Below are 129424 nucleotides of genomic sequence, written 5' to 3' on the forward strand. Positions count from 1 at the left end.
GATGAAGCAAAAGCATGATGCTGTTTGACGGTTTGACTGGCTGTATACTGTATCAAATTCTAAACTATTTAAAAGGACATGTGATCGAGTCTGTTGTGTGAAACAGTTAGTGTAACACGGCGCCATTTTGTCAGAGCGTTCTTCCTTTACTGGAAATTTAGAAAGATCTTTTGACTGTGCATGGAATATATGTAGCTGCAATAAAAGTTGCAGAACTGGGGAAAAAAAAAAAAAAAAACAGAAAAAGAGGACAAGGAAAAAAAGACATAGACATACATGAAGAAAGCTTACGTACAGCAGCATAGAAACGATACGTAAACTTTGTACTTTCCGCCAGTTACTATGCTCTAAATCGTTCGATAAATATGCAACGAAAGTTTTGACGAAGGCTTGATTACCAAAAAACCGAGAATAACAGAGGAGTTTTTCTCCAACATACGTATCATAAGAATTATGTAGCGGAGATAGCATTGAGTGGAACATTACTGTGCAGCAGTCTCCAGTTAACATTCGATCGAAGCCAAAGACTTGAATACTGAAATTCGTAATCTATCTTTTATAATTCTGACAGCGCTCCAAGGAGAGGGCTTTCTCGGGTTCTATTTTATTCTCGTCTATTAAAGAGTGCGTTATCAGGAGAAACAGCATTCTGAATGCATCGAAGGTGAGAAGGTTCGTCGTGGATTGGCATTCATTATGAACACTGCAATGTAAGCAGGCATTAACTAAGGATCGTCCCGGCTCGTCTTCTAACATCCCGTGGAATGGAAATGTATTAAATCGAAATTAAAACTGCCATTGAAATCGACATATTCTCAATCACAGACAAGCTCCACAATCGATGGTGGGCAAAGTCGACATATTCTCAATCATAGACCAGCTCCACAATCGATGGTGGGCAAAGTCGACATATTCTCAATCATAGACCAGCTCCACAATCGATGGTGGGCAAAGTCGACATATTCTCAATCATAGACCAGCTCCACAATCGATGGTGGGCAAAGTCGACATATTCTCAATCACAGACCAGCTCCACAATCGATGGTGGGCAAAGTCGACATATTCTCAATCACAGACCAGCTCCACAATCGATGGTGGGCAAAGTCGACATATTCTCAATCACAGACCAGCTCCACAATCGATGGTGGGCAAAGTCGACATATTCTCAATCACAGACCAGCTCCACAATCGATGGTGGGCAAAGTCGACATATTCTCAATCACAGACCAGCTCCACAATCGATGGTGGGCAAAGTCGACATATTCTCAATCACAGACCAGCTCCACAATCGATGGTGGGCGAAAGAAAATGATAAGAACACAAAACCAAAAAAAAAAAAAAAAGAAAAAAATCGAATGAATTTGATGACAAAGTCTAAAATCGTCACGATTGTTTTATATAACACTGTTACAATGATCATATAGTGATATGTTAAAAGGATTATATATTATTTATCTGTGTTTTAGTCGGTAGAACTTTTACATAATTTGTATTTAATCTTAGCATGGCGTATCATAGTATGACTTGCAAATAAGTATCAAAGGATCACATCGGTATGAGCTCGAAAACGGATCCTATGTGTTGAAAACAACAGAGAGTACACATGTTGTATATTAGTTGTGGCACTCCTTACACAGAAGTACCACCTGACTCTAACTGGTTCAACACACGTAATAGCCAATTGCTTACATCGTGCTTGTTGAAGAAAATAATAACCATTCCTATTTTTAAAATGGATCGTTTTAATCAACATCAAATTTCGACATGTTTTCAATAAAATAGTGTATTTATGAAATTAGGAATATTATAGAGGCATTCAAATCAGATAAAAGAGTACAAAAGGACATAACACGAATAAAAACCAAGTCTGATGAAGTGCACAAGGGTGCAGTACAGACAGTGTAGAACTAAATGGCCGTTATAGGCAGTGTAGTAAAGATTACTGCTACATAATGTAGGATGAGGTGACATATATTGTAGGATGAGGTAACCGTTATAGACAGTATAAGAAAGGTTGACAATGCCTAAGGTGTAGGAAGACATGGCCGTTATAGACAGGGTAGATAATGTAGGTCGGGATGGCCGTTATAGACAGTGTATGGGAGGTTATTAACGTTACATTAGTGTAGGATGAGATGACCGTTATAGACAGATTAAGTGAGGTTATTAACTTTTAATCAGTGTAGGATAAGATAATCATTGTAGACAATGTTAAAAATATTAATGTTGCATATAGAATTAGATGACAAGACCGCCATACAGATATTAAGTGTGATATGAAATGACCGTTATAGACAATGCATGAAGTAATGGCCATTTGTAGATAGTGCTGGTCGATATGTGCATTATAGACAATGTTGGGCTAGATAACCTTTATAAACTATGTTGGGAACTATGTACATAGCGTAGGACGAAATGACGCTTTAAGTAAAGTAGAACAATATGACCTTTACACATTGTAAACATTGGAGGACGAGATGGTCGTTAGAGACTGGTTCAGGCCGAAATGACGTTTTAACAGCGAAGGACGAGATTTGCCTGTAGGTCCTGTGTACTTGTTGTGAAAACATCACACATTATCAGCACGACTGGTGGCTTCCAACTAAATACTCTTCACTGGTACCAAAATAGATCCACGGGACTGTTCGGTTATATAACTGGAAACATGATTGTAATTCAAACCAGAAGGTGGTTCTGATAGCAACTCGTTGTAAACAAACCTGTAGCGGTTATCAAGTACTGAATATACTCACACGGCGAGACGGACGGATGGACGGACAATGTCCCGACTCTTTCATAGGAAGTGTTTTCTTATTCTCTCTTTAAAAAAAACCAAAAGTAAAGCTTTTTTTCCAAAATTATAATAATCGGTAAGATTAGATATTTAGTGAAGTAGATATAGCGACAACAGAGGTGGTCCTCCCGGTATCACAACACTCTATCAGTCCATCATACTTAGCCTCACACCACAGTCATTCCTCGCCATCAAATTGGGCGTGTCATTCAAGTGTTCTGTGGGCCAAGGTTTAGCCGCCAATCACATAGATGATCTGCGATCACGCGCGGCGCGGTGCTTGGTTACGGAGACTGGCTCCAGTCGCTGAATCAAGACGTGGCGGAAAAAACGAGGCTGGCGTCACAGCTTGTGTAAATCACTACTCAAACCCACAAATCCACATTTGCATATTCAAATGTTTTATAAATGCAGTTAGCGGGGGTAAAATTACACCCCGAGGCGAATCATGGTAAAAGGTACCGTCGCGCTGAACAATGGGGGATATGAGATGGGGGAGGGGGGGAGGGAATGGAGAGCAGGGATGTTATGATTTGATAAAGAGACTCCTCATTAATATTATAGAGCTTGTTATCTCTTAACTTACAATTGAGCACATGATAATGGCCATGTTATCAGTCCCGTTTTGTTCCGCTGGGTAGGCCGAGGAGAGTTAGCCGGTCCCGTACACAGGGAAAGTCTAGTAAGGACACTGTTAAGCAATGACGAAGGTTAACTAATAGCGATTTTGTAACATCAATAACTAATTTTTCTGTTTTGTTCGGAAGGATTGCACGTTTATTTAAGCCGAAAGTGCGGGTCGAACATATGCGAAATTATTTATAATCTTAATCTATTTCACAATTAAAGCCTATATTGAAAATTGATAAATCCTTTATTGAGAAAGGAAGAATTCATCTAATTAAAAATTAGTAGGTGTTTTATTCAAGTAAGTTTAAAAAAAATTAAGTCAACGCTTTGATGATGAACACCATCATCATGTCAGGAGATTGCATTCTCCTGGGTAAGTGGTACTTTCTTTTTTACATATTCAACTTTACGGTAAATGTCCATTATTGTTATCGCCGCTACCTTGGACTTGGGATATGTGATATTAGGTATTGACCAGAGGCCTTGCACTAGACTAGTGTTCTGCATTAGCACTGCACGACCTTCTTTATTAGAAAGGCATTGTCGATATCTCTGATTCTCTTCACTTAGCAGTCGGCAGACCGGCGATGATGTAGGCAGCGATGATGGAGGAATGCAACGAGACAATAAAACAGTAAGCTGTCAAAGGTAGAACAGGAAATTAGAACCGTGTCTGCGGTATGGGGCTCCCAGTCTCACTCAGATGTGTGTACGCTACCAGAAACTTCAATTGTTTCGGCTTCACCAAAAGAAAACACTGGCTTCACACCGTCTCACACACCATTGATCAAATTCTACACATTCATTACCTGTTCCGGCATTATATATACACCATTGTTTAACATGTCGTTGAGTATGATAGTATCCCTTACGTAATAAACATTTTTACACACACCAGGAACATTGACAAATTGATCTACAGGTGGGCAGAAAGCTCTACCAAAACCAGACTTTATTATGGTATTGGGAAACTCTGTAAGGCTTTACACAAAAAATTACCTCGTGGACTGTTCGAATATATGATATTTCTAACTGGGTTGTAGACAGAGAACACAATCTCATCAAACCGGATTACGATAATCCGGAAATTTCACTATTCGAACGGACGCAGCACTTGTACTAAAGATGATACTTCTACTGTATGCAAATAATTTAAGAGTAGATTCAAACAGTCCGGACAAATAAAACTCCATTTTTAACAAACATACAAAATTGATGGATGACTTATGGTTCTGGCCAACTGGTCAGTTGAAATAACTTTGTGTAAAATTCAGACCTACAGTATCGGTGTCAGGTAAGACAGTGTTGCACGTGCTCTGTTACAACGGGTATTCTGTGACCTAGATCGGGGACATTGATCGGGTCTACCGCACGTAGAATAAGTATATTATGTCTACAAATATACGCCCAAACCTAAAATCCCTGGAGAAGCATCTCTGTAACGTTTCCATAGAGCTGTCTTTATGGTAGTTCCCTTGTTATCTATGGTAAAATCCAATAAACGTGCACATACATCACCATAGGATTGGAAGTATTATGAAAATAAATCCTCTCAAATTAAAATTTATTTAGTTTTTCTATGGCTTCGTTAGAAGTATTTTTTAAATATCGTTATGTATTTATAAATAGCTGATGACCTACTTCACTCACGTACTAAAACTATCCCTATCACCTACTCACGCACGACCTCGCGCGCCCTGCATCCCGTCTGGGGTGTATTCACAAGGGCAGTTCCCTTTGCCAACAAAGACATGGGTCACAGCCGATGCCAAATGGAATTTTTTGTTTGAGACAAACATCACAGGTTGTTAGCGTAGACGCCACTTCATTCTCACCAGTGTAGTAATGACGGGATCGTGTAATACTGAGTCAGTTAAAACGAATACATGTACACGCATTCAAAGGTAATTCTAGAATCAAACAAAAAGCTCGGCCAACCGGAGAGACTTTTACATGCTATATGATAGATGTTTATAAGTTGATCCGCAGTATTTACGATAAGAAGGCTACCTGTTTTTGAAGAATGTGAGGAATTGTGTTACCTGATGATATAGATTAAGATATTAACTCTTGAAATATGATTCCGAGCTACCTAATAAACAAATACAGATATCTAATTTTATACTTTTAACTGTTTTAAAACAGACGTTAGTTTGTCTGGTGGTTACGCCATATTGATCGAATTTCTTTTTAGGAACCTGACATAGATTGGATGGGCTTCGTTTAGCATGGCGGATGGCGTCGCAGAAACAGAAGACGCCTATGAGGGACCCCCGGTACTCCTCGTTCTTTGTTGATGGTCCCTGTGTCCTTTTACCATATATTATTCTTTTTTATGGCAGTGTCGGTATTCTCGTCGCTTTTATAAATAAGTGTGATTTCCGAAATTCTATCATAGATTTATTTTCACGTTGTAGTCTTGATCACATGACAGTATCATGACGTCTCTCTGTCTTCATATTGACCCGCACCACGTCAACGAAATTATAATACTGATGATGAAAAAATACGGGATTGATCTCTGATCTTTTGATATAAAGGACTTAAATCGATTATCTGCCACCAAGATTGCGTTCATGCTGAGAATGAATACAACATGACATCCCTTCAATGAACAACGAGAGTTGTAACAGTCCAACTTTCCTTTTATTTTCATTTTTAAATTTATTTAAACTTGTGCCGTGGACGTTTATTCAGTATCAAAATCATGGCAAAAATCCGTTATTACTTCAATAATTGTCTGTACAACTGCTTAACTCACGTGCTCTTCCTTGCTGAGACTGTATAATGTTCATTTTTTTTTAAATTCCAGAAATTCGGATATTTGTGATGAATTACTGCAGTGACTCTTTTCCCTGTCACGACCTCTAGTGCTGTGATCAGGGCAACAAACAGCGACACTTCAGCTATCAGAAAATGATGTGCCCGATTGAAGTACCGTGCTGTCGTATCCAAGCTAATAACATTTCTTTGAGAAAGAACATGGAAGTGGTCCTCAAGTATCTTTGTCGTCTTTGGACACTGCCTTCATATAGCTTTAGCTATTCCGAGACCACATAATCCCGAACAAACAAACCTGTCGCTATGATGACATACAAATGCGTGCCAAGATCAAATCGTTTCGAGTTGATTGTACGTTGCACCATAAATCTTGATGAAATATATTATCGTTATAGACGTCATTTTCAATATGTTCAAGCTCGATGTCTGTAGGATTAAGACAGATTAATTTCAGTATGAATATGATGTCTTTCGACATCGATTTCTGTACGGACCATGTGTCTTTTGAGTGTAATGTTATATTCAACATATTCAAAACGTTTTCCTCTCATGTGTACATTGTTTTACTAGAAACGTCTGTCTTTCCTGTGTACGCCAATTTTGTTGTTCTTGTCCGTATATCGTTGTTCCTCTGGACGTTTGTATATACCGTGTATAACTGTTCCGTGGAACGTTTGTATATACCGTGTATAACTGTTCCTCGGGACGTTTGTATATACCGTGTATACCGCGGAACGTTTGTATATACCGTGTATAACTGTTCCTCGGGACGTTTGTATATACCGTGTATAACTGTTCATCAGAACGTTTGTATATACCGTGTATAACTGTTCCTCGGGACGTTTGTATATACCGTGTATAACTGTTCATCAGAACGTTTGTATATACCGTGTATAACTGTTCCTCGGGACGTTTGTATGTACCGTGTATACCGCGGAACGTTTGTATATACCGTGTATAACTGTTCCGTGGAACGTTTGTATATACCGTGTATAACTGTTCCTCGGGACGTTTGTATATACCGTGTATACCGCGGAACGTTTGTATATACCGTGTATAACTGTTCCGTGGAACGTTTGTATATACCGTGTATAACTGTTCCTCGGGACGTTTGTATATACCGTGTATACCGCGGAACGTTTGTATATACCGTGTATAACTGTTCCTCGGGACGTTTGTATATACCGTGTATACCGCGGAACGTTTGTATATACCGTGTATAACTGTTCCTCGGGACGTTTGTATATACCGTGTATACCGCGGAACGTTTGTATATACCTCGTATAAGTGTTCCGCGGAACGTTTTATTTGTTCCACAGAATTTCTGTACCTCATGTACCTTCGTTACCAAGAACGTTTGTCTTTCTCGTGAATCGTTCCTCTAAGACCATTTTACTTATCGTTTAAATGTCGTGATATACAGAAGTGCTGTTGAACATTTTTCTTTGTTTCTATGTCTTTAATTTTCCCTGCATATCGTATTACGCTTTATATCGTCCTTTCGTGTGCCTCATTGTTCCACATATAACAAATGTCTTCCGTGCATCGGCTTGACAGAACGTTGGCCTATTTGTTGTAACGGGCAAGATATCTATATTTCTGACACCGTCGAGTTTTTCACGACAGTTTACGACCAGGAACTGATGTCCTGCGCTAGACCATCAGAGACGTATACGTTACAAGGTCTGATCTATATCAATACCAATGATAACCTATTTGCAAGTTGGCCTTCCGCATCTATGGATTTCGAGATGCCGAGCTACACGCGAGCGTTCTGCCAAAACGTGCTAATTTCTGAATCGATGCCAAACTGACAGACGTTTCAAGTTTGCGTGGCCTATATGACACTTGGCGAGAATGTAGCATGCTCTTTGTCATCTATTTTATCGTTTTCTTTATCATTAATCCAATTAAGCGTTTATCATCATCTGTTGTCTTCATCATCTCCTAGCAAGGAGCGAGAGTTACTGGCAACTGTAGACGGTTTACTTTGGAGTTAATCGATGGTCGCCCGTGTTTACGACTATTGGGACAGGCGTATTCAGATTTTAACGCTGACGGAACCGATCAACTATACAAAGTCTGGTGATAAATCAAATCATCCATAACACACGATTTAACATGCACGTCCATAACATGTCAGGGCACGGGAAACAGTGTGCATCCCGAGTGACGTAACGGGATTGAATTTTCCTAAAAACAGGAGTAATATGCACTTTGAACTTGGATTCCAAACAAGGAATTTTGGTGGATACTTGACGCTAATTAAATTCAGACAGATGGCAATTAAAATATCATATAGTTTTGTTTGTGTATTTAAGTTTGGTTGTCTGTATACAATGCGTATACACCTACTGAACGAGAGAGAGGGGGGGAGGGGGGAGTAGGAGAGAGAGAGAGAGAGAGAGAGAGAGAGAGAGAGAGAGAGAGAGAGAGAGAGAGAGAGAGAGAGAGAGGGGGGGAGGGGGAAGTAGGAGAGAGAGTAGGAAATTGAGAGAGAGTAGGGGGAGAGAGGGGGAGAGTATGAGAGAGAGAGTAGGGTGTGGAGAGAAAGAAAGAGAGAAAGAGAGTAGCGGGGGGTAGGGGGGTGGGAGAGGGGGAGGGAGAGAGAGAGAGAGTAGGGGGGGGGGGGGGGGGGGGGGTGAGAGGGGGAGGGAGAGAGAGAGAGCCGTAACACAGCGACCACAAGAAATGTAAATCGGTCATAAAAAGTACATTGAACCTTGAAATCATTACAGCATCAAAACGGAGTCGTACTACAAAGTTTTAGTTTTGTGGTGTGTGGGACCAGCAGGCATCTCCTACACCAAATTAAGCGGAGAGATGACTTCGAGGGAGGTATTGTGAGAAGTCATACGTTATCAGATAAAACGAGGAAGGGTTACATCAGACACAGCCGTGTGTACAGGTAGAGAGCACGTCCATTACACGAGCGCCCAAAGTCAACAGCGGGAGCGGTAAACATCGTTATAGGTACAAAAACATGTAATGAAGATAAAAACACTTTCAGGTTTACGTTTATCTGGCAGATGAGCAAGAAAAAACGACCTGGCGATGGTTTGAATTATGGAGATATTAAATTCATATATTACTAACATTTTTATTATGCAAAAAAATATCGATAAAATTTTTTCGTGATTTTTTTAACAATTTAAAATATTTTCGAGTTACTGTCCTCAGCATCATTGTAGTACAAAAAGGTTTGATAATTTAAACGGCAATTCGCAGGTGAAACTAGCGATAGTAAAACTGTAAGTGTTGTGCCCTGGACAAATATCGTGTTTTCAGGCCAACTAAAAACGACGTTACGTTTCCCGTCCGTAACCTGATGAATTTAGTTAGACAAGTACCCAGAATCTCTATATACTTGGTAGTGTTCAACTGTGGACATAACTTCTTAAAAATGTTTTCGATGATTCTGAATTGCATGAAGACAATTCATGGATTTGTCGATCACAATAAATATAGCGAAATCACTTATACCTATCACGCACAAAGATTTCATGACTCGAGAATCGAACCCATAACATGTCGATCAACAACCGAAAACCCGATAATTTGTCAATCTTGTTACAATGGGTGTTGGGTACAATTTCAAATATCAATTTGCTAAAATATTTAAACTTTTCCTCACAATTACAATATTTTTTTCCATCACAAATATAAAGAAATATCACAATGATCTACACTAAGCGGAAACGGCAGTTGACCTCTTCAGGTCAACTGGAGAGAATAGCCCTGCTGTATCTCCCTACATGTCGTAAGAGATGACATATTGTGGAGCACTCCTTGCAGATCGCGTGTGATCTTTTGTACCCTTTCATGACGGTCTAAGGGTACATCGGAAATCCCAAGAATTCGTAGAGGGAGACTACATTGTACATGTAAGAGTGCCCCCCTCTCCCTTGCAGAACCGCAGGGATTTTGCTGGTTTATTCTATTAAGGAAACATTTAAGAGACCAAAATACATTATACTACTACTCAACAGCAACACTTGTGATCTTGATATTTTTTTACTCTTTCTGATACTGCTCTGTCGGTTATGTTTTCCCACACGTGATGCGTTGGTGTCCCTTTTTACATCCTCCTAATCTGACCCTAGAAATTGCCAGACCTTTAAAAATGGTAGTATACCTACTTTTTCAAAATTAATTATCACAATAGTAATGCAGAAGGATATATCCAAGTGTTCATAAAATATGTTCTAAATTTGGATACGATATATATGCCATAAGTGTTGACAAATCAGGTCATTCAAGGGCATTAACTCCCATAAAAAACCCTTTCATTTAAGAAAATAACATAGCATCAGTTTTGCTTCCAGTTTGGTGAAAAAACTTTTTTGAAAATAGTTCCTCGTAAGATATTGGCTTGAACAGACCGAGGAATTTATCAGTTATCATACGAAATCGAAATCCCTTTGTTTATTTACTGTAACTTTCATTAGGAGAAACTACGTACATGTATATGGCATTACTGAGAAGGAAAAAAAAATTGAAAATCTGGATGCGTCATTAAGCAAATAAAGATTAACATCACCAGATTGTGATCGTCAAAATAAAAATAAATAAAAAAAAAAAAAATCAAGTTGACAATACCACGCTCGAGATTTTTTTATGCTCTAACTCCTGTCCTGGGAAACACAAATGATCACCTCCCTCAAGACTTGCCAACGAATGCTTGCTGTGACAAACTCATTTCTCAAATTGCTTTTGCACAAGTGCTAAGCAGTGATCCTGGGAACGGTGGTAAATGAATATTTACATAATTACAACACCACGAAGCACATGGACCCCACTCCTTCCTGCTTGTCGTTGTCTCCTGGGTATTGAGTAATACTGACTGTTCATTGCCTATAATGCTAAGTCACCACTCAAATGAAGACATGTCAGGCTTCCTCTATACTAAATCATGATTGGCTCTCGTGTTCTGTCATGCCAAACCTAAATTACGAAAAAAGGACAAAAACAGAATATCTTCTGTATCCATTTTTTATTTGTTTTGATCACAACACTTTTTTTTCCTCTTTAAAAATCAACAAAAACAAATTGTTTTATAACCGGTGATTGTAATCTGATCTGTTTGCTTCACTCACCAAACAATCATATGTTTTGTGTCCCCGTTTTTCACGGTACTTCTCCCCTCCCTGAGGTGTTGTAACCATGAATACCTACTCAACAACAAAATCAAGCATCTGTATTTTTGTTTATAACAAATCCATTCAGCACAGCCATGCTGAAAACCTCACCAGAAATACTGACATTTAAGCATCAACAGAAGGCTGAAGTCAGTGGAGGACAATAACATGACCGAGAGTGACCAATGTCTTAAGACTTCTAGGACCTTACAATTAAGGGTAGAACAGTTACAGGTAGAACCCAGTCATCAGTACTAATTGTTCTCACTTAAATGACAATCACATTGCCGTCAGACAATTCAAATTTTCTAATTTTGTTTAATTAAAAAAAAATGATCAGATTAACGGAAGGATGAATTTTATTTTTATTGCAGTTGTAAAATCAATAGAAAGCTAATTGTCTGCTGTGTAGAACTGTGAAGCTAACAGGCTGGAATATCAGAGTCATAGAGAAACACCAATACCGGGGTTTATCATACACAGCCTCTACTTACTCCGCAGCAATCCCCATATCTGTTGTCTCTCGGATCTGTAATTAATTCCTAAACTGATAAACAATGTAACCATTATGATTACTCATTACCTCAAATATTTCCCTAAATAAATACGGGTTAAACAGTTGTTAGATAAAACATTACCTCAAATGATATATCAGTGCAGACAGCATTACATATTAACAAGGTGAAATAACATAATGAACAAAGTAACATTATCAAACAGGTAATATAACAAAGCCTTAATTATTTGAATGTTTCATCAATATTAATAAGTATTAAAAAGAAATAGGGAAGGGAAATATGAATATTGTAGAGATCTCCGTGACACCTATTGTAACATTCAGGTGTTACAAAGGGTGACAAAGCTTGTTTCATTCTTTTTGTAAAAGGTCATTTGAATCTAACACAACACCGTCATTGTCATATCACATTGTATAATATCATCTGAAGACATTCTTGGGTTGAAGAAAATCATTTATGCATAAATTTGATAAAAACTAAAATCAATTTACATGCATAATCAAAATACCTGTGAATCAGCGGTAGTATAGAATTGAAATCTAATGTCAGAATTATGTGATGAAGCAAAAAGAACAAATTTATCATGCAAGGATTGCTGAAGTCTGCAAGTTTGTCATCTTAACAAAGGCCCTGTGGTAATCCAGTGTCAAATAACTAGGTTCATCTTACTTACAGACCAATGTCAGGTTCACACAGTGTCAATCTTACGGATGATCAATGTCAAGGTTAAACTGACATAAATGTCAATGTAACTCATTGACCAATGTCAAGGTCACACACTGACTTCTGTCGTTGTAACAAACTGACCAATATCAAGGTAAACGACAAATGTCAATATCATCATGACCATTGTCAAGGTGACCAATGACAAGGTGACCAATGTCAAGGTGAAGGTGACCAATGTCAAGGTCACCATTGTCAAGGTCAACATTGAAAAGGTCACCATTGTCAAGATCACCATTATCAAGGTGACCAATGTCAAGGATAACAATGACAAATGGTCAAGGTGATTAATTAATCTCATTAACAACAGGGGGTTTAAGATGAGTGCAATAGGTAAAGCAAATGATATCAACGGTCAACTGAAGACTTTAGACAATGCATAGTTACTGCAGCTCTTAAACTGATATAGCAAGAAAAGATAAAATATAACATAATACACAAAAAATTGCTAATTAATATACAACACACTATAAATTATGCATGAGACCAAAACTGTGGTGATCTATAAGAAAGCGACATTTGTGTCTGTAATTACATTCAATTTAACATCATTAAAAATAATAAATATAACTAAGTATATACATGTAGATAAACGCTGTCAATGACAGATTCTCTGGTGTCAGTAGATAGAATCAAACTTAATATCAATACAGGTTACAAAGCATTGCTGTGTTAGTGATTGAGCACCAAACATTGGCTTTATATCATCGTGACTAGATAGTACATCATCTTAATTTGAAAAGATTCAACAATGAGGACATAGTGATATCTCTTTTATACATGTGTTCAGAAAAAAAAAAAAAAAAAAAGATTTGAATATTTTTTGATGGAAACACTTCATCATTAGATAAACATATTCACTTTAATGTTTATCATGACAAATGAGTACTTGTTATACAGGAGGAATAATTAACATGCATAGCAGATGTAGATGTCATTTTGTAAATGTCAGTTTGAGGGCAAATACTGATAATCAATTACAGACGATGTTTGATTTTACACCCAACAGAATTTGCACAATATTCCAAAACCTCTATGGTAGATGTTTGGCAGATTATCCGTCTGAAAACGCATAAAAAAATGTTTCATATTTACTTTTGTATGACTCAGTTCAGGTACAGGTAACAGGTACTCTGATAACTCCAGAGAAACCTTTGATAAAAGAATGATTGGAAAACATTTTAAATTTATGTTATCATCATTGCAATATACATATCAAAAATGTGATAGAATAAGGAATTTCTTTTGGGTCAATTCTCAGGTACGCATATACAGCTGGTAGCTTGTTCCTGAAAATTCCTTCATAGAAATAGACAAAAATCACTGTAAACCATCAGCAACGGATGTAAATACAACGCTGGTGTGACATCTCGTCATATAAGACTATTTTGCTCTGTTAAATCATCCAAGAGACCCACCCCTGACTGGAACTGATTAAAGAATTTTACATACATGGCCAAAAAAGCAATCAATATTTTTGAGTAGAAATTTTGTTATGATTACACAACTGGATATGACCTAATCACATATGGACGATCCAGACAGGGCGACATAAATCTGCCACCAAGTCATTGTCTATCACAAAAAGAGCAGTCATCAATGCCTTCACAAGCATGCAGGTTTCCAATCAAGATACGGCTTCACATTACCGTTCTGAGAAATCCGTGAGTGAATTATCAGTATCACCCCTACAGAAGTCTTATCCAATCAACAGAAAATGTCTGTGTATTCCCGCGAGTTGTACAGCCTCTTTATTTCCGATTTCTATTGGGAGAAATAGATCCTCAGGGACATGCTGATTGCAGTGAAACGATTCAAATTCCGATATCTGCATGGCTATGGCATGGCAAAACAGATGATAACTAAGGCGTTTTTTTTCCCTTTAAATCGAAGGAATAATTAATGAAATCCACACTATGTATAGGAATGCTAGAGTGTATTTGTAACATTCTTCTTCCTAAAGTACAGGATGACAGTGCTACAGTTACACTTTAGATTAAGTTACCAAAATGTTTGTGAGAATTGGCGACACTTTTTTGTCATATCTGGCTGACTTAGATTGATAATACGCCTGTTTTCCTAGAAAAGCTGTGTCTTGTTGCTGCGGGTGTAAAGGTGTTGTTACAGAGATATTTTTCCAGCACTGATTAATGCCTTTACACAATCATCTCTGACACTAACACACAACATATAGTGGTCACTGCTAAAATGATGTTAATAAATCAAAGTTCTTAAACGGGTAATCTGTAGTAAAGTATTTCTATACTTATAACAGTAACAAACTTCCAAAAAAAAAAAAAAAAAAAATTAAAATACAGAAATCAAATTTTTAAAAAATTCTTTCATTTGAAGGAAGAAAATTAATTGCCTGATCAAACTTCCTGTCAATAATTACAATTACTGTCAGGTCAATTTCAAAAACAAATTTTGAAACAAAAACCTTGCATCTTTAAGAATAAAGAATATGGTGCCAATGGTTTGAAAGCAAGATGAATTGAAAATTAAAATGTCTGTGTCAATTATCACTGATGAAAGTGAGGAGATGAGTTCTGATGAGTCACCACTACCTTAGTAACCTTTGATTAGCCAGGATCACAAAGACAAAAGTCAAATTTCAAACTTAATAACCTTTGACCATTACAACTCAAGATTTGACTGGAACAACATCTGGAAGGTATCACAGAGACACAAGTCAAATTTTGATCCCGACAACCTCTGGTTGTTGTTACAGAGACACAAGTCAAATTTTGATCCTGACAATGTCTGGTTGTTGTTACAGAGGCACAAGTCAAATTCTGACCCTCACAACCTTCTGCTGACATCACAGAGACATAACTCACAAGGAGTATAAACATATCGCAATCCAATTCCCACAGCTGATCGACAAATGGAAGCTACAAGAAGCCACTCCTAGTAAATACATATAAACAGCCAGTCAGACAAGGTCTTCTGGACACATCATCTCCTTATGTATGACATTTAGTATACCCTTCTGTCTTTGGCAATAGAATGAAAAAAAACACAGTAAGATATTGTCAGGATGGATCTGCCCTGCAACTAGGGTTCAGATACTGTATGCATGTCCTCGGAGTCATGGAAGTGCCGTTTTAAGATTAAATACAGCATCTGAAAACACTTCAATTACTCTAGCAATGACATTTGAGAAAATCATTACACAATAATATATCTCAGAATGTGTATTTTGATATGTTTTTGTTGAACGTATAAATGGCCTGATAAGACATTGAACATATATATCAGTAACCTGATAATCCTGTCAAAATGTAATCATTCTGACACAAGACAGATCTTTGTCAATGACTACCTTAACAAGTCTCAATAGGAAAAAAACATATCTAGAGTAAATGGAAATAAAACATCAAAGGCCAATTCTAAACCATTCCAAGAATGTTTTTTATTACCAGTATCAAAGAATGTTTTTTAATTAACTTTGTAGGATGTCAGGAAAGCCTTTTAAATCTAATGAAATTATATTCCCCTGAGAAGAGAGGTCCAAGACGCCTCTTCAGTACCAAGCGAATATCGTTGAGACATAGGACATGCTGGTGACATTTCTCTGTGCCACTGTTGTGTTATACTGCGAGCCAATATTGGATTGCCATTGGCACGGGATATTGACATATCACATTAAACAAGGCAGATATAGAAAGTCATGTAGCTAATATCCAACATTGGATGTTTCAGTTCTCATAAATTGTAATTTCACTATTGACTTGCAGGTCAACACATGCCAGTTAAAGTATGTAATTGACCAATGAGAATTAGCATGGATCTGTAATCCTGTGGTCAGTGTAAGTAGGTATCATAAGTAATTAAAATGGAAAACAAACTTTATTTAGTTTAAAGTTGAAAATAATCCACTAAAACCTCCTTTAGAAACCAGCTATAAAAATATTTCTAACATCTCTTATATGTGTACTAACTGTGAACATACAGTGGCACAAAATACCAGTTTATGAAAAAAAAAAACCCAAAACACCTGATAGTTAATTGTCAAATGACACAAATAGGGAGAGTAAAAATCTCATTTTTGTCTGCGTTTTGATAATATTTTAAGTGCTTATGAGCATTTGTACTCATCATCATTTGTACCATAATTAAATCAGAACTTTGCTCTAAACGGATATTCTCAATTTAAATCCTAGTTTTTTATATAAAGAATTTGATAATAAAGCGGACTAGGAATACCAGTATGAAATGTGTGTTATAATTAAATTAAATCAGTGATGACATATTATTACTCTGCCCAGTTACAAGCTAACAAGATTTCTGTGTTAATGGTCTGATAAAAGTGTGATGATGACAGCAGGGAAACGACACAGAACACAGCTAGTATTCTTTACCACTGAAACAGATCAGGCAGAGCATAACTCAGTATGTCAGGCTCCAACAAATCCAATTCTACAGAGAAATGAAAAAGAAGGAAAACCATATCTTGTCACAAACGCTCAATTGACCAATCCCAAAGGATACTTGCTATCCTGCTCGGCTAGCTTAACTTGCTACTAAGTGAAATTTTAAAATGGGGAATTTTCCTGACTTATCAAAATAAATCTATGAATCTATTTGCTAGTAGAAATTATATGGAAGTTATCATAAATGTGCAAAACTCTAATATTATTCATTGCAATTTAGAACCAATTTCATTTGAAAACTTGACATAATCTGATTTTCTGGCACTCTAAGCTTGCTCCCTTCCCCAGAGATGGAATTAACTATGAAGAAGAGAGTATCATCTAGCTTATAACTTCATGGAGAGCAAGCAAGTGTGATTTCACTGAATACTCAACATAATGAAATTAAGGCAAAGGAGGCGGTTATTGTGGAGAAGTTTCAAGCATGTGGGTGATACGGATCTGAATCTGTCAGTCCATGTGCAATTATGAGTTCCACATGTGCAATACATTTGCGGAGAATTATTCTGCATGCACGCTGTGGCCGTACTTCCTGGCTGCTTTGACAAAACATGTAACGTTCCAACAGAGGATCTTTTTTATTTTGTCAAGATAAAAAAAAATCTATATAGCAAATAATTTAAAGACAATAAACTGAGTAAATGTTGTAATGATTCACCTACAAAATAGAGAAAAAAAAATAAAAGAAAAAAATCTCTGCATCTTTATCTTAATTTTATATTATCAAAGAGAAATCAGAGAGATGTTTTTGGTGTTTGTTCTCATGATAGGACTTTCTGACACTGGCTGAGTCAACATCTTAATGGAACCTATGAAGAAACTGATATTTGTAAAAGCCTGTGTGTTTCACCTTCTTTTATGTTGATAAGTTGAGCTTACAGTCCAATAGTAAAGGGTGCAGGTATACCAAATAACCATGGCAATGACTCAAATCTTTACCACTGTGTCTAGTCTAACTACTTCTGGCTTTCTTGAAACGGACAAAATATTTAAATAATAAACATAAAAGAGACTTTTCAATTAAAATTTTATCACACAAACAGAGCACAATTCCGTTTTCCAATCCTGATAGCTATTAACCCTCCTTATCTACCATTTAAAGTGGTTTAAAAAACCCATATCTTTCAAAAATAATTCAAAGATGAAAAACACTATCATTACTTATTTCATAAAAAAAAAAATGAAATTATTTTTTAAAATACAAATGGGCACTCATCAAAAACCACAAGTAGCTGTATGCCAAATTAACTTTCAAACCCTACAACTTTCCTAATGAGATAAAGTAAATATATGTATTGCCTTCAACAGTTTGTGATTCTGGGGTCTGATACAAGCTTTAATAGGTTTCAGGCGAGTGTTTCACATCTTTATTTTAATGAAGCCTGGTTAGTTTTTTTTTATACCTGGTATTTTATTTTACTTTTGTTGGGAAATCAATTAAAATATTTAATTGTGGAAACAGGTCCAGAACACATTAAACTGAATGAATAATGAAATTCATTTTTCAACAAGAATGTACCATTATCTTACCTTCACCATTTCTAAATTTTTGTTACTTTGTTCATCAAAAAGTTCACCATGAGGAAAATGATAGAAACACAAACTGGATATCTTGTGATATAAATATATTTATAAAAACTAACTAATATCTCATTTTTGGAATTATTGAGTTTAAGCTACCAAAGGCTTGTACTTCTAGGTTGTGAAGAAGATTGACAAGATAATATGACTGTGGAAGGCAAAACCAAGACCTTCAGAAAATTGTGTATCTTCCCTCAGTCTGCTTGTATTATCACTTAGTTAAACTACCTCACTTTAGTGACAAATGTCTTCTTAAACAAACTGTGAAACAAAGATGCCATGCCCAGAACCATCACAAAAACAACCTAACAATGAAAATCTTAAAAAGAGATGTGAAGTTCATTATAGTGGCTTAATCAGGCTTCATCTTCAGAGGTTTGATACTAGAAACAAATGTCTGGAATGGAGTTTCAGAGATACAGAATACAGATCATTTGTGAGGATCTCTCCAAAATAATGGACTTCAGTGACACCCTGTATGTGATTAAACTTTCCTTTTTAACATGGATCTATTGACATGTTCTGACTATATCATAATGTTCATATAAATATAATGAATATACATACTGTGTTAATTCTCCATACTATATTGCACCAAAATCATATTTTAACATAGTCAGTGATGAAATGCAGTTAATGAATGCAGTGTTCTAAATCCTTGCACAGCTGATATTGAAATACAAATTATAATTATGCAGATTAAAAAAAAAAAACAACAAAACATAGCAAAACAATAAAAATATCAATAAATAGAATATTATGCAAAAAAATCTCTTGCTATCACCCAAGTACAGGTATGTGTTTGGACAGAAGTAAAGCAGATGGGGATATGGTGAGAATTTATAAGGCATCGTCATAAAACTCATATGTATTTATAGGAAAACATATCAAGTTCAAATTCTGTAGAACACGGACAGATGGCATGGTTACATGACCGTTATAAATCTAAACGTGTAAAAATCTCAAGTAGAAAGAGAACAGGAGAAAAGCAGTTTACTTGTCATGGTGACGAATAGAATGGAAAGGCTTGATTAATTTCAACAAACATTCTGTCACTTTTTTGTCTTCTTTAAATGAAGGATTTTCACATGTGAATTTGATTCTGCAGTAGCATTCAATTGAAGCCTTTAACATCGAGTCAGTCTTTCTAAGAGAGGGTGGGACCTCTGACTTTGTGCGAGGATGCCATTACCACGGTGTGAGGTTTGGCAGGAAAATATTTCACAATCATCGATTGTTGCAGCAGACTGACGTTAGCATGTGTATTGATAATTTTTCAGTTCCCTGGGCCTGCCCCTTTGTTACACAAACAGCCGCTAGATTTGAATTCCGGTGGCAAGTCTTCGTGTTGGGCAGCATTTCCGAGATGAAGACACAAAGCTGTTGGTAGCGCTTGTCACAATCAACTCCCTGTGATGTCTCCTCCTTCGGTCACATGCCCCGGCATTTGAATATTAGTGGCGTGTCTGTTTGTGCTTTGTGGCATATACCACAGTTAGCAACATCAATAGAAACAGCAAGCTAATGAAAGTAAGACTTGATGTCCAAGGAAAAAAGGCTAGCTACATGCATGGCCAATCACCTGACAATATCCTGGACGGTGGTAGTGAGAAAATCTTGAATCTGATAGCAAAACTTAACAGAGTTAATCTGAATCAAAGGTCTTAGGTCTGCACTGAAAAGCACTGGATTTGTGGTTAAACGTGTGCAAAAAACCAATGTTGGAAATAGTTAAATAAAAATCTGCACTGATAAATACAGTCGACACCATTTTCTAGGTCATAGGTCAGCACTGCTGTCTGGAGAGGGATGTTGGACACGAACATTTTCTAGGTCATAGGTCAGCACTGCTGTCTTGAGAGGGATGTTGGACACGGACATTTATGTAACTGGCCACCAAGAGAGTTGCTTCCAACACCTGTCAAAGACAAAAGTTCATATATCAACAAAATATATCTAGGTACAAAGGTAACAATTGATAAACCTCCGTCAGAGATCATTTAAAATACCACATAAATCTTTTTATAAAAGATCACTGACAAATACAGTTATTAACAAAAAAGATCATATTCATCACCTGTATAAAAGATCACATCTGTATAAATGATAATTTGTGTCGCTTGTAAAAAAGATTGTATGCATCATCTGTAGAGAAGATCATATGAAATAGCTGTAAAAAATGAATCACATGCACCACCTGTATAAAAGATCGCATGCATTACCTGTAGAGAAGATCATATGAAATAGCTGTATAAAAGATCACATCTGTCACCTGTATATAACAAAGGCCAAAAAGTAAGTCACAATGACCTACTTTTGATATGTGACCCTCTGTCTGGCCAAGGTGAACCAATATCCCAAGTATTAAGCTCCAGTGTTTAGTTGTGAGAATGATAGGGCCCTGACAAGACAACAGAAGGATAGATGGACACAACACCAAATCATATTCTACTTTAGATTCTGATAGGGTGATTCTGAAGTACAGATGTGACAGATTGAGTTGTTAGCAGCTGAAGATCTTATGTTCCTTCCTTGTCTAGCCAGTAGGTAGACAGTAAATCAGTATGTGTTCCTGCCTTGTCTAGACAGTAGGTAGACAGTAAATCAGTATGTGTTCCTGCCTTGTCTAGACAGTAGGTAGACAGTAAATCAGTGTGTGTTCCTGCCTTGTCTAGTCAGTAGGTAGACAGTAAGTCGGTTTGTGTTCCTGCCTTGTCTAGTCAGTAGGTAGACAGTAAGTCGGTTTGTGTTCCTGCCTTGTCTAGTCAGTAGGTAGACAGTAAGTCAGTTTGTGTTCCTGCCTTGTCTAGTCAGTAGGTAGACAGTAAATCAGTGTGTGTTCCTGCCTTGTCTAGTCAGTAGGTAGACAGTAAGTCAGTTTGTGTTCCTGCCTTGTCTAAACAGTAGGTAGACAGTAAATCAGTATGTGTTCCTGCCTTGTCTAAACAGTAGGTAGACAGTAAATCAGTATGTGTTCCTGTCTTGTCTAATCAGTAGGTAGACAGTAAATCAGTATGTGTTCCTGTCTTGTCTAGACAGTAGGTAGACAGTAAATCAGTATGTGTTCCTGCCTTGTCTAGTCAGTAGGTAGACAGTAAGTCAGTTTGTGTTCCTGCCTTGTCTAAACAGTAGGTAGACAGTAAATCAGTATGTGTTCCTGCCTTGTCTAGCCAGTAGGTAGACAGTAAATCAGTATGTGTTCCTACCTTGTCTTGACGGTAGGTAGACAGTAAATCAGTATGTGTTCCTGCCTTGTCTAGTCAGTAGGTAGACAGTTAATTAGTATGTGTTCCTTCCTTGTCTAGTCAGTAGGTAGACAGTAAATCAGTATGTGTTCCTGCCTTGTCTTGACGGTAGGTAGACAGTAAATCAGTATTGTTCCTGTCTTTTCCAGCCAGTAGGTAGACAGTAATTCAGTATGTGTTCCTGCCTTGTCCAGACAGTAGGTAGACAGTAAATCAGTATGTGTTCCTGCCTTGTCTAGTCAGTAGGTAGACAGTAAATCAGTATGTGCTCCTTCCTTGTCTAGTCAGTAAATCAGTGTGTGTTCCTGCCTTGTCTAGTCAGTAGGTAGACAGTAATTCAGTATGTGTTCCTGCCTTGTCTAGACAATAAGTCAGTGTGTGTTCCTGCCTTGTCTAGTCAGTAGGTAGAAAGTGAGTCAGTGTGTGTTCCTGCCTTGTCTAGTCAGTAGGTAGACAGTTAATTAGTATGTGTTCCTGCCTTGTCTAGACAGTAGGTAGACAGTAAATCAGTGTGTGTTCCTGCCTTGTCTAGTCAGTAGGTAGACAGTAAATCAGTGTGTGTTCCTGCCTTGTCTAGTCAGTAGGTAGACAATAAATCAGTGTGTGTTCATGCCTTGTCTAGACAGTAGGTAGACAGTTAATTAGTATGTGTTCCTTCCTTGTCTAGACAGTAGGTAGACAGTTAATTAGTATGTGTTCCTTCCTTGTCTAGACAGTAGGTAGACAGTTAATTAGTATGTGTTCCTTCCTTGTCTAGACAGTAGGTAGACAGTTAATTAGTATGTGTTCCTTCCTTGTCTAGACAGTAGGTAGACAGTTAATTAGTATGTGTTCCTTCCTTGTCTAGACAGTAGGTAGACAGTTAATTAGTATGTGTTCCTTCCTTGTCTAGACAGTAGGTAGACAGTTAATTAGTATGTGTTCCTTCCTTGTCTAGACAGTAGGTAGACAGTTAATTAGTATGTGTTCCTTCCTTGTCTAGACAGTAGGTAGACAGTTAATTAGTATGTGTTCCTTCCTTGTCTAGACAGTAGGTAGACAGATAATTAGTATGTGTTCCTTCCTTGTCTAGACAGTAGGTAGACAGATAATTAGTATGTGTTCCTTCCTTGTCTAGACAGTAGGTAGACAGTTAATTAGTATGTGTTCCTTCCTTGTCTAGACAGTAGGTAGACAGTTAATTAGTATGTGTTCCTTCCTTGTCTAGACAGTAGGTAGACAGATAATTAGTATGTGTTCCTTCCTTGTCTAGACAGTAGGTAGACAGTTAATTAGTATGTGTTCCTTCCTTGTCTAGACAGTAGGTAGACAGTTAATTAGTATGTGTTCCTTCCTTGTCTAGACAGTAGGTAGACAGTTAATTAGTATGTGTTCCTTCCTTGTCTAGACAGTAGGTAGACAGTTAATTAGTATGTGTTCCTTCCTTGTCTAGACAGTAGGTAGACAGTTAATTAGTATGTGTTCCTTCCTTGTCTAGACAGTAGGTAGACAGTTAATTAGTATGTGTTCCTTCCTTGTCTAGACAGTAGGTAGACAGTTAATTAGTATGTGTTCCTTCCTTGTCTAGACAGTAGGTAGACAGTTAATTAGTATGTGTTCCTTCCTTGTCTAGACAGTAGGTAGACACAGTTAATTAGTATGTGTTCCTTCCTTGTCTAGACAGTAGGTAGACAGTTAATTAGTATGTGTTCCTTCCTTGTCTAGACAGTAGGTAGACAGTTAATTAGTATGTGTTCCTTCCTTGTCTAGACAGTAGGTAGACAGTTAATTAGTATGTGTTCCTTCCTTGTCTAGACAGTAGGTAGACAGTTAATTAGTACACACCTGGTGTAAAGTTATTACCTCTTTTACACAAGTTGCCATGCTTCTGTAACAACTTCCTTTGAAATAGGATGACCTTTGTTTTCTCTCCTCTTAATATAATGATATTTATGCCCTGGTGTGTTATCTATAAAACTTATTTAGAATGACTCAGTATCCGTTGTTAGTGTTTTGATTTGTCTACACAAGAAAAGGTCTGACAGGACATGGAATGATGAATATAGATTACCTCATGTCATTAACAGTTCACAAAAACAGGAAACATATCTGGTAAACATCCTTATCACATTTTAATAAACTTTCAAAATAAAGTAAAACACCTTCATTGACATTTACAATCTCGTACAAATACACATTTAATGTGTAACAATGTGCTATTATCACTAGTCTACAGATAACAGGTAACATACTACTAAACATATGTTGAGCACTCACTGACACAGGTAAAGTATCAGTCCCTGTAGGGTATAAGTATTGTGAAGGATTTATCCCTGTGGGGTATAAGTACTGTGAAGGATTGATCCCTGTGGGTTATTAGTACTGTGAAGGATTGATCCCTGTGGGTTATAAGTACTGTGAAGGATTGATCCTTGTGGGTTATTAGTACTGTGAAGGATTGATCCCTGTGGGTTACTGGTACTGTGAAGGATTAATCTCTGTGGGTTATTGGTACTGTAAGGAATTGATCCCTGTGGGTTATTAGTACTGTGAAGAATTGATCCCTGTGGGTTATCGGTACTGTGAGGAATTGATCCCTGTGGGTTATAGGTACTGTGAAGGATTGATCCCTGTGGGTTATTGGTAATGTGAAGGATTGATCCCTGTACATTATTAGTACTGTGAAGGATTGATCCCTGTGGGTTATAAGTACTGTGAAGGATTGATCCCTGTACGTTATTAGTACTGTGAAGGATTGATCCCTGTGGGTTATTGGTAATGTGAAGGATTGATCCCTGTACATTATTAGTACTGTGAAGGATTGATCCCTGTAGGGTAGAAGTATTGTGAAGATTAATCCCTGTGGGTTATTAGTACTGTGAAGGATTGATCCCTGTAGGTTATAAGTACTGTGAAGGATTGATCCCTGTACATTATTAGTACTGTGAAGGATTGATCCTTGTGGGTTATTGGTACTGTGAAGGATTGATCCCTGTACGTTATTAGTATTTTAATGGATTGATCCCTGTACGTTATTAGTACTGTGAAGGATTGATCCCTGTGGGTTTTAAGTACTGTGAAGGATTGATCCCTGTAGGGTATAAGTACTGTGAAGGATTGATCCCTGTGGGTTATAAGTACTGTGAAGGATTGATCCCTGTACGTTATTAGTACTGTGAAGGATTGATCCTTGTGGGTTATTGGTACTGTGAAGGATTGATCCCTGTGGGTTATTGGTAATGTGAAGGATTGATCCCTGTACATTATTAGTACTGTGAAGGATTGATCCCTGTAGGGTAGAAGTATTGTGAAGATTAATCCCTGTGGGTTATTAGTACTGTGAAGGATTGATCCCTGTAGGTTATAAGTACTGTGAAGGATTGATCCCTGTAGGTTATAAGTACTGTGAAGGATTGATCCCTGTAGGTTATAAGTACTGTGAAGGATTGATCCCTGTACATTATTAGTACTGTGAAGGATTGATCCCTGTGGGTTTTAAGTACTGTGAAGGATTGATCCCTGTAGGTTATAAGTACTGTGAAGGATTGATCCCTGTACGTTATTAGTACTGTGAAGGATTGATCCCTGTGGGTTATTGGTAATGTGAAGGATTGAAATGTTCAAAATGATTTTATAAATCTCACTATGTTTTATCTAAAATATTTTTGCCCTTGAAAAATTTGACAATTCACTTGTCCATATTGTCATCATTACTTTATTAATCCTATATTTCTATTAACAAATTACAATTTAAAAGATTCTTGGGTAAGTTTGACAAGAAGCCAACTGGACGCCTATGACATTCATTTACAGCTTCTACCTGTTCTCAAATTCAAGAATTTCCTTTACGAATTAGTATCCGAATAATTAATTTATTTTAATATCATCTAATTTCTCTAATTTCTTTTTAATTCAATAATGAAACATTCACTTTTTACCTAAAACATCCAATTAAACAATCAACTTGTAAGCCAAAAGTTAAATGATAAGCTCTTTCTCTCCTACATAAAAACAAACAGAAAAAATAATGCACAATTAATGAACAACCCATGTTATAGCAAACAAGGTGTACAGTAAGTTTTACCAGCCTAATATTAAACATTAACTGGCACAGTATCTATTACTGTTATCTTAACAGAAAATTAGAAAGAATTGTTGTTACTGGTGTGATAAATGAGAAAAGACTGTTGATTTAAGGGAGGTTATACCTACCTTGTGTTTTGGCATGGAGAATAATAGTTTCTCTGTGCGGTGTTCGTAATGGTGCGGTGCAGACTCTATGAGTTGAGTGACCACCAGCATGAAGTCGTCTTTCCAGCCTCCAAAGGTTATCACAGACCGGAAGTCATAGGAACTGATGGGTTGCTATAGAAACAAAGAAAGAAAATTCATGACATCTCAATTAAGTAACATATTTTTTGTATTGTCTGTTTACTCCTTGTCCAGATAAATCATTTCCCAACTGCATGAGCAGCTCTAGAATAATGCAAGAGCTTTAAGACCAAGTGGATTTAACTACACTACAAATCATTCTCTATCAAAAACAGGTAAAAAGAAAATAGGTTAAAACCAAAGCTATAAAGAAAATTGTGAATTCCCAGACACCGATATATAATGCGAGACCAAAAATAAAATGGAAAGATAGCCTCTAGGAGGTGGAGAATTGGCTGTCTGCTCAGACTTCTTGTTCTCTCACACAGAATGGAACAGGAAAAAACCTGTATCCACTGTCTGAAGGATTGTATAGAAGAGACATAAAGGCCAATAATACCTTTAATATGACTAAAGTATTAGCAACCTTTTACTTATTTCACTAAATAATGAATAAAGACATCCTACAGTTATTTTGTCCTCTTTAAGGACACTTCAGTCAGGCTCTGGGGGTTAAATACACAAATTTTTGACCTTCAAATTTTTTGACCTTCATCAATGAATGAAGATAGAGTATTTAGCTTCACCTCAGATCACTTTAAGTCGATCACAGAACTTATACTGATTTGTTTTGTATCCCAAAAATACTGTTCTTGTACATATATATGGATGTTAGCTAAGGATATTGCAGTACAAACACAGTCTAAAATAACATGGATGGATTGGGTGTTTTAGAGTTTGAAGGCCTGGAAGCGGGCAGTGTGAGTAATCTCGTCCTATACATAGATCACATCAGGCTCTGTAGACAGCACAGAGAGCCATTCAATCAGTCTTTATTAGGCAATTACTGTGTTCATTAGACAATTCCGACAAGTATCCTACATACATTCATTTTTTCTCATTGTTTCCATATCCCATTGGACCAAAATAAGTAGGCAAGTCTGTCAGTAAAAGCACAGCCCCTTGACTAATGTCTAGGTCAGATCCTCGCCCTACTGTTTGTCTGTGTGTCCCCGTCGTCTCATCTACATCTTAACCAGAATGCAGTCATTTAACTTTCATGACAAAATGCACACTATGATGGTTGTCCTGAGATTTTTTCAGCATGGTCATCTCTTAACATAAGACTGAGTACTGAGTAATTACGGAGTACATGCATTACAATGTTATGGGGATGTGATCGTTCGTGAAAGATTACACAGCTATTCCAAGGATGGAGTGCTGTGTTGTGGCCAGAAAAGACATACACTAGAATAATTATTATCTTTTTGATGTCTGAGTGAATGAAGGAGATGGTCATTTTCTAATAAAACACCCATATTGGGAATGAAAAAAATCATTAATCTTTTCTTCTTCTGATGCTAGCAGAAGCTACTGTTGGAGTTAGTGACAGGGTCTAGACAGCTTGGCAGTCTTCTGATATTTATATAAATATATTCCAGTAGACAGGCACAAAAATAGACAGTCCAATAAACACACAGACATGCTACATCATTGATATACTCACTATCTATCTCCCAAAGCGAAATGAAAATTGATGATTTGCAATATTTTCAGGCTATAATGATCAACTAACGTATTATTGTGTGTAGTCTATCACACTCACCGTTAATTACCATTGACTCAAGTCAGTCTATCAATTAGTGTTGTATGTATCTATGAGAACATGCAGTGAAGTCTCATACATCCAGTATTCAATATTGTGATGTTATTCAGTCATTTACAATAAACATTTCCATCGTAATTCCAAACATCAGATAACTTAACATATAATCTGGACATATTAGGAAAAATAACTGACATTACACACTGAAAGTGTTCCCTGAAATCTATTCAGACAATCATATGTATGTCAGTCATCTGTCTGATAGTCGAAAAAGGGAATATGGAATTGTATGGTAACAGTGGCATGGTGTCATCAGACTCCGCACTGATGTCAGACTTCATGTGTTCTGGATATGATGTCAGACTCCGAACTGATGTCAGGCTTCATGTGTTCTGGATATGATGTCAGACTCTGAACTGATGTCAGACTTCATGTGTTCTGGATATGATGTCAGACTCCGAACTGATGTCAGGCTTCATGTGTTCTGGATATGATGTCAGACTCTGAACTGATGTCAGACTTCATGTGTTCTGGATATGATGTCAGACTCTGAACTGATGTCAGACTTCATGTGTTCTGGATATGATGTCAGACTCTGAACTGATGTCAGACTTCATGTGTTCTGGATATGATGTCAGACTCCGAATTGATGTCAAGCTTCATGTGTTCCGGATATGATGTCAGACTCTGAACTGATGTCAGACTTCAAGTGTTCCGTATTTGATGTCAGACTCCGAACTGATGTCAGACTTCATGTGTTCTGGATATGATGTCAGACTCCGAATTGATGTCAGACTTCATGTGTTCTGGATATGATGTCAGACTCCGAATTGATGTCAAGCTTCATGTGTTCCGGATATGATGTCAGACTCTGAACTGATGTCAGACTTCAAGTGTTCCGTATTTGATGTCAGAGAGAGAGAGAGAGAGAGAGAGAGAGAGAGAGAGAGAGAGAGAGAGAGAGAGAGAGAGAGAGAGAGAGAGAGAGAGAGAGAGAGAGAGAGAGAGAGAGAGAGAGAGAGAGAGAGAGAGAGAGAGAGAGAGAGAGAGAGAGAGAGAGAGAGAGAGAGAGAGAGAGAGAGAGAGAGAGAGAGAGAGAGAGAGAGAGAGAGAGAGAGAGAGAGAGAGAGAGAGAGAGAGAGAGAGAGAGAGAGAGAGAGAGAGAGAGAGAGAGAGAGAGAGAGAGAGAGAGAGAGAGAGAGACTCCAAACTGATGTCAGACTCCATGTGTTCCGCATATGATGTCAGACTCCGAACAGATGTCAGACTTCATGTGTTCCGGATATGATGTCGAATAAAGTCTAAAAAAATAAAATTCATCAAAGTGTTTTGTCTAATGTGTAATCAATAAATATGTTTTGTCGTGGGATGTGTAATCTATAAATATGTTTTGTCGTGGGATGTGTAATATACAAATATGTTTTGTCGTGGGATGTGTAATCTATAAATATGTTTTGTCGTGGGATGTGTAATCTATAAATATGTTTTGTCGTGGGATGTGTAATCTGTAAATATGTTTTGTCGTGGGATGTGTAATCTATAAATATGTTTTGTCGTGGGATGTGTAATCTATAAATATGTTTTGTCGTGGGATGTGTAATCTGTAAATATGTTTTGTCGTGGGATGTGTAATCTGTAAATATGTTTTGTCGTGGGATGTGTAATCTATAAATATGTTTGGTCACTGGATGTGTAATCTGTAAATATGTTTTGTCGTGGGATGTGTAATCTGTAAATATGTTTTGTCGTGGGATGTGTAATCTATAAATATGTTTGGTCACTGGATGTGTAATCTATAAATATGTTTTGTCGTGGGATGTGTAATCTGTAAATATGTTTTGTCGTGGGATGTGTAATCTATAAATATGTTTTGTCGTGGGATGTGTAATCTGTAAATATGTTTTGTCGTGGGATGTGTAATCTGTAAATATGTTTTGTCGTGGGATGTGTAATCTGTAAATATGTTTTGTCGTGGGATGTGTAATCTATAAATATGTTTTGTCGTGGGATGTGTAATCTGTAGATATGTTTTGTCGTGGGATGTGTAATCTATAAATATGTTTTGTCGTGGGATGTGTAATCTGTAAATATGTTTTGTCGTGGGATGTGTAATCTATAAATATGTTTTGTCGTGGGATGTGTAATCTGTAAATATGTTTTGTCGTGGGATGTGTAATCTATAAATATGTTTTGTCGTGGGATGTGTAATCTATAAATATGTTTTGTCGTGGGATGTGTAATCTGTAAATATGTTTTGTCGTGGGATGTGTAATCTATAAATATGTTTTGTCGTGGGATGTGTAATCTATACATATGTTTTGTCGTGGGATGTGTAATCTATAAATATGTTTTGTCATTAGATGTATAACTTTTAAAATGAGAGGAATTATGCAGTCAATACATCATCTGTTACATGACAAAGTACCTCAGTATATACGATCCCTGTATCATATACGATACAGCTTAACACTCTCACTACACATCAATTATGATGATAACACTTCAGACACAGCAGCATTGTAAGAATTAAGTCCATTTCTCCAGAGAAATGAATAATTAATTACAATCAATAGCACAAACAACTGTGATAAGACAAGTCCTATCATTATCTGGGGCTAGGTGTGATACTAGAAATTCCAATTAGTGTAAAAAAAAATGGCACAGAAACTTAAAATACTTCTGGTCATGTTTAGTGTGAGAGTTGTGAGCTGTAGTTCTATATAGTTAGTGGTAGTTGTGAGAATTTATACTACATTGTGGTAGGTGTTTTGTGATCTTCTGTAAGGGAGTTGTGAGTGATTAAGTTCTGGTTTGTGTTAAATCCATCATCAGACGCAGGTTGTCAGTTCACAGTGAAAGTCTGACATTTTATTTCAATTATACATATTCTGAACGCTGAAAGGCAATACACATCTGAACTTCGACCTTTTACCATGTGCTTTTTTACACTTAACAGATTTTCCTCATGCTATTTCGCAGGTGATTCTTACTGATGGTGTAACCACCCAGCGGCCAGAAATTAAGATACACTTTATCGGTATGTATATTTAGAAAAATTAAACGAAGTCCTGAAGAGTTTACAGTAACTGATGAATTGAGACAATTAGCTAGCAGCTAACCATATCTATACAAGTAAGACAATGAAAAGTCAGCTGTAGATAGAGGAACATTAACTATTTATAGCTGCTTATCATTCACCGAGATCCAGATTACATAACTTCTCTCTATAATCATGTAGGCATCCTCTGTATAAGTCTCAATAGATAGGCTAATACTGTTATCATTTCCTTGTTTCACCCTTATTTTTGTGACACTCTATCTATAGCTTAATTTGGTGTAAAAATCAGTCAATATTTATTGTACATCTCTCTCTTTTTTCCCACGCAAGTTTCCATATGGCCAAAAAGAAAAAAAAAAAAAACTGAATAAAAAAATTACATTCCATGTTCAATGATTTAATCTCTTATCTCAAATATTCTTCATTTAAACAACATTAAAAACTAAAATAAGTGTTTATCTATTCTTCTGGATTTCAAAAGTATAATAAAATTGTACATTCTGAAAGGAAATGGACACAATTCTGTTGTGTAAACATGTTCAAGTTGAACAAAAAGTCCACTTGCCAAAAAGAATTACAAACTTTGAATAAGATTAGCTTCCCCTTTGTCTTGGAGTAGTTATGTGGAGGAAAATGTTTACAAATAACATTCCTCAAATGGTTTAAAAATCACCTTTATTTTGATCGAAACATTTATTGAAGTGTTTGTAAGACCTTCTGAATTGATAAAAAACCCTCGCACGATGAATCTGGCATATATAAATCTATAGCTGTGATCAAGTGTCAAATACTCAATAACTCTGGTAAATATGTCAATCCACTCCACCTAGTCTATCGTCTGACAAAACGATATTTTTATCAGTTAATCATGATTTAAATAAATAGCTACTTGTCGAGAGGAACTGGCTGGTATATCAGTGAATGTTCTTTATTACTGGGATGGTCATTCGTGTCCTGGCAAGCTGAGAGAATTCCACAAATCCTCAAAGATGAACACTTATTATTGAACCAAGTACATAATAACAGTAATTTTTACTTTAGATTTCCTCATCCACTAACTATAATAGGTCACTGTTAAGTATCTAATGAAATCCAGTGTGGATTGCTTGATTTCATGGTTCACTGAGTAGACCCCTGTATAAGTTTAATTGTCTGTTCCAATTACTAAGTAATGACAAAAATCTTGGCAGTCCATAGTCATATGTGAAAGAGAGTGTAGAATGTTACCAGCTCACTCACTTGTCACTGTTGGGGAGTGTAGAAAGTTACCAGCTCACCCTCTTGTCACTGTAGGGGAGTGTGGAATGTTACCAGCTCACCCTCTTGTCACTGTTGGGGAGTGTAGAAAGTTACCAGCTCACTCTCTTGTCACTGTTGGGGAGTGTAGAAAGTTACCAGCTCACCCTCTTGTCACTGTAGGGGAGTGTAGAATGTTACCAGCTCACCCTCTTGTCACTGTAGGGGAGTGTAGAAAGTTACCAGCTCACCCTCTTGTCACTGTAGGGGAGTGTAGAAAGTTACCAGCTCACTCTCTGGTCACTGTAAGAGAGTGTAGAAAGTTACCAGCTTATTCTCTGGTCACTGTAAGAGAGTGTAGAATGTTACCAGCTCACTCTCTGGTCACTGTGGGGGAGTGTAGAAAGTTACCAGCTTATTCTCTGGTCACTGTAAGAGAGTGTAGAATGTTACCAGCTCACCCTCTTGTCACTGTAGGGGAGTGTAGAATGTTACCAGCTCACTCTCTGGTCACTGTAAGAGAGTGTAGAATGTTACCAGCTCACCCTCTTGTCACTGTAGGGGAGTGTAGAATGTTACCAGCTCACTCTCTGGTCACTGTAAGAGAGTGTAGAATGTTACCAGCTCACTCTCTGGTCACCGTAAGAGAGTGTAGAAAGTTACCAGCTCACCCTCTTGTCACTGTAAGAGAGGGGAGCTTATTCTCTGGTCACTGTAAGAGAGTGTAGAATGTTACCAGTCACTTATTCTCTGGTCACTGTAACTGTAGGGGAGTGTAGAATGTTACCAGCTCACCCTCTTGTCACTGTAGGGGAGTGTAGAATGTTACCAGCTCATCCTCTTGTCAGTGTAGGGGAGTGTAGAATTTTACCAGATCACTTTCTACTTACTATGGATGAGTGTAGAATAATGACAGATCTCTAGGCACTATAAGAAAAATCCAAATGATATGTAAGCTCAATAAACATCTTTAGGGATAGCAGTAACAATTACAATCTCAATCATACTAGTTCTCTCCAGATACTCTGGACTACACAAACTGTTTGGATCCTCCCCAAGTCATATGTCACAACAAATATCCAGTCTAATTTAACACTGGCATCTCTTAAGTTCAAGGTTACTGTATTTATGTTGGTATAAAACAATTCAGATTATCATTAGGAATGGCAACACGGTTAAATAAAAGTCATCCAAGAACTATTGTAAAGAAGACAAGTCCATAACATCGTAAAAGAAATAACATCATAAACAAATAGGATCATCTGCAGACAAAGATACTTTAAAGCAATAGTTCACCGACAGAATTACAGTATTATAACTTTTGTCTGCAGATAAAAGGATTATGTAAAAATAAATGTACAGACTGCAGCACAAAAACTTATCTCATGATTGCTTGTTTAGTGTTTTCCATCCAGGCAACAGTCAAGGCGATATAAAAAGTGTCCACATACGAGGCCACTCAAGTAGCACTCGGAGGATGTAAAACATGTCATTATTGTTCTATTATTCTAACTATATCCTAACCTCTAGAGGTGTCTATAGGGAGACAAAGAAAAGATATACTCATAGGTGTGTGACTAATTCATCTGATAAGAAATTGCTGCAAAATTAAGCTGATAGATTTTCTCTGAAGCCTGGTCAATTTATCAGCATCTTACAACAAATACTTAAAAAAATCCATCTAACATCTGTTGATATAATTTAAGTGAACATCAATCTAGATTGCTTTCTAAACACGTCAGAAGTAATAGAGAGAAATAAAATGTTATATTCTTTAACATTTCTTCTTTATTTACGCGAGTGAAAACTCATTTACTTATAGCTATAGTTATGGTTTCTTGGGCTACCGTGTGTGAACAATTACACGACAGGAGCCAAGCAAGTTGCCTTTTATTTTCATCAGCTTTATAGTGCATTTGCGGTTTATTCCTTTTAAATGTTCCCCTATGAATATCTTTTTTTTTCCAGTGCATCAGTCTTTCATTACTGAATTTGTTGAGTCACTTATAACATATTCCCAAAAGGATTAAAGTTGTGCCGTTTGTGACAATGTCAGGGGCTGAAATGACCAGTGTTTTATTATTTAACAATGACCCCTGAGTCAAGTGTAATTGCCCTCCTGTCTTAATAAAATCAGAGTCTTGTAGTCCAAACACCAGTCAATATACCAATGTGTGATAATGTAACAACTCTCTCTCAACTAAATAACAAAGTGAGATTGAGAATTTTCTCATCTAACCACTCAGTGTTAGGTTCTATTTACTTCAAATCAAGAACGCCGTTTTAATTGCCTCCCTCTTTTAATCCCACAACATAAATGTATCACCTTTCCAAAGAAAATAACATCGGACCTGCTAGGAGGGCATTACCCTCCCCTCCCCTTCTCAATCCGCCTTCCACAGGATATGGTCATCTAAAATGAGTCTAATTAATCAAATTCACAGCGATCAATATGATTTCTTGGCTGACCAGTGGTCAACACAATACAATCCCCTATTTTGTTAGCCTGGCCAATCTATCTGTAGTGGACACTTGCCTCTCACAATAAACTAAATCTGCAGATTGAATTGTTACGGTAAATGTTCAAAAATTTGGATTCTTTTATTTTTTTTTCTTATGACAATATGTTGGACATTCATCATAAATGCTGTATTCACATAATTATTCAACAGCTCAGTAAGCTACGGATTTTTACATAATTATTGAAAGTTTTTGCTTATTTATATCTATCTGTATCTATAATGTTTGAAAGGTTGTTTTATGTACAGTGAAGATGTGAAAAACAATGTACTTATGTTCCTTCAAATGCATGCATCACTTTAAATTAATGCAAGATATCTAAATTTAGGACAAAATATAAAAAGAATTGATGACATGGTGAATAAAACGAGGTGTGTTTATTTACAACTTGGCACAACATACAAGAAAAGATTTTTTGAAATCATATCACTGAAGTAATATCTTTTTTCATTCACAAAAACTAAGTTTCAAAAACCAATTACAAACATTGCCAAAAATATCACATGAGCTAAAGAAAGTTTGTCTGTCCCCCACCTCTCCCTCCAGCCTACACAAGAGAAAAAAACATTTCATTTATCAAGCTAAACATATTTCCTAGAGAGTCAGTAGTTTGTTAAACATTCAATTACTAAGGCTATCAATAATTACAGATCTCTACCACAAATGACAAAATGCTACAAATCCCTGGTCCTAATTGTTAAAGGGGCCAGCTGCAATTTATTTTGCTGGACACAGTCCATTCACACACTGATTGGATCTCCTTGTGAAATGACCACAGCACAAATGGACCATAACTATCCACCATCAGGACAGCTGACCACTAGTTAGATGGTGGCATTCAACCAATTAATGGGCAGCTTGCTGGGCTATTTCATCCTCTCATCATTGTCACATGCAAAGCTGATTACAGCATTAAGGGACACTGCATACAGACAATTTGATTTTCTGTACAACTGAATATTTTGTTTAATAAACATTTCCACCATGGCTTTTGACTATTGTTGACTGTTGAAAAATTGTATGATTGTCCAAGCGTTTTTTAATTTTCTTTTAACAAGTTTTACAGCAATAACATCAATAAATTATAAGGTATTTTGATGGCTAATCCTTGACTGTTAATGTTCAGCTCCTCAAACAGCCCAGTAAGTACCCTGGTCCTGATTATGACCTCCTTTAAAGGTTTGGGCTGAGAGAAGAGCAGACTGACAAGTAATACTGACATTATCAAGTCAAATCTATTAAAATAACATGAATGAATGAAAAGTAACTTATATTATTGACAAGTGGTCTTGATAATTAACGGTCATCATTGGAAAAGTGACATATTGTTTCCCAGCTAGTGATTTTCCTTGGGAGCTTGTAAATAAAGTGACCTTTTAAAGGCAGAACTAGACATTAGATATATAGACAAGTGGTAGATCTAGGTAGCATTGAAAGACAGTGAATCATTATAGACAGGCAGGAGTATAATTTAAAATATTAACTGATATTCAAATGGAGAAGTTCAACCCATATTTATGGTGTTATACTAACCTGTGGTGGTTCTGATACATGCACCAAGTAAATCCCTTTGTAAAGTTGTGATATAGCTAGGTGTTGGTTATAGACAGGTGGTCATTATAGACAGGTGTTAGTTATAGACAGGTGTTGGTTATAGACAGGTATTGGTTAAAGACAGGTGTTAGTTACAGACAGGTGTTGATTATAGACAGGTGTTGGTTACAGACAGGTGTTAGTAATAGACAGGTATTGGTTAAAGACAGGTGTCAGTTACAGACAGGTGTTGGTTATAGACAGGTGTTAGTTATAGAGAGGTGTATGTTATAGACAGGTGTTGTTATAGACAGGTGTTAGTTAGAGAGAGGTGTATGTTATAGACAGGTGGTGGTTATTGACAGGTGGTGGTTATAAACAGGTGGTGGTATTAGACAGGTGTTGGTTATAGACATGTATGGGTTATAGACCAGTGTTATTTATAGACAGGTATTGGTTATAGACAGGTGTTAGTTATAGACAGGTGTTGGTTATAGACAGGTGTTAGTTATAGACAGGTGTTAGTTATAGACAGGTATTGGTTAAAGACACGTGTTAGTTACAGACAGGTGTTGGTTATAGACAGGTGTTAGTTATAGACAGGTGTTAGTTATAGACAGGTGTTAGTTACAGACAGGTGTTGGTTATAGACAGGTGTTAGTTATAGACAGGTGTTAGTTACAGACAGGTGTTAGTTACAGACAGGTGTTGGTTATAGACAGGTGTTAGTAATAGACAGGTGTTAGTTATAGACAGGTGTTAGTTATAGACAGGTGTTGGTTATAGACAGGTGTTAGTTATAGACAGGTGTTAGTTACAGACAGGTGTTAGTTATAGACAGGTGTTAGTTATAGACAGGTGTTAGTTATAGACAGGAGTTGGTTATAGACAGGTGTTAGTTATAGACAGGTGTTGGTTATAGACAGGTGTTGGTTATAGACAGGTGTTAGTTATAGACAGGTGTTAGTTATAGACAGGTGTTGGTTATAGACAGGTGTTAGTTATAGACAGGTGTTAGTTATAGACAGGTGTTGGTTATAGACAGGTGTTAGTTATAGACAGGTGTAGGTGTTAGTTACAGACAGGTGTTGGTTATAGACAGGTGTTAGTTATAGACAGGTGTTGGTTATAGACAGGTGTTGGTTAAAGACAGGTGTTAGTTATAGACAGGTGTTAGTTACAGACAGGTGTTGGTTATAGACAGTTGTTGGTTATAGACAGATGTTGGTTATAGACAGGTGTTGGTTATAGACAGGTGTTGGTTATAGACAGGTGTTGGTTACAGACAGGTGTTAGTAACAGACAGGTGTTAGTTATAGAAGTTATAGACAGGTGTTGGTTATAGACAGGTGTTAGTTATAGACAGGTGTTAGTTATAGACAGGTATTGGTTATAGACAGGTGTTAGTTATAGACAGGTGTTAGTTATAGACAGGTGTTAGTTATAGACAGGTGTTCATTGCAGACAAGTTTCCTGTAAGGTTATTATTGTATTAGCTATATAAGGTATGTCTGCTGTGTTAGAATCATCTGCCTGTTAAGCTGCTATCAGGGTAAAAGACACCTATTTTCTGCTTGGACAGCTTCACAGTTGGTTGCCAATATATCGTTTTGTTATTACATGCTAATCACCTCCTCACACACTTAATTATAAATAACACAGCCTGAGGGATCGCCAGTCAATCACAATCAAGTCCATAGCCTAGACTGTGTATTTGTATCAATGTAGCCAGTTCTTATTATTACCATCTTAACCTATGTGTACATAACAAAAAATGATTTGATTATTGACAAATTCACAACACATGTTTACAATCCTAGTAAGATCAATAGATAAACTATATACTGTGAATCTGTTGTTGGTCTCTCTTGATGATGATTAAACCCCGAGACACCTGGCACCACTACCTTCAGTAGTACAGTAAAACGCCATCTCTGTAACCTTTGAACTGGAGATAAACCTGACTCTTTCATTGTACTTTATATCTGAACATGAAGGTCAAGATGTCTCTACCTGTTTATATTCAACCTTCATGATATAGTTAATCTATACTTGTATAATAACTAACCAGTACAATAACTTAATAGATAAGCTGTATAGTTACACGGTTTAATCCTATGTTAACTCTAAACCTATCATCCCTGACCTGTGTAAGATTTATTAAATCTGTGATAGATCAAGTATAAAGCTATACCTGGCTGCATATGTCTAATACAATTGTTTATTTTCTTTGTTTATATTGCCCTTGAACTGCCAGTTATTTTGAGTTAGATTCTCCTTGTAGTAGCTGGTGTCTACCTAACTGAACAATATACAGGAGGCCCGTCACATCCAGAGCTATTAAGGTTAAGTGTCTTTCCCAAGGACACAACCATGATAACACAAACCAAACTGTCACAGGTAGGTAGTGCGAGGCATTCATCACACCTCAGGTCTCTCTAACGGCAACTCCCATGTCTGTCACCTATTATCTTCACCAAACTTGTTTCAATTTCTGTACTGACATCTACATACATTTCTTATGATGTTGAAATGCCATCTTTCTCTATTCATGATGTTCATGATACTTCTGTAGGCCAATAAGACTTACAAAATAAAGAAAGAACTTCCATACCTAAGGCATGCTCTTGTCATGTTTTAATTTCAAAGTGTTTTCTTTCCTACCTCACTTTTTATCAAAAACTGAAATATAGACGATTTAAATTGATAATTAAAGCAAACACAGACTTGTATATACATATACTAAATAAGACAATGATACAATGTAAGAAACCTTAGGGACTACTAGTTGTAAAGTCAAAATGATATGGTTCAATGAAGTTTCCGACTAAAATATTGATGGGTTAAATAGAGAGACAGGTTGTACCAGAAGGATAGTGAGGAATGTTTTGTTTTATATGACTGGTATCTAGTTAAGTTATAGACCATACAGATAAATAATTCAAGCTACTATAGGACAATAAAATTCCATTCTAATAAAGTCTGCTAAGGCTTTTTGATATTTTGGAGTGGGAGATGAATCAAACTGTCGTCTGTTCACTAACAGGTCATCATTTAATATTAGTAGGGAATATCTATTACCATATAAAGCCTTAGGGATTTTCCCCCTAAACCATACCACATAAAGCCTTAGGGATTTTCCCCCTAACCCATACCACATAAAGCCTTAGGGTTTTCCCCCCTAACCCATACCATATAAAGCCTTAGGGTTTTCCCCCCTAACCCATACCACATAAAGCCTTAGGGTTTTCCCCCCTAAACCATACCATATAAAGCCTTAGGGTTTTCCCCCCTAAACCATACCACATAAAGCCTTAGGGAGTCTCCCCCTAAACCATACCACATAAAGCCTTAGGGATTCTCCCCCTTAAACAAGACACACAAATAACACCTTCTTAGATGTTATCTCTCAGCGGAATCCAGTTCCAACTGTTAGTACAAAAAATATGGCTTAAACCAAAAAAAGATGCACACAGAGAGTGGGCTTATTGCAAAACAATGAGAAGCAATTTTTAATACTGAACCCCAATAGATACTGGTATGTTTATTATCAGGCGAGGACTCCTGTTACTTTCTGGTATAAGTGGAGGAGGGATTTGTAATTAACAATACATTTGCAGGAATTTACTATCCCACATCAGCCTATTGTTGGCTACATACTTTGTTAATGTCATAGTTATGTTTAAGTACTGAAACCACATGTGCTATGTTTGGGTAAAATAGTACTGGATCTACATGTAATAAGTTTGGGTAAAATAAGTACTGGAGCTACATGTAATAAGTTTGGGTAAAATAAGTACTGGAGCTACATGTAATAAGTTTGGGTAAAATAAGTACTGGAGCTACATGTAATAAGTTTGGGTAAAATAAGTACTGGAGCTACATGTAATAAGTTTGGGTAAAATAAGTACTGGATCTACATGTAATAAGTTTGGGTAAAATAAGTACTGGAGCTACATGTAATAAGTTTGGGTAAAATAAGTACTGGAGCTACATGTAATAAGTTTGGGTAAAATAAGTACTGGATCTACATGTATTAAGTTTGGGTAAAATAAGTACTGGATCTACATGTAATAAGTTTGGGTAAAATAAGTACTGGAGCTACATGTAATAAGTTTGGGTAAATAAGTACTGGATCTACATGTAATAAGTTTAGGTAAATAAGTACTGGATCTACATGTAATAAGTTTGGGTAAGATAAGTAATGGATCTACATGTAATAAGTTTAGGTAAATAAGTACTGGATCTACATGTAATAAGTTTGGGTAAGATAAGTACTGGATCTACATGTATTAAGTTTGGGTAAAATAAGTACTGGAGCTACATGTAATAAGTTTGGGTAAAATAAGTACTGGAGCTACATGTAATAAGTTTGGGTAAGATAAGTGATGATTTGAACAAACTTGGGTATATATGTTTGAGGTAAACTATACTGTATATCATGGAAAGAACAGCTCTGTGGAGAAGGGATATGAAAGTTACACATGTAATTTTAAGAGAACAGCTCTGTTGGGAAGGGATATAAAAGTTACACATGTAATTTTAAGAGAACAGCTCTGTTGGGAAGTGATATAAAAGTTACACATGTAATTTTAAGAGAACAGCTCTGTTGGGAAGTGATATAAAAGTTACACATGTAATTTTAAGAGAACAGCTCTGTTGAGAAGGGATATAAAAGTTACACATGTAATTTTAAGAGAACAGCTCTGTTGGGAAGGGATATAAAAGTTACACATGTAATTTTAAGAGAACAGCTCTGTTGGGAAGTGATATAAAAGTTACACATGTAATTTTAAGAGAACAGCTCTGTTGGGAAGTGATATAAAAGTTACACATGTAATTTTAAGAGAACAGCTCTGTTGGGAAGTGATATAAAAGTTACACATGTAATTTTAAGAGAACAGCTCTGTTGGGAAGGGATATAAAAGTTACACATGTAATTTTAAGAGAACAGCTCTGTTGAGAAGTGATATAAAAGTTACACATGTAATTTTAAGAGAACAGCTCTGTTGGGAAGTGATATAAAAGTTACACATGTAATTTTAAGAGAACAGCTCTGTTGGGAAGTGATATAAAAAGAGAACAGCTCTGTTGGGAAGTGATATAAAAGTTACACATGTAATTTTAAGAGAACAGCTCTGTTGGGAAGTGATATAAAAGTTACACATGTAATTTTAAGAGAACAGCTCTGTTGGGAAGTGATATAAAAGTTACACATGTAATTTTAAGAGAACAGCTCTGTTGGGAAGTGATATAAAAGTTACACATGTAATTTTAAGAGAACAGCTCTGTTGGGAAGTGATATAAAAGTTACACATGTAATTTTAAGAGAACAGCTCTGTTGGGAAGTGATATAAAAGTTACACATGTAATTTTAAGAGAACAGCTCTGTTGGGAAGTGATATAAAAGTTACACATGTAATTTTAAGAGAACAGCTCTGTTGGGAAGTGATATAAAAGTTACACATGTAATTTTAAGAGAACAGCTCTGTTGGGAAGTGATATAAAAGTTACACATGTAATTTTAAGAGAACAGCTCTGTTGGGAAGAGATATAAAAGTTACACATGTAATTTTAAGAGAACAGCTCTGTTGGGAAGAGATATAAAAGTTACACATGTAATTTTAAGAGAACAGCTCTGTTGGGAAGTGATATAAAAGTTACACATGTAATTTTAAGAGAACAGCTCTGTTGGGAAGTGATATAAAAGTTACACATGTAATTTTAAGAGAACAGCTCTGTTGGGAAGTGATATAAAAGTTACACATGTAATTTTAAGAGAACAGCTCTGTTGGGAAGTGATATAAAAGTTACACATGTAATTTTAAGAGAACAGCTCTGTTGGGAAGTGATATAAAAGTTACACATGTAATTTTAAGAGAACAGCTCTGTTGGGAAGTGATATAAAAGTTACACATGTAATTTTAAGAGAACAGCTCTGTTGGGAAGTGATATAAAAGTTACACATGTAATTTTAAGAGAACAGCTCTGTTGGGAAGAGATATAAAAGTTACACATGTAATTTTAAGAGAACAGCTCTGTTGGGAAGTGATATATATATGATTGGTACATGTGTAATTTGCATCACCATTTCTTACCTTGGAGAAATTCTTATTGTGTTAAACTGAAGCTATGTAATCTAATGATAATCCTATTGGGTACAATGACACATCCATTAATGCTAAAACTCAGAGTCAGAAGACAAATGTGTGCAATCATCATTCGGCAGTATTTTTTACATTTGTTTCCGTTACTTACAATTGGCTGGAGACAATCCATACAAATACTTAACAAATACTACCGTCTTATTGGAAACTCTTTATGAAGTATGCTCACTTAACAAAATATTAAGTGTGCAGCAGAGATATTCTGTATCGTATCATTTAACACCTATCACAATATCATGTGACAATCGCATTACATTTACAAAGATCAGGAGAATCTCCAGCGGATGGCTACAGTTCCTCACTGTAATTGTTATTTATGGTCCTTCGCCGCACTTAAACACTGGCAGACTATATAATTTGATTTTGACATGACTTTATAGAAAATGATTCTCACAGAATTAACTTTGTCGTTTATTGTGTAAATGTGACTATCCTGACACTGTTAATAATGGTGAGCTGACATATGGACCGTGTTGGTCCGTTAGGTACAACATCTATAAGACTAATTAATCTCACGCGACTTTCATAGTATTGACTTTTTTCACAGTATCGACTGAATGAAGCCCACTGTTGGAGCATGCAGTCAGATTTCGGGAGCAAATTACAGTCGGGATCAATAAGTAATTAGGGAGTTGAAAGACAGCAGGGACTTTCTGGCAGTTCAGCACTCAACCTGAAGCCATAATGTATAAATGTTGTGTTTTATGCTACATTTGAAGAAAACTTAAGGTCACTTGGTACTGCTAAATGGAAACAAAATACGCTGTTGTGAAATTTCTTTGTAGAACACATGTGGATCAGTTTTGGCTCATTATGCAGTTTCTGCTGGGGGATAAAAATCTGAAAGTTTGTAATGTGAAGTTAAAATACGTCATTGTAACCTCTCCTTACTAACATATCTTACAATGTATTCTGTATACACCAAATATTGAAACAGATAAAAAGAAATTATTCAAGTGCAAATAGTGCAAAGAATTTCAAACAAAATATCAGCTCCTTCTGATCAAAAACACTAACTCCTACATCAACCAAAAAAACTTCACCGTTTCTACCAACCCCCTCAAGTATAAGTTTACTGTAATACCAGGTACTTCAGAACAGACTTAGGACATGAAAGAACATTGTAAATGTTGTGTAAAATACTACAGACACCTCAGAACTATGTTATTTTTGTGATAATAAGAGAACTGGCTACATAACAACTTGACTACCAAATAACTTTCCTGAAAACACTCTCCTGTAGTGTTATTATTCTGTAAATTAATTTTATTACCCTGTTGTCAAGGCTGACATTTTACTGTTACCAATGTGATCCCAGATCTAAAGATAATTAATTATAGGTCCGATTTCAACCTCATTATCCAGAGTAATGAAATACATAAAAACATAAATACTGGCATTTAGCAGTTGTGTTTCCAATGCCAGTACATTCAGAGCTCTAGTACTGGTTAATGAGTTATTGGATCGGAGTGTGGATAAGGGGAGGTAACTCAGACCAATACCTCCCATACCACAATAACAGCTGGGTTTATTTACATAGAGGAAGGGCAGATGGTGTGGCGAACAGCTATCTCATTGTGCTTGTCTGCACGTGCTGCAAGTGGTGACTGTGCATCTAGCAGGCATTTGTTTGTAAAAAAAAAAGCATTGATTAGGACAACATCGCTGATAACTATCTATAATTGAAAGGCAAACAAGAATTAGAAACAATGACAATACCTTTTTATCACTCAGCTGTTTTTCTAATCAACTGGAAATATATTTGAAATAATCTACAACTACTATGTCATTCAAGATACTTGTTCAAAAAAGAAACACAACATCACTGGTGATTATTGTTTGAAGTGTATACATTTTGGATGAATAGTACATTAGGAAATAATACTGATGATTTATCAAAATCCTATTGTGCTTGAACAACAATTTAAACCTAGTGATTGCACTAGCAAATCAATGATTGACCTAGCCACTATTATACAACTGTTGATACAGTAAGACTTCCTGCCATAGACTCTGATGATACAATAACTGATGGTCTGATATAACAACGCAATAAAATATCAATCTCCTACAATAATTCTTTTTTTTAATTCACACACAAACTGACCATCTCATTTCAGTTGGTCCGATAAAGATGAAACGATCATGATATGTATCATATTTGACAACTTATTCTTAATAACGAAAACTGGAAACAGTTTGTTTGGTGTCTTGTGATTATATAAGTTGATTCTTTTTTTCATAAAGTAAATACGGTATAATATTTTGTCCTGGAAATTGAAAATGTTATTCATGTCGTCTTCCAAACTAGAAACATTGTGTATGTTGTCTTGGAAACTCTCAACGTTTATTAAGTTATCTTGGAAACTGGAAACATTGGTCATGTTGTCTTGGAAATTCGAAACACTTTTTTTTATATTGTCTTAGAAACTGAAATTCTGTTTTCTGTAGTCTTGGAAACAAGTAAGAAATTCTTATCTTTTCTGTATCAAATAAATTCCTTTACTATGAAAGGAGATGAATTGGTTGTAAGTGTGTAGTTTATCTTCGACCCCAGTCAAACCAAAAGCTCTTCAATTACCTATTTGAATTTCTCTTGGGTTGAAATAAATATATATAATTATTTTCATCTTGTTTCTCCTGAAACATAATGCTACATGTTGCCCGGTAAATTAGATAAGACAAAGAACCCCTTATGTTATTACCAGGGTATGCTTCCTAGGAAATAGAAGGACAGTACACTGATAGCCAAACACACATGGCCCCTTGAGTCCCTGCTCATCTATGATCCGACACAAAACAGAATTAATCACTGGTGCTTTTGTTCCAGAGTTAATATCACAAAAAAGGTCACATTGGTTTATTTGACAGTTTAACGGCACTGCCACTCTGACTATAACGGCACTGCCACTCTTGACTATAATGGCTCAGCCACTCTCAACGTAATTATTGATTTCAGAGCCTTTCATTGGTCACATTAACTTTTGAATCTTCCGACTATTGAAGTATTGCCTCAGGAAAACAGGTTTTGCTACACAAGAAAAACAAAGATAATATCTTATGGACAATAAATACACGATTTCAACAACCAGTCATTACCAAATTAAAAAGAAATGATTTTTATTCTGTACATTGTAGTGATTAGATATTGAAGTAATTCAGTTTGATTTCAAGAATATATTTAACAAATTAACAGGGCAAATTCGGATCATCCCCAGAAAGTCAATTTAGACAACAGTATCCACTGCATTCACGTAAAACATCAAATTTTTATTACTTCATTTTTCAAATTGGAAACCACTTAACTACAAGAACCAGTTATCATAAACAATTTTTAAACTGTTTTCATATCTTGACATATCTCACAAATTGAAATCTAAGAATTGGTAGCTTCTAGCACCATAAAAGCTGAAAAATTTGTGTCAAGAATAAAAAAAAAAAAAAAGAAAAAAAGAAAGCTATTTATAACAAACGTATGGACTCTGATAATTCACTTTTCTATTGAGTTCGAAACTAATTTAAAACTCTTTTCCTTCTGGTTTTCTTCCACCATATCTTAGATAATGACAATAGATTATTTCATACCAATGTAAAAGAGATAAATATATCCAAGAAAACATAAACCAATATTTTATTGACTAATAGTATCTTAATCTTTTTTTCTTTTTTTAAAAATTCAAATTCTTGGATCACCATGTAATGATGTACTTTTGATTGTGTTTTTCCTTCAGGAAGATCAAAATACATTTGATAAATGAGCAATCAAAACAACAGTGTATGCCTAATAATGGCCGACACAAGTCAGGGAGAGTAATTCATGATTACAATGTGAGGACAATTATTTAGAGAACGGCCGTATTTCACAATTTTTTTTATGTGACTATCAAATTTTACTGCAATCAAACATCTTTGCATGACCAGTTTCATCCCTGAGGCTACACCAGTGTCTGCTATCTCCCCAATTGATTCTCTGACAAAAAACTTCCATGAATTATTAATAACACCCGAATTAAAACTGGAACTTTGCGGATGTTGTTGAGAAAACTCTTACGGTAATTGGAAAATTAATTTGTCATATAGCCGAGGGCAGGCGGACTAATTCTGATGACGGACGCCTGCAATAAGGGAGCACTGCTACTCGATTGACAATAAATAGCCAAAGTGTCGTGCAACCTTTCAGAACAATACTCTGAGGGACAATGCTGAAGTGCTGTAGGATTGCTTATACACATACCCTGTGGTTGAGAAAGGATGTAGAGTCATAACCATAATGTCACCTACAGTGACACAGTAACAATGTTATCTAAAGTGACACAGTAACAATGTTATCTAAAGAAACACAGTAACAATGTTATCTAAAGTGACACAGTAACAATGTTATCTAAAGTGACACAGTAACAATGTTATCTAAAGTGACACAGTAACAATGTTATCTAAAGTGACACAGTAACAATGTTATCTAGTGACATAGTAACAATGTTATCTAAAGTAACACAATAACAATGTTATTTAAAGTAACACAGTAACAATGTTATCTAAAGTGACACAGTAACAATGTAAAGTGATACAGTAACAATGTTATCTAAAGTGACACAGTAACAATGTTATCTAAAGTGACACAGTAACAATGTTGTCTAAAGTGACACAGTAACAATGTTGTCTAAAGTGACACAGTAACAATGTTGTCTAAAGTAACACAGTAACAACACAATAACAATGTTATAACAATGTGTCTAAAGTGACACAGTAACAATGTTGTCTAAAGTAACACAGTAACAACACAATAACAATGTTATATAAAGTGACACAGTAACAACACAGTAACAATGTTGTCTAAAGTAACACAGTAACAATGTTGTCTAAAGTGACACAGTAACAATGTTATCTAAAGTGACACAGTATCAATGTTGTCTAAAGTGACACAGTAACAATGTAAAGTGATACAGTAACAATGTTGTCTAAAGTAACACAGTAACAACACAATAACAATGTTATCTAAAGTGACTCAGTAACAACACAGTAACAATGTTAGTTTTTACCTCCAGTTATAAATGAGGTTTTTAATAATCAGCTATAAGGATTTACGACATATTTCAAAAGGCCGAAGTTTCTCTGTAATGGAGACTAAAATTACTGTAAAGGTCTTTTGTAAGTTAATTCTAGAATACACTGGTTGAGATTATCATATACGAAATCCTATATTATTGAAATGGTACATATCTCATATATGACTAGATAAAAGCTGCATATTTTTTTTTTAATTGAAGTGACTAATACCTTATTCAATTTCAATAATGGTGCATTTAATTTCTAAGTGCTGTACTGTTTAGCGTTGTCATGTATTGGATAACTAAGGTACAATATCAGTGTTATCAGTGGAGACAGAGACAAGATAAATGACAGAGAGGAGAAAGGGAGACAGATCAACTGCCGACTGTGGGAGCTAACACTGAACAGTCGACATCTCCCAAACAGCAAAACCGAGAGTGATTTGCACCGCCAGAGATCAATAACCTGATCTGTACAGCTAGACAATAAGGCTATTAGCTCGCTTTTAATAAGTCATAATTAATAGTCGATTGTGTCGTGGCAAGGTCAATAAAATTACACAGGAGTATGATAAAGACATGATACTGGATATTAAACTGACAGATCTTACCAACAATTTATGTACTTGAATATATGTAACACTGTATCATTCCATTAACCTTGGATTCTCCAACAATAAAACCTACTTCACACTGCAGCAACAATCATAACTTCTAACAAAAATAAACCCAATTTTTTTATTTTGTGAGAATGACATTTTGAGATAATGACAGTACTGTACTTATGTGAATGGATACCAAACAATCATATTATCAATATAATATCTTTCTGTCCTGATCATGTTATTATAATACAATGACAAACTGTCTACTATATCCACACAAACAGTTTATCTCCCTTAAAGCAAGATGCACACGAGACATTTTAATAAGTGTTTTTGTATTTATTGTGAGCGCCTCACCCAGCTGCTGAGATTAATAAACTACCGGGATACCTTCAATCAGACAACAAAGGTGCTAAAAACTTCAATTATCTTAATTACGTGGGCTACAAAATATGATATTTACTACTGTTATTGGGCAGCAAATGACATGCCCTGATCATACCGTCATAGCAATGAATATTGCAGGCAAGGCTATTCCTGCGGGGAAATGACAAAAGAGTTCAGTAGACGAATGGGCGCCCAGACATAATGTATCTCAGTATGAACTCTAACTGCTCAATCATGCATGTCCTATGACGATAAAATTCAAGCAAAACCAGATCTACAAACCACAAATTAAATATGTTTAAAACGTTAAAAAACAGATATTTACTAAGTTGCCACAAAGATGCCAGACTAATACCACTCATTATACTGATAGATAATACAACATGATAAGACATGATAAATATGATTTATCAGCTACAGAAAATATCCACATGAACGTCATTTGTTAAATTTTCTATTTTACCCTAAATATTTTATACGGGTCATGTCTATAACCATTACATGGGTTTAGGATACAAGGTGGTATACAAAGGCTTCCTAAAAGTTAAGATTGAAAATTAACACTTTACATCTGAAACGTGATATCCAGGATTAAAAATAAATTGGAGATTTAAAAAAAAAATTGTTTTTTTCTGTTTTTAGATTAAGAACACTATCGATTATCTATTAATGTTGAATCTCATTGTTCTTCATTACAGTGATTTGGTAATTCTACCAATCAAATGTAAAAGATGAGAAAAATGTGACAGTGTGTATCTGTTACGGTTAAACACAGCGATGATGACCAGTATAGAGAAATGTCAGAGTAGATAGACACTTCATTTGGCGATGCATCTTTACAGATTATGGGTCGGATCAATATTTACGGCATGCAGACTCCGAAAAGTGATGATATGTGTTTCAGCCACACTGTGGAAATGGCAGTCGCTGGAGTTGGAGCAATTTCAGAGACTTTCTCGTCAGTGTAGATCTAGCGACAACAATTGGCCTGGGCGGCTCGCCCATATCTTTCATTGATCGTTAGAACAGCCTAGCATTACCTCCATCCCGACTAGGTACCATGTACTGTGGCTTAATACTTCACATAAACTACTTCATGAAATATTTATGAAGTACCATGGGGGCTTGTGCCTTCCAAGAAAATAACAAGCTATGTAAAATGTGTATGATTTTTCAAGACAAAAAAAAAAAATTATGAATAAATGATCTGATCAGGCAGACTGATAGCTTTGCGTGAAATTTGTCGTCATATCATGAACAAAACTAGGTAAACTTTCAAACATTGTGACTCTTTTCCGTTTCTAGATTGCATATTTATTACAACATAAATGTAGAGTTACAAAGTCATAAAATCCCTTAATAGCTTTCAAACCCAGCATTTTATCATTTCTAGATACGAGATACACAGTTCTCCATGGAGCTAAATGTCACACTTCTAAAAATGGGCACAAAGTTATAGTCTACAGGACAGTTGGAGGGTTATCAGATTTTGTATGCAGCTCATTTTTATCATTCATGTACAGTTTGAAATACCAGTTAACAATGACATTGAAATGAGTCAAAAGTTCAAGTGCGGTTACCCAAAACAATAAGTATGTAGTTATTAAATATTTGGTAAATCCATACTCTGATTATAAAGTTGTAAAAAGTAGACGAGAAGAAAAAGAAATCCTTAGCTAATAAAAGAAAAAAACATCTGTATTTATCAAATATAAAAAACAAAAACTACAAATGTGATGAAATATTAAACCAGATGGCATATATATTACATTCAAAGTGGTATACAGTCTGAGTTCAATGTAGCAAATCAAATCGTCTGTAAATAATTCACTGTCACAGAATAATACACTAAGTTGAACGCCTTGCATCTAATGTAATTTATATATATATATATATATATCTATAGGATCTTACATCAAGATTTCTTTTGATATGCAAACTAAGAAGATTTTATTAAGCGAACCTTTGACGAGCTAAAAAAAAAAAAATTATGACTGGTTTCACAAATCACATATGAAAAGAAACAAATTGATAAGATCATTTTTAATCACATGATCACTTTTATCAAGCACGATAGAAAACGAGCATTTCTATGTCAAACTTGAATGATTCATTGTCTCCATTGTTACAATGTTGTTATATTATAAAAATTGAGGTCATGATATTACATACATTTGTATGTGTGATATGGAAAAAATATGACATGGGTTTATTCACTGTGTGATAAAGCCTGTTATAGAACTTAATGTCTTGACTTTGCAAGACATAACCATTGATACAGGTGTGTGATAGATATCGCTATCATTGCTGTCTAGTCTACATTTCTCTCTAACTCGGTTACAATGATGCCAAACAAAGATGACAATTAGGTAAGACTGAGAGCCTGATTTTGTCTCAATGTCTACTTACATGACCCAGACTATCTACAAGGTCGTCGCAGTCAATCATTGCTCTGACTCATAAGAACAAAGCTATACAGTAATTATGTCTATATAGCAGAGATACAAGGGAGATTTCTAGCAAAGTCTGCTCTCACTTTCTGTTGTATTTATCTATAGGAACAATTTTCAAATTAGCAATAAATATTGCCTTAATGTGATAATTTTATGATGCCTTTCTGATACAGCATTGGTCTATCTGTTTCCCAGACCTCTGTCATGTAGACACATTAACACACTGATGTTGTGGCGAATGTGTTGGTATCACCAATAACTGCTCTTATATCTGGGTCGGCCATTCAATGTTAATTCAGTTGATCCAGTCTCTTGGTAAATTTAACAGTTCCCCACAGAGCTGGTACTGGCTTATCACAACATCACCACTATTCTTAGATTATGTCCATTTTATTGTCTTTTTGATCTATATTGTTTTGATCAGACGAAACATCAAATCAGGTGAAATTTTCCACCTGTAGAATACACTTAAGGATGCACTGTCATCCCTCTCTCAGACAGCTGAGCGACCAAAACTCTTAGACGATCCCCATACGCCAGGCTAAATGATGGTGTACTTTTAGTATGGTGTGTAAAATAAAATGTCTTGATATATTCCAGCTACCTCACAGTCTAGTTACATATGGATCAAAATTCAAGAATATTTCCGAGATGTCTTTAACATTTACAGAAGTAGAATTATGAACCTCAGCATTCAAATCTCAGGGAAGTAAAGTACACTTACCATGGTGGAATGCTCTAGTACAGAGATGCCTTCCTCCTGGACAGCTAGCCACACCTCATCCTCAGGGGTAGGAGACGTCTTTAACTGTAAAACAGATCATACACAATTTACAGTCACACCTCATTCTCTCTGTGAGGTAAAGGAATTTGGAATATTTGCATGGTTTTTTTTTTTATATTTTTTTATTTGTTTTGGGTTTTTGTTACCATTTTTATAGAAATATGATTTTCTTGTACTTACTTTTGTGAAGAAAAGTTTGGCACCACAGAATGGCCACTTCCTGACCACAGCAAGGTAGACTCGGACACAGTCCTGAGGAGACCGGCCTCTCAGAGACACCCATCTTTCCAACAGTTTGGACACTGTTGATCTGGAACAAAGTTCATATCAAAAGTATATAACGAAGAATGTATAAGGTTGATACCATTAGTAATTTAAGGTCAAGGTCATTACCATGCATAAATATAGCTTGTAGCTGGTGTCATGCTCATTGTCACCAGTAGTAGTTAAGGACTGGTCAAGGTCAGTACTACAATTAGCTAGGGAAAGCAGTTTAAACTTACCGGTAGTTATTAACTAGGCTAAAGGTTATTACTTGTAATACTACCTATGGGTCAAGGTCATTACAAATACAATATTTCACCAGGTATATAAGGCCCTTGATGAAAGAAAACAAGAGGCCCATGGGCCTTAATGGTCATCTGACATAAAATACAAGATTTCAAATTTTGAACTTATTTCACCTGGATTTAAGAATCAAGGGCACTCAGCCACCACCTTGAAAGTGGGTTAAGGTTATTCTTTTTAACAAACTTCATAAACCTTCATCCCAGGATGCTACAGGCCAAATATTATCACCCCGGATGTTCTGGTTATTCAGAAGATGTTTGAAGTAACAAACTTTGGTTAGTGCCATGTCATGATCATTTCATGCAAGTTTTGGCTCAATCGCACTTGAACTTGAGAAGAAGTCGAAAATGTGTTTTCAAGATGGCGGCCATGATGGCCATGTTGGATTTCGGACCAACCCGAAATTAATAAACTTTGGTCAGGGTTATGTCACGATCATTTCAGTTAAGTTTCAGCTCAATGAAACATGAAGAACTTGAGAAGAAGTTGAAAATGTTTATGACAGAAGCCGGACAAAAGGCGATCGCAAAAGGTCATCAGACCCTGCGGGTCAGATGACCTAATTACCCAAACTTCTTATTTTTCACATTTTGAAATACCATAAAAAGATTTATGGATAGGCTTACTCAAACTGATGGGCACAGACTGATCATGGACAGAGTGATCTTAAAAAGTTTTACTAAATATATTATACCACTTTATGAAAAGCTGTCTTATCCAGTTTTCAGCAATAATTGGACTTTGTCAAGGAAGAAGTGAAGTTTCAACTGTGTTATGTACATAATCTTTACATGTGTTAAACAATTTTTTTCTCTATTTTTTTGAGCTTTAGCAGTTGATTGGCATGAAGAGTTGATGAATTTCATTCATAAACAAAAAAACATGAAATGTTGGTGATAACTTTTTACAGTGAAGTATGCTCTTCTTTCTCCATTTCAATTATTACCTGTGTGATGCTGCAGAGGAAGATAATCATTATTGTTTCAGTAATTAAGTAATTATCGTGTAAAAATAGCTTGTCTGACATTTACTCTGTTAGCAGCCAACAGCAAGCATCTCTAAAACTGAAGCAGAAAATAACAGAAAGCATCCCTGAAACTAGGGTAGTCAAAAATATCTACAGGGGATTGCAGTGCCGTGTTTTGTCTTTGCAGTTATTATATATGTGACGATTCAGCATGGTAGAATCATATTTGATAAACAATAATGTTTATGATAATTTCATTTCAAAATTGTGAAAGGAAAAATTCAATTCAGTGCTTTAACTTAAACTACATCCATCATGACAGATAAAGCTTACTGAAAAATTCTAATTGTGATCACAAGAAAACAAGCAGAACTAAATAAAAAGAAAGCCAGACTGAGAAAAATAATATACAATTCATCATGATTTCAGACACAATAGAACTTATGCAGAAGAGAATTGTTCAGACATTTTTCAAGGTCAATATCAGAGCCAGGCATATACCACTGATCTAATTTACAATCACCTCAGGGACAAATGCAATAATTCTGGTTACAAGTCTCGGGGAGGGGGGGTCTTTCTCTGATTTCCCTGGAAATATTGATTGGGAGCAAAAAAAAAAAAAAAAAGGTCAAGGTCATCATCAGCAGTATAGAAAAGAAGGGTCAAGGTGATTGATGAATATCATTGGCTGTAGTTGTAAGGGATAACAAATGATGACACTAAAGTACCAAGGAATTCATATCAGTTACTAGATTTGATTGTGAGATCAATTAAAATGTGACTGAAAAGAGATCATTGGTATATAACATGTTTTATGCATACCATTTACATAGCCTCAGGCAACCCCCTACCTTTGTTCATCCTCAGAGGCTTGGCTGTACTTCCGGGGATAGAACCGGTCAAGGACTGTAGTCAGCTGTTGGGCAAGGTTGGGTTGGTAGGGAGGGGCAGCCCCGCCCACCTGACTAGACTCATTAGACAGCTTTACATCTCCAAACTCTATCTGTAAAATATCAATTCATCAACATCAATTATCTATTCTGACATAACAAAACAGTATTATAAGAATGGTGATGAAACAGTGGACCAGGAAGCAGTGAGCCTTAAATATAACTGTTTGCAATAGTGTTTACTTGTTGACAGCTGTTTCTTTTATACATAATCATCTCCTTAATAGCTCAATGGGTGGTCGTCGCTCTTTAGTGCACATCTGTGTTCTCATTATTTAGAATGTACAAGCTCAATTGTTGTGTTGGTACAAACCACATAACCACCTACTGAAGAACTAGAAAATGTCTGTAGGATGTGAATGCCCTTGCTTCCACAAATAAAATGAACAATGTCTGACAAATTTCTGTAAATAATAATGGTGACCTTGACCTTGTAACCCTGAAACTCATCTTAAGTATGTCAAAGGACCTTTGCATATAGTTTGACAGAAAGCCCCTAAGAACTGAAGTTGCTAGAACAATGACACCAATTCCAACAGTATGGAATGTGATGCAACACATGAGATAAGTTAACATAGGTAACACTACATGCCCCCTGACCAAACTGTTGCTTTCAGCCTCAGACAATAGTTTAGTCCTCTGGTTCAACATAACACATGTTGACCTCAAACCCAATCAATTGATTTATAATATTTTGTACAAATACATGTATTATCCTGTATTGGTACTCCTCTTTCACAAATTGACATTAAATATTTCCAACTCCCAACTTAAATAATTCCAACTAAATGACAAAAAAGGCAAGTGAAGCATTCAGTATAAGCTTTGACTATGTTTATTTTCCCAGAAGTGAAATGTTACTGATAAAGTCATTCATGACCAGAGAATTATGGCAAGGAGCCATATGGGCCTGGTCATAGATACCAATTTAAAGTGAATTAATTTTAACAACAGTTTAATGTTCTCTAAATAGCTAGGATAACATATTACAGTGCTCAGGTGACACAAATTGTTGTATCAAAAGGTTTCCCATTCATATTGACACTCCAGAAGTATGAATGTCATGTCAATATGATGAAACCATGTCATCATTGTAAAGCTTACCATGTCCCATGTCATAGTTATACAACCTACAATGTCCCATGTCATAGTGATAAAGTCTACAATGTCCCATGTCATAGTTATACAACCTACAATGTCCCATGTCATAGTGATAAAGTCTACAATGTCCCATGTCATAGTTATACAACCTACATGTCATAGTTATCCTACAATGTCCTTACAATGTCCTATATCATAGTTATACAACCTACAATGTCCCATGTCATAGTTATAAACCTTACAATGTCCCATGTCATAGTTATACAACCTACAATGTCCCATGTCATAGTTATACAACCTACCATGTCATAGTTATAAAACCTACCATGTCCCATGTCATAGTTATACAACTTACAATGTCCTATATCATAGTTATACAACCTACAATGTCCCATGTCATAGTTATAAACCTTACAATGTCCCATGTCATAGTTATACAACCTACAATGTCCCATGTCATAGTTATATATCCTACAATGTCCCCATGTCATAGTTATACAACCTTACCATGTCCCATGTCATAGTTATAAAGTCTACCATGTCCCATGTCATACTTATACAACCTACCATGTCCCATGTCATAGTTATACAACTTACAATGTCCCTTATCATAGTTATACAACCTACAATGTCCCATGTCATAGTTATTAAGTCTACCATGTTCCATATCATAGTTTTACAACCTACAATGTCCCATATCATAGTTATACAACCTACAATGTCCCATATCATAGTTTTACAACCTAAATGTCCCATGTCATAGTTTTACAAACTACAATGTCCCATGTCATAGTTATACAACCTTCAATGTCTCATGTCATAGTTATAAACCTTACAATGTCCCATATCATAGTTATAAAGTCTACAATGTCCCATATCATAGTTTTACAACCTACAATGTCCCATGTCATAGTTATACAACCTACAATGTCCCATGTCATAGTTATAAAGCCTACAAATGAATTATTCAAAGCCAAGCAAATTTTAAAGACAAACAGATATAGACACTGCCAAACCATGTTTTCAGAATTCAATTTGATGTTGTTTTATCAATATTTACTCTCATCATGATAATATTATACAGTTTACAGTATCTTGCATCATTTATGACCAACTTAGTCAAATCTCATTTTACATGCAATGATATTTATGTTCCAATTTAAATTCTGTTCACATATTCAATATCTTAAGCAATCTTCGAATATGTATCATTTTATGGTTATGAATGTCTTTCATCAAAATCACAACACAATACATTCAAGGTAAATGCCACGATTAACAAAAGGTCAAAATGCAGATTGTCCTTGGTGGAAACCTACATATACTAATATATTACTACATTACAGACATATAAAACTGAATACATCATGACTAGACAAATAAAATTGTCAGAAATATGATCTATAGCATCACTTAAACCATGGCCATAATTAAATTCCTATAGCTTAATCAGACTGCATTTCTAAGTTAATACTGTCAAATTGACACAAATTTTCTATCTTCTTCAATCCTTGTAATCTAATTCAAAATTAAAAAAAAAAACTTCTTGAAAAGAAAGAAATTGATTTTTTTAATTTACAACAAGAAGATTAATCATTTTTATCAATTAATTATCTTTCCCAATTCCATATTGATTTTGAAATTGAGAATTAGAGGCCTTCTTTAAATACCTGATGTGTTTAAAGTCACAAGAAACAAAACCATATTTCAATCCCATTTCCATGTATATATGTAAGATCTACAACACTTGTCAATTTATGATCAGCAGTATTTTTTTTATTAATGCTGTACATTACTGAATAATCATAATATAATTACATTAATGTGATCAAAAAGTTGTACTTGTTCAGTCTGTTTTCAATTTTACAGTAATATACTGTATGATGATAATACATTACAAATAAATTCTTTCTATAATTAACTGTCAGAGAAAACAAAAAAATTTGTTTACGCTCCAAAATCAAATAAGAAACGACAGCAGATGCTTTGAGAGACAAGTATTACTAAAATCTCCCGTAAACACACAGTCCACACTGCATGAAAAAGTGAACATTATGTTAGATCTTTATCATCATGAAACGTCGAAAGCTGATTGTGTGGAAAAACATGTCTACATGTGTATGTAAGACTGCAATATTTACTGCTGCAGTCAAGGGGCTCAGACATCTCAAAGGTACGTATCTAAACACAAAGACAGGTGAGGAGAGTCCAGACACCAACGCAGTGCTGTGGTTGTGTAACATGTAACGCAAAAAAACTACAATCCCACAGACCGTATGAACGCAATGCAATAAACATAGATGTGGTAAATTTATGGTATTACCTTCTATGTTGAGATAGGTGCCCATCTATTATCAAGACTATCACATGATTTTTTTGCCTGTTTTTCAACAACATTCAGCCAAATATACCCAGCAGCTAGCAATCTTAAAATACCAGTTTTGATCAAGCTTGTTTTGATGGTCAAATCTCATATCGCAAACATACTAAATTTTCCTCTTTAGGAAATTTTAAAGCATTATTGTTTTTTGGCAAATAAGTGGATTATTTCCAGTATCAAAGGAATTAATTTGTAAGTAAGTATTCATAAACTACAGGAAGTGTAATAATATTTTAACACAATACTTTCAGTGCAAAAAATGCAGTAATAAGATACCACTAAAATGTGTGTGTTTACAGTATAGCAGTACATTAGTGATGTACTGTAAAACCTTACACCCGGTACAGTTTCATAGATGTAATGGTAGAGCTGCTGTATCACCATTTTGTAGTGTGCTCCCTTCTGATATCTGCCGAAGCAACTTCCTGCTGTGGGTGAAAGTAAGGCACAGTTCCTCGTAGTTAGACATTGCAAGTTAGGCACTGGAGAAACACCATTGTTAGTCGGCTAGCAATCTCTAATCAATGTATCACAAGATCCTTTTATCAACATTGCAACATCAACTACAGTAATTGAAATTCAGAAGTCTGTTTCATCTCCATGATGATCCATATTTCAAAGATGGAGAGTGACTATAAAGTGCTGCAAATAAAGAGCTTGCAAGTCTCTGGATAACAGATATTCCATGTAAAATTAATTAAAATTCAAAAGAATTGAAAGTGAAATGTAAGAAATGCATTTACACTTACAGCCTTACAGACCACTTGGGACCGTGAAAACCGGAGAAGATCCAAAGGCTTACTATGTAAAATTAATTACCATTCAACAGAATTAGGTGGTTCAGACAAGCTAAGGAGTGTAATGTCTTATCTCTGTTAGTCCCCAGATACAGACACCGACACGAATCTCAAAGTTATAACTGAAAATTTTAATTACCAATAAAATAATTTGTACAAAAATTGTGATTAAGTGTTGTTTGACTTTTACATATGTATTCCACCGAGATGAAATAAAGGAGTTTAAATGCTGATAACTGTTAGAAAAATATTCTCACGATTATAGAAAAAAAACCCATTGGAAACTTGCCTGACCAGGTATTATATAATCTGATGGGCTTCATTTAAATCTTTTGGGAAATAAGATTTTGATTAGAATCTAAAATCACAATGAATCAAGAGTATTGATCTGGAAGTAATTGAACTGTGTAACACAACATGAGGGATCAGAAATGGGGTCAAGGTCATTCCAGTAAACTTGAAACTTTCTAAGATATGAGACTGTAAGTGAATTTTTGTGTCAATCCTCAGCAATATTAGCTATGTAGATTTAATGTATATTTGATCAGTAGTAGACTAAATTTCTTTGGATACACAAATGGTGAAGAACACATTTGGGTGGTGACTTTTAATGTGTGGTAATCATTCAAGACCAGACACATTTCAGTTTTAAAACACACCTGGTCTTCAAGGTAGATATTAATGAAGCTATACAAAAGTCTGTTACAAAACTCTCCACATTCTCTGGATTGCCTACAGCAACAATCTACAATGTACTGACGGTGTTTTTGCATGTTTTAATTTTCCTTGTCTGTGCTTGCATGGTTAGATAAGCTATATATTACTTGTCATGTTAAACTCACATCAGATACTTGTTAAGACTGTTCCTGTTAGGACTTGCTAGGCCTACACAGACATATGGACCTCTCATGCTCCTTATCTTTTACTTCCACCACAAATGATGTGTCACAGCTTGTGAAACATAATTTTACATGCAATCAAAATAAAAAAAAAAATTGAAAACAAGTCTGATTTGATTTGCAGTTGGTTGCACAGCTATCTACAAGCTGGCTAAACATAACAATCAGATAGTTTTTAAGTAGACAGTTAGGACCAAGGGATATCTTTTTAATGCCCAAATAAGGACAAATCAATGCAACGTTACAGAAGATGTTGGTGATTGCAGCCAGGTCTGATTTGTCACTGTTAGGACAGAACAATTACACGCCAGTCATGCATGGTTCAGCACACGAACAATACACACATGACAGGCAACATAGCCCCGCATTTTGTAAGATATTTAAATTACAGTGTATCTGTGCTGTGATTGGACAAAGAAGAAAACTTTGGAGCATGCACCTGTTGTGTTGATGGACAAGCATAACAATAATATCATGTATAAAATGGCCCAGCTGTTTTATGTAAAACTGAAAGAAACAATTTTTCATTTGTTTTTATTAAACTTCTATAAATATCACTGAACCAATTACAGGGTATAGCATGGAGATTCCAAGTAATAAATTCAAAAAATTGTCAAATGTTGAAATCACTAAAAAAATTTATAGAATCATTAAACAAAGAAATTATTACAATTTAGAAATTTTGAAAAAGAAGTAATATCTCTTCAGCCTTAACTTTAATTATTGAAGTACCAATAATTTTAACCATAATATTACCCTATGATACTGTGTAAAGTATGATGTAGCATAATGTGCTATTGCAATTAAAAGTAGCATGCACTTTTAAGTATAATGTATATTAGGTACAAGTATAGCCTTTTAAAGTATTATGATTTAGCTAGGAAGCCTATCTATAGCCGTAAGTACAATGTGTTAGGTAGCCTATATCCTTAAGCATAATGCATTAGGCAGCTTAAAGCCTTAAGTAGAATGCACCAGGTAGCCTATAGCCTTAGGTATAATGTGTTAGGTAGCCTAAAGGCTTAAGCATAATGTGTAAGGAAGCCTTTAGTCTTCAGTATAATGTATTTAGGGAATATTATGCTTGTTTCGAATCTTAAACTGTTGTAATTATCATAATATTAATGAAAATCAACAAAAACTAACACCTCCACAATTTTGATCAAAACAGTCCCTTGCATTGCTTTTAAGCCAATCAAAACGCTCCTTTAAGCCACTGATGATGTAAAAGCTCTGCCTACTTTCCAGTCAAGTAAGAGATAGATTCAGGTCAGGATGTAGGTCATGGCATATGAAAAGGCATAAACAATTTATATACATTGATTATCTGTCTAAATTGTTGTTTTATTGACTCCAAGTGTACATACCTAAAATTTGTCATGTCTTTTCCTGAATGGAAAGTGATCGATAAAACAACAGACATCATAAATGGAGAGGCATCAACAAGAGATTATGACAGAAGACTCATCCAAAGGTGTCAGTGTGTTACTTTTATATGGAGATTATAATCATTCTCTGACTAAAGATAGCTGGATAATTCCCTGACCAAAGACAACAGGATATTTCCCTGACCAAAGACAACAGGATAATTCCCTGACCAAAGACAACAGGATATTTCCCTGACCAAAGACAACAGGATAATTCCCTGACCAAAGACAACAGGACGATTCCCTGACCAAAGACAGTTCATTCATCAACTGAAGAAAGCAAAATCAAAGCAAGCTGTGTTTCAACTTAACTCAAAAAAGAAGAAAAATTACTACTTGACCAAAGAATACAGGAACATAACTCCTTGACCAAAGAACACAGGAGCATAACTCATTGACCAAAGAATACAGGAGCATAACTCATTGACCAAAGAATACAGGAGCATAACTCATTGACCAAAGAATACAGGAACATAACTCCTTGACCAAAGAATACAGGAGCATAACTCCTTGACCAAAGAATACAGGAACATAACTCCTTGACCAAAGAAAGCGATAAAATTACTCTATGGTCAAAGATAGCATGAGAATTACTTGTTAGCCAAAGAAAGCGAGAGAATTATTCACTTGTTGACCAAATCAATACTCAGACAACATTAACAATGGACCTCTTAAAATGGATCTCTGACAATGGCTTTCTAACCATGGCCCACTAACCATGGACCTCTAGCAATGGACCTCTGACAATGGACTATGGACCTCTAACAATGGACCTCTGACAACGGACCTCTGACTATGGACCTCTGACAATGGACCTCTGACAATGGACCTCTGACTATCTTTTTACTTTTAGAAACAATTCAGCTGTTCCAAACTGCTTCCTTTTCATAGATTCCAAATAATTTCCATGCATATAAAAAGAAGAAACCTTTTTTTTTTGTTTTTGTTTTGTTTTTTGCATTCACTTGTCCAAAGCTTAATAAAGGAAATAAAATCACTGGTGATGATGAAGGATTTATGTTTTTGTACTGAAAGGTATAGTGATAAATTAATTGCAATTATGTTACAATACAGGTAAGTCATATATGATCACGATTACGTAACACAGGTAGTGAAGAAATAATCATGTTTGTAGCTAGTGGTAGCACCCAGACTTTCTGATATTGACATTCCCATAAAACAAGTGGTGCCGATCCCAGCTATATCAATTATTAATACGGCATATAGGCTGCAGTGAATTGTTCATTGGCGGAGCACCACACTATAACATTTCCGTCACTTAATAATCTCCGACATGACGTGCAAGCTTTGGCTTTCCTTCTGCCAATATCTATCAACAAAATTAAAAACAACAAACAAATTGAGTTCTACGAATATCAATCTGCATTTCCTTCGTTACCAAACAAAATAAAAATCCTTTAGGAAAGATTCTTGATAGCTGATGATACAAATGACAAAGAAAGCAACAACACCTTACAGAAAATGAATGTTTCAATTTTATAGCTTCGACAGCTTCATTTCAAAAGAGAACATAAGTGTGTTCCATAAAAACCTCTATGTATAGGAAACCATATCCAAGATTGTAGCACAACTTGTCCAATCATCATTGGTCAACTAATTCTTCCTGAAACTAAATGCCACTTTATAAATTATAAAGTATCTAAAGCCTCAACACTCATCGTTTAACAAATCAATTCCATTTAAAATACAGTCATGCCAAATTTTCTCTTGTCAGGAGCAATTTATGACTTATTGAAATCCATTCTAGTCAATTATCTCCAAACTCATCAGGAAATTGGTTGTGTACATGGGAGCTCATGGATGCTGTATATGCTGGGCGACTGTATTCAGCGCTAAGTCAGTGCCACTAACGCTGAAAACTAAAATCTTAAACAGATTTTAAATGGTGATAATAGTAATATTGAATATTACAAAGAAGCCGTAAATCTGTTTAACAGATAAAAGTCATGTTTATAGAAAGTTTCAAGGAACAAAATCAATTTCCCTTTAAGAGCAGAACTGTGGTATTGTCTTGTGTTTACGGAGGTTCAAGACTGCCAATTTATTAACGGAAAATATGTATTTTCCTCCAAACCTCGATTGAAATAGTTCTTTTTTGAATATTAACCAAGTTGATAACTTTGTCTTAAACACAGTCTGTTACCGTTGTTCCATCAGAATGGCACTCTTTTCACTCTAATATTTCCCTTAAATCTTGATTTACTTTTTATAACCACATCAATTATTCTGCAGCCTGCGGTGACACGCTAGGCAAGACTTTACGATGTAACGGGGACTGTGTAACCATATCCAATCTTACAATGTTCAGCGTGCATTTCAGATTCTCTGTTTCATCCAAAGCTTTTGTCAGAAATGTGTCTACAATGGCAGACCTATTAAAACCAATGCACAGCATTGGTGTATATACAGACAGGGGCATCTCTCAATCATACGTCATTACAGCTTTCTCTCGCCTCACACAACAGAAACTCAGCTCCTGTTACATATTAGTGAGTAAGATATTCACTTCTGTTTAATGTCATCAAAACCCCAAGGCGCCATCAGTTTTATCTTGCTGATCACAGAGAGCCCAAACACCATCGAAGGCTGTGATGGAAGTTGATTGGTGAACCTGTTGGATTAGTTCCTTTCATAAAATTGCAACATTAAATCGATTTGTGAAAACTTCATTTCACTGGGGAAACCATTTTTCTGAAGATTTATCTGCTAATAACCATCATTTTCATCGTAATAACTTCCAGTATAATGACAGTTGTACAGATTTATGTGAAAGTAACCATGGTAATCAAAGGTACAATGTTGTAGAGAAAACTTGGACACATAACCTCAAAGTGACACATAGGACCTGTAATAAACACATGTAACACACATACATTAAGACAAAAGCTGTGTTAAAATGTTTACTAGCTCATTCAAGTTTGCTTAGTTTTACTTTTAAAGCAAAGCTTTCTTGATTTGTGTTTCATGACATTTTTTGAATCCATACATGTTTAACCTCCAACTAGAAGGTTAGAACATAGTACATAAAAGTTGTCAAACCAAGATCCAAAAAGAAAAAGAGCAAAAAGTTTAAAGAATTTTTCTAGTATATGATGAGGTTTGGCTTGTTTCCCAAAGTCATCATATTTGTTAGATCTACAAGATTACAAGACTATTCTGATATATCACAGGCAGTAAGACCAGCCTTCTTACAGGTAGTGAGAGACCAGCCTTCTTACAGGCAGAGAGAGACTAGCCTTCTTACAGGCAGTGAGAGACCAGCCTTCTTACAGGCAGTGAGAGACTAGCCTTCTTACAGGCAGTGAGACCAGCCTTCCTACAGGTAGTGAGACCAGCCTTCTTACAGGCAGTGAGACCAGCCTTCCTACAGGTAGTGAGACCAGCCTTCTTACAGGCAGTGAGACCAGCCTTCCTACAGGCAGTGAGACCAGCCTTCTTACAAGTCATTTCTTTGTTGATATAAATCAAAGCCCTTATTTTCTTAAACATCACTTAGAAACGCAGTGATAACAAGCATATCTTAGCTAATCAGCAGAGCTGTTTATAAGAGAGAACATGAAATCAATAAATAACATATCTATGGTTAGAGATCTAAAGTTAATTAAAACCATGTTTGCATTACAATGTTTCAACAGCCTATTTAGAGAAGTGTCCAAAAATCGCAGAATGTTCATAGATCTTATAACCATGTCAATATATCGCATCATACCAACATGTCCTTTCACGACGAAAGCCATCATAAAAAAGTGCAGATCGGCTTTTATCTGATATTCCAGCAGAAACATGAGAAACATCTATACGAAGGGAGGTAACTCCTACTCACAGTCACATCAGTTTACTCTTTATTTCACCAATAATAAGACATGATATTACTTTAAAATAGATATGAAAGTGATACAAAGGAGTAATGTTACTCATAGAGTAACACTGAGTCAGACTTTTTCACTGTGTGTGCGTAAATATTCACTGACCCACAAAAAAACCCTGTAGCTTCAAGAGAGAGAATCTAAGAGCAGATTTCTCATGAGGCTATATGTCTTACAGGCATTGTAACAGCTACAGGAGCCTCAAGGGCCAGGAATTCATGTGTTTTCACCAACTTAGTTTACATTCATCAGAAGGTGGTACTACTTTGTACCTCATGAACTGGTTGAGTAGCGATGTGTTTCTTATGTATAACGGCATATTTAACTTTCAATTAAACCCTCAGAAAAATCTCAAAAATGTCCAAAGTTGACTTGGTATAAAATACATATATATAATGATCTAAGTACATGAATAAAGTACACAGAGCAACATCTGATGAATTTAAAGCTACTGATTTTAAGACGGACATGCTAGTGAATGTGGAAAATTTCTTTGAGAAACCAAGAAATCTCAAGTGGTATAATTGAAGAAGTACTGTTATTTTTTATAACACAAACAAGCTGCATCTTTAAATAGCCAAACACAAGTGATTAGCGATGTGAACACTTTACCTGAAGAAGTTTGAATCCATTTTCTGAAGTTCTAAACATTATCTATTAAATTGTCAGCTAGCTTTTTCATTCTTTATCGCAATATTTCAAGTTTTTATACAGAACATTCATCACCCAGTTCTGTCAAGTGTGCACTTATACACAAAATAAAATTTGATATGTTGATCTCTAGCAAGGAAGATGTATCATCATGGGGATGATGAAAAATACACAAAAATGATTTCCTATTCCTTGTCAATGTGACAGATACTTCAAACATCAACACATTTTTGTAGAGAGAACCAATGGATCTTGTTTTAAACATAACAGCTATACATGTACCACTCAGGATAATGATAATGTTCACAATGTGCTGAAACATTTAGTATTTGTACCCATGATCTAGCCTGGAAAACACACCAAGATAATGATGTAACCCATGTAAACACATGTATCTCTATAGACACATGCATCTCTTTAGACACCTGAATCTCTTAAGACACCTGTATCTCTGTAGACACCTGTATGTTTGTAGATGCCTGTTTCTTTGTACAGTTGTCATACAATGCTACACCATATGCGATGTCGGAACAATGTCTTCACAATAAGAAAAGTGGATGAAATAAGCTATCACACAGACGTGTGCACGTTAAGCAGTTCTATCACACAAATCTGAGATTTTATCCTGGTTGATATAAACTTAGCAATGATTTATAGATGTGTGGGATAAGGTTTATTTATTCAACTAAGCATACTTTCTAATAAAGACATAGATTTATAGGTTGAACACATGAAGATCTAACACATACAGACTGAATAACTATACAGTCAAACTTCGGTATTTCGAACTTCAATATTTAGAATTTCTCGGTATTTCGAACTTTTTAAAGAGTCCTGAATTTTTTTACTATATAACTATAGTAATTTTACCATACTTATTTTGAACTTTTACATATCAAATTTCTCGCTATTTCGAACTTTTTTCTAGTCCGATTGCAATAAAAACATAGGAACATACACGTTTTATTTCCAAGTTTTGAAAATTTACCTGTACGAAAACTGACATGTAACACTTCGGCAGTTTTCACACCTTCAGAACATGCCGCGCTACCGGCGTGTATGCTCTGAGTCGGGCAACGTTGTTTACAAGAGTGATTAATTAAAAAAACATAACACGGACCAATCTGTGATGTTTACTTCAGTTTGGACATTGTACAAGATTTCTTATATCAGCATGGAGTCGGTAACGACACCGACAGTGTTAGTGTGAAACTCGGTGATATTAGTGCTACTTTAGAAAAACATTTTGTGCGTGGGGTTGACAGAAGACAAACAACGATGCAAGACTTCTTCATAACACAACTCGAGAAAAGTAGTTATTTAAAACAGACTTCAGCGCTTCGATTCAATCATTTAAATGGTTAACGATATTGCTGGAATACAGTAATCATTATTACCCAAGCTTGTGTCGTTTCGTTATAAAACGGTAAATCCGTAAAATGTAAAAACGTGTTGCAGTTAACCTCATGTAGAGACACCGTGTGAGATTTAAAACATCTAATCGTATGTATTGTTTAATTGTTTGTTGCTATTACTTAATAAATATTTACACTGTATATCTGTCTTTATTCAGTTTGTCAAGGTAGTTAAACCAATCGTTCAAATGAAAGGAGTGTTATCTTCATGATCAGCCGTAATCCTGTTACGTCTGACCACGAAGGTAATAGACGTCCACCCACTGCAGCTTCTCGGACCATGGAAATAAATGAATGGGATGAAGAATAAATATCGCAACTAAAAAGGGATCATATCAAACAATATATTGTAGAGAAATATATGATCGGTACACTTAATAATAATTCAAATACATACATCTCAAAAATCGGTGAAGGACATGGATTTTATACATGTATATGTAATGCGTAATGCACATATACATCCGAGTAAAATTTTCATTCTATGAAATTTAAATCAATATTCACATATCGAAGTCCCGCTATATCGAATTTTTTGACTTGGTCCCTTGAAGTTTGAAATACCGAAGTTTGACTGTATATACAGTCTAACCTGTCATGACGGCCACCTTGGTTAGACGGCCACCTTAGTTAGACGGCCACCTGCTTGTAACGGTCCTTTTCAGACCCTCCCAATCGTTTTTACTCATTAATGATACCTAATTTAACAGCCACCTGTCTAACGTGGCCAGCGTCCACCCTTTTCGTCCCCAAACTCGCGATCGAACCTTGTTTAAAAAGCCATTTTGACTACAAGTCATTTGACAAGCTTTCTTGACTGTGAGTCACGTTTTCTCGCCACATGAACATTCTTACAAACGTGTACATGCCTTCCTTTCAATTTTGTTCTTGTGTACTTATAGTTGTGTCATAAAACAAAGATTGGTCTGTCTTCAAATTACTTGTTAACAAGATAATAAATAATAACAGATGATGTTTTATATCCTATTATTAAACGGTATTCAAATATCAATGTGCAAATTGCCGCAACTTGGGTTTGAAAATAAGGAACCTCAATTAAGAGGCCACCTCTCTATAAAGGCCACTTTCATAATTTCCCAACAGTGGCCGTTTAATATAGGTTAGACTACTTGTAATTTAGAATGTCTTGTTTACAAAGTGTTATACATGACCAGCCGTAGTGTAAAGACATTCATTACATATACATTATATATGTTAACATTAAATGAACACCACATTTTGTCTAGGCAATGAATCATCTAACATCTCATACAATCTCATACCACCAGAAAGGAAATTTTACCTGGGTTTTTCACTGGTGAAAAGACCTATTGTTATTGTTAAGTTTCTAAGTGTTCTTATTATTTTTCTTCTGAAATTTGTGGACTCCAGTTCTTTTAATTGGTAGGAGAGTCTATTTAGTACTTTGAAGGGATGTGCCTAAAATAGTATATGTAACATTTTAAAGTAAGTCATACATCCAATATGGTGGTCATGATGCCATATGTTAAAACTATAAATTAGCCATGTTTCATAAATCGTTGATTGGATAGAGTTTTTGCAATTACTGTATTTTCCAGGTTATAAGCTGCACTGGTATAAAAGCCATAGGGCCAGTTTTTAGCGATTTTGATCCACATTTAAACTGCACTGGAATATAAGCTGCACCCTTTCTTATGATCAGTATTGTTGATGTTTGATATCCCAGTAACTGATAACAGAAGGCAATTTATCAAGATCATCATTATAACATTGAAGAAAGTTTACTGATGAATTTTTCACAAAAAATCCTAATTTTATGGATGTTTTTAAATTATGCTGGGCATTTAAAATACATAAAATATTGAACTTGTTTGAGGCCTCCAATGATTGCCAACCCACAGGTAGGGCCAAACTTACGGACAATATTACAACCTCTCCAACAGTGTCTGTTTTGTCAAATGTTACTTTTGTCTATAACATGTTGATAAAGTTCCAATAATCCTGTAAAATGTTTATGTAAGCTGCATCAAAGCTGCAAACATTGTAAACAAATATTGCGGCTGTCCTGGAATTTGACCTCTTCACCTCATGACCTAGTGATGAATTTTTTGTAATATTGTGTTGAGATATATGTTTAGCAACATGTCCTTCTCTCATTTTCCCTTGATCTTTTGGCAAAACTATAAACATATCATTGCTTATATTTGGTTTGTTAAGGGAAAGGTTTCTCAACACGTTCTCTACCATTGTGTGAATTTTTCACCGTCACTGGAAAAACAAAATTTTATAGCTAATTGCAATTTCTCATTAATAGCTAAATGTATTGAATTCATCTTTGGATATGTTATGTAAGATAAATAGACATTTCTGAGGAAACCTTTTTATTTTAAAATCTCAACTTCCAGTTTTTGGTAGGGGTCAAAGTTTAAATTGGAAATTTTATGAAACCAATTTTTTAAAAATTCTCTAAATCTACAATGCCTTGAGGCTTGATATTCAAAAATGAAGTTTTCTGTTTAATTTTCAGTCTGTGATATTTGCAAGCCATTTTTTACCAAGCTACACAGAAGTTGGCTCATTCATAATGACACTTTTGTGTTTTGATTGTGACACATGATTATGTGCTTACTAGTCTGACGCTCAACCAATGCTAAAGAGAAGTTCTTTAGCCGAGTGGTATATTGGCACATTCATAATGACACTTTTGTGCTGTGATTGTGACATCTGTATGGATATCTATGTAAGAGAGGTCATTATTCATTTTAATGCCTCTGCTTGATTATGTATCAACCAATCCAGTTCTCTTCCGAGTGGTATATTCAATTTACAAGGGTTACATCTATACCTACAGACCTACCTGTGCCATGAGAGGCAGTCATTTACTGACAGAGAATCAATGATTACACTTACCTGTGCCATGAGAGAAGCCAGCTCCAATGCCAAGTCTTTATTGAGAGGAAATCGGCCGTGGATAATCTCATCATTCACCTGATACGTCAGAAGTAATTTCTCTTTTTCCGTTTCTGCAGAACTGGACGACTTGAAATACAACCTGAAAAAACAACAAATAAATCAGGTTGTGGCATCAGATATCACAAATAAATCAGGTTGTGGCATCAGATATCACAAATAAATCAGGTTGTGGCAACAGGTATCACAAATAATTCAGGTTGTAGCTATATAATCAAGTTGTGGCAACATATATCACAAATAAATCAGGTTGTGGCAACAGGTATCACAAATAAATCAGGTTGTGGCAACAGGTATCACAAATAATTCAGGTTGTAGCTATATAATCAAGTTGTGGCAACATATATCACAAATAAATCAGGTTGTGGCAACAGATATCACAAATAAATCAGGTTGTGGCAACAGGTATAACAAATAATTCAGGTTGTGGCTGTATAATCAGGTTGTGGCAACAGATATCACAAATAAATCAGGTTGTGGCATCAGATATCACAAATTAATCAGGTTGTGGCATCAGATATTACAAATAAATCAGGTTGTGACATCAGATATCACAAATAAATCAGGTTGTGGCATCAGATATCACAAATTAATCAGGTTGTGGCATCAGATATCACAAATAAATCAGGTTGTGGCATCAGATATCACAAATAAATCAGGTTGTGGCATCAGATATCGAACATGAAGAAGTGTTGTTAAACCTGTCTCTAGGAAATTGTTATATCAAGTGACTTTACTCAAAACTTAGCCTGAGGTAACTACTGTCACAGAATTACACAGGTCACTAAACTATATCTCTTCAGTCCCATTACCGATAATGTACTATCCCATAATAAGCCCACCCAAGTTTACAAGAGTATACTCTATGGGCTTATTACAGGATGTGAACATTACCGTATTTGACACATTAAGCATCTCTGTTCCTGTATAACAAAACATCCTGAACATTTTGCTATTCACCAGTGTGCACATTCGATATGGTTTTTTCAGTCAGCCATTTGATAAGCAACTTTCTGCTCCTGCCTCCTCCCCAACAACTGAAAAGTGCTGATAATCATTATTGAAAATTACATAAACAGCTTTACAACCATGATTATGAAACAGTTCTCATCTCTTCAAAACAGTCATATCTTATTAAGTGCCCTGCCAAGCTTTTAAAAAATTTCTAGTGTAATCAGTGCTTGATAGGTATAATATGGTAATTATATCTAATATATTATTATTGTTATGGTTCCTACCAATGTGACTTCTCAATCTATTTTTTTTGTTACAGATTTCATTCTCAAAGTGACAGGAATTAAACCAGACAGTCATTTCATATGTTTGATGATAAAGCAAATTTGCTATAGATCAAAATATTGTAAGCTGACTGGAAACACCCAAAACACCAAATTGATAAACTGGCAGTCAAGTAAAGAAGGCGTAGTGGGTACAAACCTTCCATATTTCAAAAATATTTTTAAACGAAAGACATACAGAGCGCTTATGTACAAACTGTCATGGCTTCTAGCATGCTAGCTGAACTGGAAATAAGAATATTATCTCTTATCATTCTGCAGCTTGAAACTAGGCTAAAAATGATTCAACTGAGTCATACACAAATCTAAAGAGAAAGCTGTATCACCATTATATAGTAGTGCAAGCTAAATCTGCACCTATCAATATCACACATTTCTTCGATAACAAGTGAACTATAATCACATTTTTTCATCTCTTTAAATTCTGATTTTGTTATACTGCAAATCTAAAAGAAATAATCAAATAAAATATAGTATTAGGGTTCTGTAGTCTGGAGACATGGTTTTACATCAGCACTGTTGTAATGTTCAGTTGTGCCAACCATTCGGTCTAATATAATAATGTATCTGTATAGATCCAATCTGATAATGCGAGGGTTTTAGTGGTGTATTGAGAAAACGTCTCAGAATAACGTGTAGGGTTTCCTTAAATAAACTTAGAAATCTGAATCATATGACAAACACTTCCCCGGAAAGGAGATCGGCATTAGAAATCTGATAAATACATCAACACAAGCAATATCAACATGGAATTTCCTATTGGAAATTCAAACAGGTTTCTTTAGCACACTGAAGTATGTTATTCAATTTTTTCTCCATTAAGTCTTTTCTAAGCATGCAGATATGATTGCCTAATAGTTGTGAGACTTGAGACGCTAACAGACAAATAATGAACTGAGCTACAGTAACACTTTCCATACACAGTACTCAGATCTAAACACCATATACAGGTTTAAGGTAAGCTTGCCTTTCTTCAATTTCTTCAATTTTTTAGAATTGATCATTTCTAGGAGGCATGTATTTGGTTGAATTTCTTTGTAAACTTTTTCTGTCAAAATAAAGTCAAACCTCGTTAGTCAATTTAAGCAAGTTTGAACGTTTATTGTGAAATTTGGCCAGAAAAGACAGTATACTTCAAATTAAACGGGGTCTTCGAGTTATATAAGTTTGAAATAATGAGGTTCAAAAGTTGTGGAAACAATGCTGAATCATAAGGTAATGAACTGTTAGCTGATATAAAACAACCTTCAGCTGATATATCTTTAAATTGAAAAGTTAAATTGGAGGTAATTATAAGATAAATTACAGCTGCTAATGGTGATATCCTCACAAAACAAGGTATATGTTCTCTGGTGGGAGCTGCCATAGATTATACATATACATAATCACACAACTTCCTGATGCTTAGTTTAACTTAAGAGAGGTCCAATAAAATTGTGAAGAATTGATACCTTGAGAATAGAATGAAATGACAAAACCACATAACTTTTTAGGGCTTTGGTCCAAAGCACCTTCAGTTAGCTTTAAGCACTTTTGGGAAGACTAAAAAATACATTTAAACCTACAAATTATGGTATGATGTGATGAATCTTACAAATGATGATAGTCGACCATTCAGAGCTTATATAATTATGAAAATGTCAAAGCCTAAAAAGATCATAGTATTTGCCAACTAATATTACATATATATATTCATAATTACATCTTCCTGGTACAAGGTACAAACATTTGAGGGCAAAGTGAACAAAAAGTCATGCTGTGTTGAAGTAAATCCAAAGTTTAATTCAATTATTAATTGGCTGATTGGTTACACAGGCTTTTTACCTCCTTTACTGTGTTGTCTCGCAGACAATAGATGATATAATGTTGGTGTGGTGTTATATAGACAACGTTCTGTTGATGTGTATAGTATTATTACATAGACAATTTTTCTGTACAGTTTTAATATTATAACAATACACATTTTACCACAGTAAACTTTAACTCTGGTACCAAGAAAATTACTTGTATAGCCAAATCTTTTTTCAACTTTTAAAACATTTTCTTTTGAAAGTAAGAGACAAAATACCAAGAAAAAGAACCAAATGAAAGTATAAATAGTCCATCCTTACATCAAAAGCCTTTCAGAAACCATTCACACGATTTGCCTTGGTCATGGTATTCCAACAGTTATGAAACCTCACAAGACTAACTGAGATGTTCTGGATAAAACACCCAAAGAGAACTGTGATGCATCACATATCAAAGAAATGGGCAGCAGATTTGTGATAAGACTTCAAGAACACCAGAAAGATGTGGAATCCAAAGAAGGCAAAAAACTTGCCCAGATCAGTAATTAGTAAACATCTGATTTTTCTATAATCTTTTTACCATCTCGTCAAACTATTTTCTACCTTAGTGATCATAGGATTATAGGACAGCTAAAATAATTGGTTGATTCCTTCTCCTACACTATGTACATCAGTGCTAGTATACCCTTCGCACCGGTCATTTGTCCAATGAAAGTGACCATGTAGTCAATGTAATGTCACACTCTAATATTCTACTGATCACGGCATAACAACTTCTATTCTACCAATGTATATCTTGGCAACTACACTCAGTTTCAATGAATGAAAATAAATATTTTGGTATCATCAAATTCAGCCATGAGAAAATCAAATAAAAGTAGGATGCATCATAGCAATGTTTACACCAAGTCTATATATCTATATATAGAAAAAACTTGATTTGACGAAATGCGAGTAAATTATAAATAAAAATGATTTTTGACAAAAGAAGAAAGACGTTACATTTTGCACTAGTGCTTTCACTGTATTAGATCTTCAGGTCTTTCTTCTTTTGTCAAAAATCATTTTTATCTATATATATATATATATATATATAAAATTCAGTCCAGGTTTTTGAATTTCCAAACCCTAGACTTCTGAAAGCTCTGCTCAGAAGCCTGTGGTACCTGACAGCCACACCTTTGTGCCTGTAATATGCTTTCCATCCAAATATTGATGATACATTTAAAGATGAATTTGCTGTAAATAAAACTGTTCTGTACAATTGATATCCATCTTCATCACCTTGTTGATTGCCAATCTATTTGCTAAATATAAAAATCTATTGAGCCCTTAGGATATTAAATACAACCATCAAATGTTACCAATTTGTATACATCCATATCATTTATGACAGTGATGACCATGCTACAACGGAAAAGCTGTTTATAGATGTGGATTTCTACATTCCAACAATCAATCCATGTTTTAGAAATTTGCCGTAATGTCAGTCAACTTCAGTGATGGCCAATTAGTAGCTGACAGAATGAAATTAAAGATAACAGACTGTCTTGTAAAAAATCAGCATTCGCTGCATATGGAAGAATATGAGCAGTGTTTTGACGGGGACTTTCTGACAAGGAAGTAACATAGGAAGCTGTGCTGTTCACTGATGATGCTTAAATCTGCACTGATGACAGAACTCCATAGTTATTGGCTGGCTTGTTGGGACTATCAAATTCACATCATATAAAGCATTACAAAACCTACACATAAACACACTGGATAAATTCAGAATCAAACAATATTCCGGAGGTACATGTTGTAAAAACATACTGACAGAACTTTTAAAGACGTAGAGATGATATAATAATGCAAATATAAAATTGATTAAGAAAAAAAAATCTTTGATTGTCAGGCACTTAATAAGATGATCTCCTGGGAGAGGAAATAGAAAATCCCTTCAACAGGAAATATTTGATCAGATGATACTCATCAGTTATGAATATAGAAATTTTATATCAGATATGTATATATATATGTTAAAACCATTTTCCTGATGACTGAATTGTATTATTACAACCAAATGATGTTTGCTGATTTTCTTCCTTCAGATATTTTCAGATCACTGTATCACATGTGTTTCAGAGCCTGAGTGGTTAAGATTAAGTTTAAGGTTCAGGAGTCAGTGTGTAACACTCCTTCATCCAAAAATGTATCTGCATACAAAATATGTCCAACTCTAAACCTGAGTTTACCCGAAAGGTGATGTTGATGAAGAATTATTGCTTACATGTTAAAAGGCATTAGAACTGAAACTGTGAACTAAGAAAAATGTTTGTGTTGCATGATGGGATGGTCAGCCTCTAACTGAGATTCTTATCTGTTATATCCTCCTGTTGTGTACAGTCTCTTCATTTGATACAAATCAGCTTTGATTTGCTATATCTGAAATCTATAGATATAGAATTTTGTTGAAATTGACATGCAAGTTATCCTTCACTCATTTGTTTCATTTTGATCATCCTCGTTCATAAGGTTAATCTAATTTTCCAATTAACTATGTAATAAATGTGACCTTGATGCCAAACCCTTTGACCTTGACTTTTGAACAGGTACTTTTTTTATATGTTTTGATCAATTTTGCTTCATAGTGTTAAATCACAGATATGTCTACCTGTAAAATATCCAAGTTTGACTTTGATGTTTGAAGTTATTACTTTGACCTTAAGTCAGATAATTTTGATTCTGATCAACATTGCTCTTTAATGTCATATTAAATTACTAACCTGTAAAATACCATGAATTTGACCTTGATCTTTGACTTGGTGACCTTGACTTGAAGTCGAATGACTTTTCATTATTTCTGGTCAACTTTGCTTCATAATGACACAACAAAAATTTTACCAGTGAAGTCAGTAAAAGTTGACCTAATTAAAGCTTTGATGTCTTGACCTTGACCTGTACTTGGGCAAATTCTCATTTGATTTCAGTCAAGTTTGCTTCATACTGCCATAAGAGGATATTTACCTTTAACATTGATATATGTATTTACATGTATATGATACACTTTCTAATGTATATTCATATTTCTGTTTAATCCATGACCTCCACCTATAACCTCTGAACATAACAGCAATATCCAACACAAACGCTTTCAGTCAAGAAACTGTAGATAAGTCTGAATCAGCCAAACAGATGTGGAAATAATGTATCATGATTTTCTGTTTAAAGTAACGGTGAATTTGACCTTTGACCTCTGCACCTGACATGAGATCCTTAAGCCAACACTTTCTTTGAGGAAGCACTGGATGATATTTGAGTGCATTTGGCCAACCAGAACAGGAGATATTGTTAAGAAACAAAAATAAACTGGATGTACAGACACACAACCTGATTACTGCAGGACACCTGCATCTTTGATGTGGGGCCCTTATAAAAACAAATTAAGATATTTTTAAGGTTCTAGCAAAATGATAATTAATGCAACTGAATCACAGTGACCTACTTTTGGTATCTGGCATTATGACATTAGATGTTTGGAGAGAATAAGGATAACAGACAAATGGAATAGATACGGAAGTGAAGACAGAAGCCCAGTAGTATCAATGAAAAATTAACCATTATGTCAAACCAAAGTTGACAAATGTTTTCTTTTTTGCCATTTAATATTCTGAAAGAAACATTTCTATTTCATTTTCTACTTTCCTGGTTCCTTTCAATATTTCTATGGGGAAAAGCAGTATATCAAGGTTTTTCTGTTAACTTATACACAATAGCAGTACATCAAGGTTTTTCTGTTAACTTATACACAATAGCAGTACATCAAGGTTTTTCTGTTAACTTATACACAATAGTAGTATACCAAGGTTTTTCTGCTAATGCACAATAGCTGTATAATTATCAAGGTTACTACATTAGCAGAATTTCAAGGTTTTTTTTACTATCTTCCATACAACAGCAGTACAAATATTTCAAGTTTTTTTCTACTTATTCAAGAATTTCTGCTAACTAACACACAATAGCAGTACATCAAAGTCTGTCTGCTAAAAAATCTATTACAGAGCAGTAAATCAAGGTTTTACTGCTATTTTATAGACAATTAAACTACTATTATATTAAAATCCTGTTAACTACCTACATTACTAATATAACATATATCTTAGCTAAATAGTCTACAACAGCAGTATTCACTTTTGCAGATTACTAAGTTTTACTGATGCTTTTTATAAAGATATAATGCTGAAAAATCAATAGATGGTTTTACTTAACAACCAGCAGCCATTATGACAAGCTTTATTTTACAAAACATGGCAATACAAAGAGATTACATAGCTTTTCTTGAGGTTCTGTGCGGCCAAATAAGAACCTCATCCTGATTGGATGTATTCCATAATATGGCCAAAGTCCCAAAATATATAGTTTATTCCGAAACATCTCTCAACTGATCATTTTTATTCATAAAATGAGATAAAAAAGTATTCCCAAATGAGTGGAAAAAACCCTGGATTATATGAAACAATTTGTGGCAATATCGACTTAATATTTTGATAGAGAAATGTTAGTAATCAAGACATTTCATATGATATGGTTCAACAAATAATGTAATTTTTATAGCCTTTAATGCATATGTTGTATCCATTATGACATTGATTTTCGATAGACAAAAAGAATTGCTGTAAATTAATCTCTTTGTAAGAAAAAGCATAAGCAAACAACATCACACTGTGGCCAAAAAAATAAACTTGAATCAAGAAAGTATTTGCATGACAGATGAACGAACAGATGTCTCCGTCCTGTTGCAGGCATGCAGATAAAATTAGAGAGAATTAAACACGAAAGCAGAAAAAATGAAAAAACACGCGAATGATCTTTTCACAGTGCTATTTCACAGTCATGGAATTACAAACACGGGCCTGGGGTCGTTGCTGGTAAACAAAATCCATGTGCAGCCACATAACGGTAGTCAGATTGCCCTGCATAACGCTTGAAACCAGCACCAGTTCTATCAATAACACACATTTCTTGTTAGACTATAAAAGTCACATATTATATAACACACCAGGCCTGATAATATCACTGTATAACATCAATCTTTTATAATGCAGCAGTGGGCAAAGGGAAGTTACTCTCATCTAAAAGCCAGAATGTGTTCCCAAGCACCTGTCTGTTAGTGTCCAGCTGTTAGGACAATATTTACAAGTGTTTTCTGTTCTTTGGGTAGAGAATTACACCATGAAACTGTAAGGTAAATTTGCCTTAACTCACCTGTTTTTGTAGAGAAGTCGAATGGTACGCCCATTGTCTTGTTTCCCTGAGATAAATTCCTTGTGGCTTTGTTCCCATTTTGATATAACATCACAGATCTGAAAGGAATTATAGAAATATTTCTGCATCAAAATAAAGGAATTTTTCATTTGCCTAAATAATATAAGGTTTATCCATTTGTTTGCATTTCTTGGGGAACTTGTGCAAGAGAGGTAACTCTTAAGGACATTAATATTTGCAGCATCAGAAAGGCTAATAATATATCCCAATTCCATGTAGTACAGTCTGAAGGAAACATGTTAAAACAAAATCAAGGTACTATCATTCACCTTGATGGAGAGCTGGAGACAGTGTTTTTGTAAAAGCAGGTCACTGTCTCTTAACTGACCTAGATAGAGGTCTGAAGAAAGAGTTACCATATAAATGAAGTCAAGGTCACATCAGTGACCATAATTGGGGACTGGTGAGAATTTTTATAAATAAAGTGAAGGTTACAACACTGACCTTGATGGAGGATTGGAGACAGTGTTCTGTGTCAGAGCTGCAGGGGTCGTCTGTACACAAGGAGAATCCGGACTGACACACATCTCGTACACTGATGGCTTTGCTTAGGGTCAGCAGAAACTCTTGGACTGTAGTTGACCCATCAAAGCTGACCACCTATGTAAAACAGAGAGTGAATATTCTTTAGCAGTTAATTCTATGAAGTCTGATTGCTCCGATATATTTTCAATAGTTAATCCATCCTTCAGTATATTGATGTAAATGTAAGAGAAAATCACATATGATCATTAACCTGACACATGATTGGAAAATACCTGTTATTACACAATTCTGGATGAACAGAATATGTATTTCAGTTGGTCATGGAAAAACACTATAAAGTTGTACTATCCTGCTGCATTTGATCAATATTTTAAGCCAAGAGATTTTATTGTTAGTGTTGTCATGGACTACACAGGAGACTGTTCACCCAGTAAATAAATGTTCAATATCTTCTGTCCATTTCATATATATAACACACTTCATTTTTACATACAATCAGATCAGGAGGAACAAGTGGTCCTTAATAACACAGTATGAGGTCATTGTTTGGTTGCATGAACCTCATTCTTACCTGGTATGTGTTGTGGAGGAAGTGAACAGGAATACTGATTGGTTGAGAGTGATGGAAGGGGTGTCGGAGCAGGATGGACATCACTTCCATACGTGATGGACGTACCTCACGAACACCCTTCACAACTGTCCGCTCTAATGCTCGCTGACAGAATATTGCATATTTCCCAATTTCTGACCTGTTCACATAAAGAAGCATTGTTTTTATTACCAAGTGGATTTATAACATAAACATATACAGGAAAGATTTATTTTGACAAAGAAATCCATTTCACAATCGAAGATGAGCTCAACAGTATATGTATCAATTGAACATACCCAGATTTCAATGGTTTCTGTTTTGACAAAAAAAATAAAAAAGCAATCATAGAGTAGGATAAGAGTGTACTCAATAGCAGAAGGGAGTAAAGTAGATGTACTGTTTTTTTTATATGGGGTGGGGAGGGAGTATATAAAAGATACTAACTTTTCATCTGAGGAACAGAAGGCAGGGAGGGAGTACACTAGAGGAGGCAGGGAGGGAGTAAAGAAGATGTAACTCTGATTTGAGGTAGGGTAGGCAGGGAGGGAGTAAAGAAGATGTAACTCTGATTTGAGGTAGGGTAGGCAGGGAGGGAGTAAAGAAGATGTAACTCTGATTTGAGGTAGGGTAGGCAGGGAGGGAGTAAAGAAGATGTAACTCTGATTTGAGGTAGGGTAGGCAGGGAGGGAGTAAAGAAGATGTAACTCTGATTTGAGGTAGGGTAGGCAGGGAGGGAGTAAAGAAGATGTAACTCTGATTTGAGGTAGGGTAGGCAGGGAGGGAGTAAAGAAGATGTAACTCTGATTTGAGGTAGGGTAGGCAGGGAGGGAGTAAAGAAGATGTAACTCTGATTTGAGGTAAGGTAGGCAGGGAGGGAGTAAAGAAGATGTAACTCTGATTTGAGGTAAGGTAGGCAGGGAGGGAGTAAAGAAGATGTAACTCTGATTTGAGGTAAGGTAGGCAGGGAGGGAGTAAAGAAGATGTAACTCTGATTTGAGGTAGGGTAGGCAGGGAGGGAGTAAAGAAGATGTAACGCTGATTTGAGGTAGGGTAGGCAGTGAGGGAGTAAAGAAGATGTAACTCTGATTTGAGGTAGGGTAGGCAGGGAGGGAGGGAGTAAAGAAGATGTAACTCTGATTTGAGGTAGGGTAGGCAGGGAGGGAGTAAAGAAGATGTAACTCTGATTTGAGGTAGGGTAGGCAGGGAGGGAGTAAAGAAGATGTAACTCTGATTTGAGGTAAGGTAGGCAGGGAGGGAGTAAAGAAGATGTAACTCTGATTTGAGGTAAGGTAGGCAGGGAGGGAGTAAAGAAGATGTAACTCTGATTTGAGGTAGGGTAGGCAGGGAGGGAGTAAAGAAGATGTAACTCTGATTTGAGGTAAGGTAGGCAGGGAGGGAGTAAAGAAGATGTAACTCTGATTTGAGGTAAGGTAGGCAGGGAGGGAGTAAAGAAGATGTAACTCTGATTTGAGGTAAGGTAGGCAGGGAGGGAGTAAAGAAGATGTAACTCTGATTTGAGGTAAGGTAGGCAGGGAGGGAGTAAAGAAGATGTAACTCTGATTTGAGGTAAGGTAGGCAGGGAGGGAGTAAAGAAGATGTAACTCTGATTTGAGGTAAGGTAGGCAGGGAGGGAGTAAAGAAGATGTAACTCTGATTTGAGGTAGGGTAGGCAGGGAGGGAGTAAAGAAGATGTAACTCTGATTTGAGGTAAGGTAGGCAGGGAGGGAGTAAAGAAGATGTAACTCTGATTTGAGGTAAGGTAGGCAGGGAGGGAGTAAAGAAGATGTAACTCTGATTTGAGGTAAGGTAGGCAGGGAGGGAGTAAAGAAGATGTAACTCTGATTTGAGGTAAGGTAGGCAGGGAGGGAGTAAAGAAGATGTAACTCTGATTTGAGGTAGGGTAGGCAGGGAGGGAGTAAAGAAGATGTAATCTGATTTGAGGTAGGGTAGGCAGGGAGGGAGTAAAGAAGATGTAACTCTGATTTGAGGTAAGGTAGGCAGGGAGGAGTAAAGAAGATGTAACTCTGATTTGAGGTAAGGTAGGCAGGGAGGGAGTACAGAAGATGTAACTCTGATTTGAGGTAAGGTAGGCAGGGAGGGAGTAAAGAAGATGTAACTCTGATTTGAGGTAAGGTAGGCAGGGAGGGAGTAAAGAAGATGTAACTCTGATTTGAGGTAGGGTAGGCAGGGAGGGAGTAAAGAAGATGTAACGCTGATTTGAGGTAGGGTAGGCAGGGAGGGAGTAAAGAAGATGTAACTCTGATTTGAGGTAGGGTAGGCAGGGAGGGAGGGAGTAAAGAAGATGTAACTCTGATTTGAGGTAGGGTAGGCAGGGAGGGAGTAAAGAAGATGTAACTCTGATTTGAGGTAGGGTAGGCAGGGAGGGAGTAAAGAAGATGTAACTCTGATTTGAGGTAGGGTAGGCAGGGAGGGAGTAAAGAAGATGTAACTCTGATTTGAGGTAGGGTAGGCAGGGAGGGAGTAAAGAAGATTTAACTCTGATTTGAGGTAGGGTAGGCAGGGAGGGAGTAAAGAAGATGTAACTCTGATTTGAGGTAGGGTAGGCAGGGAGGGAGTAAAGAAGATGTAACTCTGATTTGAGGTAGGGTAGGCAGGGAGGGAGTAAAGAAGATGTAACTCTGATTTGAGGTAGGGTAGGCAGGGAGGGAGTAAAGAAGATGTAACTCTGATTTGAGGTAGGGTAGGCAGGGAGGGAGTAAAGAAGATGTAACTCTGATTTGAGGTAGGGTAGGCAGGGAGGGAGTAAAGAAGATGTAACTCTGATTTGAGGTAGGGTAGGCAGGGAGGGAGTAAAGAAGATGTAACTCTGATTTGAGGTAGGGTAGGCAGGGAGGGAGTAAAGAAGATGTAACTCTGATTTGAGGTAGGGTAGGCAGGGAGGGAGTAAAGAAGATGTAACTCTGATTTGAGGTAGGGTAGGCAGGGAGGGAGTAAAGAAGATGTAACTCTGATTTGAGGTAAGGTAGGCAGGGAGGGAGAAAAGAAGATGTAACTCTGATTTGAGGTAGGGTAGGCAGGGAGGGAGTAAAGATGTAACTCTGATTTAAGGTTGGGTAGGCAGGGAGGGAGTTAATGAAAATGACTAACTTTTGGTCTGCGTTACGTTGCAGGTGGACCTTAAGATGCCACATGATGCTCTGTTTAGGCAGGAAGAGTGAGACACACATAGCAAGGAGCTGCCAGCCCTGCAGGAACACATGATGAGCAGGGTTAAGTTTTGAGTCTGAGAGATCCACCACAGAGTTCGTGGGTGAGGTAGGTGTTGCGTGGCACAGGTACCAGGAATGCTTGCCACACAGTAGTAAATTCTGAAACAGACAAATATGGACATTTATTGCATACATGTATAGATTTCATATTGTGTTCCGTCTGTTTATTGCCTCATTTCATTTAATATCAGGAAGTCCAAAACGAAAATCAACTTTGATTATGTCATCAATATTTTTTTACATCTATAACATCTCGATATCTATCACTCTCGGAAACATCATCATGAACCAACTAATCATTATGAACTTTAAGCCTACGTAAACAATGGTATTTTTCTCTTTGTTAATTCAAGGCAAGGAAGAGGTATATCAAGTACATCATCTAAAAGAAAGTTTTTTTACAATGTTTGAAATGTTTTATATAAGATTTTTAAATTCAAATCTGCGGTATCTCCAACATAGAAACATTTGTTTTCTGGTTGTGTCAGTTTCACAGCTAAATGATTTAACTATTTATCATTTAAAGGAATTCCAAGCATTTTCCATTACCATCTTACAGTCATATATCTGCCAGGGAAAAGGTTAAGGATCAAATATTTACCTGGGTATTTCAAATGTACCGAACAATATTCACAATTTAGAAATTAACATCTATTTAAAAAGCAGTATATTTTTTATTAAATTTAAAATAGGAATTTTTATAGGAGGTTCGTAATTGCCAATTGCCACTTTTTACACAATTAAAGAAATGTCAACATGTTCTCATAAACATTTTGTAATCAATATTGATGCTTATTCAATATTGTAATTTTCGAGGTTAATGCGACAGTTAGTCAATGCTCTGCTCCATCATCACCCCGTGTCCCCCTGTGTACCAACCCTGTGTAAGAGGCCTGATGTAGTGGCACACACTCAACATCAATTAGCCTTCATCCTCTGGTGGCTTCTCATGTGTAAGATGTAGTAATTAAAATGAATATGGTAATTCTACAAATGGAAATGTCACATTTGCTCTGCACATTCTGCCTCTCATAGGAAAGAAAAGTGTGAAGATAGCGTGATTTCTCCACGTCCAATAACGGATGAAAATGCATGGTCACAAAGTCTGGCTAGGGCAATGATCTCCTTGTACAAATCAATGTGAAAGTTGACTGATAAGTGTTGACTGCTGACTAGCATGAAAGGCTCTTGCCTAATCTGATACAACTATACTTTATAAACCAGCAGACGATCAGCCTATATGTTGTACACCCACTTAATGTACTGTATAGCATTAGTAGGCTTTTTATCTTCCACTTAACATTAAACAACTCGTTGTGGGAAAAAGAATGCTGCTAACCATAGTGATTGATGTTTGATGTGGCGTTTCATTGGACAAGACATACCATTCAGTCAGAACATTTTCACATTATTGTATAAGTTGTCACAGTGTAATGCCACAGAGCAGACAATCACCTTAGTGTAGAACTGATGGTTACAGCTATCAGACAAATTCTGGGCACACAGTCAAAGTGTTAACTTTTTAAATTATAAGATGTTATCACAACCTCACAATGATGATCACAACTTTCAAACAGGAACACCTTGACTGTCAAAAGATGACCACAATCTGATACTGACCAGACAATCTGATACTGACCAGACAATCTGATACTGACCAGACAATCTGACCTGACAATCTCATGCTGACCAGACAATCTGATACTGACCAGACAATCTGAAACTGACCAAACAATCTGACCAGACAATCTGATACTGACCAGACAATCTGATGCTGACCAGACAATCTGATACTGACCAGACAATCTGATACTGACCAGACAATCTGATACTGACCAGACAATCTGATACTGACCAGACAATCGGATACTGACCAGACAATCTGATACTGACCAGACAATCTGATACTGACCAGACAATCTGATACTGACCAGACAATCTGATACTGACTAGACAATCGGATACTGACCAGACAATCTGATACTGACCAGACAATCTGATACTGACCAGACAATCTGATGCTGACTAGACAATCGGATACTGACTAGACAATCGGATACTGACCAGACAATCTGATACTGACCAGACAATCGGATACTGACCAGACATTAAGGTAATTCAGAAATGGATCATGAGCAGACAGTTGTAACATTGTGACACTGGGCAGACAACCACACCATTCTGACAATGAACAGATGATCACATCATTCTGACAATGAACAGATGATCACACCATTCTGACATTGAACAGATGATCACACCATTCTGACAATGAACAGATGATCACACCATTCTGACAATGAACAGATGATCACACCATTCTGACATTGAACAGATGATCACACCATTCTGACATTGAACAGATGATCACACCATTCTGACAATGAACAGATGATCACACCATTCTGACAATGAGAAGATGATCACACCATTCTGACAATGAACAGATGATCACACCATTCTGACATTGAACAGATGATCATACCATTCTGACATTGAACAGATAATCACACCATTCTGACAATGAACAGATGATCACACCATTCTGACAATGAACAGATGATCACACCATTCTGACATTGAACAGATGATCACACCATTCTGACATTGAACAGATGATCACACCATTCTGACAATGAGCAGATAATCACACCATTCTGACAATGAGAAGATGATCACACCATTCTGACAATGAACAGATGATCACATCATTCTGACAATGAACAGGTGATCATACCTTTCTGACAATGAGAAGATAATCACACCATTCTGACAATGAGCAGATGATCATACCTTTCTGACAATGAACAGATGATCACATCATTCTGACAATGAACAGGTGATCATACCTTTCTGACAATGAGAAGATAATCACACCATTCTGACAATGAGCAGATGATCATACCTTTCTGACAATGAACAGGTGATCATACCTTTCTGACAATGAGCAGATGATCATACCTTTCTGACAATGAGCAGATGATCATACCTTTCTGACAATGAACAGGTGATCATACCTTTCTGACAATGAGCAGGTGATCATACCTTTCTGACAATGAACAGGTGATCATACCTTTCTGACGATGAACAGGTGATCATACCTTTCTGACAATGAGCATATGATCATACCTTTCTGACAATAAGCAGAGGGTGACGTCAGCAGATGATCAAATAATAAGATGAAAGTAAATAAAGTATATTTCAACTTACAAAATACAGTATTTGACAACAACCAAGGGAGTGAGCTGCACAACAACAGACTACAATAGATATAGAAGAACTGTCAGGCATGACCAAATCAACATATACATACCTGCATGGTAGTTTTGTGTTGTACAGGGTGGGGAGTGGTCTGTTTGATGAGCTGGCAGTACAGTTCGTTCTGTAACTGTGGGTGACGAACACAGAGTTCAAGTATACTCTGGGCAAGTTCAACATGGAAATCCAGCTGAGAGGTATCAATCTGGGAGTAAATGAACTGCACTATCCACTGAAATGAATACAAACTTTTTAAAAAAAGGAATGGCATACCATATTTTCTGGGTTCTAAGCCGCAGAGCCAATTTTTAACAATTTTTGTGCTATTTGATCCAAACATTAGCCACACCAGAATATAAGCTGCAGCCTTTCTTAGGATGTGGTAACTGTTTTGTTGACCAGAATTTGTTGATATAACAGACAACGGAAGACAATTTATCAAGATGGTCCGCGAAACATTTTATATAAGTTTGCAAATGAATTATACACAGATAATCCTTTATATTATTGATTTGTTTCAAAAACATAAAATAGCAAATATTGAATTTGTATAGCTTGGGAGCCTGCAAAGATTGTCTATGCACAGATATATGGCCTGTCATTACAGATGCTTTACTTAACAATATCTCCAATAGTGTCTATACTGTTAAATATTAGCAAATCTCTTCCATGCTAACAAAACTCTTCTAGTCTTATATCATTTATTGTAACTAACATGAAGCAAATTTTATTGTCAACAAACATGACGGTCGTATTTGACCTATAACCTGATGACCTATCTATCCCAGGATGCAACAGGCTATTGTAAACTTCCGCTATGACTTCAAAAGCAACCATGAAAATTCAGAAGATATCATTGTGACTCGTATTAAGAGGTATGACTAATTAAATCCACAAGAATCTTAGTTTTATTTCAATTTTAAAACAATCCTGTATATGATTGCAAATGATATTCTAGACCATCTGTTTCAGTCACAATCACACGATGGACAGGTACTCGTAAAAAGACTCTGTACCTTCTCATACTGGAAGGCTTCAATTCTTTTTTCCTATCCACATATATGCCGATTATATGCAATATATTGCAAAATATTCAATTAAAAGATTTCAAGTTTTAAATCTGACATCAAAATCATTTCAAATCTAAGTCAAAATGAAGCTGAAAATCACACTAACAACATCTGAAATAATTTATTCATAAATTTGAAATGTTCCTGGACTAACATAACTTTGAGTAATTCCTGATTCTAAATCTTGTTTGCTTTTAAATGACAAAACAACAATTTACTTTAAACATTTCCGCTGCCTTGCGTTGTAGATCTTCTGAAGGTAGAGTAGTTAGAGGTCTTGTGATTGGTTCCTTGCAATGAAGCATCATGGGATGTTTCCAATATACTGAATCTGTAATTAAAGACAACAAGAAGAGAGTAAATAAGATCAATATTATGCATGCAGGAGTTGTATTTTCAATTTTATTCAATTTCAATATCTTATTTTTAGCAGAAAAACTTTTCATTTAGACTTATGAAACTTAAAAGTTTAATTAATCTAAAACCACTTAATGTATATATTTGTTCAACTGGTTTCCAAAGAATGAAAAATAAATAAATCAACAAATCTTTAATTTTATTTTCTCTCAGTCTAAATTTTTTTTTCTATTTTTTTTTTTCTCGAAAACTTTTCTATGACCTACTAGTTTCGCCTTCGACCTCCATGACTTTTGCAATGAGTTGTTCATACTCTGTGCCCACATTGCCCATTCCCCCTCCTGCCGCCACTGTCAAGTGGTACAGCCACGAATCCTAGAGTACGAAACAAAAAGACATTTTATCATCATATTCATTTCAGGGATTACACAACTTGATAGGTAAAGACTTGACACCCTGCATGTTAACAATGACATTTAACAAAATCAACATGATAAAATATTTAGTAATGATAAAGGTCAGAGTATGTAAAAATAAAGTATTTCTAATAGATGGAGCAAAAACATGTTAACTAAACTTCAGCCATGACATTTATCAGAATGAGACCTAACTGTAATGAAGATTACAACACATAGTATTCTGTGGTGTCACCTTATCGGGCTCTCTGAGCCTTGACATTGTCCACATCAATTAAAGGACTATTTTTACAGGAGAAATCAAAATACATGTATCTATTAGACAATTTTCATAAGAATTGGTTCACTTTGATTTGGCAATAAGTTTATATCCAGATTCTGGTGATGGGCTAAAAAAGTAAACAAACAACAGTTAATGTCACATTCTACATAATATCACATTTAATTTTATATAACAAACGAGACATGACATTTAAATGGTTTTACTCTACCAAAAGAGTTGAGTCAGGTATGACATCGGGAGTACAAGTTTACCTTTTCGTGCTTACTAGGCACTATAAGGTAGGTTGGTCCCTGGTTGGGTGGCCATACAGCCACCACATGTTTGGGTGTCATGGTGACCTCACATTCTTCATCCGAGTCACCAGAATTATCTACATCCTCTATCTTGGCACTTTGTAGGTTGATTTGACCGATAGGTGTCTGCAACATATGATGTGAATAAAAAGCTGTGTATGAATACTTGTTTAAATCTGAAATATAATCTATTTAACATATCAGAATCCAGTATTTCCTGAAAAACTTGTGATAAAAGATGATTATTTTATTCAATCTTTCCGTACTCGTTTAAATTTTGTTGTAACAACTGTAAGGTTAGTCTTTTGTAAGGGACACTTTTGTGAGCACATGGCTGGTAGAGCTCGATTTGGTCAAAGGATGATTTACAACTTCTGACTATATATCATTTCCTATTGGCATAGCAGTGCCTGACATATTTCCATAGACATCGCAATGCTTGATGTCATTTCCTACTGACATATTTCCATAGACATCGCAATGCTTGATGTCATTTCTTACTGACATATTTCCATAGACATCGCAATGCTTGATGTCATTTCCTATTGGCATAGCAGTGCCTGACATATTTCCATAGACATTGCAATGCTTGATGTCATTTCCTATTGGCATAGCAGCACCTGCCATATTTCCATAGACATCGCAATGTTTGATGTCATTTCCTACTGGCATACAACGCCTGACATATTTCCATAGACATCGCAATGTTTGATGTCATTTCCTACTGGCAAAGCAGTGCCTGACATATTTCCATAGACATAGCAATGCTTGATGTCATTTCCTACTGGCATAGCAATGCCTGACATATTTCCATAGAAATTGCAATGTTTGATGTCATTTCCTATTGGCATATTTCCATAGACATCGCAATGCTTGATGTCATTTCCTATTGGCAAAGCAGTGCCAGACATATTTCCATAGACATCACAATGTTTGGTATCATTTCCTACTGGCATATTTCCATAGACATTGCAATGCTTGATGTCATTTCCTATTGGCATATTTCCATAGACATCGCAATGCTTGATGTCATTTCCTATTGGCATATTTCCATAGACATTGCAATGCTTGATGTCATTTCCTATTGGCACAGCAGTGCCAGACATATTTCCATAGACATCGCAATCCTTGATGTCATTTCCTATTGGCACAGCAGTGCCAGACATATTTCCATAGACATCGCAATCCTTGATGTCATTTCCTATTGGCACAGCAGTGCCTGACATATTCCATAGACATTGCAATGTTTGGTATCATTTCCTATTGCATAGCAGTGCCTGACATATTCCATAGACATTGCAATGCTTGATGTCATTTCCTATTGGCATAGCAGTGCCTGACATATTTCCACAGACATTGCAATGCTTGATGTCATTTCCTATTGGCATAGCAGTGCCTGACATATTTCCATAGACATTGCAATGCTTAATGCCACTTCCTGTTGGCATAGCAGTGTCTGACATTCCCCTTTGACATAGCAATGTGACATTTCCTTTTGACAGTCTTTCTGTAGTACAATGTACTGTATTAGTATTTTTCCTAGTAATTCTAGTATTTCCCATACTTATTCTAGTATTTCCCATACTGTTTCCCATACTGATTCTAGTATTTCCCATACTGTTTCCCATACTGATTCTAGTATTTCCCATACTGTTTCCCATACTGATTCTAGTATTTCCAATACTGTTTCCCATACTGATTCTAGTATTTCCCATACTGATTCTAGTATTTCCCATACTTATTCTAGTATTTCCCATACTGTTTCCCATACTGATTCTAGTATTTCCCATACTGTTTCCCATACTGGTTCTAGTATTTCCCATACTGTTTCCCATACATATTCTAGTATTTCCCATACTGTTTCCCATACTTATTCTAGTATTTCCCATACTGTTTCCCATACTGATTCTAGTGTTTCCCATACTGTTTCCCATACTGATTCTAGTGTTTCCCATACTGTTTCCCATACTGATTCTAGTATTTCCCCTACTGTTTCCCATACTGATTCTAGTATTTCCCCTACTGTTTCCCATACTGATTCTACTATTTCCCATACTGTTTCCCATACTGATTCTAGTATTTCCCATACTGCTTCCCATACTGATTCTAGTATTTCCCATACTGTTTCCCATACTGATTCTAGTATTTCCCATACTGTTTCCCATACTGATTCTAGTATTTCCCATACTGATTCTAGTATTTCCCATACTTATTCTAGTATTTCCCATACTGTTTCCCATACTGATTCTAGTATTTCCCATACTGATGTAAGTATTTCCTATACTGATTCTTACTCTTAAGTTTTCACATAGAAAAGGCCACTTAAGTCTGCCTTATAGCTTTATACGTATAAAGATGTACCCACCTTTTCCTTGGCCGTCTTGTAGTAGAGAAAGTAGTGCCCCAGGAGGACACACCAACACTTGCGGGTGGCCCCATGTTTCACCTGATAAGTATAACATTCTTATTTATACTAGTATCACCACAAATTCATTTTAAGAGGTAATGAAATATTCTTGAGTGAAATAAAACTCCAATACGAAGCCTTTCAAATCTCAGTAAGATAAATGTTATTTTCTTTCCTTAGATAACTAGAATGGACATACTTCTCAGGATGCAGGACAATTGATCTTTATCTTATATTTATACAATATGTATTTACAACTCGACATATTTTGATTATAACACAGTGTAACATAAAACATAATGACTGCAGAGTGATCTGTATTGTTATCATACCTTGGTCAGCCAGCCCCTGACCACTGCCTTAGTTTCCATGTGGTCAAGCAGGAAACTGGTAGCCTGACGTTTCAGGAACTTTCGTAAAACTGCCAGGCAACACGAAAAGGAGATAGATGTTATATAAAATCTTAACAAATTAATAGATCATTCCCAGACAAATACTGAAGCCAGTCAGAACTCTCAGAATCATTCAAAATTGTACAAGATATTTGACAAAGAATGGTATACAGCATATCTGATATCAGCCTCACGTCAGTCAATTTTAAAGTGCTTTAATATGATAGCAGACACATTTTTAAACCCCTTTAACAGAGCTCAGACCCATGCTAAAACGTTTTCCTAAAACATACAAGCTATAAAGCCTTGCAGACAGAGTCCAATCTCTAAAGCATTGACAGAGGTCAATATCTGGAGATTGATAATGGACAGAATCAAAACAATCAGAAAACGAGTTTAACGCTACAGATTACATCTGAAAACCTCTGGTGGACTCCTTAGAAATTCTGGGCAACTGAGGTAATTTAATACCCTGAAATTTGAGATAAATAGTGCGCCAACAATTAATTTTCAGCCATTAGGAGAACAGCATTGGATTTTTGTTGTCCTTACTTTTGATCCACTTCTCAGTTTCAGCCTGGGTATCTGCTGTGAAGTAGTGTGTCCTCTTGGAGTTGGTTATCTGGAAGAAAAAAAAAAATCTGAATTCCAGCAGCCAAAAAAAAAAAAAATAAACTTAATTTACTTTTCCTCTAAAAGTATAGCTCTCATCCTTACATATGTCTCAAATTTCTTTAGTGTAAAGATAAAAGTTGGAATCATTTCAAATTCTTTCTGACTATTTTCTAAGATTGAAATTGTCTCCCCTGACTTGAGAAAACTTGACAAAAATGTTGCATATGTTGACTTACTTCGAAAGTGAGTTCTCCCTTGACATGAGAGATGCGGGTCTGCTCATCAAGTTTGAGAGTTCCTTGGGGCTTACGTAACACATCATGCTGTAACACAGGATTGTTCCGAACAATCAATCAGCTACAAAATCGATGCCTGAGTATCTTAGCCTTCACATTATCAAGATCTACACCACGATAAACAGTTAAAATTCCACAGTAATTTTAGCTCTTCCTGCAATGCACTTCATGTTACCAAGCAATCTTTATTTCTTGTGGATTTCCACCACAATGATTATTTTTCAGAAACGGGATCAAAAAAGTCTGATACCATTGACAAAAAAGCCTGATACCATTGACAGAGAAGTCTGATACCATTGACAGAGAAGTCTGATACCATTGACAGAGAAGTCTGATACCATTGACAGAGAAGTCTGATACCATTGACAGAAAAGTCTGATACCATTGACAGAAAGTCTGATACCATTGACAAAAAAGCCTGATACCATTGACAGAAAGTCTGATACCATTGACAAAAAAGCCTGATACCATTGACAGAAAAGCCAGATACCATTGACAGAAAGTCTGATACCATTGACAGAAAGTCTGATACCACTGAATTAGGGCACTAATAAGTAAGCTGTTTTCTTTTAATCAAATTTGATATGGAATACAACTGAGGTTGGTTCTTTTTCAAGACCATTATTTTAAATACAAATATACCTGTGACTTGTAGTAGAAGAGCTCTCCATTCCTCAAGACAAACCACCTTCTCTTCCACATCTTTACTTTACCGCCCAGTTTGGACAGGTAACCAAACTTCTCTAGAGTATCCTGTAAGTCAATAACACACTACTTTACTCTTTTGTTAATCAGCAATTTATGCTTCTAGTGGTAGTTTTTGAAATTTTGTAGATGACGTTATACCGACTATTTCTTGGAAATCATCTTCCAGTCACAGCTAGGATTTTTGTTAAACCACAAATGAATAGAATTTTTTTTCTTGTTTGAAGTCCCTTTGCAAACATATATATAAATGGTATCTAAGTTATCCATTGTTAATGGTAAAGCTGCCAAACGTACATCTTGTTGATTTTACTGGTGTACTTACATGTTTTTGATTGTCTGTGGCATACTTGAGGAGTTTCTGTTCTGGCTCGGAGTTTTCAGAGTCACTTTTACTGGAGGTCTCATCTGGAGGGTCTGCATAGTCACATGATATTTCTGAGGCTGCGGAATGGCAGGACACACCTGGACAGGAAGTAGGTAAACAGGAAGTAGTGAAAAAACAAGTGAGACAGGAAGTAGGTAAACAGGAAGTAGTGAAAAAACAAGTGAGACAGGAAGTAGGTAAACAAGAAGTAGTGAAACAACAAGTGAGACAGGAAGTAGAGAAAAATAAATCTAACTTGAAATCAATTCCACGTGTCACAATGAACAGTGAAATAGATATTATATCTGGTTCTTAATCTGGATGGTATCCAATAAAATCCTGCAAACTTGTTCAAGATATAGCTTATTTAGATTATGAAATTTTCATTGAAAAATGTGAACAAAAAAATACTATTTCTCACAGTGACAAATTTAAAATCACAAACTAACTAACCCAATGAAAAGTCATAATTCATATTTATTCTAGACAGAAAATGCAGGCTAGCGCAATCAGTGATTAAAAAAAACTGTGATATATCAATTTCATACGTATGACTTTGAAATGATATATTTACCCCTCTTAGTGGCCCCTGAGCTACTTTGCTGCTGTTTAGATATGTTTCTGTCAGTGATTGGGCTTGCTGCTGAGGTACTGAGATCTGGTTGTTCAGTGGTTCCCGTGGGGAGTGGTCCCTCTTCATTGTCAGAGGATTCCGAAGATGATTCCCCTGTAAATGGCGTGCTGCGAATCTGAGCTGCTTTCTGGGTACAGATGTAAGAAGAAAACTTGTCAATGCTTCAGTCACCAACAATGAGGATTACTATGACTTACAGAAGTATATAACAAATAGTAACAAGAGTCCAAAGGGGCCTGCATCGCTCACCTCACTTATATAGCTATTCAGCCATTTAATAAAGAAATTTCAATATAACAATTTCTGATATTAACTCCCTATTTGGTCTCACCCTTGTGGTCAAACAGAGGTCAGATTCACTATTCAGGAAAATTGCTTCAGACCAAACTTGTATGGAAGAAGGACTTTTAAGAAATTATCTTTTTCCAACTTGGGCCACCCCTCTCACCCCATGCATGGTTAATACTGTACTTAGTTCCATTCAGCCTAAAACAATTCAGAGCAAATTTGGGCAATATATAATTATTCTTATAGGAGGACTAAGATCTTAATGAGCTTGCAAAACTTCCCCTTTAGGGCCCAGCCCCTAAGGTCCCTGGGAACTGAAAACCAATTCTTACACAAGCTTTGTTCTTTTTCACCCGAAGAATATTCTAACCAAAATTGTGTGATATCTCATCATTTGTAATGGAGACTTTTAATGAATTTGCTTTATTTCCCCATGTAGGCCCCACCCTTTCCACCCAAGATGGCAAAGACCCAAAGTTTAAATAAAATTGATTCCTCTTCATCCAACAATTCTACAAACCATATTTAGGCTAAATCTAATATTTCTTAAGAAAGAATAGGAGTTTACAGAATTTGCTCTATTACCCCTGTTGGGCCCCTCTCTCTCAGGCCCCAGGGACTTGAGACCTACCATATATAAAAAAAAAGTTCCCTTTCCCTAGGAAAACTTCTGACAAAATTTTGTCAAAATCTTGCAAGTCCTTTATGACCAGAAGTGATTTTTTATGAAAAATTTGACAGATGACAGACGATATGGTATGACATAAGCTCACTTAGCTTCGGGCCAGATGAGCTAAAAATTGCTTTCTTTCAAGAAAACATTTTCAACTAGTTATCTTTCACATTCTTCAAGTAAAACAGCAAATAAAACAGTCCTCCACATGTCCCACCCTTTTCTTCTCATCTATCATTTCTCCTATGTTGGCAATGTTTATTATTTTTCTGCTTCTTTGTCTTCACTTTCATTTCTCCAAACTTTAGATTCTATGATATGCAAGTATGCAATGGAGAAAGTTTTTGCCTAATTGAATATCATGAATGTGTTTCTTGTTTGTAAGCATGTATCTATATGAGTACCTCTGTGTGCATGGCAATATTAGATGTGTGTAGTGTGTTTATATGTGAACCACTGGAAAAATGTAAATCACTTTGTGGTTGATATTGTGGATTGATTTGTATCATGTGATACAATGTGAATTCAAAATAAAAAATCAAAGGAAACAAAAAAAAAAAAAAAAAAAATGTAAAGAAGAAAACTTGACAACAAAGCCAGAAATGTATTTTACAACAATGTATATCAGATTTTTTTGTGTAGGACTAATTTTGCCAATTTGAAAAAGAAATGTTTCGTCCTTTTATGTCACCAGTAAATTTGCTACAAATAAAGATTAATTAATAACAATTAAAGGGAACACATTCAGATATCAATATATTAATTTCCAGTTTATATCTGAAAATTTTTTATGAACAGCTGACATTTCAATAAAATAAATACCTTATATATACATAAAAATTATCAATAAATCCTTCACATTAATCTGATATCAAATCTCATTTATAATCTATATATGAACTCAGACTCCATGCGGTATATGGATCCTATGTAACATTAACTGCTATTACATATACAATACCCAGAAATTCAATATATATGACTTATATACTGACCCCTTTCAGTGTGGCAAACACTGGCACACTGAGGTCCTGGTAAAGTTGATCCAACGCAGTTACCTCATGACCTGGACTTCGGGAAGCTGAAAGTCAAACATCCTCAAATAATTCATCTTAGCATTATTAATTGATGGCTGCTTTTTTCTGACTTATTTTAGAAAGATGGAATCAATTGAGTAAATTAAGCAATTAAACAAATAAAAAACAAAGGTTGTTGCAATCTTGTACCTGAAGTCACTTACTGAATGTCACTGTGACCTTGTATCTGAAGTCACTTGTACTGAATGTCACTGTGACCAAGTATCTGTAGTCATTTGTACTGAATGTCACTGTGACCTTGTATCTGTAGTCACTTGTACTGAATGTCACTGTGACCTTGTATCTGTAGTCACTTGTACTGAATGTCACTGTGACCTTGTATCTGTAGTCACTTGTACTGAATGTCACTGTGACCTTGTATCTGTAGTCACTTGTACTGAATGTCACTGTGACCTTGTATCTGTAGTCACTTGTACTGAATGTCACTGTGACCTTGTATCTGTAGTCACTTGTACTGAATGTTATCATGACCTTGTATCTGTAGTCTTGTACTAAAGGTCACTTAGACTATATATCTACAATTACTTGAATTGAATGTCACTGTGACTTTATATCTAATGATGCATTTATGCCCTGGAGTTCACTGTAACCTCGTGTCTGTAGTAACTTCAACTGAGGGACAGTGTTTTATATTTTGTCACTTCTACTGAAGGTAACTGTCCTGATAATTGTTATCATGTGTACAGAACTAGATCTTTCATACTGTATTATTAACATACAATGTTCTTCGCTTTAAAACAATGCTACAAAGAGGTGCTTAAAAACTCACTCTAGAATCAGACTATCAGAAGATTGAAAACTAAACTAAAGACTGGAAATGTTTCAAAGTACACTGCACAAAACATTATTTGTAGACAAAGCAATTTTCTGTGGTATCTATAGAGAACTATAGATTGTATAACTGTCAGCTACATCCTCCAAAATCTCCTACTAATATTGATAATATTGATAAATCATCATTTTTTTAGCATGACTCAAGGCTTTCATCCTGTAATTCATCACAGTTGTGGCTAGGTAAACTGTAATCCTGATACAGCTATCAGAGATGTGTTGGTAGAGCTGTGTTATGTGCAATGTTTTTTCATCTACACATAAATTCAGATAAGTTTTGTCTTAAAATGCAACAATTTGACATGTTCTTAGCCTTAAGTTACAAAATTGTATCAGTAGTACATATATTTTACATACAGTTCACCAAATTATAGGGCTAGTATACTTACCTATTATATTGTGGTCTGGAGGTTGCTGACGAGACTTCTTAGGAACTGCATAGTTTCGTTTTTCCTGAAATAAAGTTATATTGTCTCCAATCATATTGTGATATTCTTAAACATTGTATCATCTACAATACATCGTTGTATTTTAAAAACATTAAATCACTTTCCATTTTGTGATATTTTAAAACATTGTATTATCTACAATTTTTCGTGCTATTTTAAAATATTGAATCACTTATCATATTGTAATATTTGACAATGTTGTATTATCTTTCATGTTGTGAAATTTTAAAGGGACAATTTAGTGGAGTTTGAATTTTTTCTGACAAAATGGAAAAACCCTGCATTCAATTATATCTCTGATCTGCATTATGAACAGAATATGCTGAAATATTGGAAAAATCCTACAGTTTTCGCGGCAATTAAAACCAAATAAATGGAATTTTTTTGTGTGTTAGTCCTACAGGTAGTGTTTTTGTTATGTAACACTACCACCTACTTGAACCAAAGAAACATGTACTGGTGCTGAAGAGAGATGGACGATCACAATCATCTAATTTTGTTCTAGTGCCTGGACAGTACTATAGTACTTGGTAAATATAAAGTCATTGGCACAAGTGAGTGACTCATTTTACACACTTAAATCATAAATTTTTTGTCATCAACCTATCTTCAGATTCTTCCTACTTCACTGTTTACCTGTGGTTTTGAGCTGTGGACCTCACCAAACTATTGCATACACATTATGCTTCTACACAACTGAAAATCTGTTTTTGTTGAAATTCATTGACCCAAAACAAAACAATGTATCATGTAGGATTCTGATAATGACACACATAGAGTAGTTCTGATGCCTGCGATAAAGATTGCATAAGTGAAATCATGCACACCATGTTGTTATGCATTGGGGCCTGATTGATGCTATTTTGGACATAAAAGGTTAAATTTTTCACTTGCTTTCCCTTAAATAAAAACTGGCTACAATGGGCAGTGTTATTTAAACTTTTATGTTAACTTTCATAAGGAGTGATATATTATCAGTACAAGGCCAATTTCAAACTTGTAAGTTGACTAAATTGTCCCTTTAGAATATTGTCCCATATACCACAAGAATAATCTATTTCACTACCGATGAAAGTTGATATTTTTTGTGGCCAGTTTAGATCAAGAATAGCCGAGGTCCTTAAACCATGTCGCAAAACGAGTTTGAATATCCAGACTATACATACTTAGATGAGACAACTACTAGAGATACTTACCCAAAGTGTGTGGGAAGCAGCTCGTCTTGTTGTCACGGGAGACGACCTGGTTTTACTTGAGGTTGTATCCCGAACAGCACCAATCACCTGAGGTTCTAATACAGGAGGAGGTGGAACAAAATGTCCCCTCCCTCTTTGTGTTTCCTGAGCAAGAAAGAACTGTGGTCCCTCCTTTGGAGCTAGAAGTTGAAGAGGAGGTGGTTTGTCACGCTCCTTCCTCACCCGCGGGAATGTTGCAATGGCAGACACATTGGAGGTATGATGGTGGCCAAACACCCCAGTCATGGAGGGAGAAGCTTGTGGAAGGAGTGGAGTTAATGGCGTCAAAGGGGTCATAAGAGTGCTAGGGGTCAAGGTTATAGGAGTAACATCCTCCACAATTATCTTATCTTCAACTTCCTCTTCCTCCTCCTCATCCTCCAGACGAAGGGTATCATCATCCCCATTTAAGATATCACCATTTTGTAAATTCCTGAGACGAGACAACACTTCTTCACTTCCAGTACTAGAACTAACCAAGGAATCAAAGATATGTGGGTCATGAAATTGTTTTCGTTCAATTTTGATCTGTGGAGGTAGAGATTTTTTAGGTTCATATGTACTTTCATGATTCTGATCCACTTCCTGGTAAAGGGGATCATGCTCAATGTCTGCCATACTATCGTCACTATTATTATCGGAGAGATTTTCTGTTAAACCATCTGGACTACTATCAGGTGTGTCAGAAGGTGGACTAATACTAACATCAGTCCTATCCTCCATTAGTTCTTGTTCCATTTTAAAAGCTTCCAGTATTGAAGGTGAAGGTCGTCTGGGAATTTCTGGAGGTAGAACAGCAGGGGAGGCTGATCGTGAACTGAAACTTGATCCTGGCTGTGAACTTACAAAGTCTAAGGTGGGTCTTGAACTGTATGTCTGAGAAAATGGTTGTAAATTCACAACTTCTGAGACAGTTTCTGACCACCCTGTTCCTGAGAATGGACGGATGACCCCTACGACTTCGGACATTGGACGAGAACCAAAGTTGTGAGATGCTGGCCTTGAACTTGTTTCGGAGACTGGCCTTGATCCAAGAAGTCCTGAGAGATTGGTCATCTCTGAGGCTGTCCTTGATCCCATGTCTTGTGATGGGGGTCGGGATGTCTCAACGACTGATGAGGACGGTCTAGAGAAGGAATCCTGAAACACATTATAGATCTACCAATATAATTTACTAAATATATTCATTAAAGCTGAAGATATTCCTAAATTTATGTATTCATATATTCATTTGACCATTTTCAACAGACTGATAATGAAATAACCTTAGCTGAAACCCTGAAATATACATAGACATTAAAAAAAGGTTAAAAAATAAATATAATATGAGTCCTTTCATGATAAGCTAGCTGTTGAGATTTAGATTACTTTTCAATATCTGAAGAACTGACTTCCTGTACAATAACAGACATTTTATTCCAATGTAAAACATCACTTTCAGTGATTGGTATCAAAATGTTTCATTTCAAATGAAAAATGCAAAACCATTCAAGCTGCTATTGGTGAACCTACTGATAGATAAGAACTAGTATCATGTTTATCGTTTATATATGGAAACAAATATTGAAGCATGAGGTGTCTTTTTACCTGACCACTCATTCGATAAATTTCTTTAGCTGCAAAGGCAGGGAGGGCCTGTAGTCGTTCCCGAAGGATCTCTACCTGGTCCTGAAGCATCTCATTTTCTGTCTGGAGGGCCTGGTTCTGTTGTTCCAGCTGTAACAACACAAATCAGAACTAAACATGATCTCATATAATTATAAATGTAGCACTATTTCAATACAATATCGATTAAACAATAAGAACCCACCAAAGTACCAGGTTATACATATAGATATATACATACCAGTTATATATATAGACCTGAGCTAAACTACAAGAGATCTCACAGGGATCTTGGAACCCACCATCATTTGATCTTTCTTTGCTCTTTGAAAGTTGGATCTTTTCCCTAATTTCTCTTCTCTTCTCTGCATTTGCTCTTAATGATAAGAAATTTGAACATTCCTTTGCAGAGATTGCGATGATAATTTCCAAATCTAAAATGGTCGCCTGGAAACCATTTTGTTTTTCTGATAAAGCCTAAAATCAAATGGCACAAGTAGAGACCAAAGGGAATATACGCATGAAATTGGAGAGAGGTCCATCCAGTGCCTCTTCAGAAATAGGGATAGCAATCTTTAATAGGCAAAATCCAAGATAGTTGTCTCACAGAACAGACAGTTTGTTTTTCTGATCAGACCCGAAATCAAATGGACACAACTAGGGTCCAAGGGGAACCTACATAGGAAATTTAAGAAAGATCCATCTGGTGCTTCTCAAGAAAAAGTGATAAAAAACTTTCAAAGTCAAAATCCAAAATGGCCATCTGTCAGCCATTTTGTTTTCCTGATCAGCCCCAAAATCAGATAGGCAAAATTTGAGATCAAGAGGAATATACATATGAAATTTGAGAGAGATCCATCCAGCACTTTTTAAGAAATAGCAATAACAAAGATTGTTTACGGACAGACCACTGACCACAGACATGAGGCAATTTATATAGCCCATCATATATATGGCTAAAAATGAGAAAAAAAGAATTTCTGCTTAGAATTGACAATGACCATTTCAAAATCTTATGAACTGTGAAATAGTATGATCAAAATCCACATATTGTCATTTTTTCCTACATTTCAAACATTTTCTTTTGAGATAGTATATCAGTGTTAGTAGTAATGATACACAGTACCCTTATAATACTGGACACAGTGTATTAGGAATTAAGTATCACCAGCTAGAACTACATATTTGTTTGAAATCTCAATCTCAGTGCAGTATGTAAAACTAATGTCTGTATCTTCTGATATTCTCTCGTTATTTCATACTTCAATCAACCAAAGTGACCTAGACGTCACCTTTCTACAGCAGAGATAATCAAACTCATACAACGGCATACAGAGACTGTGTGTGTATTGGCAGGGTAAAGAATCATTAAGGAGAAGAAAGGGAGTTAATAAGGGTATGATATCAATCTTTTGTATACATGGAAGCATACCTAAACCCTAAGTGGCAGTAAAACATGAGTTAGAGCATTATACTGTAACTCAATCCACTCCATTTTGTAGATTTTGGTGATAATTTCAGGTCATTTGGTAGAACTTCAAGTTCCAGAATTAATTTTAAAGAGATTTATCAACGTCTGTCAATTCTTAGGTCAATCAATATCACACATTTTAGACAGAGTAATTATGACTAAGCGATTTTGAGAGAATCATTGATCACAGTGGACATAAAAGAACCATTGGGGACACATCCTCACTAGAGTAACAGTGGCATGGAAAATCAGAATCTACAAACCGTATTTGATCTAATAAACAGAATATGTGCTTACAAAATGACTGCACTTAATAAAACTATTCCATGTGACAGATGTTGATACACGAAATTTTGATACAGGAAAACATCATTTTGAATTTGAAAACCAGAAAATATCTGAGATACCAATACATGCAGATATTGGTAATGTTGGACACATTCTATAAACAGTAATGGTGACTGTAATTGACCTTTGAACTCTAAACACAAATTTATCCATGGTTTAGTCTAAGTTTCCATTTGGATAATGTTTTACAAAATTCATTAAGTATACACAATCAGTGATAATAATGATTTAGGATGGAATATGGTATATGTCGTGACAAGGAATGTGGCAGGCAAGGTTAACACTATAGCATAAGATAAAATTACACAAATCTCCACTAATATTTTGTAAATATATATATATGAAACCTATTACCACACTTTAAGAAATATAACTATGACAATTGAAGTTTCATGAACAAAATACCAGAAAGAATTCTTTTTGAAAGTTTCTTGGTTGCTTTTTTAAAGTATATACGATGCAATGCTGTTTTATTATTATTCTGCGGAGTTAACCACTTCCTTATACAGGAGAAGTCAGGACAGGTTTACCTAATATACACTTAAAGCTGTAGACAGCACCAAAATCCTGTACAATATAAACCCAATGTCACCAATTGATGTACAATTGCATTCAACTGTAAAAAATTGTAATGAAAACAGGAAATTTCTTCTGAACCTTTTTACAAATGTTATGTACCAAATGTAATTCTAATAAAGAAACAAATAAAAGGTGTTTCCTGTTATGTTCTCAGATCTGACAAAAAATCAGGGTTAGGGAGTGTATTGTAGGTCAACTTCCAGCTATTGACAAATTCACCTGGATTTGTGGCTTACAGCTAACGACATTAGCTGACAATGACCTGTGTGCCCCTGTCTAGACAATACTCTAAAATCAATGTACCTTTAGAAGTGTGTTACTCGGTAAACGCCTGATTCATCATTTTTCAATAATGCATGTCTGGAAGTACTCAGTTTTCATGTTTAATCAAAACTTCTAAATGTCGTAGTAAACAATGGCTGCAGAAAAGATCAGCTTTATTGCATTTTCCAAGCACAACATTTAAATTTTCTGTTATAACATAAACATCTAAATATTTGAGTAATCTTTTGTTAGGGTTTGTCTTATATTTGACTGAAAAGTTATCCCTTTCTTGTCAAATATGACCTTCAGTTTATTTTGTTTTCAATATGCTGGTAAAGGTGAAGGTCAGAGTTAGCAGTATCAATATAGCAATCCATGATCACCTGCTGTCTCAGGTCATAGACATCCCAAATTACTGGAAAAAGACCTTAAAGGGAAACCCATGACAATAAAGAGTCAGGATAATTGAAATGATATTTCTTTATCTGTAGCATAATTTTGAATATTTTAGAATGTGAAAAAGGATTTGATTTTATGTTGTATTTATTCAAAATTACAAGTAGATACAGGATATGTGATTACCTATCGTCTATGGAGCTCTGCTAGAATATTCTTGTATCTGCCTAGGATTCCTCTACCGATATACGTTCCAACCAGTACCACACACAAGACATTGGACTCTTCCACTCTTTTGTACTATCCCATTTGATTACAGATTAGGTCAAAGGTCAATAAAGTATTTTCTTGATTTGAGTGAGTCTTATATAACCAATATAAGTTGACCTGACCAAATTAGGTGAATTGACAACACTGGGTTGGACAAACCTTATACCCTACAGCACTTTCTGCTTAATGGTAAGTACATTTTAAAAGCATTTTAAAACCAAAGGCAATAAGCATCATATCAGCTGGACTGTACATACCTGTGATAATTTATTTGTAACCCAGTCTTTGATTTTACCAGCTTTGTTCTCAACTTGTTTCGCATCTTGTTGTCGCTGTCGTTTCTAAAAACAATAAATTTACCACATAATGTAAGTAGGTTCTTACAAACACTAATACAAGAAGCCTAGGGTCTCAATTCATATCATGTTTTTCTCCAAAAATTTTCACATTTCAAAATTTTAGATGTATGTCTTTCAAACATCATTTAGAAAAGTTACAAAAAGTATTTATTCTTATAAAATTGAACATCTAGTGATGAGATGTTCCTACACAGACTTAGGAGAATTTTGTCACAAATGGGAATAACATTAGACTGGCTTCTGCATAATTGATTACTATAAAACAACAACACAAACTGGCATTTTATGTCAGATATTATCTTATTTATATCATAACATAAAAATAACATAAAAGAGAAACATTCACTGAAGATGACAGAGAGTATAACATGAAGACAACTTTACCAGCTAGTCAACAATGAATGTGCCTTCTGAAATATCACTTCTTGTTTACTTTATTGACAGTACTTTTACATTTCAAAGTAATTTCTGTTAACTCATAACATCAAAATGACATGTTGGGAAAAAGGTTTCTACAAAGTCAATAAGCTATAAGCTATACTATACAGGACAACTACAGAATATATGTACATCAGATATACCTGGTACATACAGGTCAGGACCAGTACCAAATACCTGTACATCAGATATACCTGGTACATACAGGACGAGTACCAAATACCTGTACATCAGATATACCTGGTACATACAGGTCAGGACCAGTACCAAATACCTGTACATCAGATATACCTGGTACATACAGGTCAGGACTAGTACCAAATATCTGTACATCAGATATACCTGGTACATACAGGTCAGGACCAGTACCAAATACCTGTACATCAGATATACCTGGTACATACAGGACGAGTACCAAATACCTGTACATCAGATATACCTGGTAGATACAGGTCAGGACCAGTACCAAATACCTGTACATCAGATATACCTGGTCCATACAGGACCAGTACCAAATACCTGTACATCAGATATACCTGGTACATACAGGACCAGTACCAAATACCTGTACATCAGATATACCTGGTACATACACGACCAGTACCAAATACCTGTGCATCAGATATACCTGGTACATACAGGTCAGGACCAAATACCTGTACATCAGATATACCTGGTACATACAGGTCAGGACCAAATACCTGTACATCAAATATACCTGGTACATACAGGTCAGGACCAGTACCAAATACCTGTACATCAGATATACCTGGTAGATACAGGTCAGGACCAGCACCAAATGCATGTACATCAGATATACCTGGTACATACAGGACCAGGACCAAATACCTGTACATCAGATATACCTGGTACATACAGGTCAGTACCAGTACCAAATATCTGTACATCAGATATACCTGGTACATACAGGTCAGGACCAGTACCAAATACCTGTACATCAGATATGCCTGGTACATACAGGTCAGGACTAGTACCAAATACCTGTACATCAGATATACCTGGTACATACAGGACCAGGACCAAATACCTGTACATCAAATATACCTGGTACATACAGGTCAGTACCAGTACCAAATATCTGTACATCAGATATACCTGGTACATACAGGTCAGGACCAGTACCAAATACCTGTACATCAGATATGCCTGGTACATACAGGTCAGGACTAGTACCAAATATCTGTACATCAGATATACCTGGTACATACAGGTCAGGACTAGTACCAAATACCTGTACATCAGATATACCTGGTACATACAGGTCAGGACCAGTACCAAATACCTGTACATCAGATATACCTGGTACATACAGGACCAGGACCAAATACCTGTACATCAGATATACCTGGTACATACAGGTCAGTACCAGTACCAAATACATGTACATCAGATATACCTGGTACATACAGGTCAGGACTAGTACCAAATACCTGTACATCAGGTATACCTGGTACATACAGGTCAGGACCAGTACCAAATACCTGTACATCAGATATACCTGGTACATACAGGACCAGGACCAAATACCTGTACATCAGATATACCTGGTACATACAGGTCAGGACCAGTACCAAATACATGTACATCAGATATACCTGGTACATACAGGTCAGGACTAGTACCAAATACCTGTACATCAGGTATACCTGGTACATACAGGTCAGGACCAGCACCAAATACCTGTACATCAGGTACATTTGGAATCCCACAGGATGTCCATTCATATATTATAGATATACATCACACATCTATTGTAAGCAATATCCTGTACTTTTACAACTATGTTTGTTTCCTGTTTGAGTCCTTGGTCTCAAACACAACATAATTGTTTAACAAGCACCAGGGGAGACACAGAGAGGAAGATATTCTCAGCAGAAATCTGAGCTTTAGTTGGTTGTTATCCTACTGGGTGGTAAGACCTATCTATAACATACAGTTATGATGAACAACGATAAACTCTGCAGCAGTGCACCTGTGTCTACAGGTGTATCCGCTTACACCTGTACAAATACTCTATTTTCTTTATTCTGAAGTTATGAAATTTTGAATATTTTTATATATCATATAATCCTTTGTTCATTTTATTTTTAAGATAAATCTGTATATTTCTACATCAACAAGTTATTAGGTTTCAGACCTTTATGATACATGCATTCTAACCCGTTACTGGAATTATGACACTTGTCTAGGTAAAAGATGGACACCTATGTTGATAAATGTTTGTTAATAAAAATTTCAAGATAAGATATCAAGGATAAACAATGGCATTCCTGAGACATGGGTTATAATCACAAGTATAGAACTGTTCAAACAGCCTTGACCTCTTGTATACCAATATATCACTGTTCAAACAGCCTTGACCTCTTGTATTCCAATTCATCTTTGCTCAAACAGCCTTGACCTCTTGTATTCCAATAAATCACTGTTCAATCAGCACTGACCTCTTGTATTGCAAAACAGCCTTGACCTCCTATGTTCCAATTCATCACTATTCAAACAGTACTGACCTCTTGTAGTCCAGTCTCCGATACAGTATTGATCAAACAACCTTGACCTTTAAAACTCCAATACAGTACTGGTCAAACAGCCTTGACCTCTTAAACTCTAATACAGAATTGATAAAACAGTCTTGACCTCATGCATCCAAATAAAGTACTGATCAAATGGCCTTGACCTTATGCACTCCAATACAGTATTTATCAATTAGCCTTGACCTTTGAACTACATCACAATATTGATCAAACAGAGATGACCTCTCAAACTTGACAAAAGTATCGATCACATAGCCTTGAACTCTTGCACTCCAATACAATAATGAGCAAAAGTCATGACCTTTCAAATTCCAATAAACTATTGGTCAAACAGGCTTAGCTTCTTCAACCCTAACACAATAATGTTAAAAAAATTCTTGACCTCTTTCATTCTACCTATGTAAATTTGATAAAAGTTTAAGAAAGATCTGCACAATCATAAACTTTGCTTGTATTTTCACTATCAGTGTAAGTGTGTGTTACAGCTGTCATCATTAACAGAAGCAACTATAAAAGAAACTGCAAACAAATATTTGTACTTGAAACAGAATCTATCTGTTGTTGATTCCGCTTACACAGCTACATCAAGGTCTTTATAAAACACTGTTTAGCTCATCATTAGTCATCCATTATACAACATGATACTCTAACAGCATTAAAACTCCATCAGTTCTACAGAACCTAACCAAGTGTTAAATGAATTGTCAAACATCACTGTGAATTTATACAGACCTGTTCGTCTAATTGTTCTTGCAAAGATTTGATGATTTTATTTTTCTCATGACATTCCCTTTGAAGGTCGTGCACTCTGGTTTCAAGGTCACGGGGCTGCCAGTGGATTGCTGCAAGCTGCTGCTCCATCATGCGAAGCTAGAAGAGACAAAATATACCTCATAGTTTGAGATCTTCAAAGACATCATAATATGTTAACACAATTGTCTTAAAATTTATGATATAAGGGAATCCTGATAGGTATTTCAGAATGGTAAATATGTGAATAGGCATGTTTCACGATCCCACTATTTGACTTTTTGAACCCGGAGTAAGGAGAGTTCCATTCTAAAACGAGGCGCAGGGTGTCAAAACTTCCCATTCAACATGGCTTCAAATGTAAATCTGCACGATATTGATATAGAAGACATCGGTAAATTGAGCGTTTTGGTTTTGAAAGACATATTGCAAGAGTATCGTGAAGGGTTAAAAGGTAATAAGGAAATGCTGGTTGCAAGATATATCACTCTGAAGTCCCGTTTATTTGATGAGCCGATATGTGTGAATTCTGAAAAAAGATGGCCACGACCCTTTTCCCGATTTCAGAAGTTGGAAGGACATCACTTATGACATGCTTTACGCATCAGCTAAAGGTCTTGTGTGGTCCAATGATTTGAGAAGACTATGTGAGAGTAATTTTCATCAACTTTATGACTATTTAGTTGTGAGGACAAAACAGTAAGACAACATGGAAATGGAGGGTTCGTGTTAGTTGTTATCCCTCTGATGGCACGGTGGTTTCCCCCCATGGGTTTTCCTCCACCGTTGAAACAACATTTGTTCCCTCAGCAGCATCGTAATAAAAGCTCTACAGAGCTTATGTTAGTTGTTAACCTGTACACTACAGTAAATAAAGGTTATTATTATTATCTGTCATTTTGACAAACCCCTCATCACACCGAGATCACACACTCGGTTAGGCATGCACTCTTCGTTATCTATAACCAGATATGATATTTTCTACTTAAACTCAACTATTTTGATCTTACAATACCAATGCAGTGAACACTTATACTAATCTTCACAGTATGCTATCCGCTTAACGGCTTTAAGATGTACAACGTCAACTTAGGCTACTGTTGGATGAGAGCTGTCAAACAGGTTGTCAACACCTCGCACCTCATTTTAATTTTTTAACCGGAGAGTTTTTTCAAATACGAAGTTAGAATGTGAAACGGGTCTATTGATGTTACTGTCACTTGATTTTTAAAGATTACCAGGTAAAGAAACAGTTCTATTTCATTCAGTTTTATATGACTTGTACCTGCCAAGTCTACCTTTTCTGAGAGTGACTATTTTTGGCTTCATTATATTAATCTATCAGTTCTAAAGCTTCGTGAAATCAAATAAAATTCAGACCTTGAAATCAAGAAGAGGTGATAGATGTTGAAGCTACAGAATCAAATTTCACTGTTGTACATTGCATTGCAATGCAAATGAATGCATGTATATATCATTTCAAAGCTAATTTTGGTCAAATGTGAAAACAATAGAGATTATTTTACAAGTTTAAATGTTACTGGAACATGATAACGGGTGAATTTTCAACTACTATTAAATTCTATTCTGATGTAAATCGTAGTGTCCGAAATTGTTATTATTATGCAATATTTAGGAACTGAGATCTGTATAACAGATATACAGAATGCCAGCTTTTGAAAATGTTTTGTTTACTGTAAATTAAAGACCTCACTATTGAAACCAATTAACAGCAGGTTCACCCACAGAAATATTGTTATAGAACTATTGTGCTCAAGGTTATGTAGTTAATATGTAATCTGTTCCATACAAGTGCTTTACATAACATACAAGCACTGGTATTAAGGATAAGACAAAGGTAGCAGGGTACACTGTGGTATTTTATACCTGTAGAACGTATCAATAAATGATATAGATTTTACTGTGTTTTTAAAATCTACTGCTTCATACCTCTAATTTACACTAGAAAAAACTATATACTTCATCATATTTGAACATGAAATTGATTTTGTGCTTTTACTTCAGCTATTTACAGAAATATTAACTGATTACATAACGACATGTACATAAGACTTGAGTACTCCTCATCAATGTCCATGGTTTACTGTATAATGACACAGGAAGAAGATTTATGGAAGTTTGGGTAATATTACTCTAGTGACACATGAAACAAACTACACTTGTATGTACCACACAACAATATAGTGTAGAAGGAATTAAAATTGATCAGGATGTACCATTAGCTATGGCCATCAGATCTAGACACTGACAGGTACAACAACCAGCATCCTATAATGTCAAGTTATTTAAGGCAACAGACATGTTTTCTTAATCCTAATACACAGATATATGGATCAAAGATATTGACTTAGGGCTAATTATCATATCTTACATTTATTATTGATTATGTTGTCCATTAGCATGACAATAAATCAACCTATTGTATAAACCTTGTCCTTAAAACACAATGTCTGCTCTCTCTCCATATATATCTGATGCTTTTATAAACAATGTATTCTTTACAGATATCATCTATACATGTTATGTGTTATCTATATACGCTGTGCCTAATATAAACAATGTATACTATACAGATATCATCTATACATGTTATGTGTTATCTATATACGCTGTGCCTAATATAAACAATGTATACTATACAGATATCATCTGTACATGTTATGTGTTATCTATATACGCTGTGCCTAATATAAACAATGTATACTATACAGATATCATCTATACATGTTATGTGTTATCTATATACGCTGTGCCTAATATAAACAATGTATTCTATACAGATATCATCTGTACATGTTATGTGTTATCTATATACGCTGTGCCTAATATAAACACTGTATTCTATACAGATATCATCTGTACATGTTATGTGTCCTTTATAAACACTATGTTCTAATAACAATGTATTTTATACAGATATTGTCTATAAATGTAATGAGTTCTCTGTATATAAAAGCCCTTTATAAACATGTTCTCTGTATACAATGTGCCCTATATAAACATGTTCTCTGTATACAATGTGCCCTATATAAACATGTTCTCTGTATACAATGTGCCCTATATAAACATGTTCTCTGTATACAATGTGCCCTATATAAACGGGTCCTCTGTATACAATGTGCCCTATATAAACATGTTCTCTGTATACAATGTGCCCTATATAAACATGTTCTCTGTATACAATGTGCCCTATATAAACGGGTCCTCTGTATACAATGTGCCCTATATAAACATGTTCTCTGTATACAATGTGCCCTATATAAACAGGTACTCTGTATACATAGTGCCCTATATAAACATGTTTTCTGTATACAATGTGCCCTATATAAACATGTTCTCTGTATACAATGTGCCCTATATAAACGGGTCCTCTGTATACAATGTGCCCTATATAAACATGTTTTCTGTATACAATGTGCCCTATATAAACATGTTCTCTGTATACCATGTGCCCTATATAAACATGTTTTCTGTATACATGTGCCCTATATAAACATGTTCTCTGTATACAAAGTGCCCTATATAAACATGTTCTCTGTATACAATGTGCCCTATATAAACATGGTATATCTATATAAACATGTTGTATACAATGTGCCCTATACAATGTGATTGTTTTCCTATATAAACATGTTCTCTATATACAATGTGCCCTATATAAACATATCTGTGTAATGACTGTTCTCTATAAACACTGTCCTATATCAATGTATTGTGTACAATGTGCCCTATATCTTTATGTGTAATGACTGTTCTCTATAAACACTGTCCTATATAAACATGTTTTCTGTATACAATGTGACCTATATAAACATGTTCTCTGTATATCTTTATGTGTAATGTGCTGTCCTATATATATAAACATGTCCTATATAAACAATTTTCTGTACAGATATCATTATCTCTAATGACTGTTCTCTATAAACACCTTGTCGTATATAAACACTGTCCTGTATAAACAATGTATTCTGTACAGATATGTTTATGTGTAATGACTGTTCTCTATAAACACTGTCCTATATAAACAATGTATTGTGTACAGATATGTTTATGTGTAATGACTGTTCTCTATAAACACTGTGTCCTATATAAACAATGTATTCTGTACAGATATCATTATCTCTAATGACTGTTCGCTATAAACACCTTGTCGTATATAAACACTGTGTCCTATATAAACAATGTATTCTGTACAGATATCTTTATGCGTAATGACTGTTCTCTATAAACACTGTCCTATATAAACAATGTATTCCGTACAGATATCTTTATGTGTAATGACTGTTCTCTATAAACACTGTCCTATATATACACTGTATTCTGTACAGATATCTTTATGTGTAATGACTGTTCTCTATAAACACTGTCCTATATAAACAATGTATTCTGTACAGATATGTTTATGTGTAATGACTGTTCTCTATATACACTGTCCTATATATACACTGTATTCTGTACAGATATCTTTATGTGTAATGACTGTTCTCTATAAACACTGTCCTATATATACACTGTATTCTGTACAGATATCTTTATGTGTAATGACTGTTCTCTATAAACACTGTGTCCTATATAAACAATGTATTCTGTACAGATATGTTTATGTGTAATGACTGTTCTCTATATACACTGTCCTATATATACACTGTATTCTGTACAGATATCTTTATGCGTAATGACTGTTCTCTATAAACACCTTGTCGTATATAAACACTGTGTCCTATATAAACAATGTATTCTGTACAGATATCTTTATGTGTAATGACTGTTCTCTATAAACACTGTCCTATATAAACAATGTATTGTGTACAGATATCTTTATGTGTAATGACTGTTCTCTATAAACACTGTCCTATATATACACTGTAAAAAGATATCTTTATGCGTAATGACTGTTCTCTATATACACTGTCCTATATAAACAATGTATTCTGTACAGATATCATTATCTGTAATGACTGTTCTTTATAAACACTGTGTCCTATATAAACAATGTATTCTGTACAGATATCTTTATGTGTAATGACTGTTCTCTATAAACACTGTCCTATATATACACTGTATTCTGTACTGATATCATAATCACACATATTATGCCCTCTATTTACATTGTGTCCTATATAAACCTCTTTTTTAATCTATTCAGATATCATCAATATATCCAATGTGCCCTCTATATACACTGTATATATAAAGATATCACTGATGCATTTGTCATATAATGTGTTCACTAAACACTGTGCCCTTATATGCATTGCATGTGATATTAGTGTCATCTCTACCAGACAAATTTGTCTTCATTTCTATAAATAGTTGTCTTCATATGACACATATGCCCTATTCACATATTTGCTCTCTATATTTACATACATGTGTCCAATATATTTTTGCCTTCTACACAGGTGACCATGTACATATTTGCCATATAATACACATATGTGTGACATGACTTTTCTATGTTACTCTCAACACTATAAACACAGATGTTCTTTATACAGATATGTCCTCAGAGCTTAATACACATGTGTCATTACTAGATGTCATTAAACAGGACTTGTTAGTGTATATACAGATCAATATAAACCATAAACCTTTAGCAATTCCCAGGTATAACCAACATACTAAATACAGCTTATTTGTAATGTTCATAATTTCCTACATCATGTTATATTCCCATAAAGCAGTGCATATTTAACTACAACAGCCAAGCATAGTCAGCTTTACTTTTTAGGACATCTGTACAAATCATACAACAATTAAAGTTAAGCTATCAATGTCATTGCAGACGTTTACACATTTATTTTACCTTGAATACATAAAGTACATGAATATTATTTGAATATTCAATATACTTTGATAGGCACACTTGCAATAGCCATTTATATGGCTTTCACAAATTACCATCTCCTTTGCTATAAATAGATCATAATGATCACACAAAAATTTCATTGGAAAAGACAAGATAAAGAAATGGTTCTACAAGAAAATGCTTTCATTCTAATGAGACTGGCCATCTTTAACTAATTTCTTGTACATACAATTTATTTTTGCAGGATTTCAGTATTTACCTGGACCAAAGATATCTTTAGTGGTCAGTGCATGCTACCGAGGTGTCATCTACATCAACGTATTATATCACTTATAATTTTACAACACAATCCAACTACCTTAATCAATAAAATCGTTAATTAAACATAAGACAATGTCCACCTGTAATCTCACGTAAGTAACCTACAAAGAGTTATAAACTCACTTGATATATATATATATATATATATATAGATAAACATATATGATCCAATGATTGCCTATTATTTTTTACCTTGTTGATTCTGATTAGGAACGCCTGTTGAGTGTTGTAGGCAAACATCTTCTGTTGCGGGACGGATGACGGCATACCTGGTCAGATCAATGCCAGGTGTTACATACAGGTAGACATGCTACAAAGCCAGTGTATATAGACTCCATTATCTAGTTTCCAGTACTATAATGCACCGTCGTTGGTCAGCTGATCTGGTTGGAGCTGACAGATGCGTACCTCCCACCTCGGGAGTTAGAAGTTTTAAAGCTCCACATCATTACAGATGTATCTGTTAGACTGAGCAGGTTATTAATCAGTTGAAATAGATGTTACCAACAAAAAATCCCCCAACGTTTTCCACACTTCAACCATGAACCAAAGACTGCACCGGTGTACTGTTATAAGTACAATTAGGCCAAATGCATGGTATTTATGGGTTTTCAGTATTCAATCCTGAGCACTAGCTGTCCATCGTACCTGGGATATCTGTATGAACAACTTCACTTGTACACACATATGGCCATATATACAGCTGTTTTCAAGATAATCAAACATGAACACAGTCTGATATTTTGCTGGACAAAAAAATGCAGAAATGCTGTTATATAATGCAGACTTTGCACACCGTCTGATAAACTGGAATGTAAATTCCACAAAAAAGGTTTGAAATCCTGTAACATGAAGTACTAGAAATCCAATGATTCTACCTGATGATGAACAGACCATGTGGTTATGATATCCATATATTTTATGTCACACATTTTAAAACACAATGGATTGAGTCATATTGTCATCAACACACCTGTCCTTCAAACAATTTCCAATTTCATGAATAAGTGATTATACAGTGCACTTAAAATGGTGCATTGGTGAGGTCTGTCAAACTGTCAATATTCATCACTGTATCAAATATCTGCCCTTGTTTAATATAATTACACCTGCACTAAGACCAACCCCCTGTCAGTATTGATATAATTGCTGCAACAATTAGGCAAGCTTGGAGGCTGATATGGCGCCATTGATTTACAGCAGTAAATATTGACACAGACAAATCCCTGCAATCCATATGCAAAAAAATCCCTGTGTGCAGACAGTGTTAGAAACAAGACAATTAATATTAATATATGTAGGGTAAGTGTCAAGTACTTCCTTGTAAGTCATAGTTCAAAGATCAATGAACTTTGAAATTGACGAAAAACAAAGGAAAACTTGTTAGGAATTCCTTTGAGATTACACAAAAGAATGTGTAACAAGTTAAATCACATGTTTTTTTTTTCTTTTTTTTCCTTTTTCATTTGGTTTCTGTTTTCTCTATATGTTAAGCTTAAGGGAAAGCTGTGTTTATATTTCAGTTGATGTATCTCTGATTCTTAAATCAATACTTGAGTTAAGCTTCAACTATGAAATGCAGTGCCTTGCTTGTTAAAAATAAAATTGTTCATATAAGATATTACATTGCTCAATCACTCATGATCAGATTACTGATGAGAATTTTGTAAAACTCATGATGCTGGAATCACCTCGAGAATCTGATACTTCTTTGTTTTGTACAATATGTACAATCTTCTTTTAAGGCCTTAACTTGATCACTGCCTGTCATCCCTTTGGGAGCTTGATACAGATAACACAACAAGACTACACAGACACTTCTGACCAGCCAACACATGATTAAAAATAAAAAAAAACATAGCTAGGAATCAATGTCTGTCTACCAACTACCTATATAATCCGTACCACAGGGATAGAAATAAATACAGGGCATCCTTTTTAAAACATCTGGCCAAACAAGAGAGCTTCAAAGTGACCCTGCCAGTAGGGTTCACAAGACATTAATCATATAAAGGCTCCCAGACAACCAAATAAGTCACTCAGATTCACCTGATTATCCAATATCCTCTGACACCATGATCGCCTTTCAAAATTCCACCGCACAAAGGCCTACACACTTCGTGCCTCATTCCAGTTGGCAGGTTTTTTCCCCCCCTAAACATATTCCTTTTAAAATCTTTTGTAAAACTTACACACTATTAACCAAGCAGCTGAAGAATTAACACCAAGAAATTTAAAACTGTCTGATTACTGTTGAAAAGTTTTATTGGGGGTTATTAAACAACTTTTTTGTAATTAAAAAGCATGCGAATTCAGACAGCCCTTCTACAACAATCAGTGGAGTGTGAATTCCAAACTAATGGCACTTTGTGTTGAAATGAATGGATACCTAAGTTTTTATGTGTATAAACACACATTTTTATGTCATTAAAGTAAGGGTGTGTAAACATAGCCTGATAAATTAGACTCTACTATATAACCACTACATTTGTCACATACAAACATTTCAGATTCAGGTCTTAAATTCTGATGTAAAATTGATAAGAGGAGAAATCTTTTCATTTTTTCCATATGCCATCCTTTACACAGATAGCTATTAATTACACCAGCATTAGCTTTTTTATTCACTTAACTGGTTCAATTCAAGTGTACCCTAATATGAACAGACGTTGTTATTTAGAAAATTAGATATATATCCCAGAGTGGAAATTCTTCATTCAGATATAGTGTGACACCCTTAAGCTGGACAGATATATCCCAGTGTGTAGAATTTTTGTCCTAATCTAGGCAGAAACACCAAACCTGGACAGATATACCCCAGTGTGGAGAACTTTTGTCCCAATCTAGGCAGAAACACTAAACCTGGACAGATATATCCCAGTGTGATGAATTTTTGTCCCAATCTTGGCAGAAACACTAAACCTGGACAGATATACCGCAGTGTGATGAAGTTTTGTCCCAATCTTGGCAGAAACACTAAACCTGGACAGACATATCCCAGTGTGGGGATTCTTTGTCCTAATCTAGGCAGTAACACTAAACCTGGACAGATATACACCAGTGTGGGGATTCTTTGTCCCAATCTAGGCAGAAACACTAAACCAGGACAGATATACCCCAGTGTGATGAATTTTGTCCCAATCTAGGCAGAAACACCAAACCTGGACAGATATATCCCTGTGTGATGAAATTTTGTCCCAATCTAGACAGAAACACTAAACTTGGACAGATATATCCCAGTGTGGGGATTCTTTGTCCCAATCTAGGCAGAAACAACAAACCTGGACAGATATATCCCAGTGTGGGGATTCTTTGTCCCAATCTCGGCAGAAACACCAAACCTGGACAGATATATCCCAGTGTGTGGATTCTTTGTCCTAATCTAGACAGAAACACTAAACCTGGACATATATACCCCAGTGTGGGGATTCTTTGTCCCAATCTAGGCAGAAACACTAAACCTGGACAGATATATCCCTGTGTGGGGATTCTTTGTCCCAATCTAGGCAGAAACACTAAACCTGGACAGGTATATCCTAGTGTGGGGATTCTTTGTCCCAATCTAGGCAGAATCACCAAACCTGGACAGATATATCCCAGTGTGGGGATTCTTTGTCCCAATCTAGGCAGAAACACTAAACCTGGACAGATATATCCCAGTGTGGGGATTCTTTGTCCCAATCTAGGCAGAAACACTAAACCTGGACAGATATATCCCTGTGTGGGGATTCTTTGTCCCAATCTAGGCAGAAACACCAAACCTGGACAGATATATCCTAGTGTGGGGATTCTTTGTCCCAATCTAGGCAGAATCACCAAACCTGGACAGATATATCCCAGTGTGATGATTCTTTGTCCTAATCTAGGCAGAAACACTAAACATGGACAGATATATCCCAGTGTGGGGATTCTTTGTCCCAATCTAGGCAGAAACACTAAACCTGGACAGATATATCCCTGTGTGGGGATTCTTTGTCCCAATCTAGGCAGAAACACCAAACCTGGACAGATATACCCCAGTGTGGGGATTCTTTGTCCCAATCTAGGCAGAAACACTAAACCTGGACAGATATATCCCTGTGTGGGGATTCTTTGTCCCAATCTAGGCAGAAACACCAAACCTGGACAGATATACCCCAGTGTGGGGATTCTTTGTCCCAATCTAGGGTTACACAACTAATCTAGACAATCATATGCAAGTGTGGGTATTCTTCATCCAATGAAAGGGTTATACATTTAACATGGTCAGAAACATTCCAGTATGGGGATTCTTAGTCTCAGTCTAGATTGACAAACTTAACCTGGACACAGACATTCAAGTGTGGGGATTCTTTGTCTCGTCTAGATTGACAAACTTAACCTGGACACAGACATTCAAGTGTGGGGATTCTTTGTACCAATCTTGGTTGACATACTAACCTGGACAGTGACATTCTATTATGGGAATTCTTTGTCTCAATCTAGATTGACAAACTTAACATGGACAGTAACATTCTATTGTAGGAATTCTTTGTCTCAATCTAGGTTGACACAGTAAACCTGGACAAATATATTCATGTCCCCATGTAAGGATTGATACTTCACCCAATTTATGTAGACATATCCAAGTTTAAGGTGTTTGTGTTCTAATACAAAATGAAACACTCAACCACAACATATATATTTATGATAAACATGTCCATAAGTGTGGTGGCTCTTAGTCATGTTCTGAGAGGATATTTTTTATATAGAAATCAGAAAAGGGACATAACTCCCATAAAGTTTGCCATTGCTCCTTTTACTCCTATAAGCTGACTCTACATGTTGCAGGAACTTTTTGTTCAGCTTGATGATACCATGGTAGACAAAACCTTTAAACATTTGATTTCCTGGTCTAAAGGATCACACAATTTTGATAACCAATCTTCCCCTATTTGGCCTCACCTCTGCAGTGCCCCTAGAGGTCTTATTTTCAAATTTTCAAATTACGTCATAATAGTACCCCTCTGATTTCACTGAGGACCACATACTTTCCTTTTATAAAACATTGATTCTCTTTCAGATTATGCTCTAAATCAAATTTTGGTCAAATAAGCTTTTATCCATGATACAGATAGAAACAAGTTTTAAAAGTGTACCCAATTATTCTTTCAATTTGGTGAGCTGAAAACAGTCACAAATAAATCATGGCAGTTCCAATCAAATGTGTACAAAGTTTCATAAAACTGGTCATAAATTAAGTCAGAAATTTTAATATTTAATCATCTAGGATCTAATTGATTACTGAAGTATGGGGACCATCAGAACATCTATTTTCTGTAAAATATTCTGTGTCTTTGGAAATATGCTTTTTTTCTTGCAGCTGACGGCATGACAGAGGGCTTGATAGCACAACACGAGACTTGACAGACAAAATTAATTAAAACAGAATAAAAACACAGACTTTACAAGTAATGGGACAATCTGATACAATTCTCATTCAACAAAGACTTGTAAATGACGACTGTACAAACAATAACAGATCTACCAAACATGCCTTTAAAACCTATCACCACCCTTGTAACCTCCTGATTAATATCAGCAGTACAGGTAAAATGTGATAGTTACCAAAAAAGATTAACTGATCATACAACGAAATGTTGTATATTTGATGCTGGTGCTGATAGCTATTGCTTGGGGACATGCACCTTTGACCTCCACTGTCTGACCTTTAACCCATAAGTTCATCAACCTTTTATGTTACACTACATAATTGACCAAAGCTTCAGTGAATCCTTTTGGATATAACCACTAATATCCCAATGGCTTTCTGTACTCTAGTCTGGCCTGAAGATAAATATAGTCTGGAGTACAGTTATTAACGAAACTATATTATTCCTGTTCAGATCAACTATCATGATGTTCATTTTGTTTCATTCCCAAACATTTCTGAACATTTAAGGTACAAACAAGAGATCACAAAGGGATCTTTGTGCCCCCAGCCATGATTTGATTTCTTATTTGTTCATTAAAAGGTGGATATATATCCTTCTTTTCTCCTCTGTTTTTGCTCTTACTGACATAAAATTTGAACATTCCTTTGCAGAAATAGTAATAATATTATCTTTAACTACCAAATTCAAGATGGTTGCCTCTTTAAGCCATTTTGTTTTTCTAATCAGTATTTTTAGTCTCAGAATCAAATGTCACAACTAGTATAGGGATCAAGGGAAACCTGCATAAGGGATTTGAAAGAGATCCATCTTGAATTTTCAAGAAATAGCAAAATTACAAACATTCAAACTTTCAAAGTCTGATGCTTCAAAAGACATCATCGCCATCTAAAACACTAACAGAAGACTAAAATGTACATCAGAATTTATACATTTGAAACTCATTATATTGAACATTTGTTTGTCAAAATTTAAGCCAAACTTAACATTAAACATTAGAACTCTGTTATATGGAACACCCAGATAATATGTGGTTTTCCCATGGTCCCACCAACTTCGAGATAACAAAGTCTATTTGTACTAGAATGAACAAATATTGAAACACATTCTATTTTAAACAATCAGTAATCTTGGATTCTGACCTGCCATTGGTTTCAAAATTGAAGAATTATATACTACTAAAGACCTAATTGTTGCATTCTATAGTTCAACAAGATAGTTGACATGGTGACAGTGACCTTTTCAATGTTGTTACAGCTCAATTAGAATTAATATTCCCAATGTGTAGATAGTCATCATCCTAAGGAATACAGAGTACAGTTCAAAAAACAGAATTTAAGATGTAAGCCCAATTACATCAATGTTGCTGAAATATAAAAGGGCTACTGCATTAACAGATACTAATTTTTCTAACATTCTTTTTGACATACGACAAAGCAAACATTCTACTCGACTTATGACAACGCCAACATTCCACTCGACCTATAGGTATTGCTGATGAATTATGTCCATTATTTCTCAGCTGCTACTCTTCCTCAGGGTGTCTGTATCTCCCTGTAACTATATCTATGGCGTGATATGTGACCTCACTGATCTCAGATTCACTGGGTAAATCTACCATTATATACTAGTGTCTCCCATCACACTACGACAGGGTTTATATATCATGCTGTTGTTACTTGTACTTAATAGTCGAGATAACTGAAGATTGACATGCTACATACATATTTGTCATAAAAAAACACATAATTTCAAAGAAAACATTACAAACTGTTGCATATGAAACATGTCCCTACTGTTACAAATTGCAGCTAGCTTAAAATTTTGTTTTTTTTTTTCCCATTGATTCTAAACACAGAATCTTAAATATCTGATTCACTGTCTTGGACACAGAACATCATCATAAGGTCAAATTTCATTGTCCTTGCCACAAGACAAGATCATGTTTCATTGTTCTCGAAACAAAAAACCATAAGGTCATGCTCGATTATCCATGACAGAGAAAATTTAAAAGGTAATTGTTTCATGATCCTTGGCACAAAATAGGTTCATAGGGTCTTGCTCCACTGTCTTCGGCATTAACAATATGATGTTTCATTGTTCTTGACATAGAGCAAATATACCAGATTATGTTTCATAGTCCTTGCGACACTGAACAAGTCTACCAGGCATGTCAAGATCCATTGTCCTTGACAAATTCATATGGTTATGTTTAATTTTTTCCTGGACACAGAAATTATCTACAAAGTCATGCTTTGTTGTCCCAGATACATAGATAGTCTACACTGTCATGTAACATGGCCTTGACACAAAAATTGTCTTCCATACAATATTTATTGTCTAATTGTCTTAATTGATACAGACTGCAAGGTTATGTGACGTTGTCCTTGACACAGAAGAATTCTATAAAAGGATGTTCTTGACACTTAACAGATCTAGGATGTTTTATTGTCACGGAAACAAATGAAATCCACAGTCATTTTTATTGCTCTTGCAACAAACAGCATATTACAGGTCATCGTCCCTTGTCTTTTATTGAATTATGTCATTACTTCACTATTAGGAAGAGAAAATCAGAACTTTCTTCAAATACCAACTGGTGAAATTATATTCCTGAATTGTCAGTGGATCAGATTTTTAGAAAGACTGGTGTCAAAGTTTTAATTAGGCTACTTTGAATGAAAAAAAGACTCAGAATATTGAAATAGAATACTAGAACTTTGTTTTTAACTGAATCTGTCACCATCTTCCTCCTAAAACAATTGCAGGGTCCTAATCATGTCAACAGGTCTTCTAAAACAAACCATGGCCTATGTCAAAACAATTTCACCACCACAATGCCATTGCAGTTTTCACACAATAGTACAGTGTTGGCGCTGACATAGCGTTTCTGGGGGTCCTTATGTTATGTAAATTATAACCCTTTCTAAGCCCTCAGTGAATCGCTGTCTGACACGAGTCTTTCATCCAATGTATTAACACTCCATTGTATACACAAATAATTTCCCTTTCTCTGGGATTACCTCCCTTTTGCACTTTTAGAATTACCGTAATTATCATACCACTCCCTCCCCATGTCACTACACTTTGTTGGTAATTCTGTCATTAAGTATACAGTGTTCCTACTTAACACTCTAGCTTTCAATGATTATACAAGTGAGTCATTACTATTCGTGTTGTGTTCTTGATGTCAAGCTCAAAAACCATTTCCATACATCCCTGGATTGCACTTTTAAAGTTAATATCATGTGTTCTACACTATCTTTAGACAAAAGGAAAATGCTTGCATGTTAATTTTATTATACTGTTTTATCTCTAGAACCATAATGAAATACTGTGAATTCTTAGCATATCTGTACCCTGCACTTTCTGTAACATAACTTTTCATTGCAGAAGCTAATGTCCCTGTTTCTTCATTCCAGTGGAGCAGTGCCTAGGCCTGTTATTTTGATTACAGACAAACACTTGACATGCTGAAGTATACATACATACTTAATATTATTAGACACAAAATATTCAAACAATTCTGCAAAAACCATCTTTTTAGGATGGAAGAATTTCAATTAACTCATTTTGATCTTAAAGGACAAGCATGTCATCAAATAAGAGAGGACCATTCTGCAAAAACCAATCATCTTTTTAGGATGGAAGAATTTCAATTAACTCATTTTGATCTTTAAGGACAGATATGTTATTGAATAAGAAAGGACCATTGCACTACATTACACTTTACATATTCATTTCATCTCTCTCATTGCATCAGTAACTATATTCAAAATTTGAGTACCAATGACTGTGTTACATACATCTATAAACATGATAAAACTTTTTCCCACTTAGATGTTCTGATAACAAAATAATTTTGGATATTTCATTTAATTCTATTAAAATAGATACACAAAATCTCACCAAAATGACTATATAACACCTTAATATTAATCACATGATAAATAAACCACAGAGGGGCCATATGTATCAAAGGACAGGTCTTCATAGAAATAACAAAAATATTGTAAGAGAAAGTACTGCAGTATTCAACCTCAAAAATATTTGATAAAATGGACATTTGAGATCATTCTATATGATGTAATGTTTTCAGATGTAGCTACAAAGAAGAAGATATTAAGAGCAATCTAAATGACCTCTAGCAATGATACCTAATAGCCATATTGGTTTCATTTTCCACTTATAACAGATGGAAAAACCACAAATTCCAAGGATAACTGAAGGTATGAATCCTTAGTTAAAAATACAGAGAAAATGAACACATAACTATTATTAAAAGGTAATTTGATGACTATTCTAAATGTTTTTAAAAACAAAAACAATGCTGCATGACAATGATCCAAGCTGGCTTTGTGTAAAAAAAATGTGAAAGGATCTGTTTATAACATTTGTTTCCCTTTCATGTCTGTATCAGACATGTACATTTGTTGATGTCTAAATATCAGAACATGCGTGCAGTACCTTGCTATGAACCTGTTCCACGACAGGACATACAATGTACCATACCTGTTAAAACATAAGAGGTTTTGTTTCATGAAAACAATTAAAGAAGGATTTAGAAATATTCATAACAATGGAAGACCAGTTGAAAAAGACCACACAAGAACTGGGATTAATCCCCAAAAACAATATGCAAGACCTAGCATAATCTAGTTTTACATTGCAGCATGTTTCATTCATGTTTCAGAAATATTGAGACTTAATCTGATCCAATCAAAATCGGTTATGTAATAGCAAGTCTTAGGTGTGATTGGTTGTATGATATTGTCACTTTGCCATAATACTTTATAGGGCTGGGTTTGTTACGGAGAATGAATGAATTCAAAAACAACTCTATTGATGGTGAGATACAATCAGGGTGCACACTGCCACTATGTCGTACTAATGCTATGGTCATCATTCCTTTGTTATATAACTGAGTCTCGGAGTTTTATTTCAAAGTATCCAGTTATTCCCCTTTGATATTCTTGGCTTGGAACAACATCTGCAATTTATATATAAATATGAAGTTTGCGATCACAGATATTGATAAAATTCCATAAATATTTTCGTTGGCAGACTTGCAATACGACAAACGTGACCAACCAATCTATAGATTTGTGTACTTTAAAACAACACTATTATATATAATGAAGTTATAGTGAGCAGCATACATGACTTCAGACTTAATTAAACCTCAAGCATTTAAATTCTGGATCTTGAGACTGAATCATCATTGTGCTCATTTTAGTAACATCACAAAACTCTTAAAGTGCCCCTCCATTATTGTTTGACTGAACTGATCGCAAAGTTACGGAGGGGACTCAACTTTCTGTAGTTCATTAAAGTGTACATGGAGAAGCCCCAAGTTCAGACTTTGACCTTTGAAGGGCAAAGCAAACTAAATATGCAACTCAGAGTGGTTAACATTTAAGCAAAGTTTCAAACCTCTATTACGACTGGTTACAAAGTAATGAAGATACAACTGTCTGCAGCTCAATATCAGAACCGCATTAAAAACCTGACATTTGAGATTTTGATCGTAAGAGGACAAAAGCAAATATAAGGGTCCCATGAAAAACCCTAAATATGAGGCCTTAACCTTTGGAGGACAAATAAGGACAAATATTAAGTGGACATAAATGTGTTCTAGACTCATGAAAATAAAAACAAAAATGCAAAAAAAAAAAAAAAAAATGCTAGAAAAAACAAGTGTATATAAATGGAAATCCATTTAAATGATGCCCTTGAACTTTGACACTGTCCTAGAGGTCAACACTGCAGTAACATTATATTTTAATTGGTAATTCTAAATCAGTGTCAAGGCCATCGTTACACTTCCAAATAAGGATATTACATTCATAATTTATATTAAATTAGTGTCATATACTCTATATATCACCAAGAACCATACTTCTAATACTCAATTCTGAGACACGAGACATATTGCTCCAGAAAATGCACAAAAGCGCTTTAGGTTTCTACAGAAATAGAGAACCTGTCCTGACCCAAACACCTTCTGTCTGGCCTAATGTCTATCTGTTTCCTTTAAGGTCACATTATTTGTGTACATAAATCAAAACAGCATTGCACCATGAATGATATATACAAGTGTACAATTAAAATGAAACCCTATCTCATCAGAGTCACACCAGTCAGTGTTACTCAGATCTCTTCCATCTATTTTTCACTGGTGGGTTTACTGATAAGTAAGTAGCCAGTTATCAATAAATATATAGTAAGATTAGTGGGTTATTGATATAGTGTTGGAATACCACAAGTGGATGTCACTTCTAGTGATCCAGATCACACATATACTGTATAACATTTCATCAAATAAATAATGCTTGTCTGAAGTGATGGTAAATAATTTTCAAACTGTATTAGCTGATAATGCAGTATATATATATATATACAGACTAAACATTAAAAAAGACAAAAGCAGCTTTGAGTATCAACCTCTACTTAAGAAACAATCACTCTTTTTATATATATATTAAAAAACCTACTTCAACTACTATAAAGATCCTATTGCTATCCAAGGCCAGGTGAACTAAAAAGCAAAAGACATTTATCTTTCAATATTATTTAAAAATCAGCCTCGTGTCTTAAAACATTAAGACTTGTTTGATGATTTAAAATGGAAAGCCCCCTCAAGAGTAAATTATATCCCAACATAAAGACTTCAACACCACTCATACGGGGTACATGTATTGACTTGTGTTACAATACGTATGGGGGGTATCTATGGTGTTGCATTGAGAGATGTAAAAACAGAGCTATTTTAGCAGTGCTAACTCAGGACATCTCACCTAATGCTAGCAACAAGCTTACGGATAATGATGGTTATATTTTCAAACAGTGGTAGACAACAGGTATCAGAGAAAATGTCATTCTTGAGTATATATAGATCTGTCCCTCCCCAAAACTAGAATCTGTATAATTGTAGAATTCTTTGGAATAAATGAACTATTCAACATTTCAATAGTCCAAATATTATCCAACTGGACATAGAGCATCAACAGACAATAATAATACATAGAGGCAAAGAAAATACTGCATACAAAATTCTATATTCCCTCTGTCATACTCTGGAATAAAGCTAAGCGTGTCACAATCCTGTCAGAGTTGTCTCCCTTCTACACCAAGATACAGGACAGGCTTGAAAATAAGTTGGCCATGAAACCAACTACTAGCACATTAAGAAATTTGTGTATTTTTTTTACTTGATAGATGTATCTTTTGGCTAGACCAAACGGAAATGTTCTAGATTTCTTTGTGTACAGATGTTCTTAAAATACATTCACATGTTCTCATGAACATGTATTTATAATCTAGAGTTAATACAATCAATCGGTAAGATTAACTTGTACCCTGACAAATATCAATAAAAACCATAAAAAAAACAATGCTTTCTTATCAAATTGTACCAGTGACCTGAGTCGATGGTGTAAAAACATGCACTGAACAGATGATGTGGACGACTATACAGGAGCTATCAATATCAGTCAGCCTACATCAAAACATTCAAAATTGTGATCTGTTTTCTGGCAGTAAGATTATCCAGTGCTTTTGCATGATGTCAGAAATTACCCCGACAAGATTTTTCTCTGACACAGTCATGCTACTGCATCAATTGATGGATAGCAATTTTTTTTTTTTTGTGACTAAGAAATTGACTGTTGTGTGTAACTACATGTGTATATTAACTTGTTGGACTCTCCAGGGGTCCGAGAATAGTGCTGGCCATCACCATGAAACATGTCAGTAAATCTATCGGGACCTTCCTTACGGATGTTTTGTGTACAGTCAGGATCATCAAATAAAAACACTGTTGGAAATTCTTCTATACCACACGCTCATTAAGTGATCAATAAAAAAAATTGCCTACATAGTCGACCTGTTGTCTGTGTCAGTTTTTTGTTTGCTTCCAAGTTTCAACCTAATACTGAATAATAATGAATTACTATGAAGACATTGTAACTAACCAGACAGCCTCAGGTGGGCCTTAATGGTCACATCTGCTTTAAGGAGCAGGACTTCTCACTAAATAATTGTCAAAACTTATAATTATTGGTACCTAGTAGATGCCAGAATATTTATATCAGTCCTTCAATTTATATCAGTCCTTTTATCATATCTCTCCACTCAACAAATTATCTGACTGAAAAGGGAGGCTTTTTTTCTTCTTTTGATTAATTTCAGCAGGAATATAAGATTCTTTCCTATGCTTGTATTTAGGATAGGGATATTTTACCTAAGGGTCACAAAATATGGTGAAACCCAAGGGTTTTACCATATTTGTTACCCAAGGGTGGAATTTTCTATCCTTATCTGTAAACACATATTTTAAAGAGCTTTTTTTCTCTCATATAACCACAGAATTTTTGAGAAAAAAAAATGAGTTTTTAAACCTGAGGTTTTCATAAAAAGCAAACTAATTTGATATTCTTAAAGTCATACCCATATTTTGCAATCAGAAAGTTTGCTTTCAGATTCTCATCCTTTTTTACTGTATGTTACTGAATGCATACATCATTCGTAGGTGAAAAAAGTGACCTGTGTGTGATAACATTGCATCTAGTGTGGGAAGGTAAACATCTGCGATAAGAAATTGTTGCATCAAGCATTTTTACAGAAATCTACAAGGAACAATTTTTTCTAAATCAACCTATAATTTTATCCTCAATATCACAGATTTGATTATTTTAAGAAATATATTGATGTATCCTTTTACTGTTTTATCACTTTTTCAATATAATTTGACGCTAACAAGTTGCTGTCGTTCTTGATCACCATAATATGACGACATTTCGGCACTTGAACGTATGTAGTTATACTTACATTGATTTGGTAATTTTCATGTGAGAACTAGATTCAATATGAGTTTCAGACTGTTTCTGTGATACAAGTTTGTAGGTGTTAACACTGTTTTCTTATTGTGAAGATGAAGGTATACACATTGTGGAGGTAACTGTTGAACTTGCTGAGGAGGAAGAGGTGGTATCCGGGCTGATAAATCCAAATCAGTGTTTTTAGTGTTTGACAACGTGTTAGAAATCATATACAAATATACGTCTGTCTGTCATTCAGTATCCTGTAATTGTTCAGTGACTGTGTGCTTTTTATGGCTGATGACATAAACCTGCAGAGTATTGGGTACATGATGGTCGTTGATTTTTTGCACAAGAGAATTTCCGATGCTTATATTTGTAATTAGTTTCTGACCAGGTAGGTTACCTTAGACTTGCCATCACTATCACCATATTGTTGAGCTTACATTTTCTCACAGAGAATACCATTTATCTTTAACGTTGGGATTTTTGTCATTTGTAACTGCCACCAAATATAGCGGGTCATTAACAATTCAGAAGTCTTGTTGACATTATGCTTCATAGAAACATACAGGACCACTGGGCATCCCTCAAGAGTATTGAGGGTGGTGTAAATTTAAGGAGTGCAGGGACAGGTATTTGGTACATCATCATCAGTTTTAGTTTTTTGTTCAATGCTTGTAGTATTCCATAAAATCCAGACCTACTTAAGAGCCATGTTTTAACATGACATCTCCCCAGCACATTGCTCAATGCTCAGTTGATCCACTCCTCTCTCCAAAATGTTATATACTCTGGAACCATAACCTATTTAAAACAGAATTTGGATTGTTGCTTCCAAGTAAATTTGTATCGTGCAGACTTTCTGTATCATCGTCACATAATGGTGAAGTTCTATATGTCTTTGAACTTTTTCCCTATGATTTCAAATCACACTGTTTTGCCTTTAAAGTATCTCTCTTTTACTGAATTTAACACTGCTATCTATTATGCTTGTTCCATTTTTTCCCCCTGTACAAATGTTTGTTGTGACATAAAAGCGTGCCTCTGAAAGATGAGGGCTCATATTCTGCTCCATCTAGTTGCAGATGCAGTGTAAAGCATGATTTCCTCCAAGATACACAACGATAAATTCTTTCAACAGTTTTACATGTGAGGCAGTCTTCTTCAATGTTTTTTCATTTTCATGGTCCTCTATGAAGGTTTACACTTCCAACTTTTAAAATCTAGATTGAACTTTGTTTGTTGCCATGACGATGACAGATGGCAGCTGTCAAATCCATGTAATCAAGCATACCACCCTGTAAGATTTGTCTCCCCTGAACGCTGATTACTCCGTACACGGAAAACCGAAGTAAGATGGGATTTTCTTATATAGTTATCTTACATTGGCAAACTCATTTCAACAAGACGGGATATAAGAGAACATTCTATTATCTAGTTAAATGAAATGTAGATGTATGGTGCAATTTCTGTAGGGTGACATCTTTAAATTGGAGCAAATTGATGCATATTAAGACTGAATCAACCAAACTTTCAGAATCTATACCAAAACTACAAAGAAAATAACAACAAGTCCACAGAATCAAAATCTAAACTCAAAGCTTCAGAATAAGACCAGTGGCCACAGGATTATGAAACGGTCTTATATCAAAGTTTTTACAAAGCCAATCAGTGATAGTGTCATGAAAAGAGACGTAATATGTGATTGGCTAAGCAAATACTGAAGTTTACAATTGTTTCATGATCCCTTGACCATGTGTTCTGGAGGAGTAAGTGTCTTCTGCTTCATCAATGACACCCATCATGTAAATCTATCTTAGTTTGTCTTTGTAATCTATGTCAATCCAAAAGACGAAATTTGCCAACCACCAATCTAAACTTAGGGGAAACAATATCAAAGTGACAATAGAAAATGTCAGGTAAGATTCTAACCTGTTGTTCCTTATATCTAGATAGACAATTTACTATTAATGAACCAACTTGTAACCTATCCTGTTTATATCAACCACCTGTAGTACCTTATCACTTCAGACCTTTAATCTATTGATTC

General features: G+C 35.5%; 1 protein-coding gene across 1 annotated transcript; it reads right to left on the reverse strand.

The window, feature by feature from the left end:
- Positions 1-20435: 20435 nt before the first annotated feature.
- Positions 20436-113408, reverse strand: LOC132552352 (pleckstrin homology domain-containing family H member 1-like). Its single transcript, XM_060216515.1, has 28 exons — positions 113334-113408; positions 106973-107110; positions 103149-103232; positions 99546-99674; positions 97920-99098; positions 96664-96727; positions 95342-95427; positions 93326-93512; positions 92710-92849; positions 92322-92432; positions 91620-91706; positions 91321-91390; positions 90709-90797; positions 90335-90415; positions 87928-88095; positions 87244-87352; positions 86839-86951; positions 85606-85782; positions 82171-82391; positions 79042-79219; positions 78429-78584; positions 77925-78022; positions 69530-69671; positions 53982-54133; positions 51774-51903; positions 51534-51617; positions 26038-26190; positions 20436-20519 (listed from the first exon to the last, which is right to left on the reverse strand). Exons 1-28 carry the CDS (start codon positions 113406-113408, stop codon positions 20436-20438), a joined length of 4485 nt encoding a protein of 1494 aa, XP_060072498.1.
- Between the last annotated feature and the right edge of the window lie 16016 nt (positions 113409-129424).

This window comes from Ylistrum balloti, unplaced genomic scaffold (assembly GCF_031769215.1).
Source record: "Ylistrum balloti isolate Yb309-2 unplaced genomic scaffold, AGI_CSIRO_Ybal_v1 Utg369630, whole genome shotgun sequence".
NCBI lineage: Eukaryota > Metazoa > Mollusca > Bivalvia > Pectinida > Pectinidae > Ylistrum > Ylistrum balloti.

What these genes read in the sequence shown, in the direction of transcription:
- LOC132552352 (XM_060216515.1), bottom strand. Translation starts at nt 113,408, where the DNA reads ATGCCGTCATCCGTCCCGCAACAGAAGATGTTTGCCTACAACACTCAA. An exon ending in AACACAAAACTACCATGCAG is followed by an intron (nt 82,392 to 85,605) that starts GTATGTATATGT and finishes TGTCTGTTTCAG; the next exon opens with AATTTACTACTGTGTGGCAA. An exon ending in CCAAACTTTTCTTCACAAAA is followed by an intron (nt 51,618 to 51,773) that starts GTAAGTACAAGA and finishes TCTGTTTTACAG; the next exon opens with TTAAAGACGTCTCCTACCCC.